The following is a 144179-nucleotide window of genomic DNA, read 5'->3' as shown; positions in this document are numbered from 1 at the left end:
CTTCTTGTCTCCAGTGTCCCAACTTTAATATACCATTAAAATTTGTCAAGATTCCCCTTTAGCATATCACATTCCCTATGAAGGAGTGCTTGCTTTGAATTTTCTTAAGGTCTTTGTTCTCCGGAAGGCAAGATACATTTATGATTATCATCACTTTACTAAATAAATATTAAATAAGCATTTCTGGTTTGGGGATTGTCTTGAATGGTCATCAATCTGGAAAGACATCTCCATCCAAAAGTGATCTTTTTCCTGACTTGTAGAATAACACTTACCTTATCTGCACTGGGATGGAGTAGCTGAAAGAAAATTTCCTCTCTGGACACAGAAACGTTGCTTCTTTCCAAGTTCCATTTTCTCAGTTGTTGAGTGATTATCAATTATGTAACAGTGACATTTTGTAAAGTGTCATCTGTGGGTGGTAGTGAATTGGAAGTAAGAGAATGTCTTCCACAGAAATGAACTTGTCAAGGCTGGTCATTAGCTGGGTTTTGGGGCCATGGGAAATGCAGCAGTAATGATAACAATACTTTTAAATTCTACCCCCCCCAGCCCCACCCTCTAGAAAATGAAGCAGAGAAGATTATGCAAAAACCTCTGAACCTATTAGTAAGATATTCTACAGCACAGCATAAACCAAATTTGTCGTAGCTAATATGCCATCAAGTCACTAAGGCTATTGATTTTATATGTTTTTCTGAAAGACAGAGTGAACCGTTCAATTCTGCACCAGAGTACTCCAAGCAGCCAGAAGCCTGAAGCTCAAGGTGTCAGATCAAGTTTCAAATTCCTGTTCTAACTCTTACCCAGCAGGGAATTGCACCAGAATGTCTTAAATCCTTGGTCTCTGCCCTAGTCATTGGGCTGCTTAGTCTTCATACGCACTGGGGACAATTGGGAAAAACGTGGTCATTCCTTCCTCTACTCCTTCCTCCACAAATTCCTCAAAATTAATATTTTCATCTTTTCATTGACATGAAAAGCCATTTTAAAAACCTCACAAATGTTTGCTCATCAGCCCTTGTAAGTGTCAGACAACTTTAGCCTAGGAACGTAGTGCCAGCTTTAAGCCTCAAGAACAACATACAACTGCAGTGGTTGATATTTCTCCAAAAGATGCGCTCTAATGTCACCACAGCTCTGTGGCTGGTACCACTAGCATGCCAGGCTAATGATGAGCATAATTATTACAGTGACACTTGACAGCTTGTGTCATGCAGAAATTCAGATAAGCTGATCACTCTTTCTGAGAAGGACTTTGCAGAAGTCATGCTCATGACTGAATGAGCAGAATTATTTCCTGTTGTATGAAGCATCTACCTGGATTTAGCTGACGGTTCAACCATATGATTCTGGTATACACAAAACATCTACTGCATGAACCTGTTGCCGGTATGAATCAGGCTTTCTGGTGATAAAGCATCTTCAGGTAACAGTCTCATAGCACAGAACACAAAGTATGGCTTACAAAAAGCTCTTATGTTTCAGTTTTCCACATATTCAAAAGACTCAACCATAAACTCTTACAGTTTTGTGGGGCCAAAATTTTATTTTTCTTCAGGTAAAACTCCCCTTATCTTTGCAAGACATGGAATGTTCAAGAAGAAAGAAAGAAAAATCACACTATGATGCCATATTGAGCCCTGGATTCACTGGAAAAAAAACACACCCAGTCTGTTATGTCACTAAGTAACAACAAGCTGTTTCCCCATTGTAGCTAAGGTTGACACTTGACCATTTCCTACAACAGTATCTCTGTTCCCTTTACTTTATCTGTCGTAATTGCTCATCCATTTCGGGTTTGCATCCTCCTGGTTCTGTACAATATCCCAGCTACCTACAATCCATTATACTCGAGAAATCTTTCCCTGTGAAGATTTTACATAGTAAATCCCCACACAGTATTGTAGACACCTTGATAAGCTCTATTCACATTTCCGACACCAGAGATTGCTCTTCAGTTAAAATCTATCATTGCTACTTTACAAGCCTCTCCCATGTGAGGGCTCAGAACACTCTAAAATTAATTCCCCCGCTGCATAAGGAAGTATTATGGTTTTTCCTCCATCTGTGCAGAGAGGGTATCTTGACCATCACCCTGCTCATCCAATGAGCTCCATTTGAATAGGAGCCTCTGTTAGAGTCAGAAAGGCACAGAAGCAGTGTTTGTTCTGAGGATTACCCATAAAGCACCTAGTCCAGGATCAAGGCCAGTGTCTTTTTCAAAAACTTTCCCATGGTAATATATCAAATCAGAGGCAGGATAAGAAACAGAACTAGCATCTCCTGACCCCTGCTGCTGGGCTCTAAATGCAGTAGAATACCTTTCCTCTTTTGCAGCAATTAATTACTTCTGCAACACTATGCCTGTGTAAGGCTGGTGTTACATAACAATCTCTCATAATAAAGTTAAATTTTCATTGTGTAAGACCTATAGAAGATTTTCATTTTGGGTTCATGTTTAAAAATAATATAAATTATCTTGCTCCAAGCTCTCTCCATTTTCTAATGAATAAGTTTGGCCACGGTAAGATTGCCGAAGAGAAATAAAGAATGTATTCCTTAAGCTGAGTACATTTCTGGGAAAGTATGTGGGCCAGGCAATCAAGGAACTTGAATGTTCAGTTTATACAACATTGACAAAGACTATAGGGATGAGCTAAAGATGTCTACAATCTATAGCTTAACACGTTACCTAGCTGATTCAATTTGGTATGTCTTTTATTTAAAATAAATAAATAAATAAATAAAAGAAATGCCACCTCTGAACTTTTACTCTCCTATGTGTTGTAGCTGTGAGTCCTAAATGGAGTTTCCCATGAATAATTCAAGTTCCTCAGTTTCTTATTTTAGCATCAAAATTGTAGTGATACATGACTAAAGGAAGTCTAGCCAAAATCCCATGGAGCTCTAAGTCAATCTGAAAACGAGATTAAAGGTAGATATTTGTATGACAGCAATTAATGAAAATACTGTTATATACCTTGTTGAAACAATATTTTGAAATGTATTGCTTTATTTAAAACCAGGAGGGGGGTTGGGGGACAGGAGGAAAACCAGTGTTAACCTATAATTAAGTAGGCAAATCTATGAAGAGAGCTATAGCCAGTTTTGGAATGCTACTTATTTGGAAGAGTTCCAATATCAGCAATGGTGAAAGGATATAAAAGGTGATGACTATATTTGTATTATGAAGCAATTATTTTTTTCAAGAATAGTATCAAGAGACAAACAATAGTTTTTTTCCTTATTACATCATTCTCCAGATTGTACCAGTTTAGCAAGTTTAGTCTGAGGAGGAAATGATTCAGATTTCATCACTGCAGCCTAATTCAGCTTTTGTTTCTTGTTTGAAAAAGCATTCATGCAATTTCTAACCACATCAATTGAGTTAAAAGGTGACTAATAAAAGGTCTTGAACCTGTTGCTGTTTATGACTGAAGGAAATTTTACCTCAGATTTACTGGTGGAAGAATAAATCCCTGTACAATTTTGATTTCACATAAATTTGTAACTTACGTGGGACCTACTGATCCAGTAGAATACAAAAAAAAAATTTTAAATTATACTTTCTGGCTTAAGAAAATAAATAAGATTCTAGTCAATAAATATAAACTATCCATCACCAAAACAAACTGATTCCTCAAGCAAGCATTGTATTTCACCATGGTAGGTGACAGGAGAAATCTCAGATTTGTTTCACAGAAAATCCTCTAAGATTTAGGTGCAAAGCAGAAAAACTGCAGAGAAATCCATGTGTAAACATTGCTGCCCACCTTCCCCAACTCTCCACTTGGTTAAAATAAAGTACTCACCATATTTGCGTCAGCTAGGAAATGCTGCTGCCTCCTTCTTTCTCAACACATGTTGCAGACCACTAGCATGTTAAGTAACGCAGGAGCTAAATCAAACTTGAGCTACATTTCTCCTGGTGCTTAATCATGATGAAATGAGACCTCAAATCCAATTCTTTGCTTTCTCTTTCCTAACCAACCTTAGAGCCAAGAAAATACTAGAGGTGTCTTTTTAAGTACGTTTTAAAGCATTTTTCACAGCATGTGAAAAGATTTTATTTGCTTTACTTTTAAGGTAGAGTTTTGACTTAACTACTCCATCTAACTGATAGAGTTTTTCTCCATTTTTGCATCACTGTCACTCTCCTTATTTTGCCTTTACACACTGAAGGTAATTCAAAAGAGTTCTGTTCTTGTTCAGCTATTGTCACTCTATGGCTAAACTTCTTAATTTCCCGTAAGACTGAGTGAACAACCACTTAGGTTCATTAAAAACTGCTGGTCTAAAAAAAAGCCACATATATCACGTCAAGAAACTGTTTTCATAAAATAGACCCTCTTGAAGCTTTACATATTCTGTATGGCAGCAGATAAAATATCCTATCATTTAGCTATGTATAACAAACTGTGTTGGACTTTGTTGCCTTCCTTTACCTAGTAGGTTTCTGGTGAATATGAAAGCAAGTTTATATGCAAAAGTCCTTGTTACAATTTTGTCCATATACAATCCACAGAGTTTCCTGCTACTTCAAAACCTTGCAACTTCTCTGGCCATGCCTGGTTTTCACTTACTTTAACTTAACCTCACATGCCATTGACTTTACATAATGTATTGCCGCATCTCTTTTCCCCCGTAATTCAATTACAATTTGCATCCCACCCTCTATTGTAATTCTTTCCTTTACCAGCATCTTTAGCAGATGTCTCCAATTTGCAAGTTCCTCATTTCCCATTGGTTTCCCTAGATGAGTCCTTACTCTGAAATATTTTTTCCTGTATGCCCTGAAGTATGGTTCCACTTTGATTGATGCATCATCCATCATTCCTGCACTATGCTCCCTTCTTCACAATATCTAGAAAGGCCCAACCAAGCTTAACTCTCTCTACTCTTACACGTCTATTTAGTTACACTTTGGAAAGCCTGAGATTACCTTGATCTCCCTGCACCATGTCACATTGGAGAACATCCAGAGAAAACTCTCAGTGAGACCTGCTGGTGAAACACTCAGAACTCCCCAGAAGTCTATTCTACACCAGTGACAACACACACCATGACCAAAGGCTTGCTCTCAGCTTTTATCAATTATGTTTTACCCAACAAAGAATCATTAAATAGCTTTGAGATCATCCCATACCAACTGTAACTACACAGCTGATGATCAAATCTCCCTGATGACCTTCATACCACTTAATAGTTCATCTAACTAGATGAGTCCCTTCTCTCGTCTCCTTACAGCCACCTGGGATCAAAGAGATAAGCAGTGAAGTGGGCCTATACAACCATGTTTCCTTTTACCATGTCTCAGTCTCAAATTACTGAAAACCTTTAAAGAACAACAGCATGGATGGCTGGGGAAGTGAAGCCTTGACCGTGCACGACACTGAAACAGGATGCTGTGACAAGCCTACCAAACAATGGCTAAAAAGCTTACAATTGCTCTTTATAGATGGATCACAGGATAAGCATCACCAAGGAAAAAGTGTTAATTAGCGAAATGAAAAGGCTGGCACATGACAACTGGGTATGAATTTGTCATGAATATCTGTCAGCTGGGATTTGAAGCAAGGTCTCTATCCACCAAGTGTGACGGTCCACCAGTACAAGGTATGAGGAAATGAAAACCGTAACTTTTTTTTTTTAAAGTGTGATAAATAGAGATGTGGCTACCTCTAAAATAAGAGAATTAATTCAGAGATGAAATAACTATCGCTTCCAGTCCTTCAGAGCCATGTTTTTTTAAAGATAAATGAAGGAGCCTTCAGTATATCACAAAATATCCCTTACCTGAATGCACACCCACAACCTGATTGATCACCTAGCCTTTGCACTGAATACATTTTTTCCCCATTAGTCTCTTTTGAGTGTTTACATCCTCTGGCATAGCTGCTGCTCCTTTCTTGGCGCTTGAGTGTATTAAATATCTAAGAGTTTAATTCAACCACATCCAGGTTTATTATATTTGATCCCCTCTAGCAAGTACAATTCAGATAACTTCTTTCAAGCAACTGATCCCCTAAAGTCAATCAGGGAACTCCAATGAAAGGAGCAAGTCTGAGGTCAATGTTTTCCAACAGGCAAGAAAGAAATATCTCAGCTGTGAGGCCAATGAGACAACTGAAACACTTAAGTAAAGCACATATTTAAATACTTTTCTTTTTAGAAGCTGCAACTACTGGATCCCACACAGAGATATCTGTACTTTGTTTGGTTGTGTTTTTTAAAAAGAAACAAAGCTTTTCTTCCTTTAAAAGGTCAGGCTAAGATCAAGCTTAATAGACCACAGAACATATATCAAAGATTTCAGTATACTTTTGAAGTGGAATTAAATCATATTTCTTAGGTTAAGCGCAGCTCATAATAAGAGTTGAAGTCATCTCAGACATCAGAGATCTGCAGGCTATTGAGCTCTTGTTATTAAATATTTTTTCCATTTCAGCTGACTAGTGCCTAAAGGTTGATTGCACAGAATAGTTATAACTTGTTGGGGGAAGAAGGGGCAAACCTGTTCTTCTCTTGAGTTGGATTATATTACATCGTATATTACATATTTATGGGAATCTAAGGACTGAATGGTGGACAGCACACAAATCTGAAAGTGGCCAGTATAAAACCCTAGAAAATTTGAAAGAAAGAAACATCAGTCAAAACAAAAAGATTTTTTTTAATATTTTGAATATTTATATTACCTGTATTTGTATAGAAAACACTGTCAGCTTTCCCATTATACAAATCTGCTCTTAATAGGTACTGCCCCCCAAAACCATAGTAAGACAGGATAGCACATGAAAAAAATCAGAGCCTTTCTCCAATAAAAAATAATTACAGTTGTAATATTTAGCTTTCTAATGTAATTAAAAGCAAATTTAAGGCTGGATATTTTGATTTCCTTTGTTGTCTTTTTACATTGCAGTGTGAATCTCACACAGTTAATTTAAAAGGGACAATTAGAGTCTAACTTGCTTGCAATAATTTTTGTTTTAGAGAGTACTAGAAGTGCAAATCTAACAGCTAAACTGATAATTGAGGATAGCAAATGATCATTGTCCTAGGCAGAATTCAGCTAGTTTAGTTTTGTACATCCAGGTGAAGAGTTGCCTAACAAAGACACAAAAAAGGTAGAAAACAGGGTAGAGAAGGACTAGAAGGACTCTAAAGTTACTGCTCTGTCATATTGGTAAGGAACACAGTAAAACAAAGTGACTATGTTTTCATTCAAACAGTCTTTAAATGATGCCCCACTAGAAGCATTACATAACCAGTCACAAAGTTTTTGCCTTTAGATCACACTTAAAGTGTCTCATCAAAATTGCATCTTGAAGGAAAGAAAATCACGACTTATTAAATATAAATACATGATGTTAAAAACTGCTTTTAGTGTGGTTATGTAATATTTATTGTTCTATGGCTAAGGTCATATAAAGATCACATGTGACAGGTGATGTATTTTTATTACTCTCTTTATGTTAAATGCCTTTCTACTAAGCTAGTTTAAATGTTCTTGTCTCCTTGTTCTGGAAAGTATTTAAATCATGAAGTTCATAGGAACTATTACACTCCAAATAATTCAGGAGCCAAACCAGAAGTATTTCAGAAGTTACCTTTTGGAGAAACTAGAGTTTTAGTTCAGATGACAGAATTATGTTCTTGTTTTACATACCAGACCATTACAAAACTATTACATTCACCCAGTCCTGGCACAATTTCCACACTTAGGCTGGGACCACCAAATATTTCCAAGGTTATATTTGCCCACAACAGAAAGCTACTGCCCAGTCTAGTACACTTGCCAGACGTTGCTCAAGAGAGAACAGGGCAGCACAGTAGGTAAGGACAGGGTACAACTCCTCCTTTCAAAGCCATGACATTCATCAGTGGGTTTAATTAGCCGATCTGACACCCAAGGAGAGTGCTGCTCATTCAGTGAGCAGGTAGAACAGAAACATGCTGTGAAAGCAAGAGAAACTTTCCACCCCTGCCCCACTCATGAGGTTCAACCCTGACCTAAAAGCAGCAGCAAATGTTCAAATTCAGGTCCACACAGCCACAGCATCTCTTGGACTGCAAAGGAGAACAACCATTTGTGACTATGATCTATAATGACCATTTCTGATCACTGGAGTAAGGACTCTCTAGGATAACAAAAAATACTTGCTTCATTCTTTGCCAGGAATGGGGTTTTTTTTGCATCACTAGAGAACAAGTACCAATGCTGACAAAAGACAGGATACCTTTGTTCATACCTAACCAAGGGAGTTCTGTTTTCAGGGAAGACAAGCCACTCCTTTGATAATGCCTTCGCGTGGCCAGTACAAATGACTGTGCACCTATATTTGCAAAGTGCTGCCTGTGTTTTGATAAATTAAACACGGTTCAGGGTACTTTTATGGATTCTACATGAAGAGAGAAACAGATCTTCCTTCCTTTGAAGTTGTGGCTAACTTCCAAGTTACTTCAAAAGGGAAGAAGTTTGGGTACTTGCTCAGAATTAACAAAGGTATAACAGGGGAATTTGGCTTAAGGTATAGGAAAACATTCCCATTAATTAGTGTGATAAGATTAAGGCATGCTCAACCAAAAAGGATTCCACTACTTTTGAAAGAAGACAAAGTTAAATGAACCCCATTCATGCATTTGCTAGCAGTAGAGAAGTTTCACAGCCCTACATCAAAATTGAGGTTCTAATTCAATGAGGTCAAAACCTTTTCTCCCAAGATAGACTAATCTGCCTTTTTATACTCTTTCATAAGTGTTCAAGGTACCAGTTATTTATACACATCAATAATTACTGTATTATACAATATTACATGCTGAAAATGCAGTCAAAAATGTAAATGGGCTGTAAGTGTCAATGCAAATTCTCCCAATCTGAGCAAGTGCAATATGGAAGCATGGATTATTTATTAATTTTTGTCATCACTGATTGATATCTTGATTAATTGCCAGAAGGCATTGGACCAGGTGTTAACTATGTGCAGATTGGATGCAGTGTTCTGTGAACTTCACGCTGTATTAAAGGCACAGACATGCCCAGTTGGAGCAATAAGCCTTTGTTTGCTTTGGCAGGGCTTGCAGCTCCCCGGGGCCAATGCCATAAAGAAGTTTCTGTTAGAAGCCGCAGTGCTCATTGTAGAAAAATTGCCCCTCAAAAAATTAGCATGGTACAATGAAGGATGCATAATGTTACGCAAATGACAGCTGCTTAGCTGAAACAATAGCTAGGGGATGGCATTTGCCAGGGCGCACATCTCATGTAAATTAACTTACTAACTGTTTCAGGAAAAATAAAAGAAGTGAAGCCTGAACCTGTACGACCACTTCACCCATCCATCCTGGGGGCACAGAAGAACTGCAGACTCTCTCTGACATCAAAAAAAGTTGGACCAGGCCCTCAGCCTCTGCCCCTTGGATGCTGCCAGGAACCAAACAGACACAGGCTGCCAGCAAAGTTCTCCTTGTTGGGGCAGAACAAAGCCCTGGAATCTGCTTTACAGGTAGAAATCCAGAGTAATTTCCACTAAAAGCAGCAAATCAGCAGCTGTTGAGTCAGCACTGAAGGGTGACAACTGGAGCCCCCATCTACAGCAAAAAGCAGAGCCCATGGTGGAGGAACGCACATGGGCTTCATCCTACACAATGCTCTCCTACGCCTGCTTTGGGGAACTCTGTCTCCCTTGCTGTTGCAGCTCTGATCTCTAACCATGCTCACTCAGTGGATGAGTGGAATTTCCTCTGATTTACAGCCACAGGGAAAAGAGCCCAGTGGAGCCAAAATGCGGTGAGAGGGATCAGAATCAGTGCCTGGGCCTTTGTGTCCTCTGTGCAGCAGAAGGGACATTGTCCTTGTTCAACCGATTAGAAATATTAATCATTGACATCAAAATCTAGCCTTGGAGTGCAGGTTGAACCAGAAAAGGCTATGCAGCACGAAAAGGGAAACAGCATTAGAGGGAAGAAAAAAAAAAAAAAAAAAAAGAAGAGTTGCAATCTGCTATGGGTTGAGTTGCATTAGTTTTTACATCTTCACATGTAGAAATGCCTCATTTTATTCTGAGCATCTTGGTAGAAAATAAATTCACAAGAACGTTCAGCATATTATGAGGGAACAGAAAAGAGTTGTGCTCAGTTTAACATTAATGCATAATTTTATTTATTTTCAATAGTTCTGGAGGTGTGATTGTGTCAATAGAAATAAGAAAGATTCAAACACAGAATCCAGGGCCATAAAAGAAAATATACTGAAAGCTGAGAGTAAAGCAACTAATCATCTGTCATTTCTAAGGGAGGAGGAACAATCACTTAATATACAGGAGCTGGAGGGGGGAAGGAGGAGACCACGAAGCATTGGTTTGATTTACATAGGAGTTTCCCTTCATAGTGCAAGGATTAACATGGCCTTTACTGAAAAGATGGGAGAGCTCTAAAAGCAAACAAGGTGGCATTTGGGATTTTTTTTCTTTTTTTTCTCCTCCTTCAGATAGGGCCCCATGATATTGCAACTGTTGCTCATCACATTAGCAGTGTGGGAACAGGAAAAAAACCACACCATGAAGGGGGAGAGGGGAAGAGGACCCAGGGCATGGGGGAGGGGGGCCATCAGTTGACAGCAAAGCCAAGCAATTAAAAACTAAAATAAGAGGTGGTTGTGAAATGATCTTTGCATTAGGACACAGCCAACAAAAATATTTACTTTGAAACAGAACTATTATGGCCTGAATAATAAATCCAGACCAAGTAATTACTCGTCAACTATTTGGGGGTGGAAGAAAGGGATGACGCCAGGGCAGCAGGACTCAGCCTGGCCAAGCCCCAACAGCCGCCATCTACTTGGACTTGTGCAAAAAGTTTGACATCATCTCACACAACATCCTTGTCTCTAAATTAGAAACACATGAACGCGACAGAAGGACCACTTGGTGGATAAAGGTCACACTCAAAGAGTTGCAGCCAACAGCTCAATGTCCAAATGGAGACAAATTACAAGTGGTGTTCCTCAGGGGTCAGTATTCAGAATTCTGTGGTTTAACATGTATGTCAGTGATATGGACAGTGGGATCAAGTGCATTTTCAGCAAGTTTGATGAAAACACCAAGCTATGTGGTACAGTCAACACACTGGAAGGGAGGGATGCCATCCAGAGGGCCTTGACAGGCTTGAGAAGTGCACCCATATAAACCTCAAGTTCAACCAGGCCAAATGCAAGATCCTGCACCTGGGTTGAGGCAATCCCAAGCACAATTACAGGCTGGGCAGAGAATGGATTGATAGTAGCCCTTATGAGAAGGACTTGTGGGTGCTGGTTGACAAGATGCTCAACATGAGCTGGCAATGTGTGTCTGCAGCCCAGAAAGTCAACCACATCTTGGGCTGTATCAAAAGAAGCATGGCCACCAGGTTGAGGGAGGTGATTCTCCAGCTCTGCTGTCACAAGACCCCACCTGCATTCAGTTCTTAGGCCCTCAGCACAAGAAGGACTTGGACCAGAGCAGTCATGGATGCCCCATTCCTGAAGGTTTTCAAGTCCAGGCTGGATGGGGCTTTGAGTAGTCAGATCCAGTGGGAGGCGTCCCTGGCCTTGGCAAGGGGTTGGAACCAAATGATATTCAAGGTCCCTTCCAACCCAAACCATTTTATGATTCTATGAAATTCTACTTGTTAAAATAACACAGAAGCTACGATTAAAGTGCAAACCAGATTATTTAAACTCTCTGAAAATATCACCTTGTAGAAAATGGTAGACTTTGGGAACAAAAAGACTTACAAGCAAGCAGAAAAAACGACAAACCCCTTGAGTTTGTTGACACAGTGGAAATTAGCGGCAAGCTTTGATAGAGACAAATAGCCACGTGCTAGTGAAACTCCTTTTGGACAATTTCAGTCATAGGTTGCCATACCAACAAGCTTAAAACAAGGGAACTGATGTAGCTCCACTATGGATTTCAGTTTGCTAATATGCATCAGTCTTGTCTTTTCAAAAAAAATTTTCTGAGTCTTAAGTTTACTTGATTCTTAATCTGTCTTCACAGATCAATGCCACATTTTATGCACTTTCAAATACAGACGATTTTTAGTTTTGTGTTGTAGACCACTAGTTTTATGCAACTTAGACTATTAATGTAGTCAACTGTCATTAGCCTGTACTTTATAGTAATATAACTATGGTAAAGAATGTTTCTACACTCACAACTGCAAACAGCAATTCCTCCGGAGTGTGCTGGGGCTACACATAAGAGCAGACTGCACATTGGTCTCATGGTAGAATGATGACACAAGCTTTGGGAGCAGGAATACCAGGAACATTCAATACAACCCCTCACAACTGGACAACTATGACATGTAATACTGCTCATAGGCTTGTCTTGCTGCAGCTTAAGAGTTGGCTGCCTTTGTTGTCCTTTTAGAAAAGTTTTAGCGAATTTCACAGTTTTGTTGATGATTAAAATCTTTGATTTCCATCTTAACCATATTCATGACCAACTTAATGTTTGCTTTGCTGCCAACACTGTTCTGGAGATTAACTTTTTTCCCCATCTCTATTATTTACTGACATAATTTGTTTATACAGAGCAATTATGCCCCTTCTCAGCCTTCATTTTACTGAAAGTGCCAGACTTCTCAAATACACTCAAAAAACAGACTCTCCATTTTCCCAGACCTCTATGCCAACCTTTCTTTGAAGCTGCTCCAGTAAACCTTCTCTGATGAATATGGGTAACTAAAAGTTACATCTTATTTTGTGTATACAGACCCTTATTTACAAGCATTAAGAGCTCATGCATCTACTGTAAATAGTTGCCTGCACTCTATTTGCGTTTTTCGTGGTCAGATCACAAGGTAGCTTACAATGATCCTCTGTTCAAGTGCTGTGCCCTGCAGTAGTTGTTGTATATCCTGACAGTACAGCTATTACTATTTCTCTTGCACAGTTTCTGGTTGATAAACTCAGTTTGCAACGAGAGCTGATGCTGAGGTTCCCCAAGTCATGATCTTACCCTCTGTACCACACAACATTGGAATCCCGGTCATTCAAAACCCAGGCTATGTCAGGCATCACAATGCACATGCATCTATGCCTCCAACACCGTTGACAGTAACAGATCTCATTGGCACACTTTTTCCCCCCTGCAATCCTTGAAATTTTCCACTGTTCATCTCCCTAGAACAAGCAATGATGTTTTCCTCCTTTCACTACTTTTACAATACCTAACCCAACCTTCTCTTCAGCTAATACTCTCCTAACTATCACTGCACCGAATATGTCACTGAAAAAAACAAATATGTCAAATCCACCACAGTTGGCTTATCGCTAAGATTAGTTACCACATCGAAGAACGCTATAGGGTTAGTCTGGCATGATCATCCCTTGTTAGAACTACGCTACCTTTTTATCACGTTCTCCACTTATTATCGTGTCTAATAATACTTTCCCTCGTGATTTGTTCCAAGGAATTGCCTACTTCTCAGGCCAGACTAACAAGTTTGTAGTTGCCTGGATAATTTTTCCATATTTCCTTACGTCTGTGGGTAATACATTTGCTATTCCACAGTCACAACATCAGCTTGACAAATGCATTAAAAACCCTCAATGGTGGAATTCCACTGTGCACTGCCAGATTTTTCAATTTTTTTTGGAATGCAGACTATCTGCTACCTGCATCTTGAGCGCATTAAGTTCTTTAGTCATACTTCCAGGTCAGATGTGCCAATTTTCACTCTACACAATCATCCTCATTAGAGGTCTTGGTTTCACCTTCACACTTCTAATCATAATTTTTATTTAAAAACTAGAGGCAAATTTTCAACTTACTTATTAGGAGACAACAAACTTTTTGATTGCGTCACTGCTCAACCACCTTGCTTCCTCGTTCCGTGTTCCCTTTTATTTGTATGGCTAAAGAAAGTTTTATTGTTTAACTTCCTTTGCGAGGACACGGTCATCTTGATCTCTGGCAATACTGAAAGCAGAACAGAGGCTCAAAAAAGTTTTCAGCAATCTGTTTTATTCATCTATATGTTGACTGAGGTGCAAGACTTTCAGGTTTGGCAGGACATGTGGAAGAAAATGGGATTTCTAGTACACTGCAAAATCAGAAAAATACTGCCATCTCTATAAAATCTTGCATCTACTCTGTAGAATAAAGATGACAATTTAGATATCTAAAAGAGCATTAGAAAATAACCAAAATTTGGTACAAAAAGGATTCATTACTGAAACATACCCAGTGAAGTCAAGACCCAAATTATCATTAGAACCTTCTTTTCTCTCTCAAAATCATGCTTTGACAGCATGAACATATACTCACAAACACTGTAACCTTGCAGGAAGTAATCTGTGAGGGAGGTAGCTTGAGGTCAGCTCCCTTAATGTACAGTACCCACTATTATAACATTGCTCAGGGAAATACGAGATAGATTTACATCCACAACTGCAGGTGATTTTTGTTTCTGAGAGTAAGGTTGGTAGTGGTTAACCTGTCTCATCGACCTCTTCTACCTTCAGTGACTACCATTTGGAATAAACAAACCTCAGTTTTATCATGTAGATGAACAAATTCTCTGAATGATAGGGGAAATAATTCTGGAGAGTTTGCAGTAATAATTTTTGACTACTGAAACCAATTGTACCAATTTTTTTGTCTTATTTTACAACCCACTATCAAGTTATTAAAATACCGCAGCACATGATGTCTACTGGGAAAGTGGACAATTTGTCCTGTATTAGCCTAACCACAGCAAAGTCTTGGAGCAAAGACACTTCACAAAAGGTGGAGCTTGGATTTGGCCCGAGACATCCGTTTGCTCTTTATTAGCATCCTTGTCCCATGCTACTTGAACAGGGTACAAGGAAAGGTAGGACAATAAAAAAGGCTACAGCCTGGTAGAATGTCCAGCACAAGGTCTAATTGACATGATTTGGACACATCCAATTTGAGATAATGTAAGAAGTAAGTTTTCCTATTTTAGGGAAACAGGAATGTTTGATGCCAACATTGTTAACAACAGCAAGCAAGCACATGGGTTGAATGTCTTTCTGAAAGCACCCAGAATTGTTGAGAATGTGCAGCCTTTGGGAAAGGAGCAGGGAGGAGGAAAGCAGCTGTTCTCCCTACCTTCCCACTCACAAAGCGGAAAAGTGAATTGCTATACTCCAGCCTCAAGGATTGTAATTACGAGTCAAGGACTTTGATGGTGATATCCCAAAATAAGAACCAGCCGTTTTCAGACTCAACATTTATCTGCAGCTTGGATGCAATCCACTTCTTCTAATTGAAGAAGGTAATATCTGCAGTCACCACATTCAGGCCATCCTTTGCGCTGTCATTAGCACATATGCATTAATACAAGTACAGGACTGCCCCCACATCTTTTATTCCCAGTTTCCCTCTCACTCTAAGTAAAGTTCTCAGGTGGAAAGCCCTGACCAAGACAGCCAGGATTCCTGTAAACTTGGTACTGTGCCATGCCACTGTGGAAATTACCAAATAGCAAGGGAAGCCTCGTGAGAACTCCATTTTAAATTAATGACACCATGGTCCTTGCAGTGAATGTCCAATTTCTGGAGTCTTTTCTCACCCTCCAGCATCCTGGCTGCACATCTCTGCCTGGCATGCCAAATCTGAGCGTGTTCGTCCAAACATGTTAAGGAATATGTGACAGCCTCAGTCAGATCATAACATTACTAAAGGATGAGGTACATCTACATGAAAATACTACAAAGGTGAGATCACCTTCTCCTCAGTAAGTTCAGCATGCGTCCTGCCAAACTGTGTACCAGGCAGCTGCAAAACCCCCAGGAGCTTTATTTAAAAAGTGGCTACTGAACATGCCCACATGATGCCAGTATTTTAGGTCTTACCTATCCACTGATTACAACAGCATCAGATCATGCTGGCTGCAGGATATTTATGCTCAGGCACCCAGCAATAGGATCAATGTCTATATGTAACTGGCAGACACACAATATCTATGTTGTGTTGCTTGTATAGACAAGGCCTAAGTTTGATATAACCACCATTAGTAATGGAACGTAAGTTGTGAGAAGAAAACATAACAATAACTGCTTTTGCCTTGATGTGATCACACACACTGTTAGGTTCCTACCATACCAGAAAAGTTAAACCAAGATACCAGGTAAACATGCAAGTAGCTCACTGCAACCCACTGCTTCTACAGAGCTGCAATCACACAGCCACCTTACACACTGACTCAGAGCATCAGGCTGGACAGATCACATTACATCTAAAATAAATGTGTCCTATCTGCTTCTAAGAAAATCCTTTAGAATGTCCAGTAATGTCTTTATATTATCACACCAGGATTTCTAGCTTGGCTGATGGCTGTGATGCATGGTCAAACTTTCCTTTCAATCCTACTTTCTCACTTATTCAAAAATGTTTAAATTTTGTTTGCTCAGTTTCATCCTCAAGATAAATTGGTCTAGAAGTCTGCAGAAGATCTGTCTAGCCATTAGAGAATTATCGGAGAGCAATGAAAATGCTTTTCAATGAGAAAAAACCAGAGAAGTTAAAGCTGATTTTCTCACCAATAACAAAAAAGAGCAGAAGGAGGAAAAAACCCTCCAAGTTTGCTATGTGTCTCAACTGCCAAAGAAAACTCATGGGGTGGGGGAGGAAGGAAAAAAGAAAGCATGTAAGCAGCTGTGAGGGAAAAGTTATATGAATAACCCAAGGAAATTGTATCTTGAGTGCATTGAGAGTATTGAGAGCACTGCTTGTCCTTCCTTTCCAGTCCTGGGGAAGCTGCTGAAAGAATATGCACGAAAGACAATACAGTATCATTAAAACATGCACAGTCCTAACCTGCAAACTCTGGAATCAGAAGCAGTTTTTCCTAACGTGAGCAACACAGAAGTGCCACTGAAGTTCTCAAGAAAAGTTGGATTCCATCATTTGAGGTTCTCTGCATTTGTTATGTCTCTGTGCACTGCGATTGTTCAATAGTTTACAGTATAACAATAGCACAAGTACTGTCATTGCTTCTGTATGGATAAGAGTTGCAAAACCAGGAGTTAAGAGAAGAAAATGTATTTATAGTGTTAGGGAAAGTTACACATGTTATGTTAAAACGGCTGTTAACTTAGCATTAGACATATTCTTTGACAGTGAATGAAATGTTTGAAATACAAAGAATTGTTGTATATGAAATGGAAAATATTGTGGGAAGAGGGGACTCACCAGCACATCTTTTTAAATGAAAGTAGCATCTCAGCCTCAAATTTTTGAGCTCAGAATTGATGAACAGGGCCATTACAGGGGTTTAAGTTAGGCCTACAGCTTGCTTCGAAGTGTGAAAATTAAAACAATCTATACTGGAAATAACCATCACTTCTCAATAATTGCTGCCACAATAGTGCATCTGGAAATATCTGAATGACATATCTCTTCATTACCAAAAGGTAACTGCACCTTCATTTTGACTAATGTAATTTTTAAAACCATCATACCAGGTGCCTCATGTTTGGAAAATCTTGAAAGCTTTTAGATGTACAAACACTCTTCCCACCGTTCTTGGCTTATCTTTTATTTACCCTACTGGGTATACAACAACTGATGCTTCTTCAAAGCAAGGACTTCCCAGCTGATTAGCTGTGCTGAGCTGGCTAAGCTTATTAAAGGTGATTAATGCATTCAAGTATTTTCCCCCCGCTCGTTAGTTCAATTTCTTGCTCATTATGTTACTGGTCTTTTTATATTAAAACAGACCACCTGGATAGCAGAGAACTTCATAATCTCAGTCCAACAAGATCAACACCTGTTGTACATGTAATTAATCATAAGGCACTGCTCAGCTGTATTCCGTCAAAAAGCTAAGATTATCTAACAACAGAAGCAATACACCACCTTAGCAATCAGCTTTTGAATACTTAAAATGCAGTTGAAAAAAAAAAAAATCAGAGAAGTGAGTCAGTACAAAGGGGCTCATAATTATTCTCTCTCCATACTTAGGAGTCCATATGGCATTTGTGACGTATAAAAGTCAGCAGACAATTTTCTGATTAAAAAGTCAGTTGTAAAAAGATTCATATTCTCCTCAAGGCTGAGAAAAATCAAATGGTCTTTCTGTACATGACATTTTCACTCTACATGAAGAAATCAGAGAGTTTTTGAATAGTACATTATATTGCAAAAAGAACCCAGAGGTTCCATATACTTTACTAGTCTGAACATGGATTGGGAACAACAAAGTCCAATCATATCTGTCTTTAACTCATTGTGTGGTTTGGCAAGTAGCTGAACTACTTTGACTGTGTTTCTTCAACTGTACAATGTGGGAAAAAGTACTTACTAACTTGATTGGAATTTTGCAGGATTTAGTGTGTATAACATGCTTCCAAACACTGAAGCCCAACTTAGGTATCGTGCATTAAAGCCGAAAAGACATGTTCTTTTTAACAGTGAAGATGTATCTTTGATCCACAAGGAGGAGATTCACTGTGAAAGATAATACCAGAAAAATAATTGTTTGTTTGTTTTAAAGAATTACAACAGCACAATTCATACAGGAAAAATAGGAGACCTATAAATACCAGCAAATTAATAAAGCACCTTGTGCAATTACACACCAAAAAAAAACCAAAACCAAAAACCAACAAAACTCCCCATCACTAATCCTACAGCTCACAACAGCCTCCTAATACACTTTAAATGCATCTGCCTGAATTTTCATACCGGAATCTTCAACATCATCTTAAGGAACAATGAATGAATAACAATATAACACAAATAAAATCCTAGATCTTATTAGCATTGTAAAGGTGGTTAAGACTGAGCAAAACTGTACATATTACACATGATCTACAGTTCAAGGTAGGCACTGGATGGTCAATTAAGCTAAATGCAAAGATAATCCATGCATTACATAGTAGTAGTAGTAATGCATTTTTCGTAGAGAGCTACAGGTTCTTCAGGGATCAGCCATACTGTGGGGTTTATTATATCATGACCTTCAACTGACCAGGTGTGGAGGAATTCATACCAGTGTTACCGGCTCCTTTGCAGCTAACAGCACACAGGTTTAACTACCTGCATGATTTAAGTTCATAAATCTGTCCTGTTGATTGTACAGCCCACACTGCCAAGTTTAACAACCCTAACTGAAAATTCAAACTTACTAAGATATTTAGTGCAAGTCAGAAAAGTCCCAAGACCAAAACATTTCGCATCTTTTTCCCTTGTTCCCATCCATTCCCCACCCTACCCATATTCTGATGCCCAAGTTCTTCATTCTTTCCTATTACTTTTTCTCCAGTAGCTTTTCATCAAATTTTTGTTTTGCTACCAATTGATAAAAATTGACACAAATTATCTTTAAAAAATAGATAATATATTCATGGATCTGCTGTAAACTTCTTTGCCTCCCTTAATTTTTACTTTGGGTCTGCATTTTATGTTCAAGAAAGCTAAAGATCCACAAATACATACTTGTCTAAAAGCAAGTAGCTGACTATGTAGCTGATTTCAAATTGCTTGATTCTTCTCCAGACTGAGAGAAAGCCTTCAGGTCATAAAACAGTATAGGACATATATCATACAAGCTGAGGCAGGCAGAAGATCCCACCCATTCTTCCTGAACAATCCTCATTGTTATCACCTGCTCAGCACTGAGCTGCAATCAGCTCATTAACACCTCTGCCAAGAGCTAGGGAAGCAAAGGAACCACTGAACACAGGTCCAATGAGAAGATGATTACAGATACAAGTATCAACCAAGCTTCAGTGATACTGCAACCCACATCATTTTCATAACCTTCCATCCTGGATGCAGGGGAGGGACTAAAGAACTTGGAGCAAGTCTGGAGGTTTTACAAACGGCAAGACTAAACTCCATCCTTTCCGTATCTTTCTGTTAAAGCTAAAAAAAGAGATATCCTCCTAATTAATGACATCAGCAAAGACCCTTGTGCAGATGGAGTGAAGATGGCTTTTGAGGATCACACTGTGCCAGACGATCGTAGCAGAGATCACACGTGCAGACAGACACACTCCCAAATTCAACTGATGCAAAAAGTGTCTGGGAATCTAGACAATTCACATCAGTTTCTGCAGATGTCTCCCTTGTTATCTTGAACAAAACCATATCAAAAACCTTGATATGTTTAAATTGCAGTTGGCAATTTCAGCTTTGTCACTCTCAGCAAGTTATGGCTATGCTGCCAGTGGTGTCTGCTTAATTCAAGCTACTACTGGTTCAGTACAAGCTCACTCTTCTGTGTGCAGAACACGCATAACATGAAAGTGCCTGTAATTCTCTATTCCTCTGGCCTACTCAAGGCTTTTACAGTTCCAAAGGATCAAAAATAACATTAACATCCAACTCCACCATTCCAAGATTTTTGTTAATTTTTAAAAATGCCTATTGTCACTCAATGGCTTCTCTTCTACCTCTCCTGGATACCATCTCTATCATCTACATAGTATTTCTATCTCAAAGGGACTTCAGCCCTCCAGCCACCTTTGACTGTAGGCATTGCCAAGCATGCCAGAAAGCGTGGGTGGACCATGCACAGATAATATGCAGTTCTGGAAAGGGAAGCATTAGCAATTCACGCACAGCAATGAATCAGTTGTTCACCCAACTCCTGGAGAAACCAAACAACAAATTTGTGATACACTACATTATTTGTCCATGTTTTCAAAATACTATTGTAACATTTCATATAATAAGGGTGATGATACAGAAGAGGGACATGCCATTTGAAGTGTTTCAGATATGCTGTTTCCTCTCACAGACAGAACAAAAGTTATTCAGTATTTCTCTGCATTTTTTCCTAGACAGATTTTATTTATTACTGATAAACAAGGGGACAGACAAGGGGAAAAGATCAAAGATTTGCAAGCTTCTTTTACATTTTCTGCAGAAGTTTAGTCTAGAAAATTTCCAGCAAAGAGAGTTTATAGCATTTCGCTAGATCTACTTTAAAAAAATAAAAAGAAAAAAATCTTTACTTCAAAAGTCAATTTTTTTGGATAAAAGTTATTTAATCATACTTTCCAACCCTGACTCTGTTGTATTTACTCTCTGCCTCTGGACAGCCCATTCCTATCCTTTGCTTTCCATTTTGATACTGTATTTGCCTTCATTCCTAAAATGCTCTAAAACAGAGGAGAAAATCTACAGAAATTTTCCTGTCTTTGTTAACTAGCCTAAAGACTCTCTTCCAATTACCATCTCATCTAACCTTCCCACTGAACAACTCCCACCTGCCACTCACAAAACAAGCCAACTTCTACCTCCATACACCTGAAGCTATGAAAATCTCCCAAGCTACAGATTGAATGCCAGACAAAATGATGCGGTTGTAATGACGCAGTTGCCTGTACCAGTGGATGTCAGGGGGGAACTGTGGAGAGGTACGTCAATTTAAACCCGGGGAGCACAGCTCCGAAACAGGCCAGCTTTGCAGTGCCTCTGATTTCACTGTCCCTGGGATGATTGCTCAGGGTTGGTCAGAGGCAAGTACAACACTGCCAGCCCAGCTGACTTGGTCACTGCTGCGCAATCCACCAGCCACCACAGTTGCCATTACAGCTCGGGGATTCAGCAGAGACATCAAGGACTGAGCTACTCCATCATTTTACAGATGGTTCATTAACTGGGTGGAAGCACATGAGAGCACTTGGAGAGCAATAGGAAGAGGCAAGGGGCAGGAGAATTAGACTGAAGTTGTTTGGCAGCAGCTTCCAGATGAACTAAAAATCACACACAGCAAAAATAGCAAGGGTGTATTTGCCAGCTGAGAGTGGCCACACGCCAAGTTTGAGGTCTTAAAAATTAACTGCTTTTGAACTATACAAGAACAACAAAGATCTCCTATTTAAACTCGGAAGATTTTCCATGCCTATCTAAGCTAATGAGAAAAAAGGAAGAAAGAGACAATGTCTTCAGGCTGGGGCTAAGAATCAGAAAAGTCAACCCCTAAGCAACGTGTTTGATTATATTTTAATATTAGGGGCTTAATTACACTAAATAAGACTGAAGCGTCCATTTCAACTTTCCTAATAAATAATTCACTCGCATACCTACCTGCCTAAGGAGTTCCCACAAATCCCTACTCAAACAACTGTTCAAAAGCAGCTTTTAGGCAGATCTTCTCAGATCCAAAAATACCAAGTATTAGTGAGGATATTCCCCCAACAATTTTATACCTGAAACCCCCTTTGGAAACCAGACTTCACAAAACTTCACATTTGCCAACTTGTGTATACTACTTAATACATATTTCTATTTAATATTAAAAAGATGCCCATACAATATTCAGTGCTTTGCTTTGGAAGACTAAGGGGCTCAAAAGTTGAGACCTCTTTGCAATGTGAAAACTTGCACAGTTACATAGGAATTGCAAAAACAGTGAGGAACCAGGACCTGGAGCCCCATTCCCCCAGCCTTTCCCCTCCCCCTTTCTTCTCAAAAGCTACGCATGACTTCTACATATCTTTATATTTATACCACAGAATCACCACATTATGCATATCTGTACATGTGCCCTCCAAAAACCTAAGCTTCAGATAATGGATATTATAAATGCTCAATTTGAGGCAGCAGTATGGCTTGAAATATGGAAAACTACTGAAAATTTTCACCACGAGATTTTTTTTTTGCCCTATACACACACACATACATATGCATGTATCTATTAAATATAAATAAAAAAATGTTAACATCTTGAATTGCTGACCCAATATGAGAATTACTAGCAGCTTCTCTTATAAAGGACATTGCAGAGCTGTTTCCGTTTCTACTTTCAGTAAATTTTTCAAGCATTCAAGACAACATTTTGGATGCTCAGCTGTGATTACTTTGCTAAAATGTAATGCTACATACATTAACGAGTTTAATTCTTGGAATGCAAAGAAGGTTTCTCTTTCTTTTTAGCCATAATTTGACAGTGAGAATTGCGAATTTACCTCCCTGCCAAAATAAGTTTACCTCCTTACCAAACAGGGTGTTTCTTCCACAGAAAACCATGAATGACTAAACTACAAAAATGAAAGTTGGCAAGTAGCCTTTCTGAACTTATGTGCTTCCTGACCCTGCCAGAAGGAGTGAAGCTGGGTCAATATGCAAGTGGGAGAGGAAGGAAAGGATAGGGTGCTTCCAGAAGTACAGTCTCCTTTCTCTGCAGTGCTCCTACAACACGTTTTTTGAAGATCACTGTGTTGGAGCTGTTTGTGATAGTCAAATATTTCATTTTTCATGAGCCCAGAGATGTAAGCGCGGATGCCCAAGCCAGCTTCCACTCTGCCTGGATTTCTCTAGCACATAGTTGATATTCTGCTCAAAAATGATGTGCATGTTGCAACTGCACGACCTACCCCAGCACTGGCAGCATTTCAAAACTAAGCAACAGGAGCCATCTCAAAAACACAGGAACGTGAAGCTTCAGCAGTCCTTGACAGCTTCTGCTGTCAAAAAAGCCTTGGACGGCTTTTGAATGCAACACTCCTGGTCATGCTCTGGAGAAGAAGCTGGATGAACTCTGAAAGTAAATTTCTTGCTTTCCTCTAACCTTCTCCTTATTATTTACATAGAGAGAGTTCTACCCCTTGACTGTCTACTTCACAAACATGTACGGCTTTTCAGCACATCTTTGCCTCCCCCAACTCTGACACCCACTTCATTGCAAACATGACACAGAAGTTTAAGACAAGATTACACAGATGCAGTGAGGATGAGAGGCACACCCTGAATCTGAGAAGCAGTATGGAGACCCATTCCCGTGATCTTTTTTCCCCTAAGCATGAAGGACTTAATACCAGAAAGTTTTCAGAGCCTTTCAATAACGGGATAGCACTGCCAAGCACTCAGAAGTAAAAGGAACACTTAGAGTTCTCACGTAATTGACTTGATCCATGCTGCTCACAGTCACAGACTTCATCAGCTGATTTGGTTGGTATATTTTTTAATCACATATTTGCTGTGGAAAAGGGAAACAAAACTTTGTTCTTACGTATCTCTGGTCCTATCACATCAGATGACTTATCTCTTACCCTGTGCTTGCCTAAGCTGCAAGCTATACATTCAGGAGACTGTTTTGTTCAGCATTGAACCTCCTTGAGAGCTCAATATCTCCTGACAACATAAACATCTACTGTAATTTATGGGATGGTTTGGAAGTTGCCTGTGAGAAAGCTGAAGTCTCATCAATTAAAACTTGCTGAACTGGGACTGCGGTGAGTTATGACCAATGCAGAAGCTGCCACTACTTGCAATGCAACCTTCTTTCATTAATGCAAATGCATACATTTAAACCATAGGTTTTATTACCAGGAGCAATTGCATAAGCAGAATATTTCACTCTTATTCACTGCCTCAACTGAAACTACCTAAAGTAATAAGAAATCTTTTCCAGCATTCAGCTAGAGAAGCACCATACCCTCATCATACAATTTTTCTTCCCTAACATGTATTTTATTAAGTAACATGAGAAAACCATTTACAGAAGAGGATTATAATCCTTTCTGCTATTGTCTCAAAGAGTGTTTCTATGTATCTACTAGCCATGGACCCCAAAACACTGTAGTAACTCCAAGGTCAACATCTCCAAGGCTTGGCCACAACAGAAGAGAAAATCAGCTTTCTAAAAAGCACCACTGCTCTTGTTTTGCCTTAATCAAGTCCCTGGAAAGCCATCATTGTTATTAGGCACTACCCAGAAAACCCTGGAAAAACACTGTTGTGAGGACAAGTTTCCCAGTATTTCACCCTCAACTCCATTCCTGAGTAGCGTAAAAGGGATAAACATATGTCAACTTAAGCTTGGTTGTGCAAAAAATATGGTGACTGTCACCTCCGCTGTGGCTCCTAGAGTTGTTTCCTGGGACAAAATTTGACCTTTTTTTCACCCCTACAGCCACATCCCATAGAACTATTCTAAGGGGATTTACCACTGGGACAGAGTATTAGCCACCCAGAAGTGATGTATAACAAGTAACATTGCCTGGATGAGGGCACAACAAGAGGAGTTGCAGTACGACACTTCCATACAACTTCATGGACACCCTGCATGGCAGCAGGGGAATCCCACACGCTGCTACTATTTTAAGCGGTGGTAATCTCTGAAAACATTGCAGCTACCAACTGATAAAGAAAAGTTCATGTCTCAATTACTTAAATGATGTCTGCCACCACCTAAATACACTTGTCCAAGCATTAACCCAATGACCACTTCCTCTTCCGCTGTAAAAAAAGGAAATAAATTAACACTTCCCAGGTACAGTAGGGACTTTCTGGTATATCCTCAAGTTTTTCAACCTTTTTTCCCCCCCAAGACTTTTTTCTTTTGTCTTAACTATGTCACATCCATTAGTTTGAGACTGATTTGTTGTTAAAGTGAAACACAACTTACTGACCAAGTTTCTGTTGGTTGTGACTTGTCTACAGTCACGTTTGTGGTTTTCTTCAAAGTCACTCAGCATGTGAAAAATAATCATGCCCATAGTCAGCTTGTGCACAGATTGTTTGTCAACTGATATTTCAGTCTTGTTGGTCAGTTTGAGCAGACCCATTTTTTGCCTTTTTTTTTGAAAGGAAATGTTTCTCAAAAAAAACAGATTAAAGGGGAATCATGCATATTCACAAGTTCACAGTTTGTTCATAATGAATATTTTATACAAAAAAATCCGCTTTCACCATTCATCTAAACTTTATGATAAAATGAGCCCTTCTTTGAAGGAACAGACAAGGGCATTTTCCAAGAGCACGTGAGAATTGAAGCAGCAGGTCAATTATATGGCAAAGGTGAATTTATTCTGAAAACTACTAGAAGCCAAACTTTCAAAGAGACATCAGTTTCCTCTAAACAACATCATTTTATTTGCTATCAGCTTGCAGCTACAAGGTTAGACCAAAGAGATGCAGTCAGATTGAGATCACTTTGAAAGCTTGTTTTACTTTCCTAACCACTTTTCATCTCAATTCCCACCTCAAATATTTAAGTCTTCTCCTATACATTCCCCTTATGCTCTGCATTCCACTTCTATAAAGGAGGTATTTCGGTTGTGGATGAAATGATAATACTACATGATCATTCATGTAGAGTACGCACCTGTAAAAAAATATTATGTTGTTCATTTATCAGCAGTTAGTTAAGTCTGTAAAATATGAAGCAATCCCTTAAGGCTCCAGGAAAGTTCTGCTGTACTCTGATATGGCAACATAATGTTTTTGTTGTATTCTGGTAGACAGGGAGGATGTTTCATTGACAGCAAAAGGCTCGTAGTGGTTACACCTTTCAGCCGAAGGCTGATCAGAATGCAGCATCTGTCCTTATCTGGAATAATCAGTTGTAAAGATTTCAAGTATACGTGTAATTTTTATACAAGTTGAGCCTTACCTTGTAGCTATTTTAGCATTGAAAAAACATCCTCTTAAGTGGATTATTTGCAAGGTGGTAGCTGATCAGAAGGCAAGATGCATCCTACCAAGAAAAAAAAGCAAACCCACAAAACCAAAACAAAAACAAAAACCAGGAGTGAATAGTTCCCAATGAAGGTCAGCTGCCTGACCACGTGAATGAGCTACCCCACCACAGTGCAGCTCCTATTGTATAAGTCAGTTTTAAGAAGATTGCCTTGCCTGTTGTCAAGGGATGTGCGACAGATTCACAATTTTCTGCGCTTGACAGTCAGAGTACTTGTCACTTAGTTCCATCTGGTAGAGAGATAAGATTTCATTAATGTTCATACTTAACCTTATAGCTCAGAGCTTTGACTCTGCAAAGTCCTGAGCATCTCTGAAAAGGTGCTGAACACTCAGCACCCAACCTATTCAGCAGATTTCTGCTGCCTGCAGGATCAAACCCTGACTTTCCTTGGGAAAGATAAGGTATTTCCCCTCCCTGACTCACTTCTGGATTCTTTCCATTGTAAAATTCTCTCACAGAATAAACTTAAAATCCATTGTAACTGGCCAGGTTGCCATTTTCAATACAGATGGTGTAAAATAAAGTTATGAAAATATGACTTACAGAGCCAACTGGACAGGAGATGTCAGTGGATATGAAACAAATGCTTACAAGTCTCTTGAGCACCAGGTTATATATTTCTGTGGCTCCAGCAAATCAAGCCCTTCAGTCCTGTCACCGCATTTAGTATGGATTATCCTAGGCCTGGACATTTGGAAACAAATTAAGAAAACAGAGCCAGGATTTCCCGGATTCCCTCCCTGCTCTGCCACGGGTTTTGGCTCTGCCTCCATGCACAGACCCCAGGCTGTCACAGAGACCTGACGCAGGACCAGCTGATCCACCCACATTCAACCTACCCCCTAGACAGGCTTCCCTCACAGGAATAAGGTCTGATCTTGACCTTGGTCAAGTCACTTAACCTTTGCTAATCCACCTGTGAAAAGGAAGTAATGAAATACAGGGGTATTGTCAGGCTTAATTATTTAATACTTTTTCAGGTACCTAGAGATCCTTGTGGGAGAGACAGTGTACAGCTGCACAGCATTATTATTTTATTAAATGAAGTACCTATCAGTATTTCGCCCTCAGTAGAATGACTGCTGAGACTGAATTGCCTCTTCACATTAGTTGTACGCATTGATGAACAAAAATGCATTAAGAAGTGGTGCCGAGGGAAATGAACTTATGCTTCACCCAGCACTTCTGTGAAATGATGTCACTGAATCTCTGAAACGAAGCTTATTTGAGTTTCTGGGGAAAGGGCTGTTAACCATCAGTTTGGGGGGACAGCTTGGGTAGGAGAGGGTCACTGTTTCCTGTAAGAAAACAGGAGATGAGCAGGGAAGAGTTTCTGGTAGTGACTTGCTGTGCTCAGGTTTTCCAGTCTGATAGTGGTCCAAATATGCTCCTGATCCAGTAAAAACAAGGATACACACTAGGTCTAAACCTAAAATGTCATTAACTCGCAGCATCTGAGAAAACAAAGGCTTCTTGGACAATAAGTTACCCAAATTACAGCCACACATGCTGCAGGGGGAAGGACAGATGGTACAAGAACTGGAGATGCAAGAAACAGATTTGTGACCACAAGAAAAAGAATCAGAAGACATTTGTACTCAGCTAGAAATACCCAGTATTTTGCAAAGCAAATATCAGGGAATCCTTCTTAGAGGAGAATAGAAAAGAAAGATTGAGCGGTCAGAGAAAATAGTTACCTTTATTATAGAAATTAAGCAGCTATTAAAGGAGGCCTTTCAGTTTTCCTATAAGGGCAAGTAATCCTCAAGGACCCCACAGCAGGAAACATGGAAAGAAAACTCAGCGAGGTGCACAAGGACAACAGGCTGGTATGCTCCCTCCCCAAAACATAACTGTGAGACAGAGGCAAAACTGAGTGGGAGGATGAAGTCACCTGGCAAGACTCCACTGGTGATGATACCTTTGGAATAAGTGACACAGCATCCCGTTGTACTACATGGCTTATATAAGACTTCAGGGAAATGTAAAAGCCCAGGTGGGGGAATATTAGTCCATGTTTGGTTTAGACCACCAAATCACATCAGGGAGCAGGATGATTTAATCCTTGAACACTTGTGTAACGTGCAGAAATAAAAACTGCATTACACATTACTCCAGTTTGTTAGAAGCCCCCACAGTTTGTAACAAGACATTTCTGAAAATTACAGATAATTTTTAGCACAGCATTTGTGCATAACAATCTCTAAATGAGGAATCTCTGTTTTCTATTTACTACATATTTGAAGGTTCAAAATGAATTAGTTACCAAACCACATATTGGCAGTCACCAAAAGGACTATTCTGATCCAAACACTTTCAGCATTGGGGCAGGCAGCCCCAAACCCAATATTACTAACAAAGTTTTGCTTCAAAAAAACAAGGATAAAGCTGACTGGGAGGAAAGGGCAAAAGGTATGAAGGAAAGTTTGAGGTTCTTTATTGAGAAGCCAAGGAGGAGGCCATAAAGCCAATGCTTATTCCTAAAATAAGCCAAAATAATTTCTGTGCTTTCTACATTTTTACTGACAATTTTACCATTGCCATGAAGCAACCAGCCTATAACATCACTAGAGTTTGTCCTTATATGTGAACTACACATATTAAACCCTTTCCATTACTAATGAAGATTTCAGAGTTTTTCTATTAGCAGCAAAGATAATTTATCATCAAAAACCATTAAACAATATTTGTTACTGAATAGGTCTGGAAAACTTGTAACTACAAATACTAAACATAGCTGCCTAAGAAAATATGTATCTTACTAATGATCTTTTATAGTTACTTTTTTTAAGATGGGAACATCATACTGTTTTACTCTTTCCAGAAGATCCGAAAAATAAGGATAAGGAAGTATGGAAAGAAACAAATATTTAAGTAGGTTAACTAATGGAACTGTAGAATATTCATGGTAACTGGCTGAGTGAAAGCAAACAGGAAGTCTGATAAACCTGATAGAGGTTCAGCTAAGAAAAATTCAAGTTACAATTTTAATCAACACCTGTCAACATGATTTGATTGAAAACAAAAATATATATAAACACACAAATATAAGAAGTTTTCCACTGACACAAAAATCCTGAGACTAACCCTATAGTTCAGAAACCAAGAGTGGGAGGGGAGATAAAATGTGTTCTAACCTGTCATAGTGAGAGAAGGCTCAACTTGATCATTTCATTCAGTACAAGTGGACACGCATCCAAATAGATGTTTTCTTACCCTCAGTCAGAAAATGTCTGTACGCAAGAGTCAACAGCGAGTTAACATCAGGACTCACGTGAAACTGAAGAAATCCATGACAAAAACTTCTTAATTATTGACTGAGGCTTATGGTGAAGAGATCCCAAAGATCAAGTCGGTGCTCAAAGGAACCCACTTTTTGTCAGCAGAAGACTTGAAAGCAAAAACAACAGAGATCCTCAACAGCCCTTCAGAAAATGATCAGAATTGCTTTGAACATCGGCAGCATCATATGCAGCTGTCTGTCAACTCAGAAAGGAACTATTTTGAAGATAATCATAGTCGAATTTCTTAATTTGTTAAATAAAAAGTTACAGACAGTCTTATTTTTTTGTGTCGGACCTCATGTATATGAAATACAAACTTTTTGCAGAGGTGACAAGATCAATACAGCTACTTGCAGAGAAGTACACTTACTGCAGCACTTGGTCCTATGCAACATTTTGACATTAGAAAGCCACAACAGTATAACTATCAGCAGCACACATTTCTCAACTAATGTATAATTAGGTCTGGTACAGAAAGCAGTCACAGAATGGAGTTCTGAGCAGTTCTCTGCATCTGTACACACATCCAGCACTGAAACTTTCACTGGCATAAAATTATCACATACAAGATAAACCATCATAAAACGTGTGAACCCCACCCTAAGACTGACAGATAGTAAATTACAATAAATGTAGGGCTGTTGTACAAAATAATTCACATTGGTTGCTAACCTGGACTCATTCAAACAGAGCATTTCTGCACAGATATGTAAAACTATAAGAACAAAGAACTCCTATAGAATAGGAAACTGGGTGCTTCCACAGCTCGAAAAGCTAGTGTTAGAGAAGTCATCCACAAGCAAATCATGTTGTCATTAGGTTTGGGGTAGGGAGGTAGTTTTGCATCTGTAACATTACAGTACAACACACAGACGAAAAAGGGAATTGAGACAGGAGCTGGTTTACAGATGGTGTCAGCACAACACTGTTGCACCAGCTGAAGACACAGCCCTTAAAGCCTGTAAAGGTCTTTGAGCTACTTGGACAGACAATACCATACAAATGCAAAGTGAGGTATCCCTGCATATTGGTGATGAATCACTGCCTTGTTCCTCTTAAGAACAAAGGTAAACAAAGCTGAGGATGCATCAAGACAAAGGCAAGATAAAATATACGCAGACACACTTATGTCCCATAAAATTGCACTTAAATGATCATTTTCTTCCTTCCTCGTCTCTTTATTCCAAGCAAAGTTTCCTCCTCGCCCCAGAAGTCTGCAATACTGATGTTGACCTCACTTGTGTTGGTAGGAAAGCCTGCTGAAGTCATGCGCTTGGACATATTTTTGCACAAGGTGGCAAAAATCAGTCATCAGTTATTTGCTTGGTTGTTCCTTTCAGCAAATCAAGACTGCCATAAATGCAGAAACATTTTCAAGCTTTATCAAGTATAATCTGACAACCCCCTCTGGTAAAACCACAGATATAAATAAACATCATCTTCACACGCATTAGTCTGCTACTCATGACAACATAGAGGTGACCTACAGGCTAAGAGATACTACATACCCTTTTTATTTGAGCCACCCTCAAGGTTTTTACTGCCCCAGAAGTTGCACTGTCCTTCCCTTTTATCCATATCCAACTTCTACTTTGAGGAAACACTGTGACATTAGTTACCCTGAAGGCTACCCTTAGTACGCTGGTAACGATTTCTGATTTACGTAATTGCTTTTGCCCAGCAAAAACAGTCTGTTATTAAAACAACTCCAAATAATTACTTTCCTCCTCCTCCCCAGAGATATTTCTCCAAGACAGGAAAGAATCAATTCTCTGTACATCAAGGATAAGTCGCATGGGTTATACCTACAGTGTTAAAGGAGGCCAGAAATGAACCTCAAGCATAAGCATCCTGGTTGTCTACTGTTCCCCACTGTTAGTCCAATCTCTTTCAGGAAACCACAACTCCTCTCAAGACAAGCCTGCAAAGTGAGGACCAGCCCTACAGCCAGAGGGTATCAAGCAGTGCTGTTGCAATGGTACAGGCAGGAAGAGAGCAACCAACCTAGATCCATGCAGGAACCCAGCAGAAAGGTCAGCCATAGAATCATAGAATCACCACGTTGGAAAAGACCACTTAGATCATCTGGTCCAACCATTCCTATCTACCACTAAACCATGCCCCTGAGCACCTCATCTACCCGTCTCTTTAAACACCTCCAGGGATGGTGACTCCACCACCTCCCTTGGCAGTTGTTCCAGTGCCCAATGACCCTTTCTGTGAAAAAAATTCTTTCTGATATCCAGTCTGAACCTCCCCTGGTGCAGCTGGAGGCCATTTCCCCTCTCCTGTCCCCTGGGAGAAGAGGCCAGCATCCTCCTCACTACAACTTCCTTTCAGGTAGTTGTGGAGAACAACAAGGTCTCCCAAGTATAAGATCAGCCAGCCTCCAGCCAAGTGGAAGTCATCACACTGATAGCTTGCACCCCACTAAGAACAAGAATCAGAAGCTCAAGCCCCTTTTTTCACAAAGTTAAGTAATATAAAAACTGGAGAAGTGAACGTCAGTGAAATCTGTCTCCTGCTACCAGTCCCTTCTTGGATTACCTGGATCACTGCCTATATAAGCAGTCCAAAACCCAAAGATTTCATGACTTTATTATAAAATATAGAATTATGCATTTTAAGTGTGTATTGGTCCATTATTCCTCTGTGTTCAAGAAGTTTAAGCCTTTCACTCAGAAAGAAAATGAGTGCAGACTGACTTCAGTAGCCAGTCAGGCACATCATGAACAAATACAAGCTAGTTACAGAGCAGAGGCCTCATGAGCAACTCATCAGCTGAAAATTGTTCAGAAGCAATTTGGCAAACTCTAACAAGTTGCAAATAGATGCAAGGGCTGGATTATGGAGGATTTAAAATTGGAGAGAAAAAACAAAGCTACATTTTGCTGTAAATTATTTTATCATCTCTAGCAGTACGTGAAAAAGATTTATCCATTTTGATGTCTGCTTATTCTTTTATTGTTCTAAAAAGACATCTACATGTTGCTACACGGTATTCAGTAATGGCATTACTCCTGTTTTAGTGCGTGTTTTTCAGCAAAACTGTACCTTAATGAAGTTATGTTATCTAATTCCAACAGCTGATTAATTATCTGACATATGTTATACCCTCTGGTATTGAATCTGACAGGATAGGATCTATTACCCTACAAACTCCTGAACTTATATTTAAACTTTCCAGCGTCCTGAAAACAAGTTCCCTGCATTTACTGCTCGGAACTCCATGAAAAATGATAACTTGAAGCAGTGCTCATACTGGGACAGTAGCCACCAGGAGAGGATAGTGTACATCCCAGCAAGTGCTAACGCGTATGCGTCCTAGCAGCAGTAAAGTAGTCCATACAAAAACCAGCTTCCTCCATAGATACAAGACTCTGAAGTTATTTTTCTCTCTATGGCTACGTGGGCAACAGAGTATATATTCCTTTCACGATTGGTATTTGCATTTTGACCTGTGTAGGTCCATAGCTGAAAATGTAAAAGCTGCTGCATGTGAGGCTCTCTTCCAGCCAGTACCAAATTTACATTGCTTGGGAAACACTCGTTCTGTGGAGCAAATACCGATGTCTGCAACATCAGAAGTGCCCAGGTACTATGACGAGAGGAGAGCTGGGGTGAAGGGGGTGCAATGGGTATGGCTGCCACTACGGAAGGATCTTGAAGGGCAGAGAGCATAAATTTCCTTTTCCCCAAAGGCTGTAAGACCCTCCACTGCTTGCAATAACATGTTTTTTCTCACAGGCTACTTTAACCCCTCATGGAGGTACTTCATGAAGTAGAATAATACAAGAACTGGTCTTCTGCTGGGACTTCAGCCTCCGGATGCCGATAGAAAGCTGGGTCTCTCATATCCCCTTCGCTTTGTTTTCTAACAGCATCAAAAAGGATCAACAGCACAAACCCAAATGCATACCCAGATCCAGGCTTAGTTGTGTTTACTCTGGACATCTCTGTTATCAACTGTGAGTTACCACAGGAGCCAAGCCTATTGCATTACCAGCTCCACTTTACAGCACTAAAGCTTAAGCACAGAGCAGTTAATGGATTTGCCCACAGTCCCACATGTGACCCTACCCACCCCCCAACGAGTCCTGCAGCACTGACCTTGCATTCCCCTTCATTCCCTCATCACAGAGGCATTTCTGCGCCATCTCCCACACCTTCTCTCATGCTTGGAACAGCTTTCCAAGCACTAGTCAGCACACATCAGCCCCTCACCTCATTCAAACTGCTCCTGAGAAACCCCTTTGCCTACAAACATCAAAGAGCAGGCCCTGCACTGAGCTCGTCGTTCACTCGGCATGAGAATCTGGCCTCCCTTGTTGGTATAAACAGAGAACCCAATAAAATATAGGTGCATCTAAACTCAGAAACCACAAATCCACAAACTGTAATATCTTGTTCCACCCTTTTCTGATGTCTGTTATATCTTCATTTATCACAACTGTCATTTAGACCAGTAAGCAGTTCATGAAAGGGAACCCAGCCTCTGGCCGTTTCCTAAGATATACCTAGAGCAAACATGGGGATTACTCAGTAAGATAGAGAGTCCCGAGTCTCCTGCTGCAACAGCACAGTTACAGTTTCAGACAGACTGACTAAAACATTGTGAATGCATGAAAGCAAATGGAAACATTCTGTTTTGAAAATGTGATGTCTGGGCACTTTCCCGTGGTTGAACTTATTTTTCTAAGGAGTGTTTGTCTCAAGAGAAGCTAAGCCTGCTGAACCTTTTCCAAGACTAAAGAAAGCCTATCAGTCCAGACGCCAGTTGTCCCAGTGAACATTTTTCCTCCCTCTGTCCCCAGCCTGTCTGACCTCTCCCCTCGACCAGCATAGCCATCCTGGGCTGAATCTGTTCCAGCACTACAGTCTGTAGAGGTCAGAGTTACCACACAATCAAAGCTGCTATCACAAACACCTCTGTAGGATTACTGCATACTGAGAAACCAGGGCATGCTTCCTGGTACTTTCAGAGCTGCTCCATATGCAAGGAATAATGCAAAGTCTTTCTCTTTCATTGCCCTCGCAACATGAGGCGTACAGCAGCAATACTCACTCCCAGCTCCCAGGGACATCCTCGGTGCTCCTACTTACCCAGGCCTTGCACAAAGATAAGTGAAGCCAACAGCACAGGTTAATCCCAGGTGTAATTCTCTGAAATAACTCACAGCTTGAGGGATTTGTTTGTTTATTGAGAGGAGGGGAGAAAAAGGAAGCAGCACCTTCCCATTTGCAATGTGACCCCGAGTCCTCCCAAACCCAGCTGTGCTTCAGCCTGCCTCCAGCTGTTTCCCACCTTATCTCGAGTTCAGCCAGCTGAGCTGCTTGCACCAGCACCCCGGGTCCATCCACTGACGCTGCTCAAGCAAATGTTTTTGGCTAGTACAGCTTGCCTGGACTGAAGTAAATGTGGGAGCAACCACACGAGCAGGTCGCTCCTGAGTGGGCACTCCAAAGCCACAGAGTTAATTCGGGGCAAAGCTGGGACTTAAGAGGCTGACCTCCTGGGTCCCAGCCCTGCTTTAATCACAAGGTAGCTCTTCCTTGCTCAAGGGACAGCAGGGCAGGTTGTCAGGGCTACTGCCACTAAAGGAGCTGTATTCAAGCTCACCAGCAGGGCTGACAGTATCTGTGCTGCTCCTGATATGACTTCAGTGCAAAGGTCATTAGTTGCCAACATAGAAATCGCCTGATTTACATCTCTCTAAAGTGTAGCTGTAAAAATACTTTAGAGAATTATCAGAAGGTGAAAAAGAATCATTTTGGCAGAGCCGATGAAAAATGCCATCTCTTTATCTACGGGCACCTTCACTGCAAGGCTGTCTCAGCCCAGCCCTGACCCGCAGGGCTGAATTTCTTGCAGGAGATGATAGCAGAAGTTCAGCATCTGCAACTTCAAGCTCTGCTGAGTCCCATCACTCACAGCAAGGAGCTTGGTTTGCAATATGGTTCAACGATAGAGATCCCTGCAGAGAGCAGCCACCAGGCACACATTGAATTAACTCGCTTTCCTACAGATAATGCTAAACGGGCTTAGATTCAGAGGTGCAAAAAGATCTGAAGTTTAATGCAATCTCATGAGGTATCCAGGCCAAATAATCATCAGATTTTGGAAACATATTGTCTTCTGCAAGGACACATGAACATCAAGCAGGCTTCAAAATTTTTGAGCTCACTTTAGCACAGTTTGCAATTCTGCACTTGCTGCACTCCCATGCCTCCTCAGCCAGCATCTCCACCTCTCTCCACTCTCAGAGGTGGATTTAATTAAATATAGCAATTAATCAGGCATCTCAACTCCACCCAACCTCAAATGTCACCTCACAGCACCTGCTTCACTCTAAAATTATCTCCATAATAGCAATTATTCCAGGACCTCACAGGACTTTTGGCAAGCATACCCCCAAGTGGACCATCCCGTGGGAAATGCCAAATCATCACATCCACAGAATAAGCCTCTCCCATTGCAGCTCAAGAAAGGCACGCTGCTCGCTGGGTGTATCAACCAAAACTGGCAGACCACAGAAATCCACAGTTACTTGGAAACATATGCACTACTACTGAGTGTCAGTTATCCCTCTGCTAGCTTCTCCTTTGGATCTCAGCACACAGGACAGAGTCATCCAAGGAGGACAGCCAGGTGTAACAAAGCTCAACTGCTGTTCCCTTTAGGGATCACACATAGAGGATCTTCCAAAATCTGGAAGCATAGTCCATAGCAAGTTAAACTAAAGGATTATTCTTACTCGCAAAAAGGCAACAATGCATTAAGCTTTTCCCTGTGGTTCAGTCATCACAAGGATTTTGCTTCCTGAAAATACTGTGGGAAAGCGACTGAAATTCAGGAATACCATAGCAGACATTTGGGTACCCAGATCCCACCCTGGCTTGTGCTCCCTTCCCCAGTTCCTATTCGCTATGATTAAATGCAAAAAGATTAGTCTGAAAAGTCTTGAAGTGCACAGAAAGGTTACAAACAGTTGGTAAGGGAGCAGAGATTAGATCCCATGGGCTGTTAGGCACTAGTAGTGTGCATTTGCCCAGGGCTATTCTGTGTAGGAAAGGCTGTGTTGTGCATGACATTTTACTAGTTGGGCAGAGACATGACAGAACATCCGACAGGCATATGACAGCAGGGTCTTTATATGGCTCAACAATCTTCACATGGATCAATGAAGCAGCACTGGTTCAACTCAGACTGAAAGAAGTGCCAAGAAATGAACAATTACAAGGGTGGGGTATTTTACACACACACCCACACACCCCTTTTCATTGTAAAACTTTTTAAATCAACAAACAGCTACACACTCTACCTATTTTCAAACTCTGCCATGGGCCTTGAGGCTGGTATTTCAGACAGGCTAAACACTGTACCTGCATCTCTTCAGTAGGTGGGATAAGCACAACCTGATCCCTCCTGAACCCACAGATAAACAGTTCATGGATTCTTGGAAAAGTACAAGAGGGTGGGTAAAGAAAAGAGAGAGAGATGCCCCCAGCTGGCTGCCCCACAGATCACAGATCGCACCTGCTACAGTCAACCACAAGCAGCTTTCTTCAGTACAAGCAGCAGAGAGTGCTGAAGTGCCTAGATTGCAGCGCCAGCTCCCTTCTGAGCTTTCTGCAGCAAAAGGGGCTGCACTGGCAAAAATATTCATAATTCTGGGGTGACTACAGGCACCAGTGGTGTTCCCAAAGTCAGTTTCCAAAGAAAATTGCAAAATTGCACTTGGTCAGCCGAGGCCAGAGCTCAAGAAACAACTTGTACTACAGATTCAGCAAATACAATGGGGTTTGGGGTTTTTTGTCCCAAGTAGCCAAGCACTTTGCTGTCAGTGTTTCCTCTTGCACTGTTTAAATTTACCCCTGAAAGGGTAAGGCACAGCTTGTGTGGTCTGATCAAGAGACAGAACCACTTATGACAAGGTGCAAGTCTTAAAGATAAAATAGCACAGATATCTAAAAGGTTCTGCCACTCCCTCAGATATGTCTTCAAATATAGGTGGTAGGACTCAGACACCAAACTGAGAGCACATCTCAGGGGTCTTTGCTCTGGCTACATGTTGCAAAAACACATAAGAGCACTCCTCCCACCCAGTCTCCCTGGAAAGGACTGTGGATGTGCTGGTGGCACCACCACAAGAGCCCCTGGTCTAAAGGATCCGATTATTCACCCACCATTGGCTCCAAACACAATACGAAGTCCAGCCAGTAAGGTGACCTGCAGTAGCACAGAAGCAAAATACTGCCAATTAAATGAAATACTGCTGGCCCACTTAACCTCTCATTTGGGAAAGAAAAGTAGAGCATCCTTTAAAATTTGTTTTCTTCAGTTAATTAAAAGTAATTGCACCATTTTTATTATTCAAACACAAGAAAAATATATTGTTACACAAGGCAGTGATCTTGCAACTCTGGCTTTTTGGCCTAGGCTTCCAGAGATGATGATGTTGGTCTTCAAGATGTCAGCCCTCATTTTTAAAGCTTACACCTGTTACAATATGGAGAAATCCTAAAAATAAGAACCAAATGTAGCTGGCATTCAGACGTCTACATGAGGAAAGCTTGGCAACATTCTTGACAACTATTTTATTAATCAATTTATTTCAGATCAACAAGGTTTGATATTGCATGTCAAACTTGGATTTGTATATTGAAAGAATTGAGAACAACAACTTCTACAGGATAAACTTGCCTCAGACTTTTTAAAATGTTCTGGGTTTTGGGGTGTGGGAGGAGTTAAACAGGCAAACAGAGTTTAATTTGAAATGTCACTACTTTTTTTTTTTTTCCAATAAAAATGATAAAAGGCTCAGATAAGAAATGGAAGATACTAGTTTTGCTAGAAGCAACTTCTGCTTGTGATTAAAGAAGAATTAGTCCATTTCAATTGACCCAAAGCAATCTTTTATAGGAAGATATTGAATGGAGAAGTCTGAGGGTCTGACTGCTGCATTTAAATTGTGAGCATTGCTACCTGTATTTTTTTCTTATGGGAAAAAGGAAAAAAAAGTACTTAAAACAATGAAGTGACTGAGGAAAGCTGGACAGTCACTGGGGGCACTAGCAGACTCAGCCTCAGGCCAAGTCCCATGGCAGAGATCCCCAAACCCCAACAACCACCAAAGGTTGTCCTAGCTTTCTGCTCCTGCACCAACTTGGTCACATCTCCCACAAGACACCTCTGAGGGCAGTGTTTGGACCCCACCACTGCCAGTCCTTCTCTCCTTTTCTCCCTGCAGAAGCTGCTGAGTGCAGGAGCATCAAGAAACCAGCCAGTTTGGACAGCCCACAGAGCGAGCATGGCAACACCCCACAACCTCTCCTCAGGAAGGCATGAGATCAGGTAGAAGAGCCCTATACTTATTTAAAGACTGTACACTTTACGCAACAGAAACCATCTTACACCATCATTGCTCTCCAGCACAGAGGTTGACTTCTGGCATCTATGGTTACACCCCTCATCTTGCCCAAGAGCAGCTGCTCCATTTCTCCGCTACAGAGAGCGGTGGTTTATTTTGGCATGTTATCCTTATTTTGTAAGAAGTATTTTGCATTTGTATAACCATATAATTTTGTAGCTGGAACTTTCCCTCCCTTGCTTAGCAGGTGAAGCAGCATGAGGGTAAATGGTAGTCGCTGATTTGACGTGTTGAGGCTCATCAGCTCTTTGCTGGTGAACAGTCTTTGTTTCCAAGGTCTAGACCAGAGAAAGACCCTTGCGGCAATGTTAATTCAAGCCTCACTAAACAAAGCCGAAAAAAAATCCCAAACTTCCATGAGTTACAACTGTATCTCAGTTACCTGCTTAGCCTCTGGGCTATTTCAGGGTGAGAGGCATGGAGCTAACTCTTTAGGGTTCCCTCTGCCCTAAATAAAAAAGCCATCTTTACAGGCAGCCTGCAGCACACAGTAACATCCAGGCTCCTTCAGCTGATGAAAAGTCTTCAGGTGCAAGCACGCAGAGGTGGGCAAAGAGGTGGCAGATATCTGTGGAGAAGGCATGAAGGTGAGGAAACAGATCATGCTCAGTTATGAGAGCTAAACCTGTGTCAAAATTCAACCCATGAAAAAAAAATAAATAAAGTGTCCTACAGTCCCAATGGAGAAAACCACCAGCAAGAGATGTCTGTTCAGATAAATCACTAGCAAATGTTCTGCTCTTCACAGGTGTCTGCTCAACTCACCCAGGACATGGTTCAGTCTCTTCTTAGGAGAGGCCATAGCCCCAGATCCCAGACTTTGCAAGCAACAGAAGGGCACGTTAACTTGGCGCTGTGACTCAGCCCGTGCCAACAAGAGCTATGAGTCATGTCACTGTCACCTACATCTGACCTTTCCTAGGAGTCAACAGCACCAGAGCCAGTTATGGGACAGCAGACTTACTCCTCTCCCAGTTTCTTCAAGAGGACAGTTTCGATAAAATCAAATAAGCCTGATGCTAGTTTCTTTCATCACAGCTTTCAAACAATGCTCAGTTCAAATCAGTCTCATTTGTACTTGTTGCATAAAGCCATGTGTTTCACCTACATGTCATTGTGTTATGGTGAAGATACGGTGCACACAAGAGACACAGGAATCTCAGTTTCTGTCCAGCACACAGATGTTGGAGACTAAGCAGACATTATCACTGCAAAAACACATTAGATCGGTTGACAAAAGAATGAGTGAAATCACTCAAAGACCAAGGGGGAGAGTGACAGTCTTTTCTAAATTTACATTTTTTACTCTTTAGCAAGAAATTAAATAAAATCTACATTAAGGACGCGATTGAGATTTACAAAGTGTAAGCACTTGGAGTTACAAACTGCCAGAATTTCAGATGTCAGTGTAATCTCAGTTCAACACTCTTGTGAATGCGCACTAAGAGACAGGTTTTACTTATTCGTATCACCCACCAATGAATGCAGGCACCTCATGAGTGGAAAGCAGAGCTGCATTACCATAACACATTGACAGAAGTTTAGGAAGGGGAGAGGGGGGAGAAAAAAAAAAAAAAAAAAAAAAGAAACACATTGAAGATAAACCGGGTAACATAATACTGGATAGAAACAAGCTGAAAATGCTTGAGGAGTTACTAGCACAATAGCCCACACCAGGCAGATACAGTTAAAAGCCACACCTCTATGTCCTGCAAAGAGTGAACTTTAGCAGTGGAAACTAGAATGGACATTAGGCACTTTTGCTGGGTGTTTTTGTGGAGGTTGTTTTTTTTTTTTAAATACAATAAACAAACAATATCCCCCAGAGATTTTTGGTATTATTTCCCCCTTAGTCTCAAGGAGCATTTATTTCTGAGCACATACTTCAAAGTAAATCATTGTACAGATAAAGAACAGCATTCAAAACTAAGCAAAAATGTAAGTAGCCCACAAGCATCTCCTATACAACTGTTTATCTCCATTTCGATCTTCAGCATAGATGCAGATTCATTGGGAAGTAAAAAAGGGTCATGCTATGTATTTCTGAAGCGTGAGACAGGAGAAAACCACATTCAATTATTTAAAATATTGCTGCTTACCTATAGGATTGAGAAATAGAAGGTTTCCCTAATTAAAACTACAGCCTGGTTTAAATTTTATGGCCTCCCCGGCCATCCTTCTCAAACGCAGCCAAGAAAATGGTTGGTCTCAGACTGAGAAAAATCTCAAAATGCATCAAAAAGAAAAAGTATAGCTCTAGAAAAAAAAATGTATTCTTGAAACAGATAAATTAAACACAGAAGTGAAAAAACCATCTCAAGATTCTTTTTTATTACATATTTTCTCTTTAACTGAAAAGAAACACCCTACAAGATGCAGAAGTAAAATAGATTCTGTGGAGTTGCCCAGAAATGCACTCTCATTAAATGTCATTTTCAGTAGTGCTAGCATTGCCAGCTCAAAACATTTAAGCACCATCAAGACTTTTCAAGCCCTGAGAATCTTGTTATTTGCCTTATGGCTTTTTCACACATTAAATGCACTCAGATCACAATTTAAGCTTGACTCCATAACCATCACAGTAATATTGAGACTCCATATCATTTCAATAGAAACTAAAGAGTCAAAATATAGATAAGCAAAGGATTTTAATGTAACTATAATTTGATGGACTAGAGGGTGTGAGCACAAAATATTGCAAGAATAATAATTAAAATCACAGGAGCTGGAAGTGCTTAGGTAACTTGGAGAAATTTATTACATTTTCTAGCACATATTCAATCAAGCTCACATGCCTTCAAGGGCAGGGATATCACAATTTTCATCAAGGGGTGTTGCTGCAGTCATCTTAACTTTATCACCAAGATTTTTTTCAGGTCTATTTCTTACCCACAATTCTAGCTCACACATGTCTTTTTGTTTACTTCCTCCTGCATTGCAACAATTCAGATATTCAAAGAAGGGCTTCCTAACTCGCACTCCCTCTACTGACTCTGCAGTGGATTTTTATTATTATTTTAATTTTAATGAGCAATACACAACACTTAAAACCATCCTGGCACTCTCACGCATCTTTTTCAAGCAGAAAATGAGAATCCAACCCACTGATCTTTAAAGGGTTCAAGTCAGGCGGGTTTGTAGATTTTTTTTTTTTGGTGGCTTGATGCAACTGGACAGTGTCACTGGTTTGTCTTTGTTTAATTATGTGTTCTGAGCAAAGCAGAGATCATTCGCAGTTCCTGTAGTATCAGCACAATGTATAAAAGCAGACAGCTGCTTGTTCTTCCTGAAGACCTCGATATCATCAGTAGCCCTGGATTGCACACACCACAGCCTTGTTATATACACATAGTGTTGCATAGTGCTTGACCTAATATTATACCGATGAGCTCACTCTGTACCTAAAAGACCCTGTAGAGAAGGAGAGGATGAGAGAAGAATTTAGTATTTGGGCCTAGAACACTTTCAGAGTTGTGGGGTTTGTGGATCTCAAATTCAGATATGAAAGACCACCATGAAGTCATCTTCTCCATTTTCCTTTACATCATGTACGTGCATATGTACATTTATTAAAAATTTTTTTTAAAAAAGGATGCGTATATATATTTAACTTTCAGCAAAATCCCTTTTTTTAACTCAATTGACCATCACATATCCTACCTTCCAACCAAGCGATTCCATGATTCTTAAGTGGCTATACCAGCATCTTAAATGGATTAGAGAACCTGGAGCTTTTTTTCATATTCACCCCAAACCTCCATCGCTTTATGGGATTACTCCTCTTCTGGCTACACCTCTCCTATACCACACTGATCACAGCCTTTCCACAGGGTAACCAGCCTTGCGCCCCTTCTAATTCATTCTCAATTTAACCTTTTCAAATTACTATCTTCTATTTCCAACCACCCCAGCCCCCCTGCCCCTTATTCCATTTACAATGAAAGTCAAAATTTGACTTGCACCATAAATTCAGCAGTTGGGCGAACAAAGGAATCACCCAGTACTTTACAAAACGTGCACAGGCCCATTCCCAAGTACAACACAATTCTGATTCAGAAAGTGTTGTTAAGAGCATTTTACAAGAAGCTGAGCCAATATGAGGGAAAGATGATATTTTTTTTTTCTTAGTAACATACCATGAACATTTGTTAAAATTGAAAGGCAAATTTCTGATTAACCAGATTTATGACCTCTTTAACGTTCAAGCATTTGCAAAAAGTGAGTGCAAAGTTCTGTGCTCATGAATATTCTTCTACCTCACATGAGCAAACTGTCACCCAAGGTAAATTCCAAATTGTTTGTGTTTGTAAAATTGGGAATGTTAATTAGTTATATAAGTCACAATGTATTGTTTCTGTTCCTTAACTTGATGACAAAACTACTTAACACATCTTAAATTGCTAAGTGTGAAAATTACCGATATACAATTTATCACTCATTTTGGATTGGTTAATTACACAAGTTCCCACACAGATTGCCTATGGCATATTTGTCTAATGATCTAATTATTCCCTGAAGAAATTAGTGAATAACTTTACATGACAAACCTGACAATTTCACAATCTGCTCCTGGACAATTTGTAAATAGATAAGTTTGATGATATTTTGATTTTTATCTATTGGTGAACTAGTCAATCAGAATTGCGGGTCTTCATCACCTCCAGAAAAATCAGACTGTTTTTATTTAAAATAACTATTTCTCCCACAGGCAAACTGGGTCTGCCCCAAGCATTACACATTTGTCTGTTTGTTAAATGGGTTCAGAATATGATTAAAGCAAGTGGAAAAATAACCTAAATCAAGTGTGCTTTAGGCAGCCAGCGCCTATGCTTTCTCTTTGGAGAAAGCCGATTTGCACATGCAAAAATAATATATGGAGAGGCTCAGTGACAGAGGTCACCTGGATTCTCTCTGCCTAGAAACTCAGTCCACTACAACTTTACCTCATTCTTAAGCGCCGGAGCAGCAAAGAGTTGAGTGTCAGTATAATTCACAAACTGCAAAATACCAAAATCCTTTCACTGCCAGAGCCCAGCTGGACCAAGGCTGATGCTTGGTATCTGGGGCTGTATTCACCACCTATGCTCACAAAGCTATGCAGGTTGAGCTCTATAATGCTCACTGTGGAACTGCAATGCAAGACTCTGAACAAAGACGTTCTGTAATACCTTCCAAAACCTGATCCCTTCACTGTTAGATAGACTGGGCTGTGACAAAAAATGTTACTGCCATTAAGTTGAATTGGAGCTACCAGCACAGGACAACCTTGCTGGTATATTCAGCTTAACAAGCCCTTCTAGATACTAGACAGGGTTTTAAGACACCAAGCCCGCATTTCTTACAGTGCTATAGATTAATATCTTAAAAGGGACTTACGGAAGTCAGCAACAATTCAGAAGTCTTCGGGGAAGGGAAAGTGCTATTTTATACTTGCCATTAAAAAAAATAAAATCAAAACCCAGCGAGAGAGCCACTGAGGCTTCTTTGTAGGACAAAAAAAACGTAGACCACAAGAACTGCAAAATGACATGGAAAATTGGCCTTTTGGAGCAAAGCAAGCCTAGTTTGGTTGCTATGGCTAGAAAGAAAGTGGTTTCCCCTGAGTTAGCCTCATTTAAAGATACAGAGGCATTGATTTTGCCTATAAAAACTATTTTTACCCATACACTTCACGTAATAAAGTCTGACAACGGGCCATTTCACTGGCTAGGGGCATAAACAGCTTGTAATAGAATACTTATCTAGACACATAATTGCTAGTCTACTTTATCTACCCTCTGCTAGATATATGAAAAACAGAGTCAAAATACTGAAGTTTACCCTGAAATTCATCAGTGAAGAAGTATTCTGATCCATACATAGACCTGGTTAGTCACAGAATAGGTCCTGGCAATCATCACTACTGCATGGAAGTTGAATCTTGAGAGTGGAAAGCAAGGACCATACCTGCGTCCCAAGAGGCTGCAACCTCTTACCTATTCCTTCCTGGGACCTCACGAGAAGACTGTCTTCAAGCTACAATGGAAAGAAATAGCAGACAGAAATCTGCCATCTTGCTGGGGAAAGATCCCAGAAGAGCTATGGTGACAGGAGAGTGACCTCATGAGACTCTTGGATGCAAAGAGAATGGGAGTGAAGTAGCTACACTGCTTTCTTATCACTGTAGTGCTGCTAACTATGAAATAGCAGAAAACATCTCAAAGGCTAATTTCAGCCTGGCAGTAAGTAAGGTTAAATATTTTGCTGGGTGTAAGTGCTTGTCAATTTTTTCACTAAATTTTGGCTTAGAAAGAAAAACATGCTATCAGAACCTGCATCTTTAAGGACTGAAACCCCGGGGGAGGAGAAGGCTGGAAAGCCTTGTTGTTATGCACTGCCAGTTGGAACCAGACCCAGATTAAAGCAGATTTCTCACAAGAATGTGAAGCATTGAGTGATGGCTGAATACCACATGTATCGCACCTTCACCATCAGATCCCTGCTTCTGTCAGTACCTCCACAGGCTACCACGCTGCAATCCCCACTGCAACCAGTGCCATTAGAAACAAACAAACAAAAAAAATTAAAAAAAAAATAAATCACTTCAATGCACCAGGCAAGCCACTCAGCTGCACTTACCACTTGCTTATGCAAAGTCCCTCTCTCCCTTCAAATTTCAACCACACTTCATATTTCAGATTGAAAACAGAGTCCAAGCCCGAACGTTTCTATACGTACAACACCTACTACTTTTTCCGCGCTATCAAACCCGCCTGACAGATCAATCACAAAAGACATATTCTATTCTTCAACTCAACACTCCCCTCCAATCACATGAACAGGTAGCATTCAGGCAGCAGCAGATTTCTCAGAAAGCATCCAGCTGTGCATCACATAGCTCTGTTTTTTTAAGGAGAATCAGATAAAACAAGAGAAAAAAAAAAAGATGACATTATAAGGCACAAGCGAGCTAACGAAGTGATGTGCTCACTCATACCATCAAAAGCTGAGGATAAGATGTTAGCTGAACCTGACAAGAAACACTTTGGGTGGCATGAAGTCCATTTCCAACGCAGTGCAGGGCAACACAACCTCTCGTACCAGTCCTTCATCTGACACAGCCATCCATAATGATGAACCAGGAGGTTAAGAGAGAATTAACAAATGTTTTCAAAAGCAGATTTTTAATATTTGTGTCTAGCTTTGCTGTAATGAAAACTTTCATTGCTATGGCATGCAGAGTACTCTGCTTGTACAGTGCCCAGGTGTACTATGAAAGATGGGGTCACCTTCACCTGAGAAGCACTGTATCCCAGGAGATCAGGTAGACAGCTGCTTCCAATATTTATAGGTCCAGGAGAAAACAGAAAATTACATCAGACTACGACACATACCCATCCTAAGGGAGTTAGTTGGCTTTGATTGACTGAAGTGAGGTAGATAGGATAGAATTTGGGAATTATAGATTAACTACTGGTATGAAAAATTGTAGATTATATAAATAATAGCCATGACATTCCTAGACTAAAAAAAAAAACTCTACAACCTTGCCTTGTCATATAATAGCACAGGAAGATCATCTGCTGGCCAGAAAGTATGAAAATAGTTAAAAGAAAGCATTAACACAGCACACGGTTAATCAGTGGAACTCTCTGCCACAGGCATTATCTTCCAATTGCTTGGCTGTGATTGAATGAAAGGTTTTAAAATGGAAGCTAATTGCTGGGGCTACAAAGATCCAACTGGTTTGCGTCTGTTATCAGTTTTCTTGCACTTCCCTCAGAAGCGTTTTTTTAACTGGGCGTTGCTGTAAATGGGATGTTGCAACAAATGGACCTCTGGTTTCAGTCATAGCAGCAGCTGCATTTGAGTTGGCACTAGTCTACATTGAAATAGTATGTTTAGAAAAAAAACCCAAAGTGCATTAAAAAAAGCCCTGAAATCTCAGAATGAGATCTCAAGGCAAACATCTTGGTCTCTTTCTAGCTAATTCAAGAGTTACCTATGGCATATACAAGTAGTTCTAACCACACGGTTATTTTCATAATTGCAAAGGTTGGAAGTTTAATTAGACAATCAGAAGGAAGCCCTCAAGCCAGCCCATTTTCTTAAACAGCTTTACCTAGGCAATGTGAGCAGCATTGTGTAACGCAGCTATTTACTCTGAATAGCATAACGTTCCCTTATCTTTTTTCCTGATTAATTTCCTGAGTGAAGTAGCACATAAAACCAAGCTGGTTAGACAACATGTGTCAGGAGCCACGTGTCCTATTCAAATATGAAACAGAGGAGCAGAACCAAAAAAGATTTGAGTTTTCCTCCTTCCTTGCACGTCCAGCCCAGGTGCACCACGCTTCCACCACGACACCACCAAGACCACAGCTTCAGACCACAGCTCCTGCAACTACTGACAATGTGGGATGGAGGTTTCATTTCTTTTTTTAAAGGTTTATGGTCCTCAGGGATACAGAGGAAGGCTTGAAAACAGAAATACAGTGGAATCAGGGTTTGTGATGCGATTCCACAAAGCCTTGACGGCCTCACAAGGGCTGATGGTGCAAGCAGAAGACCATCACACCAGGCTCTGGGCTTCTTTCCTTCACCACTTCTTACTTTCAGTTGCCTCCCTCCTCAAACACACCTGCATGCATGTACACGCTCACCCGCTTTTAAGGAATTTTACTATTGCTTTCAGGATGGAATAGAGAAATAAAGTGAATCTGAAATCTGCCAGGGCCTCCAGAGCATGACAAGGAGGCACGAGGGTTGAACTGCTGAGGACAAATCACAAGTTACAAGTGAAAGAAACCCCACGGCCACTCACCGGGGTCTGACCGCGTGTAGGGGAGAACAAGCAGACCCAGTGGGAAGGCTCTGGACTGCCTCGGATCACCGTCAGCCTCTCTACGGACACCAGCCCCTGACTGACTTTCGGCAAGCCACAGGCTCTCTGCACGTCTGCTTCCCTCCCGCGGAGCATAAACAGAAGCAGCTGGGCCCAGCTCTGCTCCGTCCCACATCTCGCCTTGCCATTTGCACCCACGCACAGCGAGCGGTACCCAGCTACAACAGCAGCAATGTTTTCCACACACGTGACTGAGGTGCAAACGACAACGCGAGGCACTTGCACATCCACTGCCTGCCAGGCTGGGCCCTGCTCACCCCACCTCCTCCTCCTCCAGCCCCTCTCCTCCGCAGGCTTCTGCTCCTCTCCCTGCCTCATCCCCACAGAAAAAAACAACCTCGCATTCAGGGGGCTTATTTTCTCCTAAGCAGTGAGCAGTCATCTCTCCCTCCCCTCTTCACACCAGCTCAGGAGCAGAGCTCGTGTTCTGCCCTCATTACCCATTTTGTTCTCTCTGGAGTCCTCCATTTCCCAGAGTGTTTCCAGCAAGAACGTTTAACCTCAATGTTTAAAATCCCTGGTGGCAAAGCATGACGTTCAATGCACAGCAAGAAGTTTGCTCGACCTCAGCCTCGTGCATCAGGCTCCCCAGCTGTGCAGCATCCCTAATTAATCATACCCATTTTGGTCCCTGCCCCGGACAGTCCCCATGGGAGCTTCAGGGCTGAATTCAGCGGGGTTTTGCATCTTTGTCTTTTGAGGACGTGATACTACTTTGCCAGCTACGCTTTTTTTACCATATGCAACACCAACACACTGGCAGTTAACGAGCTACAACACAGAACCACTTGGCAACACAGAGAAAATGGGCAGAAAACCCGCAAGCAAGAGAAAAAAAAAAAAATAATGCGACGAATTGACAGTATTAAGCACGCAAGAGAGAAACGTAAAGGAGAGGCTGATGGATAGCAAAGATGCTCTCCCAGACCTAAGCACAACTCCATGGAAGGGGACCTCACCAAGGAAAGCAGCTGCTGCTTAACCATCAGACAGATTGCACACCTGAATAGTCTTCAGAGGGCAATGGAAGGAAGAAACCAATCCAATTTTAATGTCGGTTCCCCTCTTGAATTTGGCTGACGTGGCTGCAAGCCATAGCTATGAATTCAGAAGAACATTAGGTGCCACCTTGTCCAGTGTGACCTCCATATTTGACTGCCCCAGATGTTTATTACTGCACTGACAATACCCATTCATAAAGATCATGCTGTAACTGTACTTGGTGTAAATGCCTGCTGTGAGTAGCTGCCCTGGGTGGCTCTGATTTGCTTTGGGGCACTGGTACAAGTAGCCACTGGGGCTGATCTCAGGCAGTGGTGGGTTTGAGATGGGGGATACCAGGTTTTTGTTCCTGCAGCAGGAACAAAGTGTGGAGCTGTCTTCACTTGTAACACCACGTAATTCTAGGTGGCTGCAGATTTATTTCCATATTCTCCCAAATTTGGAAGGCTCCCACTTTGAACCACTGGAAAGAAAGAAACACTTTCTTTTTCTCAATATGACCTCCGTTTTCTATTCTGAGACAAAATCCACTATAGCAATGCCTGGAAAAATAAAACATCTCATCATTTTCCCTGAGAATTCCTTTGACTTCTGCAATGGATTTACCTTGTCCAGAGCCTTTCCTCACACTACCCCTGCCCCCGCCATCTCTAGCAAGAGAAACTGCTTATGAGATTGTTGATATCTGAAAGCTAATGATGGCTCAGTGCTCACTGTAGTGATTTCTCGTGTTATCAGTTTGATTTGCAATCACAGCTGAAGGCCTATACCACGAGTTACTTACCAATTAAGCAGTGCTATCTTGGAGGCTGTGTATCTTACACCTTGACAGTTATTACAGTCAGATGCTAACTGAAGCTCTGACTTAAATTGGAATTATCAAACACCAAATAGTCTGAAGCAGAGACACAAGCTGACTTGGACAGAAGACATAACAATGATAAAATATTGGCAGCAAATTTATCTTGGGTGGGAGTAACAGCGGGAAAGACAAAATCAAAATATGTATATCTTCCTTGCTCTTTAGCAGTAGACTTCTTAACACTTCCTAAAGACACACAGAAACATTATTTATGTCGTGGAACAAGTATTGGAAAAGATAGCTGCCCTCTGCCACAACTAATATGATTAATAACCTTGCATCATCCTTTTTCTTCTTAAGAAGAGGAGGGAGTGATCTCACTATTTCAACCACATTGCGTTATTAAGCACCTTTGAAACAGAAAAATAGATATGGGGAAAAAATGAAAATGAGATTTTATTATTTATTCCAGATTTGTGCCTCGAATGTTTTTCAGTTCAGGGTCCCTACAGTATCCCCTGGGTATTCTCCACATCCAAATTTAGGGCCCAAGAAGTTCTTTACTTGAGCAGAGACAGAGTGGTTGGACTATTTGTTTTGCTGCAGTTAAACCCTTTAACAAGCATGATGTCACTGTGCTCCTCCAACTACTGGGACGTGTTTCATTTTTCATTTGTTTCCAAAAGCATAGCAGGGAAGATCCTTAAAACATTTACTAGAGATTGTCTTTGCTTGTTCCATTTATTTCAGACATAATATATGCAAATTTACTTACTTTATCAGCAACATAAGGTCTATTATCTCTTTAATTTCAAGTCTAGGGTAACTCCCAGCAACCAAATACATGATTTAATAATAATTCTGTCATCAAGTGAAATCTTTCCCTGAGATAGATACCAATAGCAACCTGCCCACATTTGCAAGGAGTAGCAAGATATTTATTCTCTCTTAGAGGTTTTTCAGCAGGGTCAGACCTGTGAAAGTGGTTACCATGATCTTTTTATTTCACCTAAAATTTTGAGCAATCTTAATTATAACAGAGGACTATGCCCACCTTCCTATTTTGTTCACGCTCTTGCTCTACACTGTTCTGTGATCCAGCAGTGTCTATGTAATCCCCATCTACAGAACAATATGGTTTATCAGCTTTTTCTGAAATGAATGCCAGGAGTTGTTGACCAGATGATAAGGATTTTAATATTCATAAAACCAGAATGTCAATGAAGAACATCTTGTATGAAAATTAATCCTTCCAAGTCATAACCATCATTCCCAAAACACACGCAATACTGTTAGGAAAAGTCTTGCTCTCCAACATGCGGAAGTTTAATTAAGCATCCACCAAATACTGAGAATTACCTGCCAGAATTGTTCAGCTGTTCTTTTTTTCATTCTCTCTGCTGGCCAGCAAGACAAACCAGTTTTAATTTCCATACCTTTTATTTGTATATTGTTCAATCAGGCATCGGTCGATTCCACATTAAAAATAAATACACTACGTCACCATCATAAAGCTGCACTGGCCAAGACCATAACATGCTACTGATTAAGGCCAAAGTGAGCATCTCCTAAACCAAGAAGAACAGGCATCTGTGCTCACAGAAACCGAGAAGGCAGTCAAAGTCTGGCACCTCAGCAGCTCTGATGGCCCTGGAAACGATTATCAGCTCTTGACTTTGCTGTGGAAAGATCTGAGCCTCCGCAGCCCACAGTGGAGGTAAAAAACACAATTCACAAATACAGGTGATGCTTCTAGTTATGATTTTCCACACTATGAGGAGAGGAAAGGAAAGGAAAGAATGACAGGGGAACTCATCTATTTAAAGACCAACAATCAGTAAGGTATAGAAAATTCAGTTCCCTGAAGTACTACAAAATAAATACTTCATCACTAACCTTCCATAGTCCAAGGGCAAGAGAGAGTCTTCTCTCAGCTCTTCCCATCTGTAGTTCTTAGATTAGGATGTTGCATGGCAAAGATCAAAAAATTATCACCATCCTATGTCACCATACTCTGCATCTGCCACTGTTGCACTGACTTTCATACCATAAGCAGTGGGCCTGTGGCATATGTGCTCTATTGGAAGACCAAAAATCTGAGTTCAGATTCCAGCCTAACATACGTCTTTTGTTTATGACCAAAAGGTGCACTAATTTAACTTAAAATTAATTTTTAGTCTCTGGCAAAAGGCTTTGCACAGACACATATTTCTATTTAGCCTAAGCTTTTTCAGGTGTAGTTTAAACTTGGGAATTTGAAATAAACCTGTTTTACACTGCAGTAGATTGCATTTGCAAATTTCCCATCTGAATCCATTTGATTCATACTAAATCTATTTAATCTGCATTTTCAGTCTCCAATCCCTGCTTTCTGTGCCTATCAAAGTGTTAAGCTCTGTCCTATTCATACAGAGAAATTCATATATTCATGCTAAAATGAGAAATGCAGGTTAAATTTTTACACCTTTTACCCAAATCATCACCAATACATTGAACTGTTTCCTTATCTACTGAAATCACTACTGTTCCCCAAAAACATCTTTCAAAATACTTTACGGACCTTACAAAAGCTGTGTGTAAAATCTGGAAGAGGAAAAAAAAAAAAGTGCTAAGTACGAAATATTTATTTTATTTTAGTCACAAGCTGTGTTTTCTGCTTTAACTCAATCTCTTTGCCTTGGTCATACCTCCATTGCACTCCTTTCCTTAGGTGCTGGCCACCTCCATCACATGTTCTCCAAAGTCCTCCTGCCCACATTGTTGTGATTAGGATTTTAATTTTTGTCTCCATACTTTCTGTCTTGCTTTGACATTTCCACTAAGGCCAGTTCTGCTCCTCCAAGGCAAGTGAACCTTAATTCACAAAGTTTCAGATCTTTTCCCTCAGTTTTTAACATTCTTTCAACCTTGCCTTCACACATTTCTTTCATACTACTTCTTCACTTCCCCCTTCGCCCCCTCAAAAAAACAGCCAAAAACGCAGTGTGGTTTCATCATCTTGCCACCCCCTCCTTCACTCTGCTGGCCCAAAAGGTAGAATTTGGAAAAAAAAAGAAAGTCTGAGTTTTGGAGCACCTATCCTAGGGAAATATGAACTTCAACCTTCCCATCCTGAGCCCTGAGCAGTCATCAACATCTATACAACAGCAGATCCACATTTCTCTTCTTGAAGTCTTGTCCTCCTGCAGTACTCATGACTCTGATCCTCTTTAGTTACTTCCACTGCATCCTCTTATCTCCTTCTTTCTACCCTGCCTTTCCCTGGTTCCAGTTTCCAAGAGGAAGGATTGCCTGGGACTTCACTGCCAGGTCACAACACGATATGTAAACCCAGGTCTAGCAGAGCAACTTCCACAGCAGCCTCTCTGGTGCACCAAGCAGAAGTCTCAGCCTCTGTCTTACTTGTCTTTACGGGTAAGGGAGCCCAGCATGGGTAGAGGTACCCTTTTAGCTTTCTCTAAAGTGATCATTTCTACCTTTTACTAGTAATTTTAGGCCATTATCTCCATCTGATCGATTAGCCTTTAGCTAGACCTTAACCTCAGCCTTCTAGGTCCTCTTATTCGCACTAGGTTATACTTGCAGATTCCTTCCAAGTAATATAAAATATAAATTTCCTCAAACCTCTGCACAAGTATAACAGGGACCTCCTCATCACGTCAATAGGAAAAATATGTCATCACTATATATGTCATCATTTTATATAAGCAGCTTTGATCCACCTGTCCCCTACAGGACTCTGCTGCAAAGACCAATTGATCATTAACTACGTTTTGTTTTAATCTCTTTGGGAAGGCACCATATTTTGTTGTCTGCCTGTGTAGTGCCTAGAGCAATAAGGTCCCTTCACACCATAGCAGTGTTGATAATATATACTCCCAACTGTGCTAGGTGCTATACATACATACAGTGACACGTAGTAGATTGGCACTACCACTTTTTTTCTTTGTTGTCTGTTAGTCTAGGTAACAGTTGATCACAAGGCAGATCACAACACAGAAGACCAAATGACCTTGCATTATATAATTTTGTGTCCCAAACACAGTTAAAGCAAACACATATTTGTAAGTGATTTGACTGGAGAAAGTGTGAGATGCTACTGATGGAGGTAATCTGAACCACAATAGAAAATACAAGCACATCATCATCAAAGGACTATCTACAGTGATTTGTTATATTTTCTAGCAAAACAGATGTTTTGTCAGACTGCATGCACTAAGAGGGGGTAGGATACCCAGGATACAGAGGAAAAATATATTATTTACTTTAAGGCATACAGCAGCAACAGCAGCAATTACTCAATAAAAATACCGATTTCCAGTTCACCACCACTGGAATATAATTCTCCTGGGGTTGGGGTATCTGCTTCTACCTAGTTTCTCCTCCATGGGCCTCTCCAAAATGGACTGTGGAAATGATGCAAGTATTCCTCTTTCCTTTATTAGAGAAAAAGTCTTAATCTGCTTCGGCTTTGCTGTGAAATAAACATCAATAAATCCCATAACCAGGAGTGCCATCCCAACAGCACATGTGGGTATCCACAAGTTAATGCTACTGTCTCAGTGATAATATCCCATCTGGGGGTCAGAGACAACTAAGCCTCAGCCCTCTTACATGTTCTTCTAGCACAACACATGCAGACTACAGATCAGGCTGCAGAGAGGCTTGGAGCTGTGATCAGTGCAGCTCTTGCAGCCTGAAAGGAGCGCTCTTGCCATGCCCAGCATCGCCTGTTGGAGTGACTGGCCAGCACTACCTGGAGTACAGCAGAGTAGCACGTACTCACTCTTCCCAAACTCCTCCCAACCATGAGATCAACTTTTTGTGCTTACTCAATGCGTAGATGTTTGCCAGAGATTAAAACAAACATTTCCGTGGTTCCTGTTAGCATCAGATCAGGAGGACTGTAAGTAAGGTGCTAATGCTTGACTTTGAAGCCTCAGTTGCAAGGTTACTTCTCCTCATATACAATCTTTGTCTCGGGGTGTACTTCTTAGGGTTTTTCATATTTTTATACCACTGCTGTTGTTCCGTGGTACCTTTCACCTCGAAGCATTACACCGCTGTGAAAGATGCAGACACCAAGAAAATCCTCAATTCAATAGATCCCATGCTGCAGGGCAGAGGTTAAAAGCAAAGCCTCCAGTGGCAAGCCCTTCTTAGCTGGCTGGCTGAGACCTCCTGAGCCGCACAGTGAAAACAGATCTGGGATTACCTCTGTCACTAGAGCCACAACAGTCTTATTACATTTTTTTTGCCCTTTTCCTGGAGGCAGGAGCATGAAAGATTTCACACACTAGCAAGTCTAGCTCCTCATCTCCAGGGGCCTGCAGCAGAGTGTGTGAGAGCATACCTCTGTCATGGTCAGTTCTTGAGGAACTTCCCCATGGGAAAGGCACCTGAGCAAATACAATTCTCTACTTGAAGCTCTGATCACAGAAACAAAGCTTTTGCTCTTCTTCACATCATGCTGACTTTTCACTGTATATGGGGAAAAAATAATCTTATCTGAACCAAAGCAAATGCCAATTCCAGGCTGCTGCTTTCCTCAAAATATCCTCATACACACCTCTCTTAGGCAGGCAAAGATGTTTTACAAACACAGAGGCCTGCTTCTGAATCCCTTACATCAACATTAAAGAGGTATTACTCCAGCAGGGGCAAAATCAGCGTAAAACAAGCACATGTGGGATAAGAATCACAACCTTTATTTTAGCCTCTGCATAGCCCTTTCTCCCCCCTTATATAAACCTCAACACTCGAAGTTCAAGGCAAAAGCTTGCAATATTTCTATGTTATCCTCAGTAATGCGACAAGAGTAATTACAGAGTCCAGGAAAGCTAAGTAACGCAGCTAAAATGGTGTGTGGTCTAATGGTTTGAATAGCTCCTGTGCGCTATCATTGTAGTGGGAGTCCCCCAGACTGTACCCTAAGTAATTCAGCTGCACTCTGCAACAGCAGCCTTTTTGTCAGGACATCTTGGCACTAGCATTGCTTAGCTGACTTGAGACATACCCAAGTCCTTTCAAGTGGTCTGCAAATTTAACTCGCCCTTAAAAAGTTTGTCCTTGCTATCCAGCAGATCTCCTTCATTCTCCGTTTCAGTTGAAAGCTCTAGGCGGAAACATACTGAACATTTTGCAAGGAAAATCTGCTCAGAGACTGTGATTCCAGGTGCACAGGCTTTTGCTGAGTACAGCATTATTCAGGGTATTCTCTGAATAAAAAATAATCTACTTTTACAGTAAAAGAGCCATTCGCCATGTGCAATGTGCTGAAATACTTTGCCACAGCAAAGTCTGGTCTAAACATGTTGTTGGCCAATAAAAGGGGGGAAACACGCTGCCAGTAAACATTTGCGTGGTATGTCTTTGAAGGCTTCAAGGCAGACTAAATGGAATAATTGTGAAGATGTATTATTTATAATACAACAAATCTTCCCCACAAGATATAGGTCTCCATTAATCTAGTACCCAACTGCTTTTAAGTGCATTTTTTAATGTGTTTACCCTGCTAAGGGAGTTATGTTTTATTATCTCCATTTTGCATTTGGGGAATTGAGGTACTGGGAGATTAATAGATTTGCTCGAGGTTACATAGCAAATCTCCAGCAAAGCACAAACGCAGACCAAGTGTCCCTGATTGTTCTTCTCCACTGGATGTATCCATCGATATGCCAGGACACATTAAAACATCAAAGGTTTCTCGTGATGCGACTTTTTCCTCTATAAAAAAAAGACTGATCTCATGCAAGCAAGCAGCATTGTATTGGAGTCAACAGAAGTTCATCTATTTACACAAAATCTGAAGCATGGTCTGGAGCTGTTGTTGGAATATACTAATTTTTCTAGCTATCCGTTGCATTCAACCCAAATTAACAAATACCTTTTCACTGACAAAACCTGCTGCATCTGTCAAATGGCCTATTCACTGATAAAGACTCACTGATACAGTCCCACATTTCATATTCTACGATCTGAAGTCAGATATTGCTTCATGTCTCTCGCTAGCTTAGTGGAACTTTAGAGGGGTTCAGCTTTTGAAAGCCTGCCCGCATACTGAAGCTCCTAAATGTGGATTTGGGACCCTTTCTACAGGACAGTGGTTTTCTGGATTGATTGGTTTAGGTTTGATTTGGGCTTACAAGAGAAAGTGGTGGGAAATAACACCTGAATCTTCCAAGGAACTTTGCATCAACAAGTCTTCAGGTGAATGGGCTTATGGGATTCAGTAGGAGAAAACCTCTCTTCCTACGCCCCCTTCACCAGTTCTCCACTAAGTCAAACTCCCTGAAGATGGGAGCTGCACTGGTCTCCACCCCCTGGTGGAGTTTGGGGAAGTGGAAACCCTGCAGGTCACTCTTTTCTATTCCCCACATGCCAGCTTAGTCCTCTCATCCAGTCTTGGGGAGGAAAAGACTTCAGCTACTGCAACAAGAATGTTGTAGCTTTCAAGAGGATAAATATTTCCATTAATTTCCAAGCCCTAGTTTAAACTTAAGTACAAATGGAATTTGAGTGAATCATAGAATAGTTTGGGTTGGAAGGGACCTTAACGATCATCTAATTCCAACCCTCATGTCACAGGCAAGGACATGTCCCACTAGACCAGCCTGCACAAGGCCCCATCCAACTTGGCCTTGAACACCTCCAGGGATGGGGCAGCCACAACTTCCCTGGGCAACCTCTGCCAGTACCTCACCACTCTCATGGTGAAGAAATTCTTACTTATGTCTAGTCTAAATCTGCCCCTCTCCAGTTTATACCCATCACCCCTCGTCCTATCACTACAAGCCTTTGTAAAGAGCCCTTCCTCAGCTTTCTTGTAGCCCCTTTCAGGTACTGGAAGGTCGCTATAAGATCTCCTTGGATCCTTCTCTTCTCCAGGCTGAACAACCCAAACTCTCTCAACCTGTCCTCATATGCGATGTGCTCCAGCCCTCTGATCATCTTCGTAGCCCTCCTCTGGACCCGTTCTAACAGTTCCGTATCCTTCTTATGTTGAGGATTCCAGAGCTGGACACAATACTCCAGGTGGGGTCTCACAAGAGAGGAACAGAGGGGCAGAATCACCTCCCTCAACCTGCTGGCCACACTTCTTTTGATGCAGCCCAGGGTAAGATTGGCCTTTTGGGCTGCAGGTGCACATTGCCAGCTCATGTCAAGTGAATAATAGGGCCGACAACAACAGGGGCAGGAAATTCTGTGCCTGCAGATACCCACAGGTGCCCTTGTCAGCATGTAAAAGGAGAGACCACAAAAACTCCATGTCCCACCACTAAACTAAAAAGAACTGAGGGCTTAGCCTAAAGCATCTTGCCCAGGAAAGGTAGTCATGAGAACTTAGATTATTTATTTCCAAGACTAAAAACTCCCTTTGATGCATCCAAGTAATTTGTACCAAAGGAGTTTTATGGAGAACACGTGAGACTGGTGACCTGTTTCTCATCAGCATGGACTGTAGGCTCACAAAAAAAAAAAAATTAGTGGCAGAGCTCAGTAAGTTTGCTCCATGAGTCATCACATCTAAGTCAGTCTCATGACTGGAGGAAGCAAGATTTAGTCCTCACTGCAAAGCTGCCTTTCAAGGAGCCCACAAGCAGGTTTCGTTTAAGCAGCAGGCAGTACTTTTTCACAGCAAGGGCAAATTTTATTTTCCAATCAAGATCAGGGAAACACACAGGTAAACAGCAGCAATGCACCTTTAGGCAGCTCCATGCCTCAGCTCACTTTGAATATGACTACCCCAGGGAGGGGAGATAGTTTGGAGTCAAAATATAAGACTGAAGAACTCCAATATCTTTATCCTTCTTCACCACGGTAAGCCCCACGTGCAAAACACCATACTCCTCCTGCAGCGCAGAGCCTAGGCTGCTCAAGATTTGTTCAACATACCCCCCCACTTGAAGATTATTCAGTATCAAACATTCACCAGTGCTTTGAACAGCTCAACAATGAGTTTCCCCACTGCCTCTCCTGCTAATGACGATCGAATAAAGAATCCCCTAGGGAATTTCCCTTCATCTGCTCACGAGTGCCACTTTGCTAGTCACATTTATCTGACAAATCTTACAGATGGCTTGGCAGAATCTTTCAACAAGCACACCATCTTTGGAGCTGGGATTGGCCGCCTGAGCCACACCACACTTTCTGTGGCAAACTGGGCAAGTCTGCAGGAGAGGCCCTATACCGGCACTCACTAATGGAGAAATACCCATAGCAAATGTAAAGCTTCATCCAGTGCTGTTTCAGCAGAAAATACCAATGAAGGTGATGGTATTTCCAATGCTGCAGCCACCCCAGGAGGAACAGAATCTCTTGGCACAGAAGTAGTTGTGCTCTGACCCAGACAGAAAGATATCCTGGAAAATTACTCCTATTGAGTCATTTTCCTGCTGTTATCATGGTCAATGTCTTTCTGTTAAAGATGAATTTTCCCCGTTAAAATCATGGAGAAGAGAATATAAAGGAATCATCTGCAGACCACATTTTCAGAGACGTTTTTGTTTGTTTTCCAACACTGTCTGTGAAATGCTGGTTGAGTCTTTCGAGCTCTTTCCAGATGTGTACTCTCCTCATGCTATGTACCCAACTCTAATTCCACTTTGAAAGCTGTTTGACTCAGGCAAATGAATAGCAGGATTTTAAAACAGATACAAATAGTAAAACTAGGGCTTTGTACAATCCCATAGGTACTATACATGGGACTGTCCAAACACAGACCCTTCTAATCCACCAAGAAAATGCCCTTAAGACCCGTTCAGAGTCAGACTTAAACCCATAAAATCCAGGAAATTCAGAGATAAGCCTGGATATCTGGACTGATATTCTGTCCTCAGTTCACCTTACTGGGTAAATGTTAATGAACGCATTTGTTTATTCCCTACAGTTCTATGCAGGGAATATCAACAATCTGATATTATGGGAGGAGGTGACATTTTTTCTCCTGTATGTGTGTGTGTAGGAGTTGCTCAATATAATTTATTCTCTTTCACAATAATACTTTACAGCTCCTCGATCCTTTTAGAGCTCTGAAGCTATCCAGGGTCTGTCTTGTAAAGCTTCAGAGAGAAGGCCTCGAAGGAAAGTCAGTTACTACAGGAAACAAGGCTGATTTTCAGTACTCTGTAGCCTCCCCTCCATTCATATTAAGCTGGTATTCCACTACAAAACATCATCCAGATGCATTTCACCAAAAGATCTGAACCCAGACCTTCACAGGCAACAGGAGAGCAAATTCCTGAGTCGATAGCAGAGTAGAACTGGAGCACACACCACCTCTATAGCAATGACTCATGTCCAGCTGCTGCAACAACTTGCATAGCAGAGCTGCCACATAAAGTATAAGAAGAAGAATGGCCGTACGAATTCATCTAGACAAGTACCGAGTCTCCTGTAGCAGTCAGACAACCAAGAAACTGTAGAAGCAAGGCAAACACTTACACTATTTCCCCGACGTTTCTCCTAGCCTCCAGCCATTTTCAGATCAAGGTATGTGGTTTCTAGCTGCTTAGTAATCCTTCTTGCATCTCTTTACACAAACTTGTCCAGTCATCCTTTGAACCCTAATAAGCTTTTAGGCTTCACAGCCACCTTTGGCAGTGAATTCCTTGTGTCCACTACTTGTTGCACAGAGAACGCCTCCTTTTGTTTGCTTTGAGCCTTGAATCTTCGAGGTCATTTAATGACCTTAACTGAAGTACCGTCACAGAACAAACAAACCCTGCCCACCTTCTGACTGATGTTGCTTCCTTGCAGGATTTATTCGTACTCCAATAACATCTCTTTTTCCAGGCCAAGGTGTTTCAGCCTTTTATTATTCCTCACGTGGAAGCAATTCAGCTCAGCATTTTTATCTTTCTCACAACTATTCCAAGTTATGCTATGTTCAAGGTGAGCAGTCCAGAACTGCTTGCACTCTTCAAGGTAGTGGCAGATATGGCTGAAGTATAAAATCATCTCCTTTTTCTTTCCTTCTGAACTCCTAGTATGACCCTTTCACTTCATGCTCAGGAGACTCCATCCTTTTCATGTTAGAAGCAGTGCAAAGTAGTTAAAAGGCTTGTCCTTAGTTTTAAACCTGCAAATCAACAGAGATGTATAGCAAAATCTCCAGTGCCTACTCTGTACTTCACAATGTCAAGCCTTAGCCCTGGTGACTTGGCAAATTCCGGTTTAGACAAAGTTCACTTACAATGTTTTAAATTGCATGAATCAGTCTTAAATTCAGTGATAAAATTATGCACAGCACTAATCTTCCACCCTATCGATGATGGATACCATGATGAATACATAATTTGGGTCCTGCTACGTTCAGTAATATGCAACTAAACTTCCAGGTGTGCTCTGAGCAACACAAATCCCAAAATCCTGACACTCCCAATCAAGGTACTACAACTGTGAAATCAGCTTCTGGCGGCAAGGTTAAACAAAACCCGTAGCCAAAGCCATCTCCACTCAACTAAAGGGCATCATATGTCTTTGATGCCATCAGCTGTTCTTCTCTCCCTATCCTAAGTATACACAGCACAAAAGAAGTTTAGCCTGAGCAAAGATTTCTGCGGCACAAGGCGGCAGATGTGGCGGAGACTCTGTGAAGTCTGCTGAAAGTTTTGTTATTGCGAGCTAATTTGATTTAAAATATACGCAGATACTGTTGTGATGGACAGCCCTACAAGCCCATAGGAGAGATAAAACCTCCATTTATGACAAAATTCATCACTGGTAAAAGTGGCACTATTCCATCAAAATCAATAAGGTTGCACCTGTGAATGCCAGCTGTGAATTGAGTCCCTGGTTCTCAAATGATGTAAAGTGCTTCAGGAGGAAAGATGCTATATTTAGGTGCCATATTATTGCTATGTAGACATTTTCATAACCCCTAATTATGGGGCTTTTTTTGCAAGCTCTGTAGTATTAACTGGATTGGATAAATATATAATTAGAGAGTGTTTCAACATGCACACTCTTGATGCTAGAAGCTTTATCAGCTCTTTCTTTCCTTCATGATCTGTTTTGCTTTTCTTTTAAAGCTGTTTCTATCAATTATGGCAAGATTTACTCAGAGCCCCAAGAAAGGGTCACTGCAGACATCCTGGTAGAATAGAAGGGAGCTACAGTTACGTTCTAGAACTCTCTTGTTTTCCAGAAAGACACCTCTGAGTTGTCACTGTATAACAACATTGCCAGAAGCTGATCAGACAGAAAAAAAACCCCACACAGCAACAACAGAACAACAGCAACCAAGAACCTTTCAGATGTTCCCTGATCCCAAACCACTTAAAGGCTAAGGGCTCCTACTCCAACAGCTTCGACAGAAGGTCTGCTGCCCAAATCTTTGCTGGATCCTGCTTGTTTTTTTCTGCCAGTGGACAGAAAGGAAGACCTATGGAGGTTCTTAATTTTCTGTGCAGTGCCAGGGATGCACGAATGTCTTCAAAGATCTCTAGACAGGGGCTAGATACGCTCCAGGATAAATGAACAACCACTCTAACAAATTACTAAATCGGTTGACAGGAAAAAGGCAGGTTATCTTTTTTTCAGCATCTTGCTTTGTCAGATTAAAAGCTACCATTAACTTTTAAACCCAACTAGTCATACAGGAGTAAAAATAATGTAGCACTAGTATTTTCCTTTCTAGGTGTTAAAAAAGCTTGTACTATTGTTTGTTGATTACTAAATAAAAAATCTTAAACAAATACACTTCTTGCTTTTCTGATCAGACATGGCCAATAAATTATTCGTTATGTTCTTTTAGATGGGTTTATGAGCTTTTCTTCTTACACCAGCTTATGCCCAGTGAGAAGCTGAAAAGCCAAATTACAACTATAAACACTTCAAAACGGAAGTTAATAATAGAAAGAATTAAGAACATTGCTAGAGTGACATGATACAGATGCCGTATTATTAAACAAATGGCTCACAATGGTATTATGACATGAGTCATAATGCCTGATGTTGTGAATATACTGCAGAAAAGAACAATAGCTGCTATCACCAGCTACGGAGATATACTGAGCACAACACTGGGAGCCTAACTGCTGACTGATTTAAAGCAAAAGGTTTGTCTAGGAGCCAGCAGGATGAATTTACACCTGGTGCAAATGGGTGCAACCAAACAGAAGTTTGTGGAGTTGCAGCATCTTCAGCAAGGCTCTGATATTGCACCAAAATACTACAGGCTTTGCTTTGCACAGTCTTGCAGCCTGTTTATGACTGTAATTGACTGGGGAATTCCAATTTAGTAGGATTTTTAATCCACTTTCTACAGGTGTGAATAACTGAATCTGGCCCTGTATTGAGACCAATGGATTTTTAAGCCCAGCAATTGCAGAGCACATCTGAATTGTTGTAACATTCAGCATCACCACACGATAGTCTCCTGGAGACAGAAAACCAGTGGCCATCAGCACATGGACTAATTTGCCATTCCTTTTGTTGTTATATTTGGTAACTGTGGACTGCAACTAGTGATGCTGAAGAAAAAAGATTACTATAAGAGTTGGCACATTCACAAGCTCAATGGACAAAGTATGGAATCAAATCCTGGGGTGAACTTACAGCATTTGCTTCCCATAATTAAAAGGCTATTTCTGCCACATAAAGTAGAAAAAGCTTTCATTTGGGGTAAAACTTAAACACAGCTTTGCTTTCCCTGCTTGATGCAGTAACCCAGTTCAAGAGAATATGGTCTAGAAGCAATGCTCTCCAAGATTCACATGTCTAAAATTGTCATCGGGGGGAGAAAATGAGAACAAAGTAAGAGGAACCCACCCATAAAATGAAACATAGGGCCTGACTGATTGTCACACACTGTTAATGCAGTGATTTGACCACTGTGGTGTGCAGCTGATATAAACAGCTTAAATCCTAAGCGTTTGTGCCTATCATATAGTTAATAAGAAACACTTGGCACAGAGACTTAGATAGGCTCTATTCTGCCTACATACCACCCAGCAGCTCTAGGGATAGGAAGCTTAGCCCAGTAGAGGATGTGTGACTAAGACACTATGATATTTGAGCTCTTTCTCAGCTATAGCAGCACGACAGGAGACCCCAGCAGGGGTCCTAAATACAGATTCAAGGTTACGCCAAACTATGCTGAAAACCAAACCAATTTCTGAACAATTTCAAATCACAGGTTGAACAAAAGTGGTTTGCTGTGCTCTCTTGGATGTGGAGCTGGCTGGAGCACAGTCACACCTGAAAACAAGCTGCCTTCTCTTCAGCCAGCAGAAGGGTACCTACATACCACATACTTAATGTGAGACGATACAATTAGGATGAGGAACCTGAAAATCAAGCAATCTACTCAAAACAGTGGGTAGCTACGTTGCATCACCTCCAATCTATTATGAGGATCTTCCAAAATACAATTTGTAAGAGGCATTAATATGGTAGAAGTTGATTTGCTTAGAGAAAGCCTTGCGTTTCTTGTCTCTGTGTGCTTGTACATGAAATACACGCTTACCCATGCAAACATACCACTCTGATTAAGCCAAACATATACAATGCTTATAAGACATAAATAAATACTTATGAGTCACTAATAACCACCTCATAAATTACATGGTCTTACGAAGTATCACTGCTAAAGATAATTCAGACAATTGGATAGAAAATACACATACATGACTCTCATTAAGACTGATAAGAGTTGTTTGTTTCCTTTCACAAGAACCCAAGGCCTTAATTCACAAGGTTCTAAATTATTTTCTTAAGCTTGGAGTTCCACAGCTGTGGAACAGTTCCAAAAACTGACCAAAAACCAAGTCATAAGAGACCAAACTTGATTACGGAGAACACAGCAAATAGGAGAGGGTACAGAGGGGTCCAAAAGTCCAAGTGTCTATTGTGCTCACACGAGTCAGATCTAGTACCATTTACAAGTCTTTATCCTCAAATGAATGTAATTTCAGCATTCACCTCTCCTACCTCGCTCCTGCTGCGCTGACAAGGACCAGCTCCCCCATCACCTAAGAGAGGAGCAGAGCTCCAGCCACAGGAGAGCGTGGCCGCTGCAGCTTTTCTGCAACTTGTGACAAAATCTTCTGTGGGAAAATGCACAAGTCACTCCATCTGACAAAGAAAAGAGAGACAAAATCAGCCCTACAGCCTCCGCTTGGGCAAAACCTAAATGCCACTTTGGTACCACTTGACTGACACAGCCCAAACAAAACGTGTTTGTTTTGCTGACACATAGGTTTAAGTTTGCTCCCCAGCCACATCTTCTTTCCCCTTGGATACAATACTCATCTTCATAGCACTTATTATAACATATTGCAGTAATAATGTGCAATTATCCTCAAAAACAAAGCAAAAGCTCAAGATAAAAATAACAGGCACTGAGCACACTTACCAGCTGGAGGAAGGCAGCGAGGCAGCTCTAGCTACAGCCTACTACGGCACAGCCATTTTAGGGCTTCAAACTGCCTCTCCTGGTCTGATCTCCAAGGCCAGCCTGCAGAAGGACACGCCAGGAGGAGCACCCTCTCAAAAGCAGGTCCAAAGTGAGAGGGGGGAGACAACAACCAGTATCTGCAGAGCTGTTGTTAGATAGAGACACGCCTTGACTAAGGGGTCTGTGCACTTCACAGGTGGGTTCAATGATTGTATTTGGGCCAGGCAAAAGGTTGAAACCCTCAGCACCTGGGAGGACTGGCCCTTTCATTAAGAGAGATCTGTCAGGTGGTGAGCAAACACTGCTCTTATCCTGGTCTTCCTTAACAGTGATGTCTGGCCAGGGAAATCAATATAGAATCATAGAATCACCCAGTTGGAAGAGACCCACCAGATCATCGAGTCCAACCATTCCTATCAAACACTAAACCATGCCCCTCAGCGCCTTATCCACCTGTGCCTTAAAAACCTCCAGGGGAGGTGAATCAACCCCCTCCCTGGGCAGCCTGTTCCAGTGCCCCGTGACCCTTTCTGTGAAGAATTTTTTCCTAATGTTCAGCCTGAACCTCCCCTGGTGGAGCTTGAGGCCATTCCCTCTTGTCCTGTCCCCTGTCACTTGGGAGAAGAGGCCAGCACCCTCCTCCCCACAACTTCATTTTAGGTAGTTGTAGAGAGCAATGAGGTCTCCCCTCAGCCTCCTCTTCTCCAGGCTAAAGAACCCCGGCTCACTCAGCAGCTCCTCATGTATACTTCTTGGGGGTTCTTCTTGCCTTCTTTTTTTTTCTGTTTTGCTGATTATACCTACTTTGATTTTGCCCACAACAGACTCCTGCACTGACCCCTCATTTTCCAAGCTTTCACAACAATGTAGCCTGAAAGCAAACTGTAGTGGGGAAAGAAAACAATTTAAAGGACAAAAAGAGGAAGCTTGTGAATTTAATGAAACTATTGGCTTAAAATTCTCAGCGGCAGATCACAGAGATGGTAAATCTGATCAAGTATAAGGAAGCTGTATGCGTATCTCAGGCCTCTGATTGCTTCACAGATCTCTCAGGTAATATATTGTGTGTTTAAAAACTTTACATCTCTGCTTTGTACAAGGAAGACTGGTTAGAGCTGCAAACATTCAAGGAGGGCCTCTGTTGAATAGAATTGGCCAAATCAGATTAAAAACCCAATATCTATGATGAAGGCTGCAAACTGCCTGCTCGGAGAGGTTTCATTTATGTGAACCAGAAGATCCTTGCATGTGGTCAGACCCTAAATTTGATACTGGAATTTAAAAACAAATTAAGATTCCCATGTAATATTGACTTCTTTTTTTTTCTTTTTTTTTCTTTTTTTTTCCAGACTAAAAGATTTTACAGCATGGAATGCTATATGCAGTGGTTACATGAGTCCAAGTAATTGTACCAATTATATAATTTCTTATAATTGCACTAATTACATAAACACATAATAATGAAATATAAGTTATTCCAAGAGCTAAACTGGAAGAACATAAAAGAACCTAAATCTGCTCCCACTTATTCTAGTACAAATCAGAAACAATTCCCCTGAAATCAATGAAGTTACCCAACTAAAATTGGCCCCTACCATTACAACCAGCCAGGTAAATTCAGCTTTTGGTTTAAGGGTATTGATTGTGTAAGCAAATATGGAAGCTACTGGGGTATTTGGTACTGATGGAGACTGCTTATTCCTGGCCAAATTTCAGTGTATGTAGGGAGATTTTCCCTATGTTCGTGACCAAGTTATGATCTGTCATGCAGCATCTGTGGGTTTTGCTAATCTAAATTTTTTAGCTGCTGTTCCTAAAGTAAAAAAAAAAACCAAATAAAGCAACACAAACCCAACAAAAAAAACCCAAATGTATATATTTTTTAGAAATTCTGAGAATGAGCTGGACCCAATCAGGATTTCAAGTAAACTGGGTTCAGGTGTGTCCTTAGTTATGGTGGTGCTGGTCTGCATTACATCTGCAAACCTTAGAAGAGGAACTGCAGACTGACACCACTATCAACAGAAACAGACTCACCTCTTCAACAAAAATTTGAATTCCTGATCCATTTTTCAAAATGGTCTTCAACACTTCACAGTAGAAACCACACCAAACAAAAATTATTTTTAAGGAAGATCCACTCAGTGAGGGGGTTCCCTCTTTCCCCATGGTAGGAGGAATGCAGCAATTAATTTCAGCTGCTGACTTCATCTCTCACAAGTAACAAAGAAGGTGAGAGCTGGCAATTTTGGAGCAGGTGTCTGTTATGTGTGGAAATGCGTGATGTATGCAGAGTTAATCCAGCAAGAGCTCTGTTGCACCACATCGTGACAGTCACCCCTTTCACACCGTACTCATTAACGCCAGTGGGAGATTCAGGGACAGGGACAGGGGTTTTGCCTGTGTTAGAATATTTTAAAGGATAAAGATTTCCCAGCTGTGGGGACTGATTGCTGCATGATGGAATACAATGATTTATTCAAAGCCTACCAGAGACAAGAGAGCTACCTAGTCACCTCGGGGTAGGGTATGGACCTGATCCTGATGGTATTATAGATGCAGTACCTAATTTAGCATAAGGCAATCAAACTTGATGCTGAGCTTTGCAAGGATGGGAATGACAGGTAAGAAAATAAGACCCAAAGTTTTCAAAGCCAGCCATCAAGTCTGGGCATCACCCTTTTCATTCTAACCAATTGCAAAAATGCAGCAGGTGGAAGCTGCAAAACATAGCATTTCGGCAGCCCCCTGCAAAAAGCTGGCATGAACAATAGCCTTGTGGTGTCTCTGAAAAATCAAGCCCAAACTGCTTCAGATTGGTCCCTCAAAATTAAAGACATGTTAAATTTTACTTCATTTTAGCCTGAGAAATCTGTGTGACAGGTTGCTGCCAGCACCAGGGCTCAGGAACACCTCACTCTGCAGCACGCTCAGAGCAGTGAGTGACTCCACACTGCAGCACACTCAAAGCGTGTTCTGTTGCGATTGATCTCCAGAGAGCATTTCATACAAAATAAAAGGACTTGGGAACCTGGACCAGGATCGAGCTCTTCCCACTCCCAGATGATGCCCCTCACACCATATCGATTCATGCTCTTCTCTGTGTTTCTCTTTCTGACCCACGAACATCAGGGCAACAGGTGCAGATGAAGGAGCAGTGAAGGCAGGGGAAGAAAGCTGTGAAAGATTTCTAAGGGGAAGTGTTCTTTGCTAGTCTCTGTGAAAGAGTTCAGGGTCCTGGGCTTGCTTGAGCGTTTGCAGTGGGACGCAAAGCACAGCTCACTCCTGTCCCTCGCTCCCAGCCAGCCCAGGCTCACAGCATCCTGGCTGCCAGCAGCTCTCTGCTCCCCAGGGCTGCAGGTCCAATTCCCACTCTGAGACCCCCTGCTGCCCTCCTGGGAGAGCACAGGAATCCCAATGTATGATGCAGGGCTTGGCTTCAACCCCGAAATCAACCACTCTTGGTTAAAAATGAAACCTAACCAGACCCAGCCTCCAGGGCCTTGCATTTCAATGGGAAAGATTTCTTAATATATACCATTTTCAAAAGTGCAGCCCTGTCTTACCAATGAATACTGTGTCCGATTAGGTCAAATGTGCCCTCAGACTGAAGGGATGTGTATTTGCCACTGATTTGAAGGGGAATTTGTTGAACTCACCAGTAACAGGGCTGACCCAAAGAACAAAGGGGAGAAAGGCTGCTAAGAGATGGAGCAGGAACAGAGAGTGGTGGCTTTCACGATAAACATGTAGTTCAAGGTGCTGAGAAAGCTATGAAATATTAAAAAAAACTGGTCTGGGGGACAAAGTTCTGCGCAGCAGGTTGTTGACAGAGCCACAGCAAATTGCTCCTAGAGGTCTTCCAAAACAAAGCCGTTTAACCCCAGTGTCTGGCTTTGGGGAGGGGTGAGCAGAGCTTGAATGTGAATTGTAACTAGAACCCATCATTAGTTGCCTGAACTTGCTTCTTCAACACTTTCCAGGTCTCAGGGTCAGATCTAAAGTTTGCTAACTCAACAGAGGTCCTTCTGTTAGCTTCAGCTGGCGTTTGCTCAGGTCTCCCAGAAAAAGGATGCATCTGTGAAGATCAATGAAATCAATACCCGGATATATGCATACCAGACCAGAATTTCCATGATTATTTGTCAACATTTTGGTTTTAATTAGTAAAAGGGATGCATTTTACTAAAAAAAAACCCCTTTCCCTAGTGCCAGCTAATCTTAAAAAAAAAAAAAAATCATCAGACTTAGCATCGACGTCTTTTTCCTGGAAGTGCTTTCCACGCTATTTTTTTACTTCTTGCAACCGATCAGGGAGTGACCTAGACAAGAAGTTACATTCTTACACAGCAGGTGAACCAGGAACTTGCTGTAAATGACCTGCAGGTATGCGGAACAGCGCAGCTCCTGCACCCAGATACCCTGCACTGATGCAGATAGAAAGAAGCAGATGCTTAAATGTAGAGATGGCAATAAAACTAGAGCGTAACATTTTTAGGATCACAGCTGAGCTCTCAGACAAGGCTTTCTGCAGTGACTAATACGACTACAGTCTAATGTGACGGTTCACTGTCTGCAGCCACATTCACTCCCGAAAGTAAGCAAGTTCCTCCAGATGTTACACACTGAAAAAAAAATAATAAAAGCACATCCAGTTTTCAATCTTTTTTTTATTTATTTAAACTGTACACAAATGTAAAATACTTCAACAGCAAATCTAAGTGAAAATTGTTTGGTTTAAATTATTATGGAACAGAACCTAAAAGAAACTTTATTAAATAAACATAAAAACTGTATTTAAAGGATGCACATATTGTAATGTATTCTACAATAGTCATTTTTTTTTCACTCTACGTTCCATGTGCGTATGGTATAGAAAAGACACTGAATAGAACAAACAGAATCCATTTTGTACCCTGAAACAATTGGTAGGCCTCGTGAGGGAATGCTCAGTATGACTACATGATATATGATGGCTTTGCCATCTCATAAAAATTATAACTAATATGTTGGCCTCTTTGGTTCCAAAATTTATGTATAATACATTTAACTGTATTCATTTTTTGCTGCTATAAAAATAACATTTTTTTCAAATGGCAGTTTTTTGACTAATCATGCAACTAAATCAGTGCAAACATTAAAAGCAATCATTCGCTTTAAAAAAGAAGCAAAAGATTTAATTTCAAGTATAAAAAAATATAAAAAAGTCATATCATAAGTCCAGTTTTGTCTAGTATGGGTCAACACTTTAAATTGCATAGCTCATGCGGCACCTGTTTACCTAGATAGTGAGCAAAGATAAGTGCACTATCAAGTACCACTTTTCAAGGCATTGAAATTTGCAAGTGCTATTATACGTGCATTCAAGCAGTTTGCAAGTGCTATGCTGTATCATTATTTTCTGATCTTTATGGCCATCTTCGACACCTCCTGGTAAGGAAATTGAAAGCACTCTTCTCTCTCTCATCCTTTCCAAGACTTATTAAAATGTTCCTCGCCTGTTATTAAGCGCACTGCATTTTTCAGAACGTCTCCGCTCTGTTATTGTCACTCCTCTTTCGGGTTCATTGGTTTAGCCATGGTAGCAGTTGCTTGTTTGCTCGTCCCCCACGTGACGCGTCTTCGCCGAGTCCCCTGTTGAAGAAGACTGCAACTTTGATTTTTCATTCTCCAAACAGTGAAAGATGTCAACAGTCAACACAGTCCAGATTTGGTATCGGATTCCCTTTCCCAAGACACGTCAGGTATAGCCATCCATGGGTTGCTAGTGGGCAGTTAAAGCATCAGATGATGCCAGCCCAGCTTGTGACTGCAACGGTCGGATGTCAGAAATACAGTGGTTGCTTACGTGTCTGTCTCCTTTTCTCTCTCTCTGATGGTACCATGCGATTCCTTACTGGAAGTGCTATAGGAAAATGCAGGTATCTGTGATGTTTACATTGAGATAAATTTAAGTTAAGAGGAAGTGATCACCTCCCACGGCAGGTGTCCTGCAGCTTCCCATTAGACCTAAGAGGTGACAGTCGACTTTTTTTTTCCTTTTTTTTTTTTTCTTTTAAATTTTCTAAGTTTGGTCATTTCGACACCTGCGTGCAAGAATACGTCATGTTCTCGCAGTCTGTGCTTTTGCCTGAGCAAAGGGAGCTCATCTCAATCTGACTTCACCGGCAGGCGGGGAAACAGCTGCTCAGCCGTTCACTCGTACTGACAGGCATTTAGGTCCGTCGTCACTGATCACTGACTTTCCGTGCTCATGTCCCTTTTCCGAAGCTGCCTCGTGTGTGTGTCTGTGTCTGTGTGTGTGTATGAGCGCGTGTTTGTGTGCGTGCCCACATTTCGTGTGTGTGTGTGTCTTTAAGATATTTCATAGCATTAACTTAGAAGTGGTAGAATATATAAGTGTCCAAGATCCACAAACTGCCACTGTCCTGACACCAAAGTGAAATGACTTTTTTTTTTCTTTTTTTTTTTTTTGTCAAACTTTTCCACAGTGACTTTCCAACACTGATGCCTGGATACACAGTGAAACTTCCTCCAACACCATCTTGTACGGGAATGTTTCTCTCTCTCTCTCGCCCTCTCTCTCTCTCTCTCCCCCCCAAAAAACACACCTTAAATCAAGCACAACCACATTCTTCCACAATCATATTGGGAACGTCCCTTTTCACAATGTTGTATTCATCATCAAAGTACAGCATTGACATTGTGCTAAGTTTGGTTGGAATGCAACAGGAGTTCACGGTGCCCGGGTTCAGCCCCCGCATTCGGTACTGATTCACGACAGCGGTGTGAAAGGAGGAAGCCGACCCCGGGACGCCAGCCAAGTAGGCCGGGCAGCTCCCTTCACAGTAATTCCCATAGTAACCTGATGGTGCTATGATCCAGTCATTCCACCCAATGAGTCTAAAGTCAATGTAAAACTGTTGCCTGCAACATAGATTGGTCCTGCCATCGCACTCCAGGCCTCTTTTCCGGATCCTGTGTTTGTTATCGGCGAGACGGGCTTGCACCACTAAAAAAGGCCGGTGGGATTCCTCCCCGGGGTCCACATAAATTGGCAACACTGAATACTCTTCACAGCCCTCACATTGAACATCCAAGTTCAGTCTCCTTTCTCCTCTCTCAAACAGAGCCTGGATTGCCTCTGTCATGGGAAAAGTGTGCCAACCACTTCTTTTGAGATCAACTTTCTTTTCAACCACATTCCACTTGTTGCTAGTGTCCGGGTCTTGGAAATAGACTTTGACTCTTACTTTTCGCCTGCTGCCTTTCTCTAAGACATATGGAAGCAGCTTCAAGTAAAGCCACAGGCTGGCTTGAACGACAAACAAGTTCTGGTTCCCTTCATTCGAGATGAAGAAATAGAGACGGACTCTAGATGAGGCCAGATCGTCTGTAAGATAAGGAGAGATCAGCAAGATTAAGTCAAAAAGGAAATGTTAGCTTGAGTACCAATTCTGGATTCAGGGACAATGCTAGAGCACAGAGGATGGAGAGAGCGGCGACAGCACTGTGCTGGCCAGAAGGCAGGCACCGAATCAGATATTCCCAGCTTGCAACCAAAATGCATCAAAAAGGGATTTCCTACAGCAACGTTCATCATCGGGCCGTAGTCAGATGTGTCAGATCACCAGCAAGAGCTCTTGAGAATATGTTTGGTTTTTTCCATCCAGCCAGCTTTAAAGATGCTACAGCAGCACCTTGTGAAAACACCGGCACTCGGACTCCACTATCTCATCAGTTTAAACTTTCAGCTGCCCGCCAGTTCTCACGGGGAGAGCCCTTTCAGTAACCACCGAAACACCAATGCTGAACCAGAGATTTTGTTTTGATTTTCACATACTCTCACTGCAGTTTAACAGAGAGGATTCACGAGATGGAGGGGAAAATACGTCAGTAACGTGTCTGCTTGTCCCACAGATCAAGCTAACCCCTACTTGCTCTGACAGATACCTGCTATATCCGCTATTATTAATTGTTTTGATCTCTCCCTTTTTCCCCAAAAAAAGATAAACTCTCGTACACGGCAAAGCAATAAGCAGTTGCTCTCGCTGTGATGCCGTCACTAACTGTTCTCAATACGCTTTTCAATGACACCAGAATTAAAGGGGCGAAACTGTCACAGAAAACCAAATGTCACCAAATGTCTGACATAACTCCTTATTTGTAAACAAAAGAGCCTGCTGCATAAAATGTTTCCGAAATACCAGTGGCCCTCTTGCAATTTTGTACTATAAGTCCTAACTAAATTTGGCGTAGGTGATAAATGTGCAAGCTGGCCTGTATGGCAGAGACTGTAATTCTGGTCCTTGCATCAAAGCCTCCTAACCGCTATTTAAAATTATTGCTGGAAAGGCATTTTCTCATCTGCCCTTATCTGCTTTGCTTCTTTCCGTACAGAGCCAAATGTAGATTTTTCTTCATTTTCTTTCCCTGAGAATCTTTCTTATTTTTGTCAGTCTCTGAATGGGATTTTTTTGCATAGTCGGTGTCTTCATTTGTTACCCCAGATGCTTTTCAAACATGCCTCCAGGGCCCATTCAAAACCCTGTAATATTTCAGAGACAAAAATTTTCACTGTGTTTGCCTACATTTTACATAAAGTCAATTTTGGAAGCGTTACAAAAGCCGGCGATTAATTAAATGCCAAATAGAGGTACGAGCCCATCCCAGATCACCCAACAACAGCCTATTAAAAAAAATAATAACCCCAAAAACTGTACACTAAGAAAACCTTTCACATGTTCGTAAATGCACAACTTCTTCATAAACTGTGGTGACAGTGACAGAAAAAGAACAGTACGGTGTTGCTGCACCGATCCACATCGCTTGTGTTGTGTGAGATTGTGTGTGCCCATAAATTTTGTATGTGAATATAACAAGCATATGTATAATGCAACAGATCCCATAGATACTGTAAATGTGTATGTGGGAGGGTAGATAAAGAAGATGAGTGGGCAGCATACAGGATAGAAAGAGATTTATTTTGTGGACAAATGATATATAGATGCCACGGGAAGACAGAGAGAGAAAAAACGAACTGAGCGACAGAGCGATGAGGGAAAGGAGAGATAGGCAGAGAGACAGGAGAGAGCTAATTTGCGAAGTGATGGTATTATGGTCAGATATGCAAAGTTCACAGGCACAGCGGTTGCCTGGATAAACCGCTGGAAAGCTGCGCTGACAGGATTCAGCGACACAAACTGCAACGGCTGGACAGGGCTGAGATGGCTGGTACCACAGGGACGGGTGGCACAGTTAGTGAACGGACTGACAGACAGAGAGGAGACAGGCACACTTGGTAGGAGCCTGCACGCACCGGACAAACAGACAAGGCCAACACTATGAACGAAAGCTAAATAAATGGGAAACAAACGGAAAGGGAGGATGGGGAACGCAAGCCTCAACAGACAGATGCACTCGGTGAACCAGATGAATGTGCAGGGCAGACAGACGAGGCAAGGGATGCAAGAGAGGGAACGGGACAGGCAGAGGGACAGTGGGACACGCGGGGATGGAGGCAAGCCACGCTGCAGCTGGAAGGACCGCTGGAGGGGAGCCAGGGGCACGGGTGCGCAGAGGGACAGAGGGATGCGGAGAGGGGGGCTGCAGGGCACAACCTGGGGAGAAGCCCGGGCACAGGGACACACACCAGGAGGGTGGGAAGAAGCAGGGAGAGCTTAGGAAAGACATTGCGGGGCAGAGGAGAGAGTGGGTGAGGCAGAGGAGAGAGTGGAGGGCGTACAGGTGAGCCCCAGGTGTCCGCAGCAGGCAGGGGGCACCGGGGGACAGGAGGACAGGCAAGGGTCAGGCAGGGGGACATGCAGGGCTCGGACAGGAGGACAGGCAGGGGTTGAGAAGGAGGACAGGAGGAAAGGCAGGGGGACAGGCAGGGCTCGGGAAGGACAGGAGGACAGGCAGGACAGGCAGGGCTCCGGCAAGGGGGCAGGAGGACAGGAAGGGCTCGGGCAGGAGGACAGGCAGAAGGAGAGGCAGGGGGACAGGCAAGAGGACAGGCAGGGGGACAGGAGGACAGACAGGTGGACAGACGGGGACAGACAGGGCTCGGGCAGGGGGACAGGCAAGCGGACAGGCAGGGGGCCAGGGGGCCGGGCAGGGGGCGCGGCGGGGCAGGGGCGCGGGGCCGGGCGGCGCCCACCTGTCTCGGCGAAGCTGATGATCTCGGAGACCGGGTCGTGCGCGGGGGGCCCGGCGCTCGCCTGCCCGTCCAGGCTGGGGATCTCCACGCGGCCGTCCTCCCGCACCTTGCCGGCGTGCAGCTTGCGCAGCGCCGTGACCATGGCCGCCTTGGGCACGGCGTGCGTGATGTTGGGCCGGTCCCGCATCTGCAGCCGGCTCAGGATGTGCCTCTTCACCGCCTCCAAGAAATCCCCGTCCACCTTGCCGGGCTCCTCGGGCCGCCGGAACCCGCAGGAGGTGCATGTGTCCTGCGGGGAGCCCCCGGCGGGCGCCGGCGGGGTCGGGGTGGCCGCGGCGCCCAGCAGGAGCAGCCCGCAGGCCAGCAGCGCGGCCAGCACCCCCCGGCGAGCCGCCCCGTCCATGGCGGAGGAGCGGGGGGCCGAGCTGGGGGCCGCCCCGGAGCGCCGCAGGGAGCCCGTCTGCAGGCAGCGCCGCTCCGAGCGCTCCGCGGCGCGGAGGGAGGGGGCGGTGGCAGCCGAGCCGGGGGGGAGGGAGGGGGCGCCCGGGGAGAGCGGCGTGTGCCGGGGGGGAGGCTGCACACACGCAGGCACCGAGGGCGAACTTGGGGAGGGGAGAAGGAAAGAGTGGGGGGGGGGGGGGGGGGGCTGGGAAGGGGGGGCGGGAGGGGGGGAAAAAGGGGGGAGGGAGGGGAGACGACGTGCGCGGAGAGCCCGGGGGCTCGGGGGAGGGGGCCGGCGGCAGGTGAGGGGGTGTCTGCGGGAAGGAGGGGGACGGGGAGCAGCGCGAGGCGCCCGCGGGAGCGAGGAGGGGAGGCGGCGCCGCGCTGCCCCGGTGCCCCGCGCCGGCTCAGAGGGGCAGCCCCGGGCGCAGCCGCTCCTGCTCCATCGCTCGCTTCGGCGGGTCCGGGCGGAGAGCGGCTCTTCAGTCCGGCGTCATCGAGGGGGGTCAGGGAGATAAACGAAGCAGATTTATATACAATCCAATTTATAGCCTGGAACGGGGAGGGGGGGTGGGGTGGGGTGGGGGGGGTCGGGGGGGTGGGGGGGGAAGAAATGCCACTTGTACCCCCCCCGCCCACTCCGCCCCCGCAAGACGACAATCCACAGCCCGTGGGCGCAGGTCGCTCTCCGCCGCTCCTCGGCCCCGTGCGGCGCTTCCCGAGGCGCCGTCAAAGTTGACCCGGAGCGTCAGGCGGGGAGGGGGCGGCGGGCACCGGGGTCGCGGCTGGCGGCTCCACGGCTGCGAGTCTCCTCTCTCTCTCTCTCCCTTCGCTTATTAATAGCGAGATGCTCTATGCCGAGGGTCCGGAGCCCGGCGGGGATGCGGCTGCGGAGCCGGGAAGCGGCGCGATCCAGGCGATCCCGGGAGGAGCCGCGCGGATCCAGGCGGTCAGAGCAGCTCTTCGGCTCGCTCCCTCTTTTTAAACAATATCTCCCTTGTTGGTGGTTTGGGTTTTATTATTATTATTACTGTTATTATTATTTTAAGTGCGATTTTTGTTGTTGTTGTTGCTGCTGCTCCAGTTAATCTGTCTCTCTCTCTCTCTCTCTCTCTTTCTCTCTCTCTCCGCGTCTTTTTGATCTTTCGCTCGCCTTGTGCTGGCTTGAACGCCGTGTTTTGTTTTGTTTTGTTTTTTTAACGCGTCTGATGTTCCCTCTCCGCTCCGCAGTGGAAGGTCTCGGGGAAGCGGCTCGCTCCTCGCTTCTCTTCCTCCGATCTCCTCCTGCTAATTTCCCCCCGTCCTGCAAAAATCACGACATTGTGGCACTTTCTACTGAAACTTTTATACAGGAGTTAAAACCACGTGGGAACTCCAACCTATAACAGAGACGCCGTGGGCTCCTCGCTATTTGGAAGATTAAGTTCAGTCTTTTGCCCCCCGGGCTATTACAGTAACTTCCTGATGTGGAAATATTAACTGTGCCGGTTCTTTAACTCCCCATCCCCTCCCCATTACCTCCCTCCCCTCCCGGCTCCTGCAAACACACCCAGCGCACACCGACCCGGCAGGACGGACGGACGGACGGACAGACAGGCGGACGGGCAGCAGCAGCAGCGCACACCCCCCCCCCCCCCGCCCTCCCAACCGGTGTTCCTTGCCTTTTAAGCACTTGAAAGAAGAAGCCATTAGAAAGTTTTTCCCGTCGGGTTGGCTTTGCGACGGAGCGGGGTTTTTGTTTGTTTGTTTGATCGGGGCGGATCGCGTGTGTTTCCCCGCGGGCCGGGAGGAGGCAGGGCCGGAGGGGGAGGGAGGGAGGGAGGGAGGGAGGCGGGGGGGGCGGCCGCGGATCCGCGCCGGGAGGGGAGATAACGGGAACGGGAGCCGGCGGCGGCCCCGCCCGCGCCTTGCGATGCTTTATTCCCCCCCCGCCGCGGGGGGACCCGGGGCTGCGGGGCGTCCCCGAGGCCAGCGGGGGTCGGGCAAAGCTCCCCCCCGACCCCCAACCCCGGGGTCCCCCGAGCCGAGCGGCCCGCGGAGCGTCGGGGCTGCGGCGGCTCCACCTGCGCGGCCCCCGGCGGAAGCCTGGGCGGAGGGCGCCCCCGCGGGGCCACGCGGGGAAGCGGCTGCGGGGGCAGCGGGGCGGGGGGAGCGGGGGGTGTTCAGGGAAGCATGGGGTGCCCGGGGAAGCGGGGGTTAGTCAGAGAAGCGGGGGGGGCACGGGGAAGAGGAGGGTGCGTGGGGAAGCAGGGGGCGCGCAGGAAACCAGGGGGTATTCGGGGAAGTAGGGGATGCATGGGAAAGCGGGGGATGCGCAGGGAAGTGAGGGGTGCACGGGGAAGCAGGGGGTGCACGGGGAAGCGGGGCGTTCAGGGAAGCAGGGGATGCACAGGGAAAAGGAGAGTGCATGGAGAAGTAGGGGTGCACAGGGAAGCAGAGGATGCACAGGGAAGTGAGGGGTGGTTCAGGGAGAAGCAGAAGGTGCACAGAAAAGCGGGGGATGCACGGAAAAGCCGGGGGGTGCACGGGGAAGCAGGGGGTACTCAGGGAAGCAGAAGGTGCACAGAAAAGCAGGGGATACACGGGGAAGTGGGGGGTGCACGGGGAAGTAGGGGTACACAGGGAAGTGAGGGGTGTTCAGGGAAGCAGAAGGTGCACAGAAAAGCGGGGGATGCACCGGGAAGTGGGGGGTGCACAGGGAAGCAGGGAGCATTCAGGGAAGCAGGGTGTGCACGAAAAAGTGAGGGATGCACGGGGAAGTGAGGGGTGTTTAGGGAAGCAGGGGGTGCAAAGGGAAGCAGGGAGCATTCAGGGATGCAGGGGGATGCACGGAAAAGCCGGGGGGAGCACGGGGAAGTGAGGGGTGTTCGGGGAAGCAGGAGGTGCATGGGGAAGCAGGAGGTGCAGAGAAAAGTGGGGGATGCACGGGGAAAGCAGGGGGTGCACAGGGAAGCAGGGGGGATGCACGGAAAAATGGGAGATGCACAGGGAAGCTGGGGTGCACAGAACAGCGGGGGGTGCAGGGGGAAGCCCATGCTCTGATCTGGGCGAAGGAGCAGCTTGGGCTGATCCTCCTGCAGCCCAGGAGCCGGGGGATGTGGCTGTCCTGGTTACATCTTGTTTTCTTTATTAAAAGAAAAAAAAATTAACTTCAAGAATGAAAGCAAATATCAAGAACGTCATCGTTTTCATTCAGCAGAATGCTGGTTTTCAAGGAGAGGTAGAAGAAGCGGGACATACAAATTTCAAGGATGACAGCAAAGGTGCCCCATCTGTGCATTTCAGGTTTTAAAAGAAGAACAAAACTTCTCGTGTGTTCCTGGACTGCGCACCCGTGAGCTCTGTTAGTTGTCATTAATACAAGCAAAGCAGGAGTGTAAAGAGGGTCAGCTGGAGGATCGGCTCATTACTGAGATTTAGGAATAGAAGGGACAAATGCTGTTCACACCATAAATATTTTCTTTCTTGTTCTGAACTGCAAAGGGGAAGACAATGCTGTCCTTCAAATTCGTGTTGCAATCCCAATCTGATTGTTTGTGTTGATTTTAATAGAATCACAGTCTAATTGCATATACAGCATTGTAAATCAAATCCTCAGTGTCACTGGCGCTACCCTGATGGGAGATCAGAATTAAATACAGTATTTCCTCCCTGCCAGTAACAGGTTTTGAATGGAAAGCCTAGAATGTAAAAAAAGAAATAATGCTAAAAATCCAATCACTCTGACATCCTGTGAGCTAATAAGAGCACGTGAATGCAACAAGCTTAGTACTTCACAGTAATTAATTTGACAGCAAAGAGCTAACAAGAAAACAACAGGCAGAGCAGCGATGACTGGTTCATAGAGGTCATTGTCAAACAAGAAATAGGTGCAAACTCATTCCCTCCCCCTTTAAAAACATTGACCCAGTGAGAATGAAATACCAAAGAGGAAAAATATCATGTCTTTGTTGGGGAGAACAGATCTGGGAAGATATTTCTAACAGCAAAACAGGACAGAGGTTTTCTTTTTTTTTTTTTTACAAACAGTGATTTTTAATCACTGTTCCTCACTGCAGTGGCTTGCTTTGGGGTTTTTTTTCCCCTCTCTTTTTTGGTTAGCCAAAGCCATTTTGCATATTCAAATATTGGCAAGACTTATCTTCTGCAGTGATTACGAACAAACTAATACACTAATAACCTCTGTTGTTATTTAAAGTGTGTCCAACACAGCATTCTGAAGGCAGCTCACACAATGGACTTTCTCTGGCTTCCTCCTAGAGAAGATCTTAATCAACCCTTAGATGCTTTCAGGCAGAAGAGCCTACAGGGCGAGCAAACAGGGTTAACAGAAAGAAATGTGCTGTTTGATTTCTATTCTTGCTCAGGGAGCATGGTTTATTGATCGAGCCAATAGAGCTTTGTTAATTTTAAGGTCTCCTCAGCTTTCAGTTCTTTCCCTTGGGCATAAACTTGTTGCTTACACACAGTGGCTGAACTATCAGGGAAAGGGCAGCTTCGCACTCCCCCCCAGCTCCGTTCTCCTCCCCTCCTCCCCTCTATTCTATTTGTTCTGAGCTCATCTGTGTGAAGACACATTTTCACACACACCTTCTCAAACCGGCTGCTATTCATCTGATTCAGGGTCATGCTTTTCCATACATTAAAAGCGGGGGAAAACTGGGAAGGAAATGGCTGGGATTTGTGCTTAATGGGCAAGCACATGGTTAGGCAGGGAGCCCGGCTGCGAGAAGGTACAATATCAGAGGGAATTTTCTGTAGAAACATCAAGTCTCGTGACTCGAATCTGATGCTTATTAAAGCTACTAGTATAATGAAATCAGTGTAAACTGAGATCCTCAGGCAGTGTAAATCAGCATGTTTCTGAGGCATCAGACCGCTACAACTCTTCCTCTAGAAGCCAGATATTTGCTTATGCACATTTTTCTCAGAGGGCGGCAGCTGCAGAAGTCGTGCTTTTGCAGAGGCCAGTCAGTGCAGCTCTGCACCTTCCTGGGTTGGTGGGAAAACCCAGAAGCTGAGCCGACAGCGATGGCACAAGGCAGCTTCCTCACTGTTCTGTTTCTTTGCTGCCCTCAGCAGAACCATAACAATTTACACTGGCAAAGGATCTAGCCCATCACGTATTGCTAAACCACCTTTTATGCTCTTAAACCATTAATAATATTGATTAGGTAACCTTGCTAATCCCTTTGAGGAAGGATTTTCTTTACTGTACTGATGGATGAACTGAATAAAGCTTCATATATAAGAGGCTTGATTTGCACTAGAAATGCTTCTCCTTCGATAACCAGCAAATACAAGTTTCACTAGCACAAGCATCTTTTTCTGCAAGCATTTCTCAAATAAAATAGGCTATACTGGTAAAAGCACTTTTTTTTTGCTCATATAGCTGCATCTACACAGAGGATTTTTGCACGTAGTGAAACACAATCTGTTTTAAATGGCACTTCAGAAGAGCACTGCTATCCCACAGAAGTTTCAAGGCTAGATCTTGAAGTATATACTTCTGCCCCGTATCTGAAAGAGCTTTTTACAAGGTGTCCTTTGTTGTCTTGCTGGGAATACAGTAAACCAAGATGCACAGTTACAGGGCAGGCTGGGAGCACTGTGCTCTATCTGGAATTTTTGTTTGTGCCATTCTTTTGTGTCAGATGAATTTATGTATCTGTAGTCAGACTGCTTCCTCACTACACCCAACTACTTTTAAAGCAAATGCAACAAAAACAGAGGATGTTTCAAAAGCAACCTAATTCTGCAGATGGGAAAGTCCTACTGAAAATCAAATGAGTAAGTACTTTTCTGAACAAAATGGACATTTTCTTAGCTCACAAAGGTAGACCTGACTCAAAAAACCCCAAAACACTAAGAGGTTAATCTGGCTCCTTTGCTCCCACCCGTGCTTCTTTAACTTAGTGCTTTTAACAGAGATCTGTCTTTTAACTCCTCATCTAAAGCAGGTACACCAAGAATCTGGAAGATGAGTCACAAAGGAAGAAAACAGAACTCTCAGAGAGCACCTATTGAACGCCAGCTCCTCGCACAAGTGTCAGGCAGGATGGGGATATGCGGGACAGAGCAGTACAGGGTTCGGTCACCACCTCAGCCTCCCATTCCCACTGCACCTGTTTAACGTGGCTGTAGTCCCGCTCCCTCCATCCAGCTCAGCTACCTGGTGGTGCCTCACGGACAAAATGTTGGCCAGTGGTCCTCTTCAATGACACCTTTGCAGTCCAGGAAGGATTGAATCCAAGGTCCCAGCTTTGCTGTGCGGGACAAAGTGCAGGTGGATCTCATTTTCTGTGAAGCAATGCGGTCAGGTACCTTGCCTCAGGTAGGTCTCTATACAAAGCAGGGACTGAGTTCAGGGATGTGCTTCAGTTTCCAAAGTAAAGGGACTGAACACCATCGGGTGGGTACCCCATGTGATATTCAAAAGCTACGCGCTGCTTGATGACAGCCCAGAACTGCTCTTGTTTTCCTCACACAGTCTGTCCTCTGCAGTCCAAAGCCTTATAACCAGGCAGTGACTTCCTCTGAAGTTGCTAGTATTGACCTAAATAAGTTGGGGCGGGTGAGGACACAGAGGCAACATGAAAAAGCTACGCTGGTTGCCCAACAAAGAAGTGTCTGCTTTGTGGTGAGGACTTTTAACATCTAAGCACTTTTAACATACTGTTAAAGAACATGATTTTCACGTTTGTTTAAGTTCACACCAGAAGCCTTGCAAAGTAGCAAAGTGAGTAAAAAGAAAATCTGCATTTAAGTGGTAAACAAAATAGTTAAAACTTGACTTCTCATAATTTGAACAGTACTTACTGAAGCAATGCCTTTAGAAGCCGACTGGTGCATTTCTTCTGTACGTCCAGCTGTGACTGATGTATCTAATAGATCAGGAAACTGACGAGTAGGATGGAGCGGCATTAAAATCAGCTGTCTGGAGAAAATTAGCGATTATGAGGGACTGGTGACGAGATGGGGAGATTTCCCTCCAATTTATAATGGAGCTCAGCAGCCAAAAATGGCTGGTACCTTTGCAATACCATGGAGGAAATGGGGTACGGAAGCTCAAATCATTTCATGACAAATAATTAGTAGCACTTGATGAGTACCTGAACATAAGCTACCTTCTCTTTTCTACAAGCAAGCAGCACAACATAGAGGAAGTGCCTACACCTACTGCTCGTGGGGCAGGCTGCAGCCAGAAGACCTGTGCTCAGGCCTGAATTTCTTCCTCTTTATACCACTTTCACTAGCTGTAAATTGAGGATGACAACATTCAACCCTCTGCAAGTTGCTTTGAAATAAGAGGAGAAAAGCACCGTGCAGGAATTCATCCTCTTCACGGACCTTGACAATAAGAGCATGGCCTTAGTGCTGCATGTCAAAAGACATTTTCAGTCTGTTCATAATTAAATCACCAAGTTTTGTTTTCATGATTCTTCTGTTATATCAAGCCAAAACTATTGTGCAGTTTGGCTGTTTGCAGAAAAGCATCAGAGAGGGTTTGTTAAAGATGATTGTGATGTGATTCAGTGAAGCATTCATGGCAGGGGCCAGGAGCAAGGGGCTCCTGTAACAGCATCTAAGTCTCCTGGTTCAAGCAAGGAGGATCTTCCACTGGAGCAGAGCAGCAGCACTGTCACAGTTAGTGGAGCTCTACCAGTTTATCCCAGACGAGAGTTGGCCCACAGGATTTGCAGTCGTTTGCCCAATGCTATTTAGCCATCACAGGCCTCTGGGAGGTACGTTCAGACTGTCTCACCCACCAACTTTGATACATGGACATTAGGTACAAGCAAGGTCCTCTGCTACAACCAGACACTGATGTTCTAGTACCGCTAAATCCCATGAGATGGTTATTAACAAAAATTTCTGAGTCACCTTCTGCTCTGCTCAGTATTTATCATTTCAAAACCAGCGCTGCCTGTCCCCTCATGAGGGAATAGCTTGAATGCACCATGGGATTAAAACAAAATGGACCGCAAATTCCATACAATTTGGGTGCTAACAGCTGCTATTTCTTCCAGAACACCTGAAAAAGCACGTATGCTGTGACAGCTAAGGCTGTTCTCTTGACTGAGACATCCCCTCAAGGGAGTTTTAAGATTTTCGGAGTTTTTCACTCCCCAAGTTGCAAGCAGCTCTTCTTGTTCTGTTATTTCCCTGCCACAATCACCTCAGAATTTGGGCAGCTTATTAACAAAGAATAACCCTAAAACTTCTCCTCGGCCCTTTGCCATTTCTGAATAATAGTCTTGCCCCCTGACATTTATTGCTGTGGTTTAGATGCTTACAAAGAACATTATTAAGAATAAACCATAGTATGTAGAAATATCACTGTGAAATATGCTGGTACTATTATACAAGGATAAGAAAAAAAACCCAACCCACTGCTCTAGAGACAGTGAGGACAGGAGCATATAGATCATAGTAAGCAGATTTTGGGTCTACCAAACCTACATAGGTACTGAAGTGTTAGGAGGGTGCAGAACTACAACAGCAAAGTGCGTTGTTCTAGGGTTTTTTTGCTTAAAAGATGAGAGAGAGAGGGCCTAGGGGAGAGGAATGCATGAAAAAGAAAAGGATGAACCTTTTTTTTTTTTTGGCTACTCCAGATGGGGTTTTCCTCTGTTTAAATGCTGAAGGACAGAAAGATTTTAAATTAAAATCTTAATAAATATAGCCCTGAGGCTAGTAACATTATTACATCCAAGATGATTACAGCAACCAAGCCACAAAAGAAATATATATATATTTATTTGAAGCATAATAAGCCTCAGTATTTAGTTAGAAGAAGGCTAGGCAGCTAACTGACTTCTCAACTAGTGAATTTTCCATTCTGCTCTGCCAAAAGGGTAAACCAACATGGCACATAGTTTGCAAGGCTTGGTTTAATTTCTGCACATGATGGCATTATTACTGCTTAGACTTTATATATATATGTATATATCAATTACAATTGCTCAGATCATGTCCATAAAAGTTAGCAGAAAAGAACCCCAAGTCTGCAATATGTAATAGGAGCTATGGATAATTAGTGAGATTCATTGTGAAAGAGCAATCTAGGTCCCCCAGCTTGCTTGAGTGAGGCAAGCACTCCTTGAGATACTTGCCTTTTTCAGCTGATCCTAGTCTCAATGCAAGGTACTGCACTTCACTTGTTTGTATAGAGGTGGGGTTTTTTTAATTAGGGGAATATTTTAATAAAGGAGATAGGGAAAATACAGGAATACAAAGAAAAGGATACAAGCTGATAAAGATGATTAAAGCACAGAGCAACTGCGGAGTGGGTCATGAAGTGTTATAATCCCCAACTCCCCTCTGCTTTCTGCCTCAATGTGTTAATGCATCACACTTTAGTACAGTGACACTTTCAGCCCTAGGTGGAAATTCACACATGATGAAGAGGTGGAGGAGGATTTCCAGATGGTCAGACCTCAGGGAGTGCGAAAAGGTGGGGGGAGGAAGGGAGAAACTGCTGAAGGGAATCGGACTTTGGTCACATCAGTAATTTCCAGCTGAAAATGGAATATTAAAAAAAACCACACCCAAACAAAAAAAAGCCCAATCACCAATGATCCCATACCAGAGCCAGGTGCATTCAGATTTGGACATTATGCGTGACAAATCCTCACCAATGCTGGTTGTGAAAGATCCCTTGGAAATGTTGGTTGATTTGTGCGCAAGAGCGAAAGGTGTGAGCTTCATTTCCTTGGCGAAATTTTAGCATGGGTGCTAAGGCATCCAGACACAGACCCAATTAGTTGTTTGATTCTCCACAGCTCCTTTTTAACTCCAGCAGAGGCTGTATTTGGCTGCTGCACTTCCTTCGGGACACTCTTCTGCAGGGCTACCTCTCCATGAGCAACGAAAGGCACTGAGACGGAGAAAATGCAAGGCTTGCAGGCAGTTGGTCCCACCACACCCCAAAACAGGCCCCATTTTCCCTTTAGGGGAGCATAAGGCAGCAGCTGCTATCACACAGCTGGACTTCTCCAAGATCTCATTTACCGTGGTCTTTTGAGGGAGAAAGGGGAGGCAGGCATGGTCAAGTTCAAGGGGTCTGGTCCTTCAGGGTGAGAGGTGCTAGGGCTGTATAAAGAATTAGCAAGAGTGGTATTTTGTTCCACCACAGCTCTGTCCATGTGTCAGGGATAGGGGAAATGTAAGATAATCAATTATTTAGACATCACACTACCCCTATATAAGGGGGGGGGGAAGATAGTCTGCTCACCATGACATAAAAAGCAGCAATTAGGTATGCAGGCTCATGTTACGTTTCTAAGGGCTCTTGCTTCATATTCTTAGGTGTTGCTTGGGTCAGATCATGTCCCCTGCCACAAAACAGACTCTAGAGATGCAGATAGTGTGCAGTCACAATGGAAAGGAATATTTTTCTTTTTAATATCACCAGTATGATTGCCTGCCACTTACCTGTATTTCCTGGATGACAATAAAGTAAATTGACCACAGCGTGATGAACTACTTGGACAAATCTCATAAGAAATGAGACTGTCCCACAGTTTCTACTTTGGGGAAGTGTTTGGTTTATGTCCACTCCTTCACTCCCAGAACAAACCAAGTTGTGCACGCAGGTCAGGAAAAGCTCAAGGAGACAGAAGACACTGCTTTGCTTGTTTCAACTTCTGCTACTGCAACTTCAAATTTGTGAAATGTGTGGTTTTAACTGATGCTGAATCCCTTCTCCCATTAATTGACTTTATATGTTAAAATCACTTATGTCATAGCAAAATGCAGATAAACCTTGGGCATCTGGTAGGGCAGTGACTTCCACAGTGATGCATTCAAGATGCCTCACACTGGCTTTAGTGCAAAACCAAAAGCCTCCGAGCCTTGTAAAGCCTGCAGCATCCATCTTGGACTTCAATCCCTTACGATGACTAGATGAGCATCTCTGACTTGCTTTCCAAAGGACTCAGCACAGCAGGTGTTTTCAGTCTGCCCACCCTCCAGATCAGGTGTCCAAAAATGCAGCAATAAATATAATTTTTTTTCTTCCCTTTTTCTAAAAGAGCTCAAGGTGGGTGGAGGGGATGGGCGTAGGCTATTTTTGTTCATACCTTAATTTAGTCAGTAGTCCAATGGTTCATGAAAGAAAAGCTGGGCTCAGTCCACTTCCCTGCCCAACAAGGGTCCTGTGGAGCATGAGAGACAGGCCAGGTCCTCTTGGAAGGAGCAGGCTATGGGGCAGTGCGGGGACAGGAGCGCTCTCCAAGCCTCCAGTTGAGTCAGCGCTTAAATGAAGGGAACATCATCCCACAGCTCTCTAGGTAGACAGTTCAGAGAGGTACAAGGCCATGCCTCCCTGCTAGCTCGTACATCTGGAACTACCCAATCTCCATGAGACCAGCTTTAAGAGGACAGAAAGAAGCAGTCCCCTCCCTGGCACAGATCTTACTCTGGTAAATGCACTCTGCTGGGAGAGGAGACATACACACACCCTGGGGCAGAAGGGAATGGAGCCATGTGAAATTCCCCGTGTTCAGCACTAGCCTTTTGAGTGCTGAGCACAGTGTATACAAAACAGCGCTGCACTGCCAACCACCCTGCCTTTCCCTTGCAAGAACAGACCCACGCTCTGTTACTAGAAGAAAGCCAAAAGAGCATAGGCTGTGAAGCCCCAGGGATCCTCAGCCCCTAGGCGAGGCAGATTTAAGGGGCTGTGCTCCCCATCACTTCTCAGGCAGCAAAGCAGGGTCTTGGCTTTGGCGGTTGCCATTTTGAGGCACAGGAAGCTTCACCAGGAAAGACAAAGATCTGGAGTTTGCGATAGCTGCCAAGAATGAGCATTCCAACACTCCACCTTGATGCTTGAGACCTTTTGTAAGTCTGCCCCCCATAAACCGAAAGATCGCTGCCACTGACATGCTAGGAGTCCTCAGAGCAATAGCAGATGGAGCTCCCCCGGAGTCCAAACTGCTGTGCAATAAATGCCGTGCAGATCCAGGTCTGCCTGAACTGGGGGCATGACAGCAGAGCAGAGAGATCATGAGTTAAAGGTGGCAAGTGACTCTTCCCTCTAAGTGACCAAGCACAAACAAACTTGCAGGATTGTGCCTATAGCAAAATTGCTCCTGCTGTTACTTATCTTCTGTCTGGGCCCTAGAGCTGAATAGCAGCTGTCGAAGAACTATAAAAATACAGGTGTAAATAAGGGCAGATTTAGGCAAACCAAACATTTAACTGTACATATTAAGACTTGAAAGTAAATAAGTGATTGACAGCAATCAGTGGAGACTGTTCTTACAGCAGAAGGGGAAGAGCTGAATGAATCGAGAAGAGGATAGAAGCAGGGTATTTGCCTGTGACACGACTGCTGCTGTGAGCTATTACGAGCACACAACAAGGAAAGGAGTAAACAGGTCCCCATCCCCATGGCTGGGATGTTTTGCTATTTAGCAGAGACCACGCAGTGCAGAGGAGACTTCAGCTTCTCACTGTGGACTTCCAGACGTCAGGTTATATTTTGGTTTTGGGCTTCTGACAGAAAAATAAGTGATAAAGGCCATCCTAGCAGGGAACACCTAGCACCTTTAACTGGGAAGCCAAGACTAACAATCTTCCTAAGATACCTTTCCGACCCTTGGGTTAGCTCTCAAAACAAAAGGAACTGTGAAGGAACCCATGACAACTGAAGAGGAGAACCTGCCAGCAGCTGAGGGAAGCAGGGGTTGCTCTGTGCGTGCGTCACTTGCTGCAGCCTGTCTGGGGTGACAGCATTGTCAGCAGGAAAGGGTTACCAGGAGAGGCAGGGCTGCTTGGAAACAGGCCTGGATGCTGCAGAGCTTTTCACCTTTCACTTCCTTAGGTTTTCCGCAGCTAAGAACAGGCTGTGAGCTCATTCCAGCTTCTGTGTTCAGGATAGGTCTTCATCAATTTGTTTAAATCGAAGTCCTGGGTTTTTTTTAATGTAGAAAGAAAGAGAACAGAAAGTAAAACATTCATCCCTTTGTCATAGGGATGCCCCAAACCTATTTAATATCTTGGACTTTACCTGATTTTTGTTTCACAGGGAAGACTGTTCCCCTGGAACATATATCCCCATTTCTTTCCAAAAAAGAAGAACAAAAGATAAGTTTTAACTTGGTGTTGATGCAATATTCACCCCACCCAGAACACTATAACCAAGTTCGAAAGCTCATGTAAAAAACATGAAGAGTAATTTTTACTTAGCTCTTGTTATGAACAATTCAGAGATAAGAAACAAGGCAAGACACGTTTCAGCTGCAAGTGTGAACATGATCTCAACACTGCAACATTTTCTTTGCCTGGCTAGAGATGGGTTTGCAGCATGAGGTATATGAAGGTAGGTTACAGGTGACAAGAATTAAAAAAGCCTATTATTAAACTAGGTGTAAACAGTCTTGAATCTTCATTAGGGCCAGGGAATTCAGCCCTGGACATTTACACCTGCTTGATTATTCACTACAAATTAAAATTAAACAAATGCTGTAGACCTGAAGCTCAGTTGGAGAGGATTCAGATGCAGCTTTTCATGCCTTCTGACTGGGCAGTAGATGGAAAGCCTGTATCCACGGTCAAACTCCACCTACTTTCCTTTTTTACAAAAGAAGCGAAGTCATCTCCATCACAAGTTTTCACCAGGTACAGAGGACAGGTCATTTGCTGTCCTCTAACTGCAGCTATAGGAACGAACTATAGAACTGGTGCACATTAAAGGTACATTTGAGCACTGACCTATTTTTGCTCATCTGCCATGGGAGAGACATGTGGAAACGTTGTGGTTTGATGGGTTTGATTAAAAATATGCTAATGAATAAAGAAAATTAAGTGCATCCCTTGGGCTCCTGGCAAGCTGCCAAGACAGACACTGGGACCACCAACGGGGGGTCCGTATGCTTCAGCTTTTGCAATCCTTCAGATTCCTACTGCGGAGGATGGTGATCCTGCGGAAATGGGGCTTAAACTTTAATGTTTTGTGTGCCCTGCCTCCACTCCTCTCCAGATGCCACAATATTTGAAAATTTATGCCCCAGGTGCTGGAATCAGCAAGCATAAGAACATCTTTGTTTTCACTGAAAAAAATACTTCTACCATCATTGTTGAAGAAAGCAAGCTTGCAAACATGAAGCGAGTGCACTCAAAAGGCTTGGAAACAAGAAGACTGTGAAAGAGAACTCCAAATTCATTTTCTAAAGCATCTCATTATTTCTAAACCAAATGTAGTTTTGGAGGCCTGAGTTATGGTTTTCAAGCTCCTGAGGCGAAGCTGCAAATGCAGCCTTTATTCCCACACAGGAGCAGCTCTACCTGCCCTCCTCCCTTCATAGTGCTCAGGGAGCGGAAGGCAGCACAGGGTTAGGGGAGAGGGGGAAGGCAAACCAAAACAACTCAAAACAGGCACAGTGTTACTCCCTGCTCCACAACTGTTTGCTGCGCCACCATTATCGCTCAAATAGGTTTACTCAAGGTACCACAAAAAAAAGCTCTAACCTGACTCCAGGAATGGGTGAATCACTTGCTCTGCTGCTGCTCCCCTGGTAGGCAGCAGCTCTCATTGGCAAAGTCTGAAGTGTTGAGTTTTCCTCGTGCTCATACTTCTGTGGGCGATTTTAATTCCCATAGTCTGATTCACTCTGTTACCCTGCAGTCTTCAGAGCTGGAGTGGGGCAGCTGACCACAGCTGGGGTCACAGGTGCCTGTCACCCAGTGGTGGTGCTCAACACTTGAGTGAAAGGGCATTCACCTATAGTTAAGTTGTCTGAACCCAAGGAAAACTAGGGAGATTTGAAAACCTAACGGGAAAGATGAATATCCAAGGACAAAGAACAAATAGGCCTGTAAAGAAGTGAAAAGTAACCCCAGAGTGAAATAGGCTCTTTCACAGCCAAGACCAGGGCACTAACTAGAAAAACAGCCATATTGAAAATCAAACACCTCATCCACCCTGCAGGCATTTGTTCAGCAACCTAGTTGACTTTGTTTTTCACAGCTCCACCTCCCAAGTATGAAACAAAATTTTAACTTCTGATTTCTCGATCGTGTCACTTTGGGTAAGGATACTGCTGCCCAGGAGGTCTGTCTAACCAGGATCATCTCTCTCCGGATCTTGTCAACTCTTCTATAATTGAAGAGCCTGACAACTGTTAGGAACAAAATTGCAGGCTATCTTGGGCAATGTTGCCATGATGGTTTTCATTTAGAAGCAAGAAAGAACTTGGCTTTTTTTAGATAATTACTCTTTCCACAAGTCCACGGTTATTTTCCTTGTTTACACCCAAAGAAGTGTAACACCATCATTTGTGGGGAGGATAATCGAGTTAGAGCACTCTTACAGACCACAGGTTGAGAAACACTCATCCAAACAGCAAGTTCAGTGTGTTGTACTTGTTTTCCTTTCAAAAATCAAAACACAGCACCATTAAACAGTACGGAGTAGCTTTCCTTGTCTCTCAATGCTACATGTATGCACAAGTTTGTCCTTGAATTCTGGTATTTGGCCTATGAAGCCAATATACATAAAACCTCCTATATCCTGAACACTAGACTTTAAAAACAAGCTCTATAAACTCTGATTATATCAAAAACACGATTCTGCCTCAAAGCCAAGTAACAAAGCGCATTGAAGGGAACTTACTGCAAACTCTGGAGTTTAATCATCTTTATCAGGAAAGCAACTACAGAGCATATGGTCTTAGCCTCACCTTAGCAATCTACCTCCAATTCCTTTGGAATTACAAGGTTTAAGAGGCCATTTGCTGGTATTTCCCACCTATTCCCACAACAAGACAGTAGGTAGTTTGTAGTTCAGGGAGAGGAGATGCTGAGGAGCAGGAATAAAAAATAAATAGGATGTTCTCTCCCAATTAAGGCTTTATATCACAAATAAAAAACCCAGCATCTTTAGTCACCCTTAGAAACAAAATGGTTTGTGAAGTACTGCACAGTCCTGTGGAACAATAAGTGTTCTTTCTTTGCATGCAAATCAGTGCTCAGTGAGTAGAACAAACTTACACTTGCAATGCAAACTCGTATAATGCCTTAGAAATCATAAAGCCACCATCCTCATGAGAAATTGGGTGTTGTGCTGCACACTAGAATGCTTAAGCAAGAATTAACATTAGCATTTGCATGCACAAGGAAAATTTTAATTTAGAACAAGGTCTTCTACTGCATGAGAGAATCATATGGCAGAGAAACAAAACCAGAAGAATCTAGTTAGTGTGGATTAGCAGATTAGCAGCAGCTACTTCTATGCTCGCCTGAGCATGTTGAACAGCCCCTCTCCATGGTAGAGCTCCTAACTCTTCAAGCCACAAGATGGAGCCAACAGTTCTCAGAAAGAGGTGCTTGTACCATCCCTGGAATCTGCAGAGCATTTAGCATACAGAACCACACTAGTTAAGGAAGTGTTCTGGTTGGAGCAGAACACAGGCAAACATGAAAGAAGAAGCCAGGCTATGCGTGTGCAATGATTCTCCAGTTTCATCCTGCTGTAACTTAAGGAAGACTTGCTCCTTACAGGCATCCACAGAATATCTGAAGAAGAAAGTGCCATTCCAGGCTTTTGGGACAGCTATGTAATACAGCTGTGCTTACAACTCTCTGCCAACTCCTACACAACACTTCTCATGCTACCCTGTCTCTGCCGCAGAATATTCACAAAATTACTTCACTGGAGATCTACGTAAATCACTGTGGCAATCTGAAACACAGGGCAAATGCCAGGAAACACCACATAAACAAGATGTAAATTCCTGCAATCGTTGGCCAGGAGTCACCAGCAAGAGGATGTTCCACTTCCAACTCACATGGCAACAGCAGCAGAAGCAGCACCCAAGGTTTACTGTGAATCCCATTTCTATGCCACCCTAAATTAAGTGGCATAACAGTGCATTGCATTTGCTGTGAACCATCCCTCCTCACAGGCATCGTTGCTTCTCTGCTGCACTTTGCTCATTGAAAACCACCACAAAGAACAAACTTCAGCACACTGAAGACCAAGTATCAATATTTCCAAGTAACGTTGCTTATTCTGTTCTTTGAGCCACAAGACCGACTAAAGAAAGAGGAAACCCTCATCTACACAGTTGATAAAGCTGTCTGATCCAATTAGGCTGTGGAAAATAAACTACAAATCAAACTACTGTACCAGTTTAGGCCTGAAACATATGCAGGCCATTGCACCAGTACCGACGCTGGGGTCCTCAGTCACGCCCTCCTCCCCACCCTTCCCACAGTCTGTAACTTAATCACGGTACAGATTTGATACAAAGGGTAAGCTCCAGACATTGAAAGTCAGCAGTTGCCTGGTTCAAGAATTTGGGGATTAGACATGCTTCTAGAATGCTGTAAAAATCAATAACAAACAAAATCGTGCCTGTTTTTCTTTTTATTATCAATAGTAATACAAATCAGTTGTATTGCATGATAATGAAAACTGACCGGTTTTATAAACATTGAAAATGTTTGTGCAAGTTAGAGACAAAGCTCTGAAGCTATGTAAGAAAAAATAAGAACTGACATTGTATAGTATAGCATACATAGTTTAGAGGCAGTTTTATTACATCTTGCAGTCACAATCACTTCCTCTACACTAAACCTCTTTCTTGGTGTTAGAGATAACACCTTCCCCTCCCAAGAGGAACACCTGCCATTCCCATGAAGTGTGGAGATTACAGTGAAAATCATAGCATCTTTGTTCCTCTTCTCTCCTTCTCCCAACTACAAAGTCAACAGGAGGTGAACATTGCAACATATGCTTATAGCAATTAAAGAAAGCTTCTGGCTACATAAGCTCTGAGTTGAATTGATAAACAGTATCCTCTTTTTGAGCAAGAATTGATAGACCTGTCAGCCTCAAGTACTGGGTTAATGCTTTGGAAAGCTTTAAAAAAAAAAAAAAAATCCTGGTGAGCATTTAGTTAAAGGCATTGCTCCCCACAACCCCCATTACTACATTCCAGATAGTAGGTTTTTGCCTTAGACCTAAAGTATTCAGCATTGTATTAGCCCGACAGAATTCAACTGGAACTTCAGATGGTTATTAGCAATGCACTGAAGTTTAATGCCGAGTAAGCACATACACACATCTTTCTCTTCATTGAGCCAAGTGTTTGCCTAGAAATTGCAGTAAAGGTATGTAGTCTGTATAGAACACATGGTACAAGTCACTGAAGATGCACTTCACGCTTTATCTGTACTCTCATTTCGAGAGATGCCGCCCCTAAAAAGGAGTCAAGTTTGCCTTTGTACTCCTAGAGTTTAACCTGCTTTTTCAAGTAGAATTTCATACAATGACTTAGGCACTGTTACAACGGGGGCTTGTCTCATACATGTTTGCTCAAACCAGAAGGAAGACTGGAGCGCTTGAACACTCACAGCCAAGCCACATACAGAGCAGTAAACAGCTCCCTGACTAAGTTAAGCCATTATTCAAGAATAATAATCTGAATGCTTAAATGCAAGTGCATAGTCAAGTCTTGCATGACCTCCAGCTTCAAATATCCAGTTACTTGCCTAAAGCCATGCTCCAGAAAGATTTAAGAGCACATTATACTGATGAAGAGGAGTTTTTAATTACTGAACATGCAAAGGCTGCTAGAATATATCAGCTTCAATACAGCCTTCAGTCACCTCAGGCAGCCACGCACACACCCCTCTTGCCAAAATCCTCCTTGTTTAATGTACCTGATACACAAGTACTCATTTAGAATAGAAGCCAAAGCTCCCTTTACTCTGCTCACAGGAAACCCAGAAGTCCAAAGACCCATTCGACTTTTTATTCACTTTAGTCAACCCACCTGATGTTAATATCCATTAACATCCAATGAAGCACATCTGGGAGTCATTCAAGGACCCTCAAATTGTATTGCCCCTATCTAAAAGGACATGCATTCAGGCACTTCCATCATGAGGTAGAGGCAACAGGATTTCAGTTTGGGGAGCAGTTTTCTTGCCGTCCTAGTACAAGTCAGAATTCTTGTTGCCCACCGTTATGAAGTAAACAAGGCAGCTACCTCAGCTATCTGTTTTCAGCTATAATTGGAAAGTTAAACTGAAGTTTGCCACAGGTACAGAACAGGAACACTGAAAAGCTGCTGTATTCAGTCTTCAGGCCCAGTCTTTCTGGAAAAGGTGACAAACACAGAAGACTGAAGAGATTCAGTATCAAGCCATGAAACAGCAAATGCCTTTTTCCAGGTAAGCCCACCTCAGTGGTGAAGCTGTATCAGTTAAAAAAAAACCAAAACAACCAACCAAAACCAACACAAACCTGAGTGAGACCAGCATATGGACTGTAAGAACATCAGCAGAAGACTCACTGTTCCGAGCAGAAATTAACCTGTCCTATCATATACTGTCAGGTACTTTATAACTAAAGAGATCAAAGGTCAAAGCATGCAAGTTTCTTGAGCCAATACAGCCAAGAGCTTTGCTGAGTCCATTATTCATATAGCAAGGAAAGCTTATTCAGTTTTGTTAGACATTGTACAATTTGCCTTGGAGAGGCTTGACCTAGACATGCTTGTAATGTGAACTCAACTGTTGTTTATCCTTTAGGCTAACTAAGGACTTAACCTTTACATCTCACCTAAGTGAGTTGTGTTCCTCCAGAAGGAGGCATTCATTTGCTCTATGCACAATGTCCACTTAAAAATAGATTTTATCCATGGAAGCTCAAGAGGAAGCTTTGTTAGCAAAGTGTTACAGCTCCAAGTGTCCCATTAGGTGCTTAGGCTTTACACACAGGTGGTATAGCTCAAATGAGAAGATCTGTAAGCCTGCAAGTTCCCAACTTCTGCTACAAAACTATCACCAAGTTGGCTTTGCAATACTAATTACACTGTTTAAAGATAAACGTTTCCAGAATTGGGCATTCTTTCTGCACATAACAAGGTAACATTAACAAAGAAGGAATTTAACTTGACAAGAATGAAGATTACAGCACCTTTTATTTAGTAGAGTTTCCCCAGTCCAATGAGTTGCCTGACAAGTTGAAATAGTTATGGAAGACAACGAGTTTGCAATAAATCCCTGTGAAACCTCAGACCAACAGAGGTTCTGGTATCGAACACGTTTACTTTTTTTCAAAGTTCAGAATCAGAATGCACAAGAGCAATCTAGTACATGTTAAAAATGGTTTTCAACCTCAAATTACAACACTAAGTACTGAATGATATTTGCTACTCCTTCACCTCAAAAAGAAACATGTGTTAATTCAGTGCTGCAGTGCAACCCCTATTGAACAGCCACAAAGCACATTCCTTGCACCAAGTAACTGTTTTAAAGCATCCAGTTAACACGGAAGATACAATCGCTACTTTAAGTCTCTGGTACCCCTTCAAAATAAGATAGCCATAATTAAGACACTCCACAACCAGAGGAGACAGTTACTTTCCGAAGTGACAGAAGTATTTTTTGGCAACTGCACTTTAACTGCATCAAAAAGCTCAGTCAGCTGACAAGAAGACCTGCTAAGTACTGGCTTTTCTCCCACTTTTAGGCTGTTTATGTTGATCAGTACATGACCACCATTTCATAGCTGACAGTAAAACTCAAGCATCTCCATGTGCTAGATTGCTGTGCATCAGAAATATTATGTATAAAATTAAGTGAGTAATAGACATGGCAACTACTTAACTTCATTTGCTTTTTGACACGGTACAACTCATTAGCCAGCTAGTCATTTAGAGGTAGCATGTATGCCTCACCTGTTCCATGTCATGATTGTGATGTGACCCATCCTTACTCAAAGTTTATCTTCAGCAAGACAAGAGACAGATGCAGGTGTTTCCACTTTTCCAACATGATCACAAGTGTTTCAATATAAACAAAACCAAATCAACAAAATAAACACTTTGATTTTTCACTATTCCAGTACCAGGGAGGGAAGGATGGTAGATGTAGAGTGAGTGTAATTGAGTCTAGCCCCAAACATGGAAAAAACCCAGGACAGCATTTCAAGGAGATGGTGATAATATTCCTTTTGAAGAAAGGCTTAGTCATTTTCTCACCCTATGCAACTAATTTGAGGATGAGAAGACAGACCAGTGAGGAATGCATTTAGCCAGTATATAAATATCAATTTTTGCATTGCCTAAATAATTCTGATTTAAGTCCATAGGCTTGATTCATGAATGCTGTATTGACTTAACTGAACATGGAAGGAAGTTTGAGTTGACTCTCAAGTGTCAGTTGCTATTTCTAACATGGAGCGCGGCAAGAAAGCCAGCAGATTTCAGTGTAAGAAATACCAGCAACAACTAACAGAATATGGAGACTCAAACCCTTTACCAGATGCCATCTAACTTTTCTGTAGTTTGCACCATCAAGCAGGGCAGCAACAGTGGAAAAAAGTTTGAACCTGAACAGCTGTGTCTGTTAAGGCCAGTAGAGGTTCAAGAGAAGCATATTCAGAGAAGCATTAAACTAGGAAGTTAGTAAGAAAGTACTTCATATAACCAAGCAGAAGGATTGTAGTTCTGAAACTGCATCTAGTTTTGAAAGACACTGGGAAGACTGAGTCCATTTCAGTTCGGAGTAGGCATAGGTTTTGTTGCATACCAGAAATGGTTTTGAAGTTCGGTTTTCATATTTTGAAGGTGATATGCAAAGCAAAATATAAGGGAATCAATACAGACTTCCTTTCATGAATCCAGCCCCATATCCTTAGTGGTGTCTTATCCATGCCACCTGTAGATAGATATTTACAGTTCCGAGCATCACAGTAAGCAACATCTTTCTTTAAAGCTTTTCTTGTTCTTGCCACTTTTCTTGCCATTCTTGTCTTTGTTTTCTGACATTTTCTTTGCTCTGATTTCTCTCATTAAATCAAAGAATACCTAAGAGGGGAAAAAAATAAGGAAACATTAAACAAGATCTGCCACCAGAAAGCAGATAGAATCACAGAATAACCAGGTTGGAAGAGACCTACCGGATCATCAAGTCCAATCATTCCTACCAAACGCTAAACCATGCCCCTTAGCACCTCATCCACCTGTGCCTTAAACACCTCCAGGGAAGGTGAATCAACCACCTCCCTGGGCAGCCTCTGCCAGTGCCCAATGACCCTTTCTGTGAAGAATTTTTTCCTGATGTCCAGCCTAAATCTCCCCTGGTGGAGCTTGAGGCCATTCCCTCTTGTCCTGTCCCCTGTCACTTGGGAGAAGAGCCCAGCACCCTCCTCTCTACAACCTCCTTTCAGGTAGTTATAGAGAGCAATGAGGTCTCCCCTCAGCCTCCTCTTCTCCAGGCTAAACAACCCCAGCTCTCTCAGCAGTTCCTTATAAGGCCTGTTCTCCAGCCCCCTCACCAGCTTCGTTGCTCCTCTCTGGACTCGCTCCAGAGCCCCAACATCCTTGAATCCACAGGATTCGAGGAGTGGTCTCACCAGTGCCGAGTACAGAGGGAGAATAACCTCCCTGGACCTGCCGGTCACAGCGTTTCTGATACAAGCCAAGATGCCATTGGCCTACTTGGCCACCTGGTCCACTGCTGGCTCATGTTCAGTCGGCTGTCAACCAACACCCCCAGGTCCCTCTCCTCAGCAATTAAAGATGTACCACCACACTGTACGTAATACAGCAGAAGCGAGTCTAGACATAGACCCCAGTGACAAACAACATCAGAATTACGTAGCATGTCAAGCAGTGACAAGGAGTAAGACAGTCTTACCTGGCTATCAGGTCATTCAGCAGCCCCATATTAAGAGCTTTTCATCACATATAGTTCTTGCACAAAAGTAGCATTCAAAGCTCACAAGAACATTTGTCTATGCTTAACAAATGATTTGCATGGAAGTGTTTGCTAACTATGCATAGCATTCAGTCCAGTCTTTCCATGTAGTTACAAACATGCTCTCTGTATTCTGCCTGGTTTATAACTAAAAAGCTGCAGCATTCAAGTGACAGGCACAGAATTCTCAGACTATATCATAAGAAAAATTCAGAGGAAGTCATTACTCTCTTCCAAAATTCAATCCAATTTCACCCACACATGCCTGATGCCTAGGCACATTCCACTTAAGATGCAACCGCTGTTTTACTGTAGAGTTATTTTAGGATACAGAACAAGAGCTTAGCGTCACTCTATAGTTAGGCTTTTTTTTTTTTAAACCATAGTTTGTCATTCAATACCTCAAGGTGTTTTTTTTATTCTGCTACAGTGTCAATACACAATAACCAAATAGCTGATAACACACAAAACAGTGCTTATATAGAGGATAAGCAGTATGTCACACAAGCTAGGTATGACCTATGAGAACAAGTCCAGAACATCATGCTAGTACAAAGACAGCTACATTGCTGATAATCCCAACTAATCAGAAAGCTAGTCTAAGTATAATATGGGATATGCATGTGCTAGTCACATGAGACAGCTCAGAGGAAAAAGCAAGATATTCATGTTTCACTGTATCACCCAGTTCATACACCTGACAATCTAGACTCTCTAAAGCATTCCACAAGTCAGAATAGTTATTTAGCACAATTTAAATTATGATACATCTTTTATAACCAAAGGTCTGAATTCAATGGTTTCATATACACTATTTTAACTAAGAATGAGAGTTCCTACTAGGTAATGAATGCATCAAGAGCATTTCCATTAGTAAACTAACACAGACCAGGAGAGAAGATAATGTTCTACAGGAACTTGGAATGGAACTAGCTGCAAATTTTCTGTCTAAAGAGAAAACCACTTATAATTTCTAATCTTTAAACAAATGCAAATTACCAAGCCACACCGCTGGGAGTCCTTAGGAGGCCCAACAGTAATTTCAGACCATCTTCTGTGGACTGGCAAAGTAAAAAGCATCCACTTCAACAACCGCACCCCCACCCCGCCCCCACAGGTTGAAGGGAAGGCTTGAAACTGGCTTTTCTTTACTAGGTAGACACTCCATAATCATAACTCATCTCTTCCAGAATAACCCACCACCACTGTGCATGCAAGATGCCAGCAGCAGAAACATGCTAAGAGTGACTGTCCTAGACCAGCATAGACAAGTTAGAACAGGACATGGATGTAGCAAGAAGAGCTCTTAATTCAAAGTAGGCTTAGCAGAAAACAAGAGTGAAATCTTTAACGTTAACCATACTAAATGTAGCTCTCCGGGGAATTTTTAAGTACATCAAGCCTATAGCTTGCTGTTCATTGCTGTTATAATAATAGGACATAGCCTGTAAACAAAACCATACCTTCAGGGAATCCTTAAACCCGTTTACCCATGTGCTATGGAAAACCTATTGGTTCAGGTACAAACAATTACAATAAGACAATAGCATCAATTTGTACTGGGTCTCTAGCTCCTATAAAGCTAGGTATTTTCTTAAGCGCACACATCTTAGCAAGCTCATTTTTGATAATCTAGGCTTTCAGAAGCCCAACTATGGATTTGCTTTTGTCCTAGCCAGAGTTAAGAATTAGTCACTCACCTACTAAACAAGTAGTAACGATCTAATTGAGCAGATGCCGTTTGCCTTACCTTATCTACATTCGCTCTAGTTTTGGCAGAAGTTTCTACGTATTGCACGCCCCACTCCTCTGCCTTACTTCTAGCCTCTTCTACAGGCACTTGTCTGCGTTCTTCCAAGTCAGATTTGTTTCCCACTACCAGTAAAGGGATTTTATCCTCTTCTGCCTTCACACGCAGGATCTGTTCCCTAATGCATTGGGTATTCAAAATGAAAATATCTGTGTTAGTAGTGGCAACAAAAGCCCAACCTTATCAGGAACGAATCAAGTGGTCTGCACATTATAGTTTACAACAGTACTCAACAGAACATTTCCCAACAGTTCAAAACACACTTAAAATTACTCCAAGTTTAACATACTAATGCTATCGTTTTTACACCAATAGAAGCCTCACACTTCCAGGAAGGCCATTTTACCATTTAGTAAATTTACTACAAAGGATCTAATAAAGAAGAGCAACTCACAGTAGAAGGTCATTTCTGAAAGAAGAAAAGAGTGAAAGTGCCACATCTGCCATGTTTCATGTCACCATCTTCAATCTCCAATCTACACCCCACTTCCAGTATAGGTCTGGGCAACATCAAGGCTTAGGCAAGGCAGTAGGTTGAGAACAGCACAAGCAGCTGGCAGAGATCATTCTCAATGGCTCCCTAAACTTTACACAGTTATTAAATAGTGCTAAACTAAAATGCTACCCCGCCTTCCTCCTTCAAAGACATCAAGAAAATATTTGAACCATCAGCATTAACCTAGCTATCCTTTGTCATTCTAAAAAGACCTATATCAGCATCTGGGAAAGGAGACAGTGATGCGGAAGGTCAGTCTCAGTCTGTGCTATTATTGGGAGTAAGATGTGGGTTGAAACCACACTGACACATGCTGCTGTCCATCTAGGACTCTGGGAGAACTGTATCAGTCTACAGTTATTTTTGGACTCCTTTGTTTTGTTATGAACAAGAGTCAAACTGGGTTCATCCCACCGAGTTGCCACACTACTTCACATGCTTGTACTTTCCTTCCACAATATAAGTGAATGTACAAAGTACAGGATAATCTAAAGTAGTATTAACACAGAAGCAGACATTCTGCTGTTGCATTCAATTGTACCTTCACACATTTTCAGATTACAGAGGCACTTAAACACTGAATGCATAGCATAACCAGGAGAGCTAGGGTTTAAAGACAAACCCATAGCTCATTCAGTGTTCAACTTTTACATAGTTTAAAACTCTGGAAGTTAATAGTAATAACACCAATCAGTAGTTTAGCCTGTGATGCTGGTGACTCATACTACTCATTCCTCCCCTCCTTCCTGTGGAGTTTTCCAAGGAGCTGGTTCTTACATGTCAGATAACTAAATACTTTGTTTAACTAATTTCAGTATTTGTCTACCTCTGACCCATTGAAAAGTAGGAGATTCTCCATCTCAAGGCTTTTAGGTTCTTAGGTCCCCCCCTTGCTTGTCTTTAGGACTAACATTGCTTTTTCATTGTTTTGTTGTGCTGGAATCTTGAACCAACACACAGTTAACCTAGTTACAGAAGTCAGACAAAACCTACAAACTGCCAAGATAAACACTCCTACTCCTTTTCATCCAAAGCCTTAAGCCTTGAATTTAACCTTATATTTCACTTCAGCACACAAGCCAAAACCCAGGCTGGGTACTTCCAAGTGTCTCATTTTTCTCCTGGCTTTTTTTGGTTGGTTGGGTTTTTTTTTAATGGCATCTGTTTTTTTTCCCCTCCATCTTATACTAGAAACAGCCCAAGTACTTAGTTTTGCAGTCCTATGACAGTTTAGCTGTTTAAAGTCCTCCAGTTAAAGCAAACTGAGCAGAACAGCTCTGCTTGTGTGCCCCATAACTGTCAGCATTCTGAAGTTTAGCAGAGTCACAGAAGTATTATGTGATGAAAGAACTACATTTTTTATACCTCTGAAAAAAAAATAAGCAATCTCCTAGAGTATAACCTATTAAAAAATGGACCAAAGTCCTAGAATGTGATGGGGGGTTGCCACAGCTTTAAGAAAAACTTAGAAATAGGTATCTACCTTAGCACTAGCACTTGCATTATGGATTAGTATCTCTTAGCCTTGTACCACTGAAGCAAAGCAAACATAAGCCAGACTGATAAAGTTTTTATTCTGGCAAACATAAACTCCTAATGCTTGCCCTATGTTTTGGCAAGTTTTACTTCAAGTCGTACCACTGTCCTAGAGAATCTCCAGATCACCTTTTACACCGAGAAAACAGCTACTACCAGATAAGAGTTACAACACTTGCCCTGCAGAGCCTGGCTATGTGAGTTCAGAGGCCATAAGAATGGATTAAACCCTCCCTGCCCCTCCCCACTCCCCCCCCCCTTTTTTTTCCCTTTTACACTACACAAGCAGTTTGTGCTCAGTCTGGTGTCAATTTTTACATTAGAACAAGAACAAAAATGGAAGCATTTATCACTACTGTGTGTCTTTCTAGGAATACATCTGCCTACAATAGTACTGCATGGCTGCCAACCCTTGTTTGGCATCAGTCCATACCTGAGAATGAAGGCTAATCCTTCCTTTCCTTAGAGCACCTGCTTCTAGCAGTAAGCAATACAGTGTCTGAAACCTAGCCAAAAGGCAGAATTAATTCCAGAAGCACTGCTTTAAGATAATTAAAAACTTTACAAAGACTGAATATTGGCTCGAATATGCATGTTTTAGGAGTCCAAGAATCTGTTACTTGCCTGAAGTTGCTGCTGGCATAATGTACTCATAAGTTGAAAGCATGAAGACACCTACAGCCAGAGTCTGGATACTGTGCTTTAAGCTACCAGTTACTGACAGTAAAATGGTTGGGTTGCCATTCTCATTGACCAAATGGTAACCGACAAAAAAGCTACAGCTTTTTATCCTAAGAGTTGTCAGAGCAACATAAATACCAGATATTTCCCCCTGCCTGGGGGAGAAACTACTTACCGGAACTCTGCTGTTGCTGTAAAGGATTCATGCTCTGTTATTGAGAAGACTAGAAGAAACCCTTCCCCACTGCGGAAATAGTTATCTCTGATAGCTGCATAATCCTCCTGTCCTGCTGTGTCCAGAATGTCTATCTGAACTTCTTCACCATCCAGAACTACTTTCTTTCTGTAGCTGTCAGCCTTTGTAGGTTCATAGTCTTCTACAAACTGAAGAAGACAAGACAGGGATTAGCGTTTAGAATTACTGTCAAATGTTCACAGCACTTGTACATACCCATTTTCTTTCGGTTTAGTGACATTCAATTTCCCAAAAACCTTCTCATAATTCAGTCAGCTACTAAAGTTCCACTTTTTTTTTCAGTTTTACTATAAAAAGCAAATTTAAGCACTTGATACATCAAAGAGACAGTCTGCCTAGTCAAGAGAAATAATCTTGCTACATCAAATGCTGTTCAGCAATTTCAGCCCAATTTAAGGGACAAAGATACCAGCAAACTGGTGGCATTATCTAGATCTTGCACTTAAAAAAATATTTCCATGTACATCAGGTACAGCTACCTAAAGCCTCAATAGGCGTAGACAACAGCATCTAGCTGCTGAACCTCAAAACATGCTCCATAATTACACGGGCACGTACTTTAGTCCAGTCCATTCAATACTGATCGGGCCCGCAAAGCCACTGCCAGTTCAACATTTAGTTCTGTGCTGACAAAATACATCCAACAGACTCCTTACCTTTCCACCTCCTTTCTTTCAGCCTCAAAGTACAACAAAAGACTGTGTGAGTAGCCTGATTAAGCCAACTGGCGTTCACTAATGCTTATGCCACCTGTTCAGACATTCACACCACTAAATATGTGGACAGCCTACAGATAAACACTAACTTCTGAACTACAGGATCACATATCCCTTCATGTACTAGGCTGGACAGTCTGATCTAGCTTCCTATATACCTATACATGGAAGAATTCATGCTATAAACATGCTTACTTCATCACCCAGCTCAGAATGAACTAGAATGCTTACTTCTGCCTTCAACCTTAACAAGATTTAAAAAATGCAACAAAATTAAAGTTCAATGCCAACTGGTAACAGGCACTGTGCTGTCAGACAACACATTCACCTTCTGCATGTCTTTTGAAGACCGTTTTTTCGCTAATAAGCTTTAATTTTGTCACCCTTAGCCAAAGATGTTCCCAGAGGGCACTCATCCCAGATTCCTACCTTCTTCTCCTGCCAGTCAGGTCATTAGGTCTTTTGCTGCTTACACTTAGCTCCCCTGTGCCACTACAAAAAGTTTAGTAAGCCATATACATTGGTGCTTTAGAGAAGCTGAACCAAAAGCTACTTACCTCATCATACATAAATTGAAGAGTGAGAGCAGATTTGCCCACACCTCCACTGCCAACCATAATTACTTTATGGAGGGCCAAGGAACTCTGATTCTTGCTCTTGCTAGCAGCCATTGTCCTGCTTGCCACAGAAGTGCCAGCCAACCAATCAGATCTGCAGACAGAAGAAACAGTCACCATTCATGACCCTAGTGATACTACAGGTAACAGGCAGGTAAAAATCTCACTAGTGCTGAAAGACCCAATTAAGACCCTGCCCAGGAAGCCTGAAGAACGGGTCATTAACACACTAGTAAGCAAACCATGTCACTGATGTCTAAAGCATGAGTAAGAACAAGGTATTAGAGCAAATATCTTCTATTTGCAACAAAGGTACCATTAGTGCCAAAGGTTTCTCAAAGCAGCTACTGGCTGAACAAATTGTTCTTACTTGTAAACCCATGCTGCATGTCTGCTACCTAGAGAAGATTCCAAAAAACTATAAAAACCACTTTCTCAAACAACATGAAATTAAGTGGTTTTTATTTTTCTTGTTATAAGGCTTTACACATTCCTAAAATATTTCTTTAATGTTGCTGCAGCTTAGTTTCCACGTGGAAGCAGAGCTATACCCTAGACCTGCTCAGAAGTAGAAACATGACTTTTGATCTCTTCTCTACATAGGCTAAGAAAAAAGCAAAGATACCCGGTAAATTCTGGCAGGGTCAAGTAGCAAAAGCTTCTAGCAGAAAGTCTTATGGCATGGCATTAACATTTATTTTATACTCTTCCTGCCTTCTAATGCTGGAAATCTAATTTGCATTCGGAAAAAAAAAAAAATCTTGCTTTACGGCAAAAAATTCTCAGTTCCAATCCTTCTGATGTTGCAAAATTGTAAGAGAGTAAGCTTCAACCAACAAGTACAAGTTAACAAGCCCTTGTTTGTGTGTCATGCGAACCAAGTAATTAATTGCTAGAGTTCTCTTAAAAATAATACTGCTTTAAGAGTAGCTGGACACAGCGGTTGATAAAACACAAGCATCAGCTGCCACACTGAACAGCACAGATCAGCAGCTCTAAGAACAGCACATTAGGGACAAAAGCAGAAGTGACCACTACAAAGAAATGTGTCACCAGTCAGGATTCCCACGCTGAATAAAAAACAGATGCGTACTCCAAACGCATGATGGCTAAAGGGAGATGCTAGTATAGCAACACTTGCATATGCACAGTCAGATAGCTTAGGGCCCCAGATCTTCCTGTCTGGCAGAGTGCAGTAAGGAGAACAGCTGACCAGCAACACTGCCATGGAAAGGGGCTATACCAGCCTTGACTGACAGCAACACCCATTATTCCAGAAGCAGCAGGACCTACTAAGAGTCTTAAATACGTCCACACATGACTTACTCCAGAAAGATACCAGAACTCCCACGCTATCAAATTCTACTGGATGGAAATACAAGGCTTACAGTAGAAGCTAGAGCACTGCATTAGGAAAACCCTTCAGGATAACTAGCTGCCCCACACAAAATTAACTAATGAATTGTCAACCTACCTTTGGATGTTGTCCAGCCTAAACCCCTCCCTTAAAGCAGTTTGCTCCAAGCAATCCAGTTTGTGCCCTACAGTCTGAGGTTGACAATTCCACAACCAGTCTAGGGAACCTGCCCCAGGGTACACCAACTGTGAAGATTTTTCCCCTCTTGTTATGACCTGATGTTCTAAAAAAACAACAAATCAAACTAAGCTCTCAACAAACACGCCAAAAATCAAGAAGTGACACCAGGACAGCATTTCCAAACATCTGAGCAGTAGCGCTTTTCCATGCAGACTATTATAGTCATAATTGTTTGCTACACACATTTGGTACAGTCATGCAAATTAATCATCTTTAAGCATTCATTCTGGGATAAACACTGGTAAATGAAGACAGTTATTTTCCTCTGGTAATCGTCTATGTTATGTTATACATCTGCTCCCTCATCCAGGACACCCATTAGTATCGAAGTAGGATGCGATAGCTCCTAGTTTTCAAAGATTCTTCCTATACAGCACAAACATTTGTGTTAGAGAATGTATTCAGCAATTACCCCAGATTCCAAACCAGAAGAAGACTGCAAGCTTGATTTTTAATTCTTGGTCACCAAAGAGGCAAGAGGGGCAGAAAACAGAGCTCCCTGCTAGGGCAGTTTGGACAAACTGGGAGAAAATGCAACAGATAACATCTGAACTCTAGAAGCTATTGCTGAAAGGCTTTCTTTGTTTATGGTCCACATGTTCTACAGATTATAAACTAGAATCCGGCTTGCTTGGAGATACACACACAAGGCATACAAGCTACAGACTGATCTCAAAATGAGATAGTTTGGGGACTACATGTGTTCCAATAACACCACAGCTTGCTCTGAAGTTGCACAGAAGTTAACTTTGTCCTAGTTCAAGAGCAGCCTGGCTTTGACAGTAGCAGATAAGCTGCATTGTGGAGAAGCCAAGTGACTCTTGGCAACTTCTCAGTGTAGTTGTGACTGGTTTTAACTTTTGAGTATTTCTTTAACAGGCATCCTAGGGTTGTTGTAACTGCTGTTACTTAACACAAAGCTTTCAAGTTAAACACTCTTCTGGCAATACAAACATAGTGCTGCTGCTTATAAAGTTGCCCAAGTCCACTGTGCCATGAGAAAGCAATTAAAACATTTGCTAATAGCCAAGAGAGAAGATTGCAACTTTCTACTTCCTGTCAACAGGTACTATAGCTTTATCTAGTCATATTAAAGGAATAGCAGCCTTTTAGATAAAATGCTGACCACCCTGGTTCAGTACAAGCTTATCATAGAGGTAGGCGAAGAAAGTATTTAAATCATTCCTCCTCCATCCCACCTCAACACCAGACAGTAGAAACTGCAAGGTCAGTCTTCACACACAGTACTACCCCACTTGTAACCAAAGTATAATATTGAATAAAACTCTTCCAACAGCATACAAATTTATAGTTTGGTTGCATCTAAAGTTAGGCCTGCTCTTAATGGCCAAGGTACTTGTCACAGCTCTGCAGGGAAAGTCAAGTGCCACTTGAATCTTTTAGAGTATCAACACTACATGAACCCTCTGAATGCAGAAGTCCACTCACAACACAAGGCATCTCTTCTTTGGTGGCACCAGAGGGAGCATGGTCCCCTTCAGCCCTGGAACAGCCAGGCAATGCAGAACAAGGCAAGGCCGAAGGCACAGGACTGACACAGGCAGCATCAGTGCTGAAGTATCAGCATTTACAAAACAGGCACATCACTGGTTCAGAAAGGGGAACTGAGGTTTTCATAGGAATACTTGAATAAAACAACAAGAAGTCATTGTAACTAACTGGGTTTTTACTTACATTTCTGTCTCTGCAGCCCAAGAAACAGTTTAGACAGTGTGGCTAAAAGCTCACATCTAACAGTTTCTTGACGTTAAAAATCATTTAATGCAAGTGGAAGCTCTTTCCTCAATCATCTTTGAGACGTAAGATCCCATTCTGTAGATTAAGTATCTTTGAGGTAAATCCTAATTCATCCCTTCCTTATAGAAAAGGAAGTCTTGGAAAATCCAGCCACCTCTCAAAATAAGTAGTGGTGTCTAGAAAATCCTGTGATAACTGGAGATGCTTTTAAAACACTATTAAATTCCCTTCAGTTTAAGGGAAGGTATACTTAAGGCCAAGAGTTAATAAGGCTGCTGAAGAGTCTGCTCAGAATAAGAGTCCAGACAAGTCACCTAATTCTGTGATAAGTATTCCCTCCTCTCCCATATTATTACTTACTTGCTGGGAAGTAAACTGTACCCAAACAACTCGATTCATCCACCTCTGATGAAGAGAAGTGATCCAGTCAATAGCAGTCTATCCATTTAATTTCAATCTGCCATTCCAGCCTCAGGTTTAATGACACCATGCAAACTTTGTGTACTATGCACCATAAGCTTTAAAAAAAATAAATCTTTCTGAAAGGATTTTTTTGAGGTTTATTCTAGTTACAGTTCATCCTGCTTAAAAAAGTGCTAGAGCACAGGTCAGAGCATAAACTTTCAGGCAGTCTTTGATCTTTCAAAAATTAGAAGTAATTACCTGCTTCATTTACTTTAGAAGATAAGATGAAACCATTGACCTGACAACTCTGGATTCTATTTTTTTTTAACAGGTTATACAAACCCACATGCATGACAGGAGCTTTGTGGTGCTAGTTAAAGATCACAGAATTGCTTAGGTTGGCAAAGAGTTTTAGGATCAAGTCCAGCTGTTAATGCTCTTCAGACCAAGGGAAGGTTACACCACATACAGGTTGGCCACATGAAGCACAGCAAGATCTACAAATTGAACCATAGTGGTTACTAAAAAGCTGTTTTGATGTAGACTTCTGAAGATCTGTACTTGGCCTCAGGACTAATCAAACCATGCCACCTTCCACATAAGAAATGTAACCCTAAGCTCACCAGCCATTTCAGCCTTTCCTTGTCTTATTTGTTTAGGTTACAACTTCTCCAGGTTAACTGAGGCCTCCTGCTGTAGAGAAACCTGCGCAATGTTGTATCATTCTTGGCTGGTCTCTTAAAACTGAGCACTTAAAGGCATTTGTTTACAAACAGCTTCACAAACTCCAAACTTGAGCATCAGTTTGACAGTTTCTCCACACTCAGCCTGAACAGTTAAAACTGTTCAGAACATTGCTAACAAACAGGATTAGTTGAACTAATGCCAAGATTTAGAGACTATTACTGAATAACTACATGCATTTCAAACCCACCTGCACTTTCTACATCCCTTTTTACTTCACCTGCTTTAAAGGTTCCACAGTTGTACAGTCATTCAAAGAAAGAAAACAGCACTTTTCACTTCACAAGAGAGGAATTCATTTTACAACAACCCAAAACATTAGAAACTTAGCACCAAGACTACCTGTTTCTCAGTAAATCTTCTGTTAGTATAGTAAAAAAAATTTCTAGACCACTCCAAAGGCTTTAACTGGAATTGCTTCTAGTTCTTCCAATTCAGTTTGGGATTTAAAACTGAAATAAAGCTCCAAGCTCAAAATTGCTGAGATCAGCCCTTGTTCTCTCACTGTGCAGCTCTTTGGACATTTCTTTTCATTGCTACCCTGCCACTGAAAGCAGTCATTCTTTGGATTTTAAAACAGGATTCTAGAAACCCTTCACCCAATAGCTTGACAGAAGAGCTTTGTTAAACCCTTTAGATATCTACTTTTAAAGGAAAATCTGGGTATTCAACCTATTAAAGTCTTAAATATGACGTCATCAAAAGCAAGCACAGAAAGGACAAAGTTTTACAACACTATTTTAGTGATCCTCATTTATCAGAGCATGAATTGGAGGCTTTGAGGTGTTTGGTTCTGTGATATGCCCACAAGAATGCAGTCACAGAAACTCCCTGGATCACAAAACTAATTAACAGCCTCACTGAGCTATGAACTATAAGAGCTCCTCAGCTGTTCTGAGGTTATCCAGAAAATATTTAAGTACTGAAATTCCATTAGCTTTCAATGGACTGTAAATGTTCCAACTGGTAATTCAGCTATTAAAAAAAAAACACAGTTCATTTGAGATTAAGTGGCATATTTCATGCTACCAAAAATGTTAGGACATGCAGGCTAAAAATAAAAATGCTACTCTATCTTCTTTCGCTGTGCTATCTTACCTCTTGGCATGTCTCCAGCTATTGGTTTTCAAGGTAAACCGAGATTATGATGTGTTTGGCAGAAATTTCTGCTCGGGATATCCTTGTATCCTTCATCATGTACCACCACGCGTTTCTTACCTTCTCAGGTGTGGCTAAAGATTTTTCTAGACCATGCTTAATCAGATCAGGGAATTCATTCAGTTTGAGATGTGTTGCAGAGCAGGTTGAGACAGCAGTTTCACAGCCCCCATTTACATCACCCAATGCTGCTATCACCATCCTCTCTGCTGTGGCCCCTCTCCCCTGCCCCTGGCTGTTCAAGTTCACCCCGTAAGACAGCCATTCAGCATGCCCCAGTGCCAGTGCTGATGGGAAGCAAGAATGAGTTTGTGTAACCGAGGCCAAAGAAAAGTAGAACTACAGCAGCCAAAAGGTTGGTTACATCACTGCAGAAACAGGGAAGTTCCCTTATCCTTTTCACACTGTGGTCCTCGGGCATGTATGCTGGTACAGGCAACACCCTACCTCCTGCAGTCCTGGGCTGAGCAGGAGAGCGAAACCCAGGGCCAAGACTTGATTTTGGTAATCGGGCATTTTCTTTCTCCATGCAAGTTCTAGTAGTAGACTTAGCAGCCACTTAACAACTATATCAAGAGATTATCATTGCATGAGGGCATCCCAACACACTACTGCTCTGCAGTCCATAAAGCCTTGCAAGTCACCTTAATTAGAGCTTGAGTACAGACACTGAAACACAAGCTTTATTTCTACTGCTTCATCTTAGTCTTGGGGCTTCTTTGTACAGACCTGTATAAAACGCCTGTTTCATTACCATTATTCTATTTAGGTAGGCATCACCATTTTCCAGTCCAATAAAGCAGTGCCTGTTTTTCCCCATTAGTCTTCATAAAGACAAAGAGCATTCAACCAACAAAGGGAAGAATCATGGAAAGCAGCATTAAACAGTCTATTAGAGTAAGAGGACAATTACATAGCCTTTCCAATTTACTATTGAGCCAGCACTTCGCTATGATACCAAGCTGACTTCTGCTTAAAGAAAACACACAGCTCATCTCAAAAATGAGCCCACTAAGTGTTAAGTGCAGCTACTTGATTGTGCAGCAATGCATTTGTACAACAGCAATCCACTAATCACCTATGTAAGTGGTTCTGAAAGGACAGATGACGCCAATTCAAATATGTTTGTACTAAACTCATATTTCCAATGCTTTATATGCATTCAGGATATATCTGCAAGAACAGAAGCTAACGGCTGTCTCCACTGCTGCTCCACTTTATCTCCTGAACCACACCATTCACAAGGTGAACTCCCCTATGATATGATGCATGAAAATAGTCTACAGAGAACTGTACCCCTACAGTCATTTAGGTGAGTCACCTCCACCTGGACTTCCTCACGGAGGAAGAAGATAAACTGGCAGTTTCTCCTACAGGATTCTTCAGATTCTTATGGAGATCAGTAAAAACCAGACAATGTAATGGTGGGAAAACTGCCAATATGCCAGCATGCATCAGCTTTCCAGAGAGAGTACCATAAAAATCTGTTAACAAGTCAACTGTGACATTGCGGAATTTGTATTCACACTGCTACAATGTCAGAAAGTGCAACTCATGACTCCACCAAGGCACAGAAAGACCCAACATGATACTGTGCCTCTGTCCCTTCAGGAGATCATCACTATTTGGAAGCCTGAATTTCTGTCCTGGATGCAGCATCAGTTCCGGTGACACTGATGGACGTATGAGGAAGAGATGACAGCAACAAGGCAGAGAGATCTAGAACTACCTCTCCTGGTAAGTACACGAGCAGCTTCATTCCCCACAACATTGCTGATGAGAACAGTAATCCTTGTACAGTAAGGTATGTGCACAACGGGCATCTTTGAGGGTTAAGAGGCTATCACACATCAGAACCTTTGTAAAACAACTTCAAGCACTGTTTATAGAACACTGCCTTCTAGAGCTGGGTCACTCCATTCGCTTTTGTACTCTGCAATAATTAAAGTGAAAGCGTCCTTTTGAGTCCACAGAAGCTGCACAGCAGCTGGGGGAGTGTCTAGTAGGTTTCTTTTCTCATCTTTAGAGACTTTTAACATTATTTTCTACAGACAGTGTGCATCTTTGATATTCACAGCATGGCAGAACTACAGCTTCAATGTTATGCCTCTCCTTTTAGATTCTAATAGCAGCCTTGCATCCTGCTTGCTTCATTGGGTGCAACCTACCAGCTCTGTCAAGTTATTGTAGCGCCCTGTCACACAGTTATCTGTCCCACGTTAACAGTGATGAACCAGATAAGCACAAAACTGCTGCTTCCCTTCCCTAGCTAGTAGCACCACTTCTCTTCACCAGAAAAGACAGCAGGTGTATCAGGCTCACAGGCATTACATGCTCCCTCAATAGAAGTCAGCAGCATCACCCTAAACTGAAGTTTCTCTTGAGATGAGGTCCCTCAGAGAAGGTCCCAGTCCATCACAGTCTCCCTAAACTCTTACACAAAAGGGTTAGTATTTTAAGGTAGTTACAGGTCAATGCAGTACAGCTATCAATACTTTAAACTGCCTCAGTGTTTCACAGATGGCACACAGAAGCATCATAGTTACACAGTTTTATGGGGGGAAAAAGGAAGTACAATCCCATTTTCCACATTACTCAGTGCGGAGTAACTAGCAGATTGCACATAGCTCCCAGCAGAACATACTCTATTTCAACAAGATAATATTACCTGAAGTGGAAATTACAAGACAACTAGTGCTATTACAGCTAAAATCACACCTTCCCAGCTAGACCTCTCCAAGAACTCTTAAAAAGCCTCCGGGTATTAATACCCAGCAGACATATTGCAGACAGACTATAGAAGAAAAGTATCCACCACACTGCTCTTATCCTAGCAAGAACTTGATAGGAAGCCTGATAGAAATGCTCTACAAGCACAAAGATTGAGTTAATATCATTAATCAGTATGACTATGCTGAGAGTTTGTCACTGCGGGGGTGACTGTCTAGTTGCCTAATTGAATTATGACATTTCTCACACCAAGTCCATTAGTGACAGAAAAGTGACACTTGGGGCAACAGAGCTGTCCAACAGCCTCACTTCCCCACGCTTGCAAAGCATATCTCAACTATGCTTCCTTTGAATGCTCATCCATGCAAGATCATGTTCATCTTTGATACACAGCACCAAGACCACCAAATCACAGCTAAGAGACAATAGCATGCTTCAGACTGTTAATCTAATACCAACTTTTAATCAGATCTTTAGGAATTTAATAAATACAGACAAGTCAAATATGTGAGCTTACGCAATGTCTTCAGTGGCACACAAGTTCAAAATAGCCTAAGATTCAATTCCTACATGAGGACGAGGTTATAACGTTATTTCAGTTACTACTTCAATGGATAATCTGTAGCTGTAAAATGCCCAAGTAAATTGCCACTACCATTGATCTAGCAAATTCCATAAGCATACTGAAGAACTGCATGACTTAATTCTTCAGTTCTCACAAAATGTTACCCAGCCAAGTTTCCTCCCCTCATACCCCAGATCCTCGACATACATACACAAATGCAGCACAAGACACTGCAGACAGACTGGCCATGAGCTGCTAACCCAGACAATGATCTCACTAAATCATGCTGTCTTCAGTTTCACCCATGAACTGGATGCCTGGAATAAATCAGAAGTCCAGATACTATGTCGTTTGACTTGGGTAGTAGCAGAAGCAACCATCTCTGCCCATACAATCACAGCCCTCGCTCCTAATCTGAAGCTGGTGTCTCATGTTCATGTCTGCATTTGGGGAGACTGCTGCTCAGGAGCCACTGCTGTGCACACATTTTATGGAGGCAGGTGAAACTGCTTTGAGCTTACTCTTAATCCCAGTCCCACCTCCCCAGAGGCACTGGGGAATCATTTCCCTATAGCGTCTAAAATACTTCCACTATTTTAAGCACTTAACTGAAAGGTTCACGGAAATACACTATGAGTCACTACGCTCCTTCAATTGGGCACATCACACAAGAGCCAAGCACTGAACGGGACAGTCACCAGAAGTGTCTTACAGCCTCAGCAACTACACAGTCAAGTCTGTGCCTCACCAATAGAGTTGCTACAAGTCTTATTTGGGGGATGGAATCTTTGGAAGTGGAAGGCCTGTTCAATAACTTGAACAAGTAGTATAGCAGAGCTAAAAAACTTACAGCAAGTCCTTCATGACTAACAGTTAATTAGAAACCTTAACTAATATTTATGTACAAGAGTATTATAGGAGGCACGCTCATCAGATGACGGCTACTATTAGAAGACAGTTGTGAGCACTTAAGGAAAGTGAGTTGGACATGATCACTGCCTGATCCTTGTTTTACAAACTAAATGATGGTAAAGATGCACAATACCACAGCAGCCCACCTACTCAAGTGTAATGTTTTCAATTAGTTTCCTTCCACTATCACTATATTCTATACAGAATCAGAAAAGAATCTTCCCATTGCCTACTTTGATCTCAGTTTGCCTTATATGATGAACTTAAAAGTACATTCTCAATGAGCTTGCAGATTTGTTTAAAGAATTAAACTGCCTCTAGAATGTGTTACAAAAATGAGAAAGTAGAATGAGAAATGGCACCAGTTTCAAGCATGCATTCCTGTCTTCTGAAAGACCATTTCCTTAAATTGCTTGGCTAGTCTATTTTATGACATAGGAGATAAAAGCAGAAGGCTGCCATAACAGTCAATGAGACTTCTTGGTGTCTGAGAATTCCTTTACCTACCCAAAATGGGATCTCACCCTAAACCAAGAACACTAAATAACAGAGGAGTACCACCACAGGGACAAGTTTTTTTACTGCAGTAGCAGTTGAGTGGAAATGCTGTAGAGATCACTACATACTTTAGAATTAGTTAATTCTAATCAGGGAGCAGCTTCCTCAACCAGCAAGACCCCATCTTTTCTGGAAAGCTGAGGTAACTAGCATGCAGCTTGATCTAAAAACACTTCTCTCACTAAATGTCTGCTTTAGGGTGGTACCCAAGACAGTGTCCTGCTGAGCAGGGTAGCACTAGCATTATAAACCAACTCCTTTAAAAAAAGCCACTGCAGTTAGCGTACTGCAACATGGAGTCCAGAGTTCAGGTGACTCCTACAACTAAACTTTTAGAGGGCTTTGTCATAGTTTGAGTATAAGCCTGTAACGCAGTAGTTTATTATAATCTTATCTGTAAAGTGGGATTTTTTAAAAAAAAACCTGTTATTTAAGCCACTAGACTGCAAAAAAACAGTCACCAATACCAAATCCAAACTGGAAACATTCTTTAAGGTGGCTAACTACACAAATAAAACCACACCCAAAGCTGGGGCTCAGTCTAGGCTTCCTGTACTCTCCTGAGGAATAATCTTTTTCACTATAAAGATACATACAGAAAGAGCAAGAATCCAGAGAAATCACAGCACGTACTTAATTCAGCATGTTCCCAGCTTCCTGTTTTACGCTTTGACTTCAGATTAGTGCCACATTCCAAATTTAAGAACATATAAAAACTTTGGTTTCATTGCACTTTTAGTGGCCTGAAATAATTTATACTAATCACATCAACTGACAGCAACACTAATTCACAAAGTAACAGTTGACAGGATTAAGGCTTTGACAAATGCTTATAATCCCAAGACTGAATTTTCAGTCTTTGACTTGTGATCCTACAAAGATTCCTAGTCAAGACTACACTTCTATTAAGTCTCATATTCATGTAATCAGCTAGTATTTGCTCCTTTCTCAACCACTTCAGCAAGCATTAATTAGGAACACTATGGGCTCAAGATGCCATATAAAACAGGTGAAAGCAACTGCTCTAAGGAAGCACTTTGTTACCATAAAGATTCAAGTAGCTCTTTACACAGCAGCCTAAATAACATTCTCGTATTACATGACTTCACGACTCATTTTGACAGGTCTTGAAAAGCACATTTGCATATCTCAAGCATAAGAGACAAAACAGATCCTTTAATATTACTATTAAAGCAGTAATTGGAAGAACATGAAGAGACAAAGCATAAATTAGATTCATCTTGCTTAAATGACAAGACAACTTGATATTTCTGGGGCAGGCATGGATAAAAACTGCTTAGTCCTGTTTAATGGGCTGAAAGGAGATACAAGCAAAATTATTGCTCTTTGGCAGCTATCAACAAGTACTTTTTTAAGTATCTGCTCCATAGGCTTTTATTAAGAGCAAGTTATAAATCATACTACAGAACAAAAGCCACAAAACTGATGATCACCACTGCGGGAGTGAGACAGCCAAGACTGCTGACCTTGTCACTCTATGCAATACGGGGTAATAAGCAATGGAACCTTATCATCACTGCTAGAAGGTGGTGCAGAATAGCTTCCAGAGACAGGGGATGGATAAAGAGAGAAAATCTAAACAACTGAATGCTTTATCAGCAGAATAAGATTTTAAAATTATGACAGAAAGAGCTTCAGAATACAGTCACTATCTATCTTGCCTGATAACTAGGATCAGCATTTTTCACAAGTCAATCATGTAAAAGATACTTGAAATCAGGTCCACAGGGTGTGAAAAGCAGCAAGCACACAAAACCTATGCTTATCTGCTTCTGTGGCCTCCCCAGTCACTGCCTTTCAAACTCCCAGAGAACCACTACTCCCCCACCCAGAGCTGTTTGCTCCGCACACAAGATACCTACCAACCTTAGGCACTGTTTGTCTCGATACCACGATGCACTTGCATTCCCATGAGTGCTTACTGCCAGCACAGCTGCCATGAGAAAAAGACTCCTTCAGTACCTCTGCTATGAGAGGCCATTAATTCAGATGAATTCATCATGTAAAAGAAAGCAATTCACTTAATCAACAGTCACACGGATTCTGAACCTTGTTAATAAAAAAAAAAAATCAACTTAAACTTATAGCCCAAGTATCCCCTGTGTGGAAAGTGAACAGAGCTTATAAAGAACAAGAAAACAACAAACTATGAACTAGATTCCTAGATCATTATGTTAGTGCTTGTTCTGCTACATTACTTGGCCACTTCTGCTCTGCTCACAGGGAAGTCCTGTTGCTTACGAAGTCTGGACCCCAACACTTCCCAGAGAAGCAAGCCATTTTATCCAGCATTTGGTCAAATAACAGCTGGTGCTTAATCAGTTAAGTTGGAGATAAAAAAACCTTAAAGCCTGAAAGCAGCATTAAATTGCTGAATACATACATCATCCAGGATTTCAGTGTACACATCAGAGATGTCTAGGCAATGTCCCATCACTACTGGCTTGATTTGATCAAAATGTCTCCACTACTCTTGTACCCAGGTATCCAGCACTACGGCACTGACAATTAGAGACAAGTTTAAGGGTGACTGAGAAAGGATATTGTCTGGTCAAATTAAGCTCTCAGTTAGGAGTTTTTGTAAAGCATTCCAACAAAGTCTCTAAACGAGACATTCCTCTGCAGCATATACATAACTCTAGTGAAAACAGGTCAGCTTCACTTTTCTCCAGGCACGCAAAGCAGAATCAAACTGACCTACTCCAAAAGAGGTGTACAACAGACTGTTCAGTACTGAAAAACTAAAATAGGAAACTTATTTACAGGAGTAGTCTGAAAGCTTTTCTATTCCTTAAATGTTTGATATAGAAGTGCAAAAACTTTTACCATGGCAAGTTGCTATCACATACACATTAAATTGCAAAAATCTAAATTCCGTTTACAGGAGCCAGAAATGATTAAGGCAGGAGATAAACCTACTTCAACAAGTCTGCTATCGATGAATAAGTAAATATGCTATTGTCAAGCAAGAATGATCTGTTGCTACTGAATTCTCTGCCATAAAGTTATTTTCAGCTTTCAAGCAAATCACTTGCAAGAACCATAAACCAGGTTCCCAGTTATTAGCACCTTCTCTCAGCTTTAAGAGCTTCAGTTTGGGGCAGGAGGGGGGCATGGGTGTTTAAGGCATCTTAAAAAAGAATACAGCTTTTCCTGAAAATCATGGCTCTGAGGATGCCCTTGAGTAGACAGGCACTTCCCTGCCCCTCACAAGGGAAAGAAGGATCTCTGAACCAGAAAAGCAAAGTTTGGACAGTTCAATATGCAAAAAGCTACCTAGACTGTAGGCTTAAGATTTGAAAAAGGCAAGAAGGCAAGGCTAGTCCTCGTGCAGGTAGTCTCCACGCTTCTTCCTCCTATGAAAACACTCAGGGGTAGTCAAGACTAAGTCTCCTGTTCTAGGATCAGAATTGATTCAACAGGACTCCAGCAGAGAAACGGAGCGAGGCCTCCGCCAGCAGTCCAGGAAGCATGACTGGGCTGCTTTGAACCCCAGCCTCTCTCCCTGCCCTTCTCCAGGTAAAGTCACACTCAGGCACCACCTTCCTCCTCCTCCAAGATCTACACAGCAAGGCTGGAGGGAGAAAAAAAAACAGGAGCACAGAAAGAGCCTGGACAGATAAAACAAGCTCTGTCCAAAACTTCTGTTACAGCCGAGGCCGGCAGCATCTCAAACCCTCTGTTCATCCCGCACAGGCAAAACGTTACCGCTCATCCCAGGGCAGCCACGGAAGGAATTCACCGGAGAAACTAAAGCTCCAAGCCAGCTTCTCCTCGCCCGCCGACACCGGTCACGGCCCCGCGCCCCGCCCTCAGCCCACGGGGAAGCGGCAACCCCCGCGGCGGCCCCGCACACCGGGGAGGAGCACTGGCACCCCCTTCCCTCTCAACAGAAAGGCGAAAACCCGGGAACGAGGTGCCCGAACCCGGCGGGCCCGTGCACGGCGGCTCCCGCCTCCCCTCACCGGAGGCGGCCGAGGTCCCCGCGCCGCCCCGAGGCTGCGGGAGGGCCGCCGCGAGGCCCCGCTGGCCCCTCACCTGCGCTCCGGGCCCGGTCCGGGCGCTGCGGCTCCCGCCCGCCGCCGGCTGCTCCTCCGCCGCCCCCCGCACTCTCATCGGGGGCGCCGCCCGCGCGCCCGCCGCGCACTTCCGCCCCCGCCGGCCCCCCGCGCGCCCGCCCCGGCCCCGCCCCCTGCCGGTCACGTGGCTCGCGCGGGCCAATCGGCTTGGGAGGCTGAGAAGCCGGGAGGAGGAGCGACCCCGCCCCTCGCCGCACCCGGTCACGTGGCGCTGGCTGGCCAATCGCCGTGGGAGGCGGGGCGAAGGGGCGCGGGGGAGCGCGGGATCCGCTGGGACGTGGGTTCGAGTCCCGCGCGTGGCGGTGGGCGGCGGGCCGTGCGGTCGGGGTGCGCTCAGCGTCCAGTCCTGCCAAGGAAAAGGGCTGCCCGCCGCCCTGCTGCTCCTGCCTAGCAGGGAAAGGGACCTGGGAACAGCTGTTGCAGCACTGGACACCCCGCCCAGGTCATCATTGCTCCCTACAACTACCTAAAAGGAGGTTGTGGAGAGGAGGGAGCTGGCCTCTTCTCCCAAGTGACAGGGGACAGGACAAGAGGGAATGGCCTCAAGCTCCGCCAGGGGAGGTTCAGGCTGAACATTAGGAAAAAAATTTTCATGGAAAGGGTCACTGGGCACTGGAACAGGCTGCCCAGGGAGGGGGCTGGGTCACCTTCCCTGGAGGTGCTTAAGGGACGGGTGGATGAGGCGCTGAGGGGCACGGGTTAGTGATTGATAGGAATGGTTGGACTTGATGATCCTGTGGGTCTTTTCCAACGTGGTGATTCTATGGTCATAGAATGTCCTGAGTTGGAAGGGAGCCACGAGGACGATCGAGTCCAGCTCCTGTCCCTGCACAGGACACCCCAGCACCCACACCACGTGTCTGAGGACATTGTCCAAATGCTTCTTGAATATTGTCAGGCTTGGCACTGTGACTGCTTCCCTGGGAAGCTGTTCCAGTGCTCCACCACCCTCTGGGTGCACAACCTTTTCCTAGTTTCCAACATAAGCCTCCCCTGGCACATCTGGGTCCTGGGAGGCTGAGCCCATAAACCCCACTTGCTCTGTTTTGACCCAGAAGAAATTAGGAAGGGCTCTGTCTTAATTTTTTTAGTGCAAATTCTACTGATAGTTGCAAAAGTTAGAAATTCTGATGTCAGAAGGCAAAGTAATGGAAACAAACCCCGCTACTCCTTGTAAGTGTCGAGGGTATCAAGTGCATTAAATTGCATTAAATCATAGAATCAGTTCCTCTAGGGGACCAAGTCTTTCACTACAAGAAGTACTTTAAATCAAGACTGAAAGAAAGTCAGTATTTCAAAAGATGCAATGGTAAACTGAGTTAGCAACAAGCTTCATCTTAACAAAGGTGTAGGAGACAGCCCAGAATAGCGGTCACCAGGGTCTCCTTCCTGTGATCTAGGGAATAAATTACGTACCGTTGTTACCCCTTTCCACAGAAGGTACCAACAGTTTCGTGGTAGGCCAGGACGTTATCGGTGTTACTCAATTTGCTGACAGTTCTGAGACAACTGCATGATTGTATCTCGATGACTTGTCAGTATTTGCCAACCCAGAGCGACAGATGCTCTGTGTAATATGACAAGCTTGTTCACCTCTTGTCATGGATCCACTAATTGTACCAGGAATGACTTAAGTGAGAAAACCAAATGAAGCAGTTGGTGATTTGGTTTTGACTTGGCACTTTGAATCTTCACTGCACTGCATGTAGGTGTGCAGCACAGAGCAGCTGTAACTGCTCAGGAAAAAAAATAATGGTTACTGTTACTTTTACCACAATTCTTTCTTCAGACCTTAATCAGACCCCAAATACAAATATTCTCTGGCCAATTCTAATGTTACCAGTCGCACAGTTGGATGTAGCTGTCTTGCCAGTCACAAAGGGAAATATGCCTTTTCTCTCTGTTTTAATTCAGTTAAGTTTTTCTAGATTTAAATATTACAGAATCACTAGGTTGGGAAAGACCTACTGGATCATCAAGTCCAACCATGCCTATCAATCACTAAACCATGCCCCTCAGCACCTCATCCACCTGTCTTTTAAACACCTCCAGGGAAGGTGACTCAACCACCTCCCTGGGCAGCCTGTTCCAGTGTCCAATGAACCTTTCCGTAAAAAATTTTTTCCTAATGTCAAGCCTGAACCTTCCCTGGCAGAGCTTGAGGCCATTCCCTCTTGTCCTGTCCTATTGACCTATTAAATTCCACACAAAGTGAGTATGTTGGGCAATTTTTTTTCCTCCTATAAAAAACAGTTCTTTGCATGATGACACCCACTTTCAGAAAAAATAGAAGTCATTATTACCGGTGATCTCTGGGGATTCAGGTCCTCTGGGACAGAAGTAACAGCTTAAGTAGTTGTGTTAACTCCTGCTTTCATGTTGGATCTCTTTGTAGCTTCCTGCAGAAGATAATTAATTGACTTCTACCACAATCGATGTCTGGGTGAAATTTATTTTGAAATTAGAGAACATTAAGAAGGCCTGTCACTTAAAGTAAATGGAAAGGAGAAAAAAAAAAAGGAAGAAAAAAAACACACAAAAGAGCAATGCAGCTTTATAAATGTGATAGGTGAAACAATGGCCTATTGCCAAAACAAAATAAAATGGAGGAGGAGGACCTGGAAAGAGATTTACTATAATCTGTAATTTCAGGGTTGGCAAAAAATGCCAGGAACTGGAAAAAAAAGCAGTTACTGAGGCAGAAAAAAAGTGGATGTGCGGCTCTGAGAAACAGCTGAATCCTTCAGGACTGCATGAAAAGGAAATAGAAGGGAAGGAAGGAAGGAAAACTTGAAAGAAACCATTTTTTTCCCACTGTTTGTAAGTAAACAGGATTGACATCATCCTTGCCTTATCATCAGTTTCTTCCCCTAACTCAAACAACTGCGAACCACCAGATTTTGGTTAACCCCTTAGGTGGAAAAATGGCTCTCTCTTTTTTGGGTTTTTTATTGTGAAAAGTCCTGATTCTAGTAATTCTTCTGCTCTGCGTTATAGATCGTATCAGACTAAGAATGACATCAATATTCATCCTGCTGGCAGATTGAGAATTGTTTACTATTTAATGCCATCCATGCAGGGAAGGAATAAGCAAAGAAAGAAAGATTGCCAAATGTGAGGGAATGTTGTTTTATAGCTAACACTTAAATTACCCAAATCTTGGTGTTTCTAGGAATATGCGTGAATTGTTGTGAGGGTAGATTTTGTGCATTTTTTTATGGTCCTAAAAAAACCCTACAAGTAAATATTAATCAGAACTGTTTCTTATTTATTCTGTAACTCTGTGTTCCCATGGCCATCTTTCAAAGTTGTGCAGGCAATGTGGTGGAACTAGTTGCTCTGAAATATTTTCAGCAAATCATATCTATGAGTTGAAACTACCAAGAAACTGGGAAGCTAGGTCTTTTCAAACCAACTAAAATATTAGTCTGCTGCCCATACCATAGTGCTGACGTTTCCCCTTCCCTCTTATAAGAAAGAGGGTTGAGAAATTAACCATATGCACCCTACTTCTGCAAATAGTTTAGGGGAAACCTACTTCCTTCTAGTAATCTAGTCATGACAAAGAACATTTGTCTGATGCCACATTTTGAATCATTATGCATGTTGCCTGGTATTATCTCCATGGTTACCATAGGTGTTACGGATATATTTTTGCTTCAGTACTTTAGGATGAAAAAATCTATAGAACAATTTAGGGGATAAAAATTCCTTTTCGTTGTCATTTAAATTGCATTTATTTTATTTTAAGTGCTTTGCAGGCTATGAACACTCACTTTCTAAAGAAGTAAGATTTCAGTAGAGATGGAAAAATTTATCTCCAACTGTTGCTTTATCTTGCCATAATGTTTTAAACTGCAAATTCTTAGAGACAGGGATAGTACTTTTAATGCATGCATTTAGTTTCTAGCCCACTAAGAGTGTAATAGGGTACTCTGTGTAACTGCTAGAGTCATGAACAACAGTAAGAGTGGTGGGATGTCTAAGCAACAAACATTTTTTCTTTGCAAAGATTAGGATTCATACTTCCCACCAGAGCAGTTCTATTTTATAAATAGAAATGTGCTCTAGAAAGATGGTTAACTGACACAAGAATTAGCTGAAATTAGTTCTAGAAACTAGTAATGGGAAAGATGTAAAACCCAGATATATAGCTCTATTTGATTTTTTAATTTTTTTTTTAATTGTGGAAGTAATTGACAATGTAAATTAAGAGACGTATGTAAGGAATTATATGGAAAAGATGAGAGTAGCCCCTTTTGTAGTAAGATGGGTGGTAGACCCCCAAGCGTAGCCTGAGTACTGCAGGGAAAAGGTGAGCTGTGTGAACTTTATGGGATCTACTTATCATATCCCAAGAATTACCATATCTACCACTGCTGAGGGGAGAGGCTAACATCATTGTCTCCCTCTCCTGTCTGATAAATTAACGCTAGATGGGACTGGCAGTTGCCTTGGCTGCCGTTTTGTCATTCATGTCTGTACCATCTGCATTGCTAGTTCTCCTTTCACAGTGTTTTATAGCACCTCTAGCTTATTTTTTTATTTATACTTTTTTTTTTTTTTTGTACAAGTGACTACAAGAGGAAAAAAGTAAGGAGCCAGTTCAGGAAAAATTTATTTGAAGAACTATAGGACCTTGCAGGCTGTAAATGATGGACAGAAACAATTCACTGTTCCTGCTGGGAGCATGTAATAGTAGTCTCAGGGGTAAAAGGAAAGGTGTATAAACTGATGAGAAACTCGAAGGGAGTATCCTGAGTTGTAAGGGAATGAGTACTGCCTAGGAAGTCACTCTGAAGATTTAGTGATATCACTTGCAGTCTCTGGCAGTGACAGAAATAAGAGGCAGATTCTCTCCTTTGCAGACATCTGAATGCTGAAGAGGGACAGCTGCAGGACAGGTACTTTACCCTGGACCCTGTTTACAATAGACTGAGACAGGAATTGTTGCCAGTAATGACCACAAAGATGTCAGGGGTCTGTGGAGAAAGGGGTCAGTGGTCCTGCCACATCTCCAGCTCTGAGGCTGAGCCAGTAGCATAAGAATAGGCTAAAGGAGCAGGAAGGTTTTAGGCCTCTCTGAAGGAATTCTTAGTTACACACAGCCTTGTAGTGCCTGTGCAGCACAAAGCAATGATTCAGTGTAAGTAACCAGGCCCATAGGTTTTTATTAATTTATTAAATCAAAGCCACTGTATTTATTTATCCTACCTTTTAAACCATTTTTCAATCAGAATGAATGCTAGCATAAAACCAGGGAGAACAGAAGAAAGCTAACTGGGGAAAACAGAAAAAAAAAAATCCATTGGATTATCTAGAATGTTGTGATGTCCTTTTTGTTCTCAAAACGCAACATTTCTTTGCATGTGCAGACTTCATCTGCCAGAGCGAATCTAGGCTTAGATAATTTGTCAGGAGAGGTGCATGTACACAGTATGTACTCAGACAGTTTGTTCTAAAATAAAAATTATTTAGTCAAACATGATTTTCTCTTAGGGCATGGATAGTCGAACAAGAACTACGTTATACAGATTATTTGTATACTTAAGAGAATGAAGCTGACCTTGCCATTATTTATGAATTTCAGCATTCAAAACTCATAAAGCAGTAAACTAAAATACAACAAAAACAAACAACAGTAAATGAAATATGACTGCGGTTTTGACTTAGTAGGAGTTTGTGGCATTTTGACTATATCACGCAAATTATTTTTGTTACAGACAGCAGGAAGCCACCACACACTAAAATAACATTCACTATCAAATCACCTTGCTATTTCAGATACAGCTGGGATTTGTCAGGATCATATCACAAGGTCATTTTTAAGGAGATTTTCACTGACATTTGTGAGGTAAGGGATTTCACATTCCAGTTACAAGTGTTACACTTCAGATCATCATGATTATCAACAGCATGACTGATTTAGGGCCTGATCTTGAGCCTTTACAGAATGAGCTACATTTATTGTGAATGTATTGACAGCCAAGAATCAAAAGAAAATAAAAGGTCTACAGAGAGACATGAGAGGTCAGGTAGTCTTATTCCATTGACCAAAGACAAGATCAGTTATACGTACATAATTTTTGGTGTGTATTTTTTTTAATGCAATTAAGATTATGGTATCATCACATCAGTTCATTTAAAAAAATGGTTTACTTTATCATAAGAAAAAGATCAACAACTTTTACCTTAAATGTCACTTATTGCAGTTTAAGCATATTAATTATTTGCATACTGGACATAGCAATCAATTTTTTTCCTTCCATTTTGTATCAGTCTGCTAAATATTAAACAATCATTTTTTCACTCACAATTCTTTTCTTCCATCAAACAATGCCTGTTTTTTCAGTTGTTTTTTTACAGGTCATGTTTCCTAATTGCCAGTCACTCTCTTTTTTTCTTTGGACTCCCTCCAACTGGCCCACATTTCCTGATGTGCACTGCTGAAACAGATACATTAACTAAACTTTTACCAGGTATATGTAGGGTAGAAAGCATACTTTAGTGTCTTACAGATAAAGTTGAATGTGATTAACATTATCACACCAAAGCCAGTTGCATAAAACCTGGAATTATTCTGGAAATAGATAAGGCGGGGATTTTTCCCAGAATAATAAGGCAGCTAGCATTACTGAGAATTTAGCTCACTGAGTTGAACAGTGCTACCTTGTTCAACAGCTGCTGCAGCAGAATTATTTGAGCATGCTTGAAACAATTTCATGTTAACAGATTTTGTGTCCCTTATTTTTTAATCAAATTTTCCAGTTGAATGTATTGACAAATTTATCAAATTAATAATGAAAAATAGCACACTAACAAATCTCTGCAAAATAAATAACTGAAATCCTAAATTCACCTAATATTTGCATACTAAAAGAAATTCTTTGCTGGACAGCAGTGAACATTTTTCTTTAATTTGATCTTGTTTTTTCCCTTTCAGTGCAGGGGCATATTTTAAGACCTTACAGGCTGTGTTATAGATTTTCTGCCCTAGAGCAGAATGGCCAAAGGATGGTGCTTTTTTTGACATACTTTGATCAACTAAAGTTTATTGAATGGTGTTTTACCTTGGCTTTCTCAGATCTCGTGTACTTTATTTGACATTATTGTAGATGAGAGCAGAATCTGTGTATATTGTATATTGCAGATCTGCACCTGTAATACTGCTGGAGCATGTGTGTCTGTAATGCAAATGTTAAACAAATTAATTTTAAAAGTTCCATCAATTCAGAATGAAAAAAAAAATTACAGTAAGTAAGAAACTAGCCCAAGTTGTGTCTATATCTTCTTAGAGTCCTTGAAAACTATGATTGCCCTTAATCATACAAACCACCTTTCTGTAACTTTGGGATCTTTAGTAAGAAGCTTTACACAACCTTTCAGAGAATAATAAATCAAACTTCGACTTCTTACAATTGCTCCTCTGCATTCAGGCATGAATTTCATCCTCAAGCCAGATTTCTTGAAGGACAACAATAGACCTTTAACTTCATCTTTTCTGATCCGACTTTCAGTAGCAGAAAATTAATTGGTTTGATATGTCTCACATAACTGTATTTATTCCCTTTACAATCCCAATCTTTTTTTAAAGCTCTCCTTTTTCTATGCAATAGTTCTCTAACATTTTAAACAGAATTACAACCAGGTTCTAAGACGTACAAGACCTGCTTTTCCACTACCTTTTTTCTTCCATACCAATTCCTGTGTGTTTAAACAGCTGGAAAATGCTGAATGCCAATTAATACAGACTTAAATCACTACAGAAACAGTCAGATGATGGATAAGGTAGCCCACAGTATAATCTTTTTGTTCTCTGGAAACAGTGCATAGTGCATCAAAATAATGTGGAATCTTTCATAACAGAAAATGTAGAATTAGCCCAGAAACTAGTGGTTTGATTCTAAGCAGCACCACCTGAGTCATTGCTTCTGCACTGGATTTTATGGTGATTTTTTTCCTGCTGTTCTCCATGCAACTTGATTATCTGCTCTTTGCTCTTAGCTTTGGACATTAACAATTCTATTACTGGAATGAGAGAAGGGATGAAAACTGATTAGTCAGGGAGACTATTCTGGAAACTTTTAGTGCCAGGTGAGAAATCTGCCTTGCCACAACTGAGGTTTTTGGTGGTGCATGCCAAATTAATTGTTGGTCTTGCGGCAGTTTGTATAGTATAAAAATCAACTTCATATTGAAGCATTGTGGTCATCATTGTTTCAGTTGAACAGAAATAGCAAGTAAACTCTCTTAGAGAACTGTTTTCTGCAGATAACAAGTGGTATCTGCATATACACAACACAAGGGAAAAAAACCCCGTGTTTTTCCCTTTGGCAGATCAATAGAAGACTTCAGTCTGCAAATCTGAAGGTTAAACTTGTATGTGGGTCATACTGTAAGTTATTTCATAAGGTTAAAAACTAGCGCTGTTCATTTATGCTGTCCCATAAGTGTGCTTGGTTCATAGAAATAGGCAGATGATGCCAAGCAGATAATGTAAGCCTGCCCATGGAAGTTTAACTGTAAAGGCACAGATGCCACAGTGCAGTCAATACAAATTGTGACATCTTTATGAGAGCAGGGACTGTTCAGTACGTAACTGTTGGATAAGATAGGTCTCTCTTGCTTGTACTGTCTGATGTAGAGAACAGTACTCCATGCAAAATGGATCAGCTTCACAAAGGACTAAATACACCCTTTGCCTAGCATAGGATAGTTTTTGACTTGCGATTTGAGACATTTTCCTACTAGAAATGGGCTTAAATCACCTCAGAAGAGGAGGAAGTTGATGTCTGATTAAGTACATGCTAGGTATGTGTTGTATCCCCTAAGACCTTGCATACAAAGGATACATCTTCCTGTGATTTGAAAGAAAAGCCTGCTACTCCTTCCTTCCCTCTTTCAATTTATGGAGAAGGGCAGGATTTACAAGATACTGTCTTCCTAAGTCACTTCCTATCAGCTTTCCACTGTATATGTTGGCTTGCATAGATTACATTCAGAGTAGGGATCTGAAAGTATTACTGAATATTATTGTAATGGCTTAAGATCCTGCTTTTCCTAAAGTCTGCACCGTCCTTTCACTAAAAGTTTTAAGAGAGTGGTGTATACTAATGTTTGTGATCTTAGCTCTTCCGTTTAAAAGTTATAATTAATTTAGAATGCAAGACACAGGGCAGCTAAGAAGCAGGGACGTAGCTGGGAACGGCCAAAGTAAATGGAAGATCGAAAATGTTTAACTATTTATCTTTTCTTGACAACTGTTTTAACCCAACAAGTTCTTTCATTGTAAATCTATAAAAGATCTTTATATAGAGCAAGCCTGAGATATTATTATAGTCTTGTGGCAGCTGCCACTTCCTTCCAAGAAAGAGCAGTCCTTCATGCTCTTTGGAACACAAAAATGCTACGGGTTTGGCAATTGTGGCTGAAGATATCCATTATGTCAAATGCAAAATGCAATAGTCATGTCACGTCCACGCTAGATTCAGCTTGATGCAGTTCTGCCTTTTCAGTTTCTTTTCACAGAGCCTAAGCAATGTGGCCACCTGCTGAATCTCTCTTTTGATTAGCATGTAAAGAATCCTTTGTTTGGATCAGCTGGGCTTCTTTGACTTCTCAGCACTAAAGGCTCAGTGACAGTTTCCTTGTGGTTTTTCTTAAACCTCTCCAAGGATTTTCTGGGGATAATTTGGGAAACTTTCAATTCAGGAAAAGATGGTAAAACTCACTTCCTTTTCCACTTAGTTGACTTGTACTTTCTTACTTTGTTGTATGATATTAAGGGAGATAGGTCTCAGATGCCATTTCTAAATACAGTCTGAATCATGGCAGAAAGAGTTGCAGCCTGTAGAGTTTAAATTTCCTTCAACTTCAGGGGTCATATTTAGTAACTGGCTAGGAATGAGCTCATTTTTACAATTCTTTCTATAATTTCTTCCCAGGAGAAAGCTGTGACTCTTCAAAAAAATTTCAGTACACTAAGCCATAGTGAGCTTTTTTGTCATTAAGCTTCTATGTATCTTCATGGAATTTTTGTTTCTTAGTTCTTGTCATGCAAACAATGCAGCTAAAAAGTAGAAGTGGGTAAAGACTGCAACATGAAAGAAATTCAAAACCTCTGATGGAGCACAATTTTGCAAACAGAAGTAAGAGGTTCAGCTATATTAGAAGAATTGATTACCTGCATTAAAAGATAGGAATTGTCATAATGTGATTCCAAAGGGTCTTAAGAGACCTGAGGTTACATGAGATACATGAGATTTTTTTGTAGTTAAAAGAAAATGAGATTTATTCAGTGGCAGTGGGAAACATACAGTCTCATCCACAGAATTTTCCAGCTTGGTTTAAAACTGTCCTCATGAATTGACTCCTCACAAGTCCATTCTGTCTTGTTTAACTGGTGGGTTTTGACATAGCTGTTAAGTGACACAGGTGAACTACCTGATAATTGTCAGGTCTTGCTCCTCAGAAATAGGTATAAATCAAAAGTAATCTTTCTTGTCAGTCCCCAAAAGCCGCAAATGTAAAAACAAATAAGTGTGATTGCCATTGCTTGCTGCACCGAGGGCATGAATTTTACCAGCAACATTAATCTCTTCTCTTTTAAAAGCTTATAATAAAAGGGCTGCACCACTTACCATGTAAGTTGTAATAAATCTGCAGCTGTCATGAAGGAGGATACTGTATGATTGTGATCGAGGTCACAAATCCGCAATGAAAAAGAATTTATTTCTCAAAAATTGTGACACAATTGTGACACAATTCTCAAGAATTGTGGAATTTATTTCTCAAAAAAAAAACAAAACAAAAAAGATGGTCTCCATATCCCTCAAGCTAAATATTTCCTTTCGGCTGTGGAAGAAACAAGGGGGTTTTTATGCTTTTCTGGTCAGCTAATGGAGGACCATGATCACCTGTCCCTGTTAGAGACTTCATTCAGTAGAAAGCCATAATTGAAAGGACGACTGGCCTGTAAAACTGACCAATAAAATGTCTGCCAGCTTTTTTCAACACGCGCTCCTACTTCATCTAGCAAATTTCCAAAAACAAAGCTTCCTCTGTCACAGGTTGAGATTGTGGAAAGACTCCTGAGTTTCTGCTAGAAGTAGTATGAAAATATGCTGTTCCAGATTAGGAAGTGCTGACCAGCTCACAAAGCTACAATACATTAGAGGGCACCACACTTGTGGCTGCTCCTGGTCTTGTTTTACATCCGTACCATGGAGCTATTTTCTGTTTGTATTTTGGTCCGTGTGCACTGTTAGATCCCTGAGAAGCATGCCTTGTGTTCCAGCATGAGAAGGTGAGTCAATTTTTATTCTTACTGACCAATGTTAATTCTCGCTCCATTTTTGTTAGATTCCAACCTTTTGATTATTCATTTATCAGTAGAGTATCACTAGCTTGTTGGTCCAGGATGTAACTTATTTGTACCCTCAATTTACCAAAGCAGCCCTTTTCAGCAGAGACACAGGTCTAGTTAGTTAGGCAGCTGACCTTTCGTTCAAATCCTAGTTTTTGAGCCTATAGTATTTCTCATAAGCTCCTGATGATCTCCAAATCTACCAAAGTAATTTGCTAGCAGCTTTATTTTAATTATATAAAAAAAAGTTTTAGTTTCTGTTCTTAATCTGTTCCATGTACAAAAATTTCATTCTAATTCTGCCAAAACTTTGTCACTCGTGTTCTAGTTCCTGTTAATAAAATGCAGAGTTTCCTGGTCTGCATCCCGTCAGTGCTGACACAGCCTTGTAACAGCCAGTATAGATTCATCTCCCAAGGACAGGAAATGTTCTGCTTTGCTGATTTGGCTCTGACCAGAAATAACGTGGACTTCTAAAAGGAAACGTTTAGCTAAGAACATGAGAGTTAAGACTGTAACTGTTGGAGTTATAAATACAAAGGGCAGAAATACCAGAACTGGCTTGAAAGTCCTTGATAAATTGTAACAGTGAATGGTAATGAGATATAGCCTGAGAATTCCTCTCTGTATGTCATTCCTTTCTTAGGTTTTTGTTGTCGTTTTGAGTTTTGGGGGGGCTTTTTTGTTTTTTGTTTTTTTTTTTTTAATGTATTCTGGTCTGTATGACTTATTTACATTGGTTTGAGCATATACCATTTCCAAGTGTTTTTGCAATTTAATGTTGCTAATAGTAACTTGTGTGTGGAGTTGCCATGTAAGGATGACAGCTCTGAATTTGTCATTTAAGCTGCCATTCGTGTCAATTTGCCTAAATCCTGTAAGACAACTGAATCCACTAATAAACAGTTAAAACAACAGACTGTGGTTAACAGTGGTTGGTTCTTGAAAATATTAGTATCACAAAAACTGCCTTGGAAACTGGCGACTTCTAGAAAAGCAGCGAAGGACAACTAGAGCACAAGTGACTGAACTCTGATGTCCCTTTCTAGGTCAGAATCAAATTGGCTTAGGGGATGTGGCAGACCGTTATTTTTCAAACTCTATCACATAGTTGTACTAAATATATTTGAAATTCACAAATTAACAAACACTACACAGTAGTTGTGCAGCTGAAAGGACTTAAGTTCTCAGCTGAGGATTTTAATGGGACATGACATAAATATTTAAGTCGAGACATAACATAAAAAGGTGAAAACTGACCAAATGTGCTTGATAAAGGGAGGCAAAACAAAGACAGGTGAGCCTTCATGTTCTCAATTTTAAAGCTCCCTTGAGCAAATTAGGAAGTCACAGTGTAGGTGAGCAAAGTTCAATGGGTTGTTTGTAGACCCTGTAAAATTATGGCTTCTCTCTTGTAACCGAATCCAAATATCCTTCTGCTTAATAGTGACTCTAGCTGATTTAGCATGACTAGGCAGGATGCTCTCCTTCCTCTGCACTCGCTAATGAGTATCAGGAAGTATTGTCTTCCTTCCCGGCTCCTAGATGGTTGCCTCTACAACATCCCCTGCCTTTAGTGACAGGGCTTCCTTGCTCAAGTCCAGCACAGATGTGCACACACTGCTGAAAAAATAGCCATTTCTGATGGATGTAATAATCTTATTTCTTTTGCCTCATCTGTTGTATGTCATGCATAAATAACTGCCATGTTTTACCTAGTGGTGAGTGTATTTTGGTTTTGAAGACTGATCTGTAATTAATTTTGTTATGATAATTATTATAGCAACATAGTATTTTGGACATGTAGATTAATTACTGTTTTGGAAAGCTGCAATTTTGACACTTTCGGGCTTGAATGATGCTGTAGCAACAGGTTTGAACATGTTCATAGTGGCAGGGACATTTTCAGTTCTAGCTGTCATGCTCACATTTTACCCCTGTAATAACGGGCTTTTCCCACTCATGACTCAGAGGAAATAGTCTCTCCACCCAGTCTTTCACAGAGTAAAACACAGCAGTTCCCCAATTTTTTCACTGCAACCAAATCACTATTGTAGAGTAAGAATTTAATGCAATCCTAAATACTAACATAAATATGCGACCAAATTGAATTTCATGCATCGTGTGACCTCATTAGTTATGTAGTGCCTGGTTTGGGGACCACTGCTTTATACACTGTTAAATAGCAGAGGAGCATTTATGAGCTGTATTAGCAGCCTATAGCACAAAGCAGCATGAAGTCAGCATGTCCTGAAGGGAAGACTATGGTTATTTAATGTTTGCATAGTCTAAGAGAACGAGTATGACTCTATTAGATACAGCATTACTGGACTTCTCACCCCTTCAGTCTACTTTGTATCAAGAGCTATGACTATACTCCATTCCAGTGGCTTCAGAATCAAATTTGCATTTCCATTGGGATGACAGAGTAGAATTTGGCTCCTATTCATCATAAAGCTAATTTATATTGTAAAATTACTTCTTGTTCCTTCTTGATCTTCACCAGTTTGCATAAAGTTACAGACATTTTTATGATGCCTTAAAGGTGCACAATATAAAGAACTACTGCCAGAAAGCAACAGATTCTTTCCATGGACTCTGCTTTTCTATGGTACATGTATGCACTCAGTAATTCTTAATCTATAATCAGTCCAGGCTAAGTACTTTGTTTCTTTTAAAGATGTAAATAGCAACGTCTAGTGGATTAGCATAGAAACAGTTTATGGAAGAAATGCATCTTAAGAAGGATTTGAATGAAGATAGCTTTGTGATTTCTTCTGAAAGACTTATCAGAGAAAAATTTACAGCGGAGAAGAATAGCTCCTGTCTTTTCATCACAGTTACTTTCTGAAAAACAAGTATTGAAGAGAGATAAGGAAACTTTCTTGTAGATTATTCCTATTATCAAACAGCAACTTCACTCCACCCTTCCCTTGTATTTGGCTTCTTACTAAGCGCCTGGAGCTGCAGTTTTGTTCCAAGACTACCCTCAAAAAAATCCCCTGACATTATCAGACATGCTAACAAAAGAAATAAATGTATACTTCTTCCAAAGAAGAAAAATGTAATTAACTGTCATCTATCAAAATCAGGAGAGGTACCCCTTTATCTTGACTGAAAGAATAATGTAGCTTTTTCCTGTACTGGAACTGGCTGCGTGTGCTGAAAGCAAGCCATGGGCACATCCAGTAGAACTTTTCTTCAAGCAGAAGTTTCAGCTGAGATTTCAATCCATCTCAGTTACTTAAGAGAGTATCCCTGAAGATGAAGTAATTGTTTCAACTTGTGTTTAAATGAGGGTTCTCAGTTTTGGTAATTTATGCTTAGATTATGTTAAGCTGATATTGTAATTCTTTCCATTGGCTTTTAATCTTCCTGTTAGCTCAGAATGGTGCCTGTTCCTGCAAGCAAAAGACCTTTGATATAGACTCCAAGCACAGTGACTTCTTTTCAGTCACCATCAGCACTGTGCCTCTTGTTCTGGAAGAAGACAGGACCCAGAACCTGCTGACTGTGTTCACTTGAATAAGAAGGCTGCAAGATTAACCCACAGGTCCCGTATCCTTGTATGCATGTAGAATTCACACTTAGTGAAGTAATTTCCATAATTATCTCTGAGGAGAAGGACTTAGGGCTGCTGGTAGATGAGAAGCACAACATGAGCTGGCAATAGGCACCTGCAGCCCAGAAAAACAATCATATCCTGGGCTGCATCAGAGGGAGTGTAACCAAGTGGATGAGGGAAGTGATTCTCTCCCTCTACTCTGCTCTCATGAGACCTCACCTGGAGTATTGTGTTCAGTTCTGGAGTCCTCAGCACAGGAAGGACGTGGATCTGTTAGAGTGAGGGCCACAAAGATGATCTGAGGGCTGGAGCACTTCCCATATGAAGACAGGCTGAGAGAGTTGGGCTTGTTTAGCCTAGAGAAGAGAAGGATCCAGGGAGACCTTAGAGCAGCCTTCCAGTACTTAAAGAGGGCTGCAGGAAAGCTGGGGAGAGGTTCTTTATCAGAGAGTGTAATGTATGAGGGGTAATGGCTTTAAGCCAAAAGAAGGTAGATTTAGATACTAGGAAGAAATTATTTATTGTGAGGATGGTGAAGTACTGGAACAGGTTGCCCAGAGAAGTTGTGGATGCCCCATCCCTGGACATGTTCAAGGCCAGATAGGATGAGGCTTTGAGCAACTTGGTCTAGTGGGAGGTGTCCCTTCCCATGCCAAGGAGATTAGAATTGGTTGATCTTCGAGTTCCCTTCCAACCCAAACCATGATTTTATGATTACAAGAAACTCATATTTCCTGCAGTTGTGCTGGGAAATTGAGTCATGCATCACATTCAGATGGCCAAAGAAAAGAAACATAAATACAATACAAAGAAATGTATTGTCATACATTCCTTTTCAGTGAGTGACACCTACAGTGACATTAAGTGCATTAATAGGATAGTCAAGACCTGGAGGCTTCATGAGTCAGATCTCAGTTTAAGGACAAGCCATTGAGCTGGCAATCAACAGAAGCTCAGGACTGTGATTTCACGTTCACACATTCAAAGCTGGAGATTGAAGCAGGCTTGAGAGGGGAGGCTGAGTGGAGCAGTAGGCTACAGGAGAACACTATCTGCCCCTTGCTCCTGCTGCTGCCCCACCCCCCAGCAATCAGCAAATGACAGTGGCAGTGGCAGAGAAGCCTGCTGTTCCTACCTGCCCAACAAAGATCTAAGGCAGCAGGCTATGTAGGAGTGTTTTCTTTCATATGTTCAAGCACTCAAACTCATTCAGACAAAAGGACAGCATTAACTCTTCCATATCAGGGCGCTGTTCTTGTCCAGCTCTCAGAAGCATGGGCAAGAAGCATCCTTTCTCCTTTCCTATTCCTTGGGAGGAGGCAGCAGCTTGCTCTTTGGAATTGCCATAGAAAAAGTGGTTCAGGTCAAAGAGAAGATTCTGCAAGCAAGACGTGGGCTACATATTGAACTGTGCTGGTGAAGAATTTGGAAAAGTAATCTGCGTCAGCCTGACTGCATCCACTGACTGCGCTGTGAGTTTGGCCAGCACTAAGAGATTTTGGAAACTGCCATCTGTATGTGGACATAAAGACCCTTACTCTATCTTTAGCCTTTGTGCAAACATTCTCTTTGCATAAGGACACGCTCTGCTCATAGCAGGCCTACACAATCCTATCTCTATAATCTCAGACACTGAGCAATACTACAAAGGCAATTGTCATCACCCAAGAACTAAACACACTGCTTATGGCTTTTGGAGTCATCGGTTCTTACTAGAAACAGAGACCAGTATGAACCAGTCATCGGTTCTTACTAGAAACAGAGACCAGTATGAACAAGCTGAAGAATTATATAGAACTCATAATCCTACCGACTGTAGCCAGTTCTATTTTTCCTTAGTTACCTTATTTGTTGTCATGACTCTCCACTCTGAAACAGAAACCCAGTGGACAAAGCATGGGATTAGGAATTTAGTAATTTAGCTGCAGCCTTAATGTAGGTCCTGCATACTGTGGCAATGCGAAGGTGCTTGCACAATATTATGGAGGCAAGAGTTCTGCATCACAGTGCTGAGGTGGAAAAAGTACTGGTTATGATTGCAATTGATACTGTGCTGCTGCAGTGTCCTTTTAGTTACAAAAATGCCGTAACCTAAATGTTTTTGTCGTTTGGGAACATACCTTGTTTGTAAGACTATGAGAGTAGAAGGAATGTCCATCACTCAAATTTAAAAGGCACTTTTTGAGTAAAAACAGGGTCTTGGCTGACTGAGACAACTAGGACTGAAGGAGGCTGGAATTTAGATCACAGTAGTAGCAAAACTAGATGACAAAGCAGAGCTTTGAAAAGTCTCTCACATAGAAAGTTTAAGGCTGGAAGGAAGTGAGAGGAATGGCGGGTGCTGCTTACTAACAGGAGGAGATAGGAAACAATGATGCTATTGTGGCAGTGGGGCTGCTGAAGGTCAGAGAAGATAAGCTCTGATTTGCGTGCTTTCAAAATGCTCATGCAAAGTTGGTGATTTTTTTTTTTAGTGAAAGATTAGGGCCAAGGGATATTGTGACCAGGGAGTTTGCTGTGTTTGTATGAATTATAATCTACAGTGCTTTAGTTTTCCAAGTGAAAAACAATGCCTTCAGCAATTTTATACAAAAGATATCTGCTTTGCATTACACTTGCCCTGTGCCTTCTGAAGAATTAGCTATAAACGTGAAGATCTGCACTTTACAGGAAGCTCTGGGAAGGGTCTATCTAAGCTGTGGTATCTGGAGAAGTCACTGCTGGACATAGAACAGGCATCAAGGCTCTCAGGTCTAACTCTATGTAAGAGATACGCAGCATAATATTTCCACTCTGAATACATGATTTTGTGACCCTCAGTTGAAGAACTGTGCCAAGTCTTTAGCCAGGCACAGGAGACGAGTCCCAAGGGCATGGGACTCTAGCTGGGTCTTATGAAATTAATGGGGGGAAGCTCTGCAGGAGGAATTATGTTACATTTCTTTCACAGAAATTGCTTATACAAACCTATCTCCTAGGAAACAGTATTTGTCTACATTAACATTCTTTACCTAGTGCTAGATATATAGAATGTGCAGAGATGCACTGCTGTTTAGATTTCCCTCCTTTAGCATTCCTACAGCTTGCCAGAATGCCTGCTTCTGCAGAAACAAAGGTTAATTAAACACATCCGCCCATTACAGCAAGGAGTGAACATTACAATCTGGTCCAGAGCTACCTTCTTCAGCTGTCAGCACTGAAAGACACTTGGAACCACAAATTAGTCCTCAAGCAAAACTAGTTTCAGCAGAAACTGCTTGTTTTATTCAACAGATAAGTCCTTCCCTGTATTTGCAGTTTCAGCTAGTACTTGCCTTGCTAGACCTAGTTCCAGCAAGAAATATTCTGGTGGTATTTTGCAAATTGCATGATCCAAGATTTTTGGATCTTCACAGTGCCATGATTAACACATAATAAAGAATGTTGGAAAAAAAAAATGTACCTTGCTTGCATTGCTAACTCCACCTTTTATAATTAATATAATTTAAGGTAACTGATACTGGATTTTTTTGGTTACTTGGCATTCCTTACCTTTGTACCTTTTACTGTGCTTGCATGATGAAACTAAACTGGCTAACTTCATCATCAGGCATTTCTTTTCACATTCTCTTCTGTTTCATTTCCTGGCTCTAAGGTATAACCACCATATTATCACAAATGCTTTCTCAGTTCTGTAACTCAAAACTACATAGTAATATGTCCATTATATTAACTCTTCAAAGTAGCACTGTTGCTGTGCCTCAGTTTCCTTCTCACTGTTTTATGGAGAATGAGGGCTGACAGCATATACCTTTCACAAACGTGCTGTTACCATGCCTATAATCCCCACTGCTTGAAGAACTGACATTCCTAAAATGTTTTCTTTCTGTGCTGAGCCAACACAATGCTGCAATAAACCTGTGAAAGAGCAGTGACTAGCAATGAGATTACTAAGGTAGGCAAGATACATTGAATTTTTCGCTGAAAGCAGGATCTTAAATAAAGTTAATTATGTAAAACAGCTTGATGTCTGCATAATCATGACTTGTTTTCTATTCTCTTCAGTAATAGGGGAAGCAAGTATAACTCTACATCCAAAATTCAAGGCCTATATTTTGTCAGAGCTTTTCTCAAATGTGATACTATATTACGCATCCTCCGTTCCCATTCAGATTATCTACAAAAAAATTCTGATTTTTTCTAGCTGATTTGTTCTTCATACCTAACAGCTGAATCGTTGCTGAAAAGGATTATCTGCCCACGAACTGTATGTGCATATATTTAATTTCTACTGCTTTGGTTAGTTTTGATCAAACACACAGATCACAAAGGCTTCTTTCTATTTCCAACCCAGCAGAGAACACAGAGGCACATTATAATTTCAAACTCTATTTTTCACAAGTGTTACCTAATGTTTGATTAAAATATTCAGCTTCTCAGATGATATTACCATTTCATTTGATGGGTTACTAATAGGAACTATGGATAAAAGGAGACATGAGTGAAGAGCCACAGAAATATTTTCCATTATTTGCATTGCTTCCTTGGGTTTGGTTTCAAAGTCTATGAAAGACACAGACATGTTGTCTTTGTCCACTTGGTACTGGACAACTCCTGCCTGGTTTTCAAGAACCCTTCTGAAAGGCAGCATCTACAGCCCTAATAGATGGGCGAAGATACAGTGCTGTCTCGCAAACTGATCATCACTTGGACATTTTCTGAAGTCTGTGAAAAACGCCTTAGTGTCTAACAGAAACTGAAAGCAAAGTTGGAGCGGTACTCTGACCAATACTGGGCAGTTGACCACTGATGACAGAGCCCTACTGACAAATTGTAAAACATGATCATAGAAGAGAAGATAAATCCAAAAAGAACACAACATGGTAAATTTGAAGTATTGACCCCAGAGAGGAAAGATAATGGCCTTCTTGGAACAGTTCTCCTTGGTTTGGTATTTGGAACCTTCTGTCTAGCCCTCAATTCAGTAAGGCAAGATGTGACTTTTCTTCTTTGCAAGTACAACATGTTAAATTCCCCATGAGTTGTTTCCATAAATACAGCATGCCAGTGCTTACTGACTGATGGTACCACCTAGGAGTTTTATTTGCATTCAGCAATGAAGCAGTTGAATTTTTAAGGTATGTTGTTGAATTGCAATTAAGTTGGAAGGCTGCCTGCACAGCAATGCCCTATTCATTTTGTATGGCAAAAGTCTTTATAAAAATCTTGGAGCTGACCACAGCCTTGTGCAGTTTGTCTCACACACATCAAAAATGTGATATGATACAAAACATTGTATAAGCAACGCGAGCAAGCCATTGTAATATTTCTTCACTCCCCATCCTGAGCTTCTTTCTATCTTACGCCTACATACATATTTTCTGGGTCATTTATTCTTTCCTGTACTGAAGAACACTATCAAACAGGCAAGATAGTGAGGACTAGAAAAATTTATGTATGTCCTCTCAGTTTAAACAAATGCGTGGACTATACTCAGAAAAGCTATAAAGCTGCTGGGGCATACCATTAGCCTGAACACAGGTGCTATTTATTTAAACATGCTTTCAGGGATTGCACCTCTTCAGATACCAGTTTATTCAGAGATGACAGAGCATAGAGTTCAGAACTGCACTTCTAAACAGTTATTTCTTAAGACGCAATTGTTCTTTGTGCTTCAGGCTACATTTTTGTTTAATAATGACAGCATAACCAGCAGTCTATCTTTTGCAATGGCAAAATGGGGCAATAACTTTACTATGCTCCATTAATTTAAGCTATCTATGCTCCATTAATTATAGCTATGAGTATTGTTAAGTGAAATTGCTATTGAGAGTATGAAAAAGAGCTTTGCTACATTGACGGCAAGGAGATTGCTGTGAGTTTGAAGTGTGTTCCTTATTTTTTCATGGAGATGTTTCAATGTATTTTTTAGGGTTCAGAATTACCATAAACAAAACATATTCATGCGCTATCTAAAGCAATGTCTGAATAAGAAGCACTAAAAGGGTCCTAAGCAAGGAAAACATGCAAGTATTTCAGCTGCTTTGGTGATTAAAACATAATACTCCAACATTAAATTGTGAGCAATTATTTTAATCATATAAGGAGTTCCTTCAACTTTAGAGTTAAGTCTGGCTTGATGATTAAAATACAGAGCAGGAAACCAGAAGACAAACTATTTTCAGCATTAGCAGTGACTCACTGTGTGATATTAAGCAAGTCACTTAATTCTCACGCTGTCTCACCTGTAAAATGAGGGAACCTTCCTCACAAGTTCTGTGTGAGATTAATTAATTAAGCATTTGCTGCACACCTAACATTTCTTGGACGTAAAGTGGCAGAAAATTTATTATTAAACTTACACCTGGACTTGTGCAAAGCATTCAACACTGTCCTGCACAACACCCTTGTCTCTAAATTTGAGAGACATGGATTCGATGGATGGACCACTTAGTGGATAAGGAATTGACTGGATGGTTGTACGCAAAGACTTGTGGTCAACAGCTTGGTGTCCAAGTGGAGACCGGTGACGAGTGGTGTTCTGCAGAGGTCGGTATTGGGACCGGTGTTGTTTAATACCTTTGTCAGAGACATGCACAGCAGGATTGAGGGCACCCCGAGCAGGTTTGCTGACAACACCAAGCTGTGTGGTGCAGTTGAGACTCTGGAGAGAAGGGATGCCATCCAGAGGGACATTGACAGGCTTGAGAGGTGGGCCTGTGCGAACTTCATGAAGTTCAACAAGGTCATTGCTAAGTCCTGCACATGGGTTGGGGAAATCCCAAGCCACCTTACAGGCTGACAGAGAATGGATTGAGGGCAGGTCCGCACAGAAGGGACTCAGGGGCTGAGAAGCTCAACATGAGCCAGCAATGTGTGCTTGCAGCCCAAAAATCCAACCATGTCCTGGGCTGCATCAAAGGAAGTGTGGCCAGCAGGCAGAGAGAGGTGATTCTGCCCGTCTACTCTGCTTTTGTGTGACTCTACCTGGAGTACTGCGTACAGTTCTGGGTCCCTCAACACAAAAGGACATAGACCTGTTGGAGCAATTCCAGAGAAAGGCCACAAAGATGATCAGAGGGCTGGAGCACCTCTCCTACAAAGACAGGCTGACAGAGTTGGGAAAAAATCCCACCACCACAGTTGTTCAGCCTGGAAAAGAGAAAACTCCAGGGAGACCTTATATCAGTCTTCCAGCACTTAAAGGGGCCCTACAAGAACACTGGAGAAGAACTTTTTATGAGAGCACGTAGTGGTAGGACAAGGCTTTAATGGCTTTAAACTGAAAGAGGGTAGATTTAGATTAGATAGAAAGAAGTTCTTCACAAAAAGGGTGGAAAGGCACTGGAACAGGTTGCCCAGAGAAGTTATCGGTGCCTCATCCATGGAATTGTTCAAGGCCAGGTTGGATGAGGCTTTGAGCAGCCTGGTCTAGTGGAAAGTGTCCCTGCCCATGGTACAGGGGTTGGAACTGCGCGATCTTTAAGGTTGCTTCCAACCCAAACCGTTCTGTGATGCTATGATACAGTAACAGGATACAAGTGTAGAGATGGGTGGTTCTGTAAAGGAAACTCACATCTCTTTCATCTTTGAGCTTGTTAAGCACGACAACAAAATAATAACAGGAAAAACTGTGGGTGAAGCCCTTGAAAAGAGTTTTTAAATAAAAAATATAGAGCCACAAACTAGACAGACCGAACTATAACTAAGAACAAACATATATCATTATGCTTTAGTAGAGCACACAATTAAAAGAGTGAGTTTCTTTCCCATGATATGTAAGTGAATTTGCATTTAATGGAAGTGAAAGGCAGATGATTGAAATCTGGAGAAATGAAATAATAATGTTTCTTTAAACACCTCCATTTTTTACTGAACTCATTGCCTCATGACATCATTGGAACCAACACTTCAGTGAATTCAAGAAACAAATATGTATATGGAAATGTGAATATCCAATGTGATATTCTATGAAATGGAAGAGTATTAAACCCCTCATACTGCACACTACTACTCAAACAGTACCTGATAGGCATTAAAAAAAATCTACCGTGAAGCTTACTCCATAGCTGATCACTCTGGACTTAGTTGTAACTGTATCAGAAGCAGGTTGTTGTTGGAGACATAACCCTGGAACTGGACCTTTGGTACAGCAGTCTTGATGCTACTGAGGCTAGGCTGAGCAGCACACAAGCGCATCTTTAGCATCCTTCTACTCTTATCATAGCTATGATACAGAAAATGGCAGTTTTTATCTGTCATGAAATTCATCAGCAACAGAAGAGGGGCCAGTAACTTTTAACCAACTAATGCAGTTTAGTAGATAGAAAGATGCCATGATTTTTACTAACATTGTGCTGTGACTCTATGAATGAATGCATCAAATCCACAATGAGCAAAAAAAAATGGACCAGCATGATCAATACTGTATTGAAAGGTTGTATGTGTCCTGTACAGTTGGAGACTGTCCTATCCCCAAAGACTGTTTGGGGATAGGACACAATTTATTTGTGCTTTTCTGAAGCCAGTTATTGTTTTCTGAAATATTCACAAAAATATCACTACTGCTTTCTGTTGGTTCTGTTCAATACAGAGTGAGGCCTTTGCGTAAAGCGTGGTCTTGAATCTTTTTAACTTTGGAATTGAGTTGTACCAGGACAACATGAATAGGAAAACTCAGATTTTCTATCCTATTAAAAGCAGTAATTAATAGATTAATAAATAGTTTCTACAATATCACCTGGTAGATATAAATGCATGCCAGTTATTTACTTTGTAACATATTTTATGCTGTGATTTCTGGATCATACCGAGTTATTCATGTATTATAAATGTAACTATAAACATAGGCTGATACAGTTAGCAGGTTTCTAAATTAGCATTGCAGAGACATTTAAACAAAACCTTAGGCACTACACCAAGAACAGCAGAACCTTTAGCTTGGCATTACAGAGATAAAAGACCAGGATGGAGAAATGCAGAAGTAACAACACCACCACCACGGGTTATATAGTTATACTAAAAAGAATCAATGACTCACAGCTAATGTTTACTTAGTCTGTATGCTTTAGGGATGAGTGGAGATTAGTACAGTGAACTAGTTCTTTTATTCTCCTTTTATTTTGTTTATTACTAGCTAGTAATATGGTATTCATTAAGTCAAACAAAATTAAGAGTAAAAAAGAGGTGCTCGTCATCAGCATTAACACTATGTCATACAGCATTAATATTATGTGCTCACATACAGGTGCTCGTGTACACATTTTAGCAGCTGTTTTTTCCTGTCTGCCCACAGCGAATGGGTGTGTTGCCTGGCACAGTGCGTGTACCTTGCCCTTTCCTACAACCAGACCACACCTTTAATCCAGTCTCTGCACCCAGAGAGTTTCCTGCATTGCTGCTGTCCTTTTTCTCACCTCATCTGGACCAGGAATCTCCTTTCTCAACTCACTTCAGTGATGGAAAAGGACAGCAAGTTCTCCTTGTTCTCTTTCACTTGTATTTGTGTCCCTTACTGCTCCCACATGTAAATACATAGAGAAATCTTTCTCTGATGCAACTTAGAAGTCAGATAGGTTGTTTGCTTTCTTAGCTGATACTCACTGTGCTTAAAGGGTCGTTTGTCCTAAAGCAGCAATTTGTATGAATACGGCAGGCAGGCAGACGATGGCAGAAGCAGCTCCACTACAGCATTACAGAACAAGTCACACGATGACTGTAGCTGGACTCCTCCTAGCGCCTCAGAGAGCTGCAAGGAAAGGGAAGGGCTCAGGATATGATTTCATGCGCTCACTCTAAAAACAAGGAACTGTTGCAGATGATTGAAAAAGTAACAGCTTCAAAGTTCCTGAATGGCCAGTAACTAAAACTACTTTTCCGCTTCACCTTCCCTACACTCTCTAGTGAAAAGTTTCAATAAGTGCAAATGACAAACTTAGGAAACAATATTTATACCATTACTAGGACTAGTCTGAGAGATGTATCACAGCCAATCGACCTCAGAGCACTGCTTGGTGTTGCCTGGCATTCTCTGTTTTCTGTGCTTATGTCAG

General features: G+C 41.9%; 2 protein-coding genes and 1 long non-coding RNA gene across 5 annotated transcripts; all 3 read right to left on the bottom strand.

Annotated features, from left to right (window-relative positions):
* Window positions 1-69953: 69953 nt before the first annotated feature.
* INHBB (inhibin subunit beta B) lies at window positions 69954-75958 on the bottom strand. The gene is made up of 2 exons (XM_069861398.1): window positions 75417-75958; window positions 69954-72650 (listed from the first exon to the last, which is right to left on the bottom strand). The coding sequence occupies exons 1-2, from the start codon at window positions 75817-75819 to the stop codon at window positions 71875-71877; spliced, it is 1179 nt and encodes a 392-aa protein (XP_069717499.1). The 5' UTR covers window positions 75820-75958; the 3' UTR covers window positions 69954-71874.
* Window positions 75959-76323: 365 nt separating this feature from the next.
* On the bottom strand, window positions 76324-86340 carry LOC138722977 (uncharacterized). Of its 2 annotated transcripts, none has more exons than XR_011337785.1 (5): window positions 86095-86340; window positions 85496-85737; window positions 82677-82794; window positions 81983-82123; window positions 76324-77160 (listed from the first exon to the last, which is right to left on the bottom strand). It is a non-coding gene; the product is annotated as an uncharacterized lncRNA (long non-coding RNA). The 2 variants fall into 2 exon arrangements; XR_011337786.1 differs by lacking the exon at window positions 86095-86340 and adding an exon at window positions 85872-85921.
* A 6876-nt stretch (window positions 86341-93216) lies between these two features.
* On the bottom strand, window positions 93217-143875 carry RALB (RAS like proto-oncogene B). 2 transcript variants are annotated; one of them, XM_069861395.1, is made up of 5 exons: window positions 143731-143875; window positions 104632-104785; window positions 103278-103486; window positions 100330-100507; window positions 93217-97687 (listed from the first exon to the last, which is right to left on the bottom strand). In XM_069861395.1, exons 2-5 carry the CDS (start codon window positions 104743-104745, stop codon window positions 97568-97570), a joined length of 621 nt encoding a protein of 206 aa, XP_069717496.1. In that variant the 5' UTR covers window positions 104746-104785; window positions 143731-143875; the 3' UTR covers window positions 93217-97567. The 2 variants fall into 2 exon arrangements, with proteins under 2 accessions (XP_069717496.1, XP_069717498.1); XM_069861397.1 differs by lacking the exon at window positions 143731-143875 and adding an exon at window positions 119178-119310.
* Window positions 143876-144179: the final 304 nt, after the last annotated feature.

Source organism: Phaenicophaeus curvirostris, chromosome 7, assembly GCF_032191515.1.
Source record: "Phaenicophaeus curvirostris isolate KB17595 chromosome 7, BPBGC_Pcur_1.0, whole genome shotgun sequence".
Taxonomy (NCBI): domain Eukaryota; kingdom Metazoa; phylum Chordata; class Aves; order Cuculiformes; family Cuculidae; genus Phaenicophaeus; species Phaenicophaeus curvirostris.
The sequence above is the reverse complement of the archived record's forward strand: the minus strand, read 5'-3'. Positions and strand labels throughout refer to the sequence as shown.

What these genes read in the sequence shown, in the direction of transcription:
- INHBB (XM_069861398.1), bottom strand. Translation starts at nt 75,819, where the DNA reads ATGGACGGGGCGGCTCGCCGGGGGGTGCTGGCCGCGCTGCTGGCCTGC. An exon ending in CATCAGCTTCGCCGAGACAG is followed by an intron (nt 72,651 to 75,416) that starts GTGGGCGCCGCC and finishes CTTATCTTACAG; the next exon opens with ACGATCTGGCCTCATCTAGA.
- RALB (XM_069861395.1), bottom strand. Translation starts at nt 104,745, where the DNA reads ATGGCTGCTAGCAAGAGCAAGAATCAGAGTTCCTTGGCCCTCCATAAA. An exon ending in TTCAATTTATGTATGATGAG is followed by an intron (nt 103,487 to 104,631) that starts GTAAGTAGCTTT and finishes TGTCTTCTTCAG; the next exon opens with TTTGTAGAAGACTATGAACC. An exon ending in CTAGAGCGAATGTAGATAAG is followed by an intron (nt 97,688 to 100,329) that starts GTAAGGCAAACG and finishes TTCCCCTCTTAG; the next exon opens with GTATTCTTTGATTTAATGAG.